This window comes from Oncorhynchus masou, chromosome 28 (assembly GCF_036934945.1).
Source record: "Oncorhynchus masou masou isolate Uvic2021 chromosome 28, UVic_Omas_1.1, whole genome shotgun sequence".
NCBI lineage: Eukaryota > Metazoa > Chordata > Actinopteri > Salmoniformes > Salmonidae > Oncorhynchus > Oncorhynchus masou.
In genome coordinates this window covers 76,379,979-76,515,696 of record NC_088239.1, presented here as the reverse complement: position 1 = coordinate 76,515,696, position 135,718 = coordinate 76,379,979, and the positions used below count along the sequence as shown (strand labels likewise).

General features: G+C 42.5%; 2 protein-coding genes across 5 annotated transcripts; one reads left to right on the top strand and one right to left on the bottom strand.

The window, feature by feature from the left end:
• The first annotated feature begins 22,872 nt into the window (after window positions 1-22,872).
• psmb7 (proteasome 20S subunit beta 7) lies at window positions 22,873-44,984 on the top strand. Its single transcript, XM_064943403.1, has 8 exons — window positions 22,873-22,980; window positions 23,768-23,861; window positions 24,173-24,270; window positions 28,450-28,590; window positions 28,854-28,969; window positions 34,597-34,655; window positions 43,694-43,845; window positions 44,755-44,984. The coding sequence occupies exons 1-8, from the start codon at window positions 22,919-22,921 to the stop codon at window positions 44,864-44,866; spliced, it is 834 nt and encodes a 277-aa protein (XP_064799475.1). The 5' UTR covers window positions 22,873-22,918; the 3' UTR covers window positions 44,867-44,984.
• Window positions 44,985-45,493: 509 nt separating this feature from the next.
• On the bottom strand, window positions 45,494-131,050 carry nek6 (NIMA-related kinase 6). Of its 4 annotated transcripts, none has more exons than XM_064943401.1 (10): window positions 131,030-131,050; window positions 95,730-95,846; window positions 89,845-89,973; window positions 89,279-89,341; window positions 78,545-78,655; window positions 75,744-75,852; window positions 69,316-69,423; window positions 58,836-58,930; window positions 48,512-48,625; window positions 45,494-47,156 (listed from the first exon to the last, which is right to left on the bottom strand). In XM_064943401.1, the coding sequence occupies exons 2-10, from the start codon at window positions 95,808-95,810 to the stop codon at window positions 47,046-47,048; spliced, it is 921 nt and encodes a 306-aa protein (XP_064799473.1). In that variant the 5' UTR covers window positions 95,811-95,846; window positions 131,030-131,050; the 3' UTR covers window positions 45,494-47,045. The 4 variants fall into 4 exon arrangements, with proteins under 4 accessions (XP_064799473.1, XP_064799471.1, XP_064799472.1 ...); XM_064943399.1 differs by lacking the exon at window positions 131,030-131,050 and adding an exon at window positions 130,180-130,464; XM_064943400.1 differs by lacking the exon at window positions 131,030-131,050 and adding an exon at window positions 129,781-129,802.
• Window positions 131,051-135,718: the final 4,668 nt, after the last annotated feature.

Sequence of the window (135,718 nt, the reverse complement as noted above, 5' to 3'; positions counted from 1 at the left end):
ATAAATATATATATATATATATATATATATATATATATATATATATATATATATATATATATATATACAGTTGAAGTAAGAAGTTTACATACACCTTGGACAAATACATTTAAACTCAGTTTTTCACAATTACTGACATTCAATCCTAGTAAAAATTCCCTGTCTTAGGTCAGTTAGGATCACCACTTTATTTTAAGAATGTGAAATGTCAGAATAATAGTAAAGAGAATGATTTATTTCAGCTTTTATTTCTTTCATCACATTCCCAGTGGGTCAGAAGTTTACATGCACTCTATTAGTATTTGGTGGCATTGCCTTTAAATTGGATCAAACATTTCAGGTAGCCTTCCACAAGATTCCCACAATAAGTTGGGTGAATTTTGGCCTATTCCTCTTGACAGAGCTGGTGTAACAGAGTCAGGTTTGTAGGCCTCCTTGTTCGCACACGCTTTTTCAGTTCTGTCCACAAATTTTCTCTGGAATTGAGGTCAGGGCTTTGTGATGGCCACGCCAATACCTTAACCTTGTTGTTCTTAAGCCATTTTGCAACAACTTTGGAAGTATGCTTGGGATCATTGTCCATTTGGAAGACCCATTTGCGACCAAGCTTTAACTTTCTGACTGATGTCTTGAGATGTTGTATCAATATATCCACATAATTTTCCTACTTCATGATGCCATCTATTTTGTGAAGTGCTCAAGTCCCTCCTGCAGCAAAGCACCCCAACAACATGATGCTGCCACCCCGTGCTTCACGGTTGGGATGGTGTTCTTCGGCTTGCAAGCCTCCCCCTTTTTCTCCAAACATAACGATGGTCATTATGGCCAAACAGTTCTATTTTTGTTTTATCAGACCAGAGGTCATTTCTCCAAAAAGTATGATCTTTGTCCCCATGTGCAATTGCAAACCGTAGTCTGGCTTTTTTATGGTGGTTTGGAGCAGTGGCTTCTTCCTTGCTGAGCAGCCTTTCAGGTTATGTTGATATAGGACTCGTTTTAGTGTGGATATAGATACTTTTGTACCTGTTTCCTCCAGCATCTTCACAAGGTCCTTTGCTGTTGTTCTGGGATTGATTTGCACTTTTCGCACCAAAGTACGTTCATCTCTAGGAGACAGAACGCGTCTCCTTTCTGAGCGGTATGACGGCCGCGTGGTTCCATGGTGTTTATACTTCCGTACTGTTGTTTGTACAGATGAATGTGGTACCTTCAGCTGTTTGGAAATTGCTCCCAATGATATACCAGACTTGTGGAAGTCTACAATTGTTTTTCTGAGTTCTTGGCTAATTTCTTTTGATTTTCCCATGATGTCAAGTAAAGAGGCACTGAGTTTGAAGGTAGGCCTTGAAATACATCCACAGGTACACCTCCAATTGACTCAAATTATATCAATTAGCCTATCAGAAGCTTCTAAAGCCATGACATAATTTTCTGGAATTTTCCAAGCTGTTTAAAGGCACAGTCAACTTAGTGTATGTAAACTTCTGACCCACTGGAATTTTGATGCAGTGAATTATAAGTGAAATAATTTGTCTGTAAACAATTGTTGGAAAAATGACTTGTGTCATGCACAAAGTAGATGTCCTAACCGACTTGCCAAGACTATAGTTTGTTAACAAGAAATATGTGAAGTTGTGTAAAAATGAGTTTTAATGACTCCAACCTAAGCATGTGAAAACCTACGGCTTCAACTGTATATATATATACTGTATATATATTTATAATGTATGTATGTATGTATGTATGTATGTATGTATGTATGTATGTATGTATGTATGTATGTATGTATGTATGTATGTATGTATGTATGTATGTATATATATACATATACATATACATTTAAAAACATATAGTTTTTAAAGTGGGAAGCCACCCCTTAACTCTCTAATGGGCAGGCCGTCACTGCTTTAAAACTGAAAATAACCATTCAGTAGAGCAGTGAATGCCTAAAACTGTAAAAGGTGAGAGGTCTACATTAGTATTGGGGTTGGGAGAGGTGAGGGTGGGATCTCTTTGGTTTTGATTAATCTTTGTTTAGCCCTAATTTCTGAAACCAGCAGGGTCGTATTCATTAGGAAACAGACTTTATTCCCAAACAGGTGTAAACTTTGTTTTAGTGCATATGCTTAGTAAATCTATACCTAAACACTGAATAGATCAAATTGGACAAGCACGCTAGTCAAGAGATAAGGACATTTTGGATAAGACCATTTGGAAACTGTTCAATTGAGTAATTCAATGCTGTATGTGGGTACAGTAATGGAAGGAGAGAAAAGAGAGAGGATCAGGGAGAATGAGAAGAGGGTTATGAGAAAAGATCGCCTTGACACACTTCCTGGATTAAGCCCGAACATGATAACCCTTTTCCATCCTAGGCCGCAATCCCTCCGACGACACCTAAATCCTCCTCTTCACCCACTCCCAGTTCATTACGTAAATCAGTGTAATTCTTTAGACATGTTTTGATTCAGGGGGATGTAGTTTATCCCGCGCCCCTCGCCTTTCTTTTTAAACGACCTCGCCCTCCAGCTGGCACCAGGTTGGCATGGGTCCCATCCCCAGGCAAAACGTGGCGCAGGTAACTACAACGGCGCTGATGTTGGCTTGAGTCTCCAATTAGTCCACATCACTAACCCTACCACCTTACAATGCTTTGCTGTGGCAATGCTTTAATCGTTGTAACTTACTGCTAAACTGAAACAGGGGTTGAATTAAATGAAAAAGTAGAAATATTTCTGGGGCTCTTTTGAAACACTCTGACGCTATCTAAATGTCAACTTTTCAAAGATTGGTTGTCTAGAATAAAAAAGACTCTGACATTCAGAGTTTGTTCAAATACAGTAATGTTTACTGTCAATAGTTTTTTTGTAGGAAGTGGGGGGGAAACAAATCCTGAAGGTATACCAATCCCAATCATTCAGACAAGGGTTTTGACTGAAACGGCTACTTTGAACAAGTGTGTGATCCAGGTATTCTACTTGAAGCTACTTGAAATGTGTGCTCAAGATGACTGTAGCTGTAGGATCAATGTTCTGTCCTACCAATGCACTCAAAACTCACAATGGAGGGGCCTTCTGAGTGGAGCAGTGCATCGTAGTGCTTGAGGCGTCACTACAGACCCTGGTTCGATCCCAGGCTGTGTTGCGATCGGGAGACCTATGAGGCAGCGCACAATTGGCCCAGCGTCATCTGGGTTAAGGGAGCCTTTGGCCGGCCGGTATGTTCTTGTCCCATCGTGCTCTAGTGACTACTTGTGGCGGGCCGGGTGCATGCACGCTGACTTTGGTCATCAGTTGTACGGTATTTCCTCCGACACATTGGTGCAGCTTGGCAGGGTCATGTTTCGGAGGACGCATGGGTCTCGACTTTCGCCTCTCTTGAGTCCGTACAGGAGTTGCAGCGATGGGACAAGACTATAACTACCAATTGGATATCACAAAAATTGTCCTTTGGCGTGGGCGTCGATAAGGACACTGTGACCTTGCAGAGACAAGCTGACTCACCGTTGTCGCTGGGGAACTGTACCCTCCCATGGTCCGGTTCTAATGTCTGCCCTTGCAGTCCCCACATTCATGATATTTCGAGACCTGAAAGAGATGATGCAGGATAACCCTGAGAGGCTACGAAGCCCAGAACCAATTACCATGACGATAGAAAACACACAGTCTCTCTGCTTGAGGTGCTCTAACAGGAAATGAAGAGGGACAGTGTGTTTATTACTGATAGATTTGAGCCACACTTGGTGAAGTTTAAGCCTGGGCGAGTTGATAATTGATGTTTGTTTCCCTCCATATTTTCTCTTTAAGTTCATGTGGCCTTATGATCCTATCTGTTTTATCTGTGGAACTCGTCTATGAGTGTCTCTCTCCAACACCCACTGTACTCATCACAAAGGTTATCCCAATCAAGCCTTTTTGAATGACACCAACAACCGTTGATGATGACAATGTTTTATTGTCACATAAATAAAAGCATCAGGTGCAGTGAAATGTGTTGTTTTACAGGGTCGGCTATAGTAGTGTGGCACTCCTGGAGCCTTGGAGCCTTGTCAAGGACACATCGACAGATTTCTCACTTTGGATATTCGAAGCAGTGACCTTTCGGTTGGAGGGATGAAAGCTCTAACTGCTAGGCTACCTGCCTCCCTGCTTTTGTGTGTGGACAGACTGGCTTGTCTGAACCACTTCCAAGCTCTGTCTCCATTTACCACAAAGACCCCAGCACCACTGACCCCATCCCTGAGGTGATTCCACAGTACCATCCTCAAGTCCTCCCCGAGATCCCTTCATCCAAGACACTTTTCACCCACCCTCCCTTTTTTTTGATTCCTCCTCTGAATTTGCAGTAAATCTGAATTAACGAGCACCCTGTCTGGGGTCATCTCTGGGCCAGGTCATGTTGGCTAATTAAACGACGAGAAAGGAGAAAGGAGAGAGGATAGGTGGGTGCATAGACAGGGGGGGGGGGGAGTCTGCACAGGAAGTCTGTGTATAGCACCTGATTTATGCATAATCGCGGGGATAGGAGGCCAGGGGGCCACCGGTAGACAGAGAGCAGCCCAGCTGTGACCTGTCCTCCCAGATCCAATTGGGGAGGGTTGGTAGAGGAGGGAGGGAGGGAGGGAGGGAGGGTAGACAAGACTCCCCCGTATTCCCATTCTGTACACAACAGTCCTCTCTTTTCTATTTGTAGAATGGATAGAGAATGTTCTACAATCAGCAAGTTTTCTTGGCACAATGGTACAAAAAATATATATATATATTGTGTGTTGACATTATGTCATCACTGGAGACACATTTCACGAATGCTATTCAGGAAAAACGATTGCTTATTTTGTTATTTTGGGCCCAGACAAGTACAAGCCATACAGACAAAAAAGACGGACAGACACATGTAGTCAACTACAAAATTATTTGCACCCTTGATAAAGATAAATAAGACAAATACTGAGCTTTATTATATGATATTTTTATTTATTTATGATTATATCATTTTATACCAGTACAGTTGCTCAGAGAAAGATATTTTGTTTAGCAAGTAATCTTTTTAGGGGTGCCAATAAGTAATTATTATTAAATAAAATCAAAAAAAATGTTATCTGTATTAACGTTTGACTTATAAGTTCATCTAATTTTATGAAACTGTATTGAGACCTTCAATGGTTTCCTGTGCCACTGGGGTATAACAATTAGGTGACACACATGTAAAATCCATTTGTCATCCATCCCCATTGGGAAAGGCAAAGCACTCACAAACGAAGAGACATATGGTTATTGACCTTCATAAATCAAACAATAGCTACAAACAATAGCTAAAAGCCTAAATATACCACTTACCGATATTGAGGCAATAATGAAGAAGTTTAAAACTAGTGGAACAGTGGTAAACTTGCCTGGTAGAGGACGCATGTGTATGTTGTTACCACGCAGATGGGAGGCAATGTAAAAGTCAAAAGGACACAGTTGGAGAATTCAAAAACTTAGTTGCATCTTGGGGTCACCAAGTCTCATAATCTATAATTAGATGCCACCTCTATGCTAATAGGACCTTTGGCGGGGTTGCCAGAAAATATACTTTATTGAAAGCAACCAACACATGTAAACGCATAGAGCTTGCTAAATGGCATCGGCACTTGGATTTGAACCAGGTGATATGGGGATATGTGACTAAAATAGAGGTCTTTGGCCATGCACATCAGCGATTGTTTTGATATCAAAAGATGGAGGCATTGCAGAAAATAACCTCATACATACTGTAAAATATGATGGGGGACATTTGATGTTATTCGGCTGTTTCACTTCCCCTGGTCCTAGGGGCCTGTTAAAGTCAACGGCATCATGAATTTTACCCAGTACCAGGACATTTTAGCCAAAAACCTGGTTGCCTTTGCTAGGAGGCTGAAACTTTGCCACAAGTGGATCTTCCAGCAGGACCACCCCAAGCACACTGTCACGCCCTGACCTTAGAGAGCCTTTTTAAGTCTCTATTTGGTTTGGTCGGGGTGTGATTTGGGGAGGGTATTCTATGTTTTTGTTTTCTATGATTTTGTATTTCTATGTTTTGGCCGGGTATGGTTCTCAATCAGGGACAGCTGTCTATCATTGTCTCTGATTGGGAACCAAACTTAGGCAGCCCTTTTTCCCACCTGTCTTTGTGAATAGTTAACTTTGTTTGTGGCACTTAGCCTTTATTAAGCTTCACGTTTGTTTTTGTATTGTTAATTGTTTTTGTCGGCGTAATCCTAATAAAAAGGAGTATGTACGCTCACCACGCTGTGCTTTGGTCCTCTTCTTCAGAAGCCTGTGACACACACATCAAAATCCACAAAGAAATAGGACCCGTCAATAAGTGCAGACCGAAGGATATCAAGGATCTGGAAAGATTCTGTAAGAAGAAATTATCTAAGATCCATCCCAACGTGTTCTCCAGTCTCATAAAACATTATAGATCCATCCCAACATGTTCTCCAGTCTCATAAAACATTATAGATCCATCCCAACATGTTCTCCAGTCTCATAACACATTATAGATCCATCCCAACATGTTCTCCAGTCTCATAACACATTATAGATCCATCCCAACATGTTCTCCAGTCTCATAAAACATTATAGATCCATCCCAACATGTTCTCCAGTCTCATAAAACATTATAGATCCATCCCAACATGTTCTTCAGTCTCATAAAACATTATAGATCCATCCCAACATGTTCTCCAGTCTCATAAAACATTATAGATCCATCCCAACATGTTCTCCAGTCTCATAAAACATTATAGATCCATCCCAACATGTTCTCCAGTCTCATAAAACATTATAGATCCATCCCAACATGTTCTCCAGTCTCATAAAACATTATAGATCCATCCCAACATGTTCTCCAGTCTCATAAAACATTATAGATCCATCCCAACATGTTCTCCAGTCTCATAAAACATTATAGAAAACATCTCAGTGCCATTGACATTGTAAGGGAGGCTGCACAAAGTACTGAAAACAGGTGTCAATAATTTTGACAACTATCCATTTGAGAATTTTTTGTATTACTTGTTAAACAAAATTGCTTTCTCTGAGCAATTTTATTAGTATAAAATAACATATTTTTCAAATTTTCGGAGCAATATGTCACAGTATTTGTATTATTTATTTTATAGTATTTTTTGCTCATCTTAATCAAAGGTACCAATAATTTTGGAGATGACTGTATACACACACACACACACACACACACACACACACACACACACACACACACACACACACACACACACACACACACACACACACACACACACACACACACACACACACACACACACACACACACACACACACACACACACAGAACCCTTGGAAAAGGGAGATGTTTCCTCCTTTCCTCACTCAGTACGGAGAGAACAGAGCAACACATCCTGGTCTCAGAGCGTTATTCTGAACGGAAATTCAAGAAGCATTATTTAGTATGACATGTTACATTTGCCGATGTCCATCACCTATTTCATATGATATGTTACAAATTACAATACATGTTATGAATTTGCAAACGTATGATATGTTATGAATTCTAGCTCTAGCTTGCTAACGTTAGGTAGGCTAGGGGTTAAGGTTAGAGTTAAGTTTAGGAGTTAGGTTAAAGGGTTTAGGTTAGGTTTAGGGGAAGGGGAAGGGTTAGCTAAGTGGTTAAAGCTGGGGTTAGGGGAAGGATTAGCTAATATGCGAAGTAGTTGCAAAGTAGCTAAAAAAGTAGTAAGAAGTTGCTAATTAGCTGAAATGCTGAAGTTGTCCGTGATGACATTCGAACTCGCAAGCTTTAGGTTGCTAGATGTTCATGTTATATGACCACCTATCCTCCCCGACCAACCACCCTACTTTCCTTTTTGCCTTAAGTAACCATCTGTCTTATGTAATCGTACCAAACGTAATACTAATCTGAGTGTCCCAGGTTAACGTTTACTATGTTACGTCTAGTCTTTGAGACCAGGCTGAGCAACAGGATGTGACACTGGGATCACAGTAAGCCTCAAACCACTGACTCTGCTGTGTGGTCCCTGTTAAGACGTGGTGTCAATTTTTATATTCAATTGACATTCTATTGGTAACGATGGGGCAAACAATGGCAGTGACTTCACAATGCATTTATCACCCACATTCATTAACGTGGGTACGCACTCACGCACACACATTGAAGTAAAAGAGAAGTTGAGAAGTTAAACATTTTAATATATAGACTCCCCTAGCCACACACACACACACACACACACACACACACACACACACACACACACACACACACACACACACACACACACACACACACACACACACACACACACACACACACACACACACACACACACACACCGTTTCTCTTGTACACACAGACCCCTACCACCGAGTTGAAAGAACTCTTGGCCTTGCTGTCTTTCTTTCCTAACCTTGTGCATTTTGTCTGTAATTATCTATCAAGTATCTATATAAATACTATGCTGTGCCGTGCAGCCTTAAGGTGAAGTGCAATGGGAATGGTTGTCTTTGTTAGTTTGTAAATTGTTGAACACTATATGCACCTGGAGTTTTTCCACATACAAGGCCACAAAGAGCAAATCAAATTTTCCATTAAAATGGTTGTGGGTGAAATAAGTTCTTAACTGTGTTTTTTTACTAACTATTTTCTGTCCTGTTACATCTGGCAAATTATTATTATGTTTGGTACTATATTCACAAGTATGTGATACATTTTCTCAACTTTAAGTGCGAAACTCCAAAATGGTCACACTTGTAACACAGCCAGTACTTCATTCAAAACCTATCATTGTGTATTAATTTGGATTGTAAACATCTCTCATAACACAACCATTGATTCAAAATACAAAACATAGAACATAGGTTGAATCACCAAAGCAAAACCTATTTTCAATTTAGTATTCCTAACAACCTGTTAATCCAAAAGCAAATAATGCTAGATACAGTGTGTGTTTCAAATGACCCTTAGAAGTTTTGAAAGTAATATGCTACAGTTCTGAAACAGTATATTACAGCAGATTACAGTAAATTACAGTATATTACAGCATATTACAGTAAATTACAGTAGATTACAGTTTTCACAATAGGTAATACGTTTACATTACCCAATAAAATGTCCATAATATCTATCCAAAGTGTAGTCAAAAGTGTGATCAATGATTTTATTTTTCAGATATAATTGCAATATAGGTGTCCTGTCTGCAATCAAGTGTAATAATTTAAATTAAACACATTAAATTAATAAAAATAAAACATTACATTTAGCACGCATTAATTTGCATCAAGCCTGTCCTGAGCATTTGGCCATAAATTCTCATCCACATTACAGTGAATGTCCTCATTGTTCAAGTGCCACAGGAAACAGCTTTTGGCACGGCGAATCCAAGCATAACATTGGTCTGTATTGATGTTGTCGCATGCCTAATCCATGGTCAGAAGGAGGGTGGCACGCTCATGGGGATGTCGATCGTACACCTTCTACCTCCGTGCTGAAATATTCCTCAATAGGGTTGACGAAAGGAGAGTATGGGGGCAGGTATAGGTTCACGAATCAGAGATGGGCCCGAAACCATGTCTGAACCACCTCTGCATGGTGGAACGTGACATGGTCCCACACAATGACATAGGTGACCCCTTCACCTTGACAGGCCTGCTCAATTTAATTGAAAACCACATTGAGGTGTGCAGCATTGTAGGATCCAAATAATGACCTACGTCCTACCACACCATCTTCAGAGATAGCTGAGCACATATTTGTCCAGGCACAACGGTTATCCGTTGGCTGATGAGGTTCCGCCCAAGGCGTCAAGTTTTGGCCAGGTTGAAGCCTGTTTCATTAACAAAGATATACTTGTGATGGTTCACAGCAGCATCAAGCACCATCACTCTCTAAACATATATTTGGGTCAGTTATTTTTACAGTATAGTTCCAATATGATATTGTGAAGTAGCATGTGATTCAAATTGTAACCATTATACAGTATATACTGCTGTACCTGAACATACTCAGCCCGCAGTTGTTTCCCCCAGTCGTTGTTTAACTCAAAAGGCACCAGGTAAATGTGTTTCATAGATAGCTGGTGCCTCTTCAAAAGGTGTGCGAATGTTGGTAGGCTGATGGATGCCACATTGGCAAAGGTGTCATCGTTCTCCTCAATGGCCTGCTTTATTTGGGACAGCCGTATGTCATTCCTGGCCCTCACCATTTCCACCACGGCCCACTCCTGCTGGTCGGTCAGCACACGGCCACCACCATGGGGTCTTCTCTCAATTCTGAGGGGAGAACAGAGTATACTGTCAACATATCATACTGTAATAATTTTGGAACATGTTTTGTGAATTGACGTGCGTTACAATAAATTGTGTAATATACTGTAAATGTAATGGTAAAGCATAGTGCATATCCTGCACACTTTGCGAAGTGTTCTCATGATCGAATTAACAGTTGATCTTATCAGTCTCTGACATGTTTTTTTGTTTGGGGGTGGAGCTATATTTTGGTTCCAAGATGGCGTAGCAGTTAGGCGTCCTTTGTCCTCGTCTTGTCCCGTGTATATATATTTTATATCTTTTTATCTTTTTCTTCGCATATCTTTTTCTATATTTTTTCTAAAACCTCAACTTCAAAACACTCTCCTGCAACCCGCCTCACGAAATGTGGTGGGGATCTGTGTTTTTTCAAAAATATTATTCACCTCGTATCTGAAATCCACAACAGAAGCTAGCCAGAAGTTAGCCAGCTCACTAGCTAACGTTAGTATTCAGCTAACCACGGCTAGCGGTCATCAGCTATCCTTTAGCTCAGAAAGCTATCACCAACTCAGACCAGAGCATACCGGACCTATTTTCTCTCCATATCCCCGGATTTCTATCGCAAGTTCTGGACATCGGGCCTTCGCGACTGGAATACCGACGTTATCTGCCCGAGGGAGTTATTGTTCAATTTAAATGTTTGAATATGAAATTATTTGTGATGGGATGAAATGTGATTTTAGCTTCTAAAACGTGAGATTTGGGTTTTCATGAGTGAATTAGGCCCGACTCAGTGGCCCGCCCACGTGAAGAGACATAGGTTGTAAACTATGAAACACACCCCTTTTCTCCCTTCCTATATATAGCCTTGACGACAATATAACCTCCTGTTCCGAGGATGTGAGGACGACGGTCCGATGTCAGAATGGTTCAGATAATAGCTACAGAATGAAGCCAACATCAGCATGAGCTTTGGTTGCAAATGGTATGAACTTTGAACTCTTATTCACTATAGAAGTGATACCTCCGAGCCGTTGAGTTAGCAACAGCAGCTGCAAACGCAGGTTAGGAAGGAACAGACAGAGTATCCCGTCTACCACACAACCGGGGCGGCAGGGTAGCCTAGTGGTTAGAGCGTTGGACTAGTAACCGGAAGGTTGTGAGTTCAAAACCCCCGAGCCGACAAGGTACAAATCTGTCGTTCTGCCCCTGAACAGGCAGTTAACCCACTGTTCCCAGGCCGTCATTGAAGAATAAGAATGTGTTCTTAACTGACTTGCCTGGTTAAATAAAAAAAATAAAAAATGTAAAAATTAACTTGTAAGTCGCTCTGGATAAGAGCGTCTGCTAAATGACTTAAATGTAAATGTAATGTAACAACGATGTTACTACAACATATTCAATTGACCACCAGAGACATTCTTCAAAGGACAAAGGACTCGGTTTGGCAACAAGGCCTTCCATCTACCACCAACCTACCGAAGAGCAGCTCAGAGTAAATATTTATTGCATTTTCCTTTTCCAAATGGGCAGTAATTTAGAATGCATAAAATACTGTATTTACGATAGCACAGCTTCGCCCTTTGTTCCACAGTCTTCCCGCTCTTTCACTCAAACCCAGACCCTTTTCTTTTGTGTAACAAGTTGTCATATCTGTTCTGCCCGCTAGGGACGTTTTCCTTTATGACGTAATTTGTAATCAAGTTATGATTAATTATGTGTATGTGTAATTCTTTGTGATTAGTTAGGTATTTAGCAAATAAAAAATTAAACCCAATTTTGTATTGCTGATTCAACTTGCTAGCCAGGGTTCGTGAAGCTCCATTGCACCCCAGTATTTCTACTTTGCATACTCATCTACTGTCAAATCTACCATTCCAGTGTTTTAATTGCTATATTGTATTTACTTCGCCACTGTGGCCTATTTATTGCCTTCACCTCCGTTATCTCACCTCATTTGCTCACATTGTATATAGACTTATTTTCTACTGTATTATTGACTGTATGTTTGTTTTACTCCATGTGTAACTCCTCCCTCACACTTGTGTAATCAATTTCTATGTTTTTGATAGGAGAGATTCTTCTACAGCTTCTATCAGCACAGTTAGTTTCTGTTATTACCATTTCTCTTATAACTGAAGGATCTTGCGTTTGCAACGCACAAGCATGTATACTGTATGTTTGCGCTGCTATGCTGGTTTTGCTGGTGTGTGTGTGTGTTTATGTATGTGTGTGTGTGCGTGTATGTATGTATGGGCATGTGTGTGGGTGCATGTGTGTGTGTCTGTGTGTTTGTGTTTGTCTGTGTGTGTGGGAGGGAGTGAGGGGATATGTGTGTGTTTTAGGGCTTCTGGAAAGGCCTTATCTGTCCAGCACCTGGGCTGTGAAGACAGGAAAGGGCAGGGGAGAGAGGCAGTCTGCGCTGTACCTAACAACACTGGCCAGACTGCCTGGTACTTCCCAAACTGGGCCAAAACAACAACAAGAGCACATTATAACAATCAGCAATACGGATACTTTGTCAATGGTCATCTTTCCTGGAAGTGTTTGTGTGTGTGTGTGTGTGTGTGTGTGTGTGTGTGTGTGTGTGTGTGTGTGTGTGTGTGTGTGTGTGTGTGTGTGTGTGTGTGTGTGTGTGTGTGTGTGTGTGTGTGTGTGTGTGTACATGTGAATATGCAGGTGTTTGAGGGAGATAGAGTGATGGGTCTACCAACAAAGGCTTGAGGTTCTTCACTGTATGCCGTAGATGAATGAAAATCTTTGTATTCTATCACCATGACAACCCTGAATGTCCTCTGTGATCTGGGGAAGAGTTGTCAATCAACATGAAAAGAGACACAAACATTTCCTCTATACTGTACATGAAGCATAGTCAATAAACAGTGTAGACATACTCACTTTTTCATTCAACACCAAACACACACTTATATATATATATATACATCCAAACACACACGCACATGCACACGCACACACACACACGCACACGCACACGCACACACACACACTCACGTGAATGTCGAGCTTCATCTGTGTCTTCTCTTGCCCCCTGATTGTGATTCATAGTGATATTGGGGGCTGAGAGGTTTAACGTATTATCTTATAGTACAACACTGTACTGTATAGTATCTAACAGTACAACATTGTACTGTATAGTATCTAACAGTACAACATTGTATAGTATATATATTTTTTATTTATTTCATCTTTATTTAACCAGGTAGGTAAGTTGAGAACAAGTTCTCATTTACAACTGCGACCTGGCCAAGATAAAGCAAAGCAGTGCGACACAAACAACAACACAGAGTTACACATGGAATAAACAAACGTACAGTCAATAACACAATAGAAAAAAATCTATGTACGGTGTGTGCAAATAAGGTAAGATTAGGGAGGTAAGACAATAAATAGGCCGTGGTGGCGAAGTAAATACAATTTAGCAATTAAAGACTGGAGTGATAGATGTGCAGAAGATGAATGTGCAACTAGAGATACTGGGGTGCAAAATAAATAAATAACAATATGGGGATGAGGTAGTTGGATGGGCTATTTACAGATGGGCTATGTACAGGTGCAGTGATCTGTGAGCTGCTCTGACAGCTGATGCTTATAGTTAGTGAGGGAGATATGCGTCTCCAGCTTCAGTGATTTTTGCAAATCGTTCCAGTCATTAGCAGCAGAGAACTGGAAGGAAAGGGGGCCAAATGAGGAATTGGCTTTGAGGGTGACCAGTGCTGCTGGAGCGCATGCTACGGGTGGGTGCTGCTATGGTGACCAGTGAGCTGAGATAAGGCAGGGCTTTACCTAGCAGAGAACTGGAAGGAAAGGGGGCCAAATGAGGAATTGGCTTTGAGGGTGACCAGTGCTGCTGGAGCGCGTGCTACGGGTGGGTGCTGCTATGGTGACCAGTGAGCTGAGATAAGGCAGGGCTTTACCTAGAAAATAGTTATAGATGACCTGGAGCCAGTGGATTTGGTGGTTGCAGTGGTGGGTGGTATAAGGGGCTTTGGTGACAAAACGGATGACACTGTGATAGACTGCATCCAATTTGCTGAGTAGAGTGTTGGAGGCTATTTTATAAATGACATCGCCGAAGTCAAGGACTGGTAGGATAGTCAGTTTTACGAGGGTATGTTTGGTAGCATGAGTGAAGGATGCTTTGTTGAAGGATTTAATTTTGGATTGGAGATGCATAATGTGAGTAAGGAGAGTTTACAGTCTAACCAGACACCTAGGTATTTGTAATTGTCCACATATTGTAAGTAAGAACTGTCCAGAGTAGTGATGCTGGACGAGTGGGCAGGTGAGGCCAGCGATCAGTTGAAGAGCATACATTTAGTTTTACTTGCATTTAAGAGTAGTTGGAGGCCACGGAAGGAGAGTTGTATGGCATTGAAGCTTGTCTGGAGGTTAGTTAACACAGTATTCAAAGAAGGGACAGAATTATACAGAATGGTGTCGTCTGCGTAGAGGCGTATCAGAGACTCACCAGCAGCAAGAGTCACATCATTGATGTATACAGAGAAAAGAGTCGGCCAGAGAATTGAACCCTGTGGCACCCCCATAGAGACTGCCAGAGATCCGGACAGCAGGCCCTCCGATTTGACACACTGAACTCTGTCGGAGAAATAGTTGGTGAACCAGGTCAGGCAGTCATTTGAGAAACCAAGGCTGTTGAGTCTGCCGATAAGAATGTGGTGAATGACAGAGTCGAAAGCCTTGGCCAGGTCAATGAACACGGCTGCACAGTATTGTCTTTTATCGATGCCGGTTATGATACCGTTTAGGACTTTGAGCGTGACTGAGGTGCACCCACGACCAGCGTGGAAACCAGATTGCATAGCGGAGAAGGTACGGTGGGATTCGAAATGGTTGGTGATCTGTTTGTTAACTTGGCTTTCCACGCTGGTCGTGGGTGCACTCTATGAAACTCTATGTTCTTTTTTTCTATGTTTTGGCCGGGTATGTTGCTCAATCAGGGACAGCTGTCTATCGTTGTCTCTGATTGGGAATCATACTTAGGCAGCCTTTTTTCCTTTTTGTATTTGTGGGTAGTTGTCTTTGTTAGGGGCATTATAGCCTAAGTAAGCTTCACGGTCATTTCCTTGTTCTTTGTTTTGTTGGCGACATTTATCAAATAAAGAAATGTATCCTCACCGTGCTGCACCTTGGTCCGGTCATTTTCAAGACGACGTTCGTGACACTCTTTCAGAACATCAGCTATCTGGATTTGGAGAAATCTGGAGCTATCTGGAGAAATGGGGAGGCTTGGGCAAGTTGCTGTGGGGTGTGCATGGCTGTTGACCGGGGTAGGGGTAGCCAGGTGGAAAGCATGGCCAGCCGTAGAAAAATGCTTACTGAAATTCTCACTTATCGGGGATTTATCGGTGGTGACAATGTTTCCTAGCCTCAGTGCAGTGGGCAGCTGAGAGGAGGTGTTCTTATTATATAACAGTAAAACATTGTACTGTATAGGATCGTATAGTACAACATTGTACTGTATAGTATCTTACATTCTAAATGTTATCCGTTAGTGACCTGTCCAAAATTGTAACTTTTGAATTACCCAAACTCAGTAATGTTGCAATGCATGTTACCAATTGAACCACATCTATTGCAGGATAAATCCATGTTTATGGGTTGGTTATGTAGGCTTCTTCTAACCCATCAGCTTTCTACTACATATAATAATAAGATTAAATGATATCTTTACATTAAAAACCAAAATCTATCAGAATTCCAGTCATTCTAATAAATGTTATAACCCTTGATCTTCAAGAATAAGACTTGGAAATATGGATGTATAGATTAGACAAATTGTTTTACCCGAGCATAACCCCAAAACTAAGGACTTATTAGCCAGCCCTACTCTGTTGTTAATGATTTCGTTGTCATGGAGTACTGATTGGGCTCATTGATTCCAGTTGAAATATAAATGCTGCGCTCATGGAATAGCAGGCTTTGAGCACAACTGAAAAGTGCTGTTTACATGTGAAAAATTAATGCCATATGCTGCATTTGCTATAGGTCTATTGTTTACCTTTTTGTTGATGACACTTTGATATCTTGACAATCCACAGATGAAACAATAACAAAACGGACTGACCACCCATGATATCAAACATATTGTTTTAGCCATGTTATGAGGCTATACAGTGTTTGTTTGCATTTACAATGTTAAAAATATTGAAGAAAAACAAGCTTATATTTTGGGTTCTCATGGAGTGACAGTTGAACTAAGGCATTTCTACGTTATATTCTTCAAGAATCAAAGGATATACAGCACCAGTCCAACGTTTGGACACACCTACTCATTCAAGGGTTTTTATTTACTTTTACTATTTTCTACATTGTAGAATAATATTGAACACATCAAAACTATTAAATAACACATATGGAATCATGTAGTAACCAAAAAAAGTGTTGAATTAACATCAGCATGAATTAGACTGAGCAATAAAAGCTCCATCTGCACTGTGCAGCTGTTGCAAGAGAGCATTTTTCACTGGCTGTCCACTGATTTCAAAGACAATGATTGATAGGCAGCTTAAACTTCTTGATTTCAATCATTATTGGGTTCAAATACACATTTCCAGTGGCTTGTGAAACTATTCACCCCCTAGGCATTTTTCCTGTTTTGTTACCTTACAACCTGGAATTAAAATGGATTTTTGGGGGGGTTGTATCATTTGATTTACACAACATGCCTACCACTTTGAAGATGCAACATATGTTTTATTGTGAAGAAATAAGACAAAAAAAACAGAAAACTTGTGTGCATAACTATTCACCCCCCCAAAGTCAATACTTTGTAGAGCCACCTTTTGCAGCAATTACAGCTCCAAGTCTCTTGGGGTAAGTCTCTATAAAATTGGCACATCTAGCCACTTGTCACGGTCATCTTCCTCTTCATCTGAAGAGGAGAGGCGAGAAGGATCGGAAGACCAATATGCGGCGTGATATGTGTTCATGTTGAATGTTTTAATTAAAGAAAGAAATGAACACCGAAACACTATACAAAAACAGTAAACAAAATAACAACCGTGAAGCTAATGCGAGCTGCCCTGAAACAAGCCATCAACATAGACAATCACCCACAAACAAACAGTGCAACCCAGGCTACCTAAGTATGATTCTCAATCAGAGACAACTAATGACACCTGCCTCTGATTGAGAACCATACTAGGCCGAAACATAGAAATCCCAAATCATAGAAAATCAAACAGACTGCCCACCCAACTCACGCCCTGACCATACTAAATAAATACAAAACAAAGGAAATAAAGGTCAGAACGTGACACCACTGGGATTTTTGCCCATTATTCAAGGCAAATCTGTTCCAGCTTCTTCAGTTTGGATGGGTTCCGCTGGTGTACAGCAATCTTTAAATCATACCAGATATTCTCAATTGGATTGAGGTCTGGGCTTTGACTAAGCCATTCCTAAACATTTAAATATTTCCCCTTAAACCACTCGAGTGTTGCTTTGGCAGTATGCTTTGGGTCATTGTCCTGCTGGAAGGGGAACCTCCATCCCAGTCTCAAATCTCCGGAAGACTGAAACAGGTTTCCCTCAAGAATTTCCCTGTATTTAGCATCATCCATCATTCCTTCAATTCTGACCAGTTTCCCAGTCCCTACCGATGAAAAACATCCCCACAGCATGATGCTGCCACCACCATGATGATGAGAGGTGTTGGGTTTGTGCCAGACATAGCGTTTTCCTTGATGGCCAAAAAGCTCAATTTTAATCTCATCTGACCAGAGTACCTTCTTCCATATTTTTGGGGAGTCTCCAGTAGGCCTTTTGGCGAACACCAAACATGTTTGCTTATTTTTTTATGGACACTCTTCCGTAAAGCTCAGCTCTGTGGAGTATACGGCTTAAAGTGGTCCTATGGACAGATACTCAAATCTCCGCTGTGGTGCTTTGCAGCACCTTCAGGGTTATCGTTGGTCTCTTTGTTGCCTCACTGATTAATGCCCTCCTTGCCTGGTCCGTGAGTTTTGGTGGGCGGCCCTCTCATGGCAGCTTTATTATGGTGCCATATTCTTTCCATTTTTTAAATAATGGATTTAATGGTGCTCCTTGGGATGTTCAAAGTTTCAGATATTTTTATATATTTTTTTCTCCCTTTTTTCTCCCCAATTTGGTGATATCCAATTGTTAGTAGTTACTGTCTTGTCTCATCGCTGCAACATCCGTACGGACTCGGGAGAGGCGAAGGTCGAGAGCCATGTGTCCTCCGAAACACAACCCAACCAAGCCGCACTGCTTCTTGACACAATGCACATCCAACCCAGAAGCCAGCCGCACCAATGTGTCGGAGGAAACACCATACACCTAGCGACCTGGTCAGCGTGCACTGCACCCGGCCCGCCACAGGAGACGCTAGTGCACGATGAGACAAGGATATCCCCTCTGGCCAAACCCTCCCTAACCCGGACGACGCTGAGCCAATTGTGCGCCGCCCCACGGGCCTCCCGGTCGCGGCCGGCTGCGACAGAGCCTGGGCTCGAACCCAGGATATTTTTTAAATAACCCATCCCTTCTCCACAACTTTGTCCCTGACCTGTTTGGAGAGCTCCTTGGTCTTCATAGTGCTGCTTGCTTGGTGGTGCCCCTTGCTTAGTGGTGTTGCAGACTCTGGGGCCTTTTAGAACAGGTGTATATATACTGAGATCATGTGACACACAGGTGGACTTTATTTGACTAATTATGTGACTTCTGAAGGTAATTGGTTGGACCAGATCTTATTTAGGGGCTTCATAGCAAAGGGGTGAATACATATGCATGCACCACTTTTATGTTTGAATTTCTTCTTATTTCTTTCATTTCATTTCCCCAATTTGGACTATTTTGTGAATGTCCATTACATGAAATCCAAATAAAAATCTATTTAAATTCCAGGTTATAATGCAACAAAATAGGAAAAATGCAAGGAGGGTGAATACTTTCGCAAGGCACTGTTGATTTGTGAACAGCCATCCACAACAACCACACTCCGTAAGGCGCAAATAGCTAAATGAGAGCAACCGTGTGATTCACATCAATGCGCTATGTAGATAACAATAATAAGTGATATCCGTCTCGCCGTAGACTACACCACTGTTGTCATCCTTACCTCCAAGCATTCATTCAAGTTGGATGTTCTTTGGATGCCGACAGCAGTCACACTATTGGAAGACATAGCTTGGACTGTAGTCTACAAAAGCCATTTTCTGCTCTTTTTCCGCAATCCATCAAACCCATTTGGTGTGTCATCGTAGTGGTCTTTGACTTGTGGTCAGACTCGCTCAGGTGGAACAAACTTACATTTGCACCTTTTTACAATGCTGAGTTAAATGTTTTTGAGGAAAGTGTCAAATAGTCAAAGATGATTTTTTCCAAACCTCCTTTCTGAATTTAAAAGTCATCCTCGAGGGTAATCATTTAGTTTTTCAAAAGTATCTGTAATCTGATTACAATATTTTTGCTGGTAACGTAACGGATTACAGTTACCGTTTTTTGTAATCCCTTACATGTAATCCGTTTATTTTATAGTACAACATTGTACTGTATAGTATCTTATTTATTTATTTGATTTAACCTTTATTTAACCAGGTAAGATCCATTGAGGTTAAAAACCTATTTTGCGAGAGCGGCCTGGCAAGAAGGCAAAACAGGGAAATAGTAGTGTGTACATAAAATATTACAGAAAAATACTAAATACACACAAAAGACAAAGTGTCACAAGTTACAGATACAATTGAAGATTAGAAACAAATTCAGCTATCACAAACAGTGTTGTGATCAGAGTCTTAATAACAGACAAGGACACTAACTACCCTAACTTTATTATCTTTTGAAGCATGTTCCAGGATGAAGGGGCATTATGGGAAAAATATTATTTCTCCATCTCAGGTCTAGCCTTAGGAACAGGCAAGGACAGCAGTGACTGTGAACGAAGACTGTATTGAGTGACTGATCTGGTCAGTAAAGAACAGAGAAACAAAGGGAGTTGTCCTTATAAATGCTTCTTACACAAAAATGTACCAGCGCTTTAGCCTCCTGGTGGAGAGAGAGGTCCATTGCACAATAGTATACAGATCACAGTGATGGGTGAGTGGTCTAGCTTTGTAATAAATAATAAAGCACCATGATGCACTGTGTCCAGAGTTTTTAAGGTCCTTGCTGAGGTCTGCATATAGACAATATCACCACAATCCAGTACTGATAAAAAAAAGTTATTTAAATAAGATACTTTCTGACTAACATTGAAAAGCAAGAATTGTTCCTAAAATAGAATCCTAATTTCAAATTCAGTTTCTTGGTCAAGTTTGTATTTTACAGTAGTACAACATTGTGCCGTATAGTATTTTATAGTACAAAATTGTACTGTTTAGTATCTTAAAGTACAACATTGTACTGTATATTATCGAACAGTACAACATTGTGTTGTGTAGTATCTAACAGTACAACATTGTACTGTATAGTCTCCTATAGTACAACATTGTACTGTATAGTATCTAACAGTACAACACTGTACTGTATAGTATCTTATAGTACAACACTACATGTACTGTAACCATAAATCTGCTCACATTCACAGAGAAGACATTCTCAAGACCATGACAGACAGCCCATTGTTTGCCTTGTAACTGTCCCTGTCCCTGTCCCTGTCCCATTTAATTTATTTAGGGTATGTTTATTGTGGATGACCTATGCTCCCCAAACACCAAAAGTGTTTAAGTAAGTCAAGTATATAAAATGTAGTTCGAGTTGCCAATCACTTTTGCACAGTGATTCTGAATATGAGCTTAGATGATTTGTGCTTCTACATCTGCATTGCTTGCTCTTTGGGGCTTTAGGCTGAGTATCTGTAAAGCCCTTTGTGACAACTGCTGATGTAAAAAGGGCTTTATAAAATACAACTGATTGATTGATATTCAAAATAGGTATCGTTCTCTCACACAGGGTTCCCATATCCATATTATTTGAAATCAAAGGGTCCTTGATTATGATACATAAAAAAATCAGGGTAGGGCAAGCCATGTATCTTTACACATTAAAATATTATGCTACCTACTTTGGACTGCTATCGCATATTGCCCCCTCCTGGATTTACAAGATAATTAGGACTATTATAAGGTTTATAATATGTTATGTGTCTCTATGTAGGACATTTCAACAGAAACGGTATGTTATTTAGTCGGAATAATCATGAGCTAATGCATTATACCTGCAGGCTAAAGTTTGATCATAATTCCAATCCTAGCCAAAACACCTGTAGTCTCCAAATCTCGCTATTACAGTACTGAGTGGGCAAAATGAGCTGTCCTAATGATGAGGAAAGAGCACTTCCTCACTTCAAGAAAGTGTTTCAGACTCGGCTCAATAGATGAAAGGTTTGGGCAGTGTGAACCATTGTTTGCTTCAAAACGTTACATGCTTTGAAACCCCAGTGGCCTTGAGCGCATCCATTCAGGGCTCCATACATTGTCTGTGGTAATGGCAGATTTAATACAGATCTATTCTAGGCACATTGTGATAGAGGCCTCTGTACCAGGGATGAGACGTGTTTATGTCACAGCTTCTTATAATAAATGTGTTCATAAAAGTGCTTTTTTCATCCTCGAAGCTGCTATATATTTCTGTTTCTCACCTCCTCATCAATATTCTATCTCTTCGCTCTTTAATGTTCTCTATCCATATTTGGGGTCAGATATAAAGGCCACAGCTTTTGGAGCAAAGGACAGCAAAGGAGCTCTGTGGAGGGTCATTGTGAAGTGGCTGAGTTCAAATAGTTTTTTTGCTGAATATATAGCGCAGTCATAGATCTTGCCCTTATGTCTTAAAGCATTCTGAGTCCTAGTGTTTGAATAGCTGTGTGTGTGTTTGTATGCGTGCATGCATGCACACCTCAATGTGTGTGTCTCAATGTGAGTGTGTTTAACTTTTGTGGCTCTAGTCTTTAAAATGGTCTTGGTTTATAACCAAGGCTCTGTGTTCTCTTGACACATGATTGGTGCATTTTATGCCATAGCTCGGAACTCTTGTAACTGGTCCTGTTAATAACCAATAAAGACAGCAGTGATTGGTTCAAAGAGCAGTGTGCTTTCATGACACACAACACTGACCCTAGATTTGATGAGAACAAGGGGCAGCATAGACACTCTGGTGGGAGACAGTGGGCTGTGTGGGTGGCGGTCACTCAAACAATCCACTATTAGGCTGTTGTTTCCTGTTGGAACGGGGCTATGTTCAATTCTTTGGACCTACTGACCTCCAGTGGTAAAATGTAAACGCACCTAAATGCTCCTTATTTATGGGTAAGGAATCTCATTTAGGGCTATGTACTGCTGAATGGGTAGACTCCTTGACATTATTCAGACAATTTGATAGGCCTACCTGATTCTGATAGCTTTTCGTTGTCCCTTAGCCTCACTCTTCACATGTTTTTAAAGAAATGTATATTTTACAGCACCCATATTAAAAATAAGAGGAGATATGCAAGGAAGAAATTTGAACCACTTGTCACAAGGACCTATAATTTGTCGTAACTTAATTTCATTCAGTTATTCCGGAGGACAATCAGTGTAACCCAGGGAGAAGTTACAGCTTTTAGTGAGCCTCGCTTCCCGGAAGCTGGAATTCAGTACAGGAAAATGGCGACTCTGTCAGTGTGCCAGCCGCAGCTTGGAGGTTTCAGTTTCGAAAATTGCAAGAGGTAAGGATTCAGTGAGATTTCAAAAAGAGCGGTGCATGTCCACGTGTTTAGTGACTTTTATATTTAGAAATTATTTAGAAATGTATTCTCTGTGTTGAGTTATTTGATTTCGGGCCGCTCCATTCTCTTCACGGCCTCCTCGAATGACTCAGACATTTCTCAACGCTGTTTTTCTTGAGTTATGTGATGAATGAAAGAATGGGGGGGGATTTTACAAAATTATTTCGAAGGCTGCGACAATTTACACGTGGTGATGAATACTCAGTTTCAAACTCTCAGAAGTAAAAGTTAGCTACAGTTTGAGTATTAGCTAGCCTAGCTATAGGGCCAATAGTAGCCAGTCCGTAATAGCCGGCTAACGGAAAACGATGCATACCGTAGTTAGTTGGCTAAGGTAGCCGACTTGCTGGCTAGCTACAAGTTGTTTAGTCACAACCGTGTTGAATTTCTAAAATCAAATACATATTGACTTGTCACATTTTTAGTGTCAAGTTTGACATCCATCTCATTTCCCATTGGCTTGCGCTCAACCCGCATCGCTGCCCGCCGATGATACAGCAGATTTTAGTTTGAGACCTATCAATTTACCTGGCCGGATCGTTATCAAATATTGTTGTGTGCAATGGGTGTAGCATATATTTGATTACCTACATTTGATATTGCATTGGCCTACCAACACATTCGTATTAAATTTTACAAGCATAGTCAAGGGCCCATGTAGTTCTGAAGTCACGTGTCGATGACTGTCTAGCATGCACAATTTCTGACCATGTTTCTGTTGTTTTAGGAATGCAGTCTTGGAAGCTGAAGTTACCAAATTGGGATGCAACATACCATCTGCCCGGAAAACAGGCACCACAATCTGTGGGGTTGTTTTTAAGGTAAGGATAACTTTGTTTACATATTTATTTCACCTCTACCATAGTGATGAAGATAACACTACAAATGTACTGATGATAATACATGCTGCTGTGTTTTCCTGAAGTAGCCTAAATTCAGACTGAGCGCTCTATAATTCCACCATTCCTTCCTTTATCCTGTATGTGGTTAAGTTTGATTTAATGTATAAAACTCCACATTTTGACTCAAGAGCTATCAAACATTGAGCAAGAAATGCATGCAATATGCCTACAATCACTCTTTAAAAATGAGATATGTGTACTTCTTGTTTTTTATTTATTTCTCCCTGTAGGATGGGATAGTTCTTGGTGCTGACACCAGGGCCACAGAGGGCATGATTGTGGCAGATAAGAATTGCTCCAAGATTCACTACATCTCCCCAAACATCTAGTAAGTGACCCCTTGTCCAATGTTAGTTTTCTGTTTTAATATTAGTTGTGTGATTTAGGGCTGGGTGATATGGCTAAAATATAATATATGGTATTTTTCACATAATTTATGGTATTTTACAGTTATGTTTTTGAATAATACTAGTTCTAAATGTGGTTTGAGTATCCTGAGGCTGCATTCATTGTAGCTGAGGATTTTAACAAGGCTAATCTGACAACAAGACTCCCTAAATTGTAGCAGCATATCGATTGCGCAACCAGGCTGGTAAAATCCTGGATCATTGTTATTCTAACTTCCGCGACGCATATTAGGCCCTCCTTTCGGAAAAGCTGACCACGACTCCATTTTGATGCTCCCAGCCTACAGACAGAAACTAAAACAAGAAGCTCCCATGCTCAGATCTGTTCAACCCCGGATCGACCAATCTTATTCCACTCTTCAAGGCTGCTTCGATCACGTGGATTGGGATATGTTCCGCATTGCGTCCAACAACAACATTGACGAATGCGCTGATTCGGTGAGCGAGTTCATTAGGAGGTGCATTGATGACGTCGTACCCATAGCAATGATTAAAACATTCCCAAACCAGAAACCGTGGATTGATGGCAGCATTCGAAACTCAAAGTGTAAACCACTGCTTTTAACCAAGGCAAGGTGACCAGAAACATGACTGAATACGAACAGTGTAGCTTTTCCCTCCGCAAGGCAATCAAACAAGCTAAGTGTCAGTATAGAGACAAAGTAGAGTCGCAATTCAACGGCTCAGACACAAGAGGTATGTGGTAGGGTCTACAGTCAATCACGGATTACAAAAAGAAAACCAGCCCCATCGCGGACCAGGATGTCTTGCTCCCAGACAGACTAAATAACTTTTTTGCCCGCTTTGAGGACAATACAGTGCCACTGACACGGCCCGCAACCAAAACCTGCGGACTCTCCTTCATTGCAGCCGCCGTGAGTAAAACATTTAAACGTGTTAACCCTCGCAAGGCTGCAGGCCCAGACAGCATCCCCAGCCGCGTCCTCGGAGCATGCGCAGACCAGCTGGCTGGTGTGTTTGCGGACATATCCAATCAAATCCTTATCCCAGTCTGCTCTTCCTACATGCTTCAAGAGGGTCACCATTGTCCCTGTACCCAAGAAAGCTAAGGTAACTGAGCTAAATGACTACCGCCCCGTAGCACTCACTTCCGTCATCATGAAGTGCTTTGAGAGACTAGTCAAGGACTATTTCACTTCCACCCTACCTGACACCCTAGACCCACTCCAATTTGCTTACTGCCCAAATAGATCCACAGACGACACAATCGCAACCACACTGCTCACTGCCCTAACCCTTCTGGACAAGAGGAATACCTATGTGAGAATGCTGTTCATCGACTACAGCTCAGCATTTAACACCATAGTACCCTCCAAACTCGTCATCAAGTTCGAGACCCTGGCTCTCGACACTGCCCTATGCAACTGGGTACTGGACTTCCTGACGGACCGCCCCCAGGTGGTGAGGGTAGGTAACAACATCTCCACCCCGCTGATCCTCAACACTGGGGCCTCACGGGGCGTTCTGAGCCCTCTCCTGTACTCCCTGTTCACCCACTACTGTGTGGCCATGCACGCCTCCAACTCAATCATCAAGTTTGCAGACGACACCACAGTGGTAGGCTTGATTACCAACAATGACTAGATGGCCTAACAGGGAGGAGGTGAGGGCCCTCGGAGTGTGGTGTCAGGAAAATAACCTCACACTCAACGTCAACAAAACAAAGGAGATGATTGTGGACTTCAGGAAACAGCAGAGGGAGCACCCCCTATCCACATCAACGGGACAGTAGTGCAGAGGGTAGTAGGTTTTAAGTTCCTCGGTGTACACATCCCGGACAAACTGAATTGGCCTACCCACACAGACAGTCGTGAAGAAGGCGCAGCAGCGCCTCTTCAACCTCAGGAGGCTGAAGAAATTTGGGCTTGTCACCAAAAGCACTCACAAACTTCTACAGATGCACAATTGAGAGCAACCTGTCGGGCTGTATCGCCGCCTGGTACGGCAATTGCTCCGCCATCTCCAGAGGGTAGTGAGGTCTACACAACGCATCATCGGGGGCAAACTACCTGCCCTCCAGGACACCTACACCACCCGATGTCACAGGAAGGCCATAAAGATCATCAAGGACAACAACCACCCGAGCCACTGCCTGTTCACCCCGCTATCATCCAGAAGGCGAGTTCAGTACAGGTGCATCAAAGCAGGGACCGCGAGACTGAAAAACAGCTTCTATCTCAAGGCCATCAGACTGTTAAACAGCATTCACTAACATTGAGTGGCTGCTGCCAACTTACTAACTCAACTCCAGCCACTTTAATAATGGAAATTGATGAAAATTGATGTAAAAATGTATCACTAGCCACTTTAAACAATGCCACTTAATGTTTACATACCCTACATTACTCATCTCATATGTATATACTGTACCCTATATAATCTACTGCATCTTTATGTAATACATGTATCACGAGCCACTTTAAACTATGCCACTGTTTACATACCCTACATTACTCATCTCATATGTATATACTGTACGCGATACCATCTACTGCATCTTGCCTATGCCGTTCTGTACCATCACTCATTCATATCTTTATGTACATGTTCTTTATCCCTTTACACTTGTGTGTGTGTGTGTGTATAAGGTAGTCATTTTGGAATTGTTAGATTACTCGTTGGTTATTACTGCATTGTCGGAACTAGAACCACAAGCATTTCGCTACACTTGCGTTAAAATCTGCTAACCATGTGTATGTGACAAATAAAATTTGATTTGAGTAGTTCATAAAGCACATTTAGACCCCAGTGTGGCAACAGATCAATTACAAGTTATTTCAATGGAGTTTTCTCCATTCTGGTAGTTTTATACTGTTTCAATCCACCTCCAAACAAAATTGTCTGCATTTTCATCACTTTCTGCACTTTTTATTATAATTTCCACACTGCTACACATGGCTGCATTATATGTACAAACATCTAGGCCTAGTTAACTGTTGGAATCATGGAAATAAAATAATTATTCTAATTTGATAGTTGGAATATTGTTGGCAGCACCTTGAATACATTGTTTGACAACAAATGGATCCAGTAAGCCAGGGAGGAATTATTGACAGGTTAGGAACCAAAGTGTTGGTCAGTGTTTCCAGGTGGCCCTATTACATGTTTTCCTCCCTCATGTAGCTAGCAAGCTAACATACTCATACTTCGCCTATTCCTCTAATAAGCATATTTGTGCAACAGTATCTTATCTAGCCCTACCCCAGCACTGGTACCAGGCTGTATTAGCTAGCAAGGTTTGCTCTGACTCTTAGTACTTTTAGCAAGCTAGCTAGCCAGCTAACTAGCGATTAGCATTAGTTTCTAACACAATTTATTTTGGCAGCAACTTGCTATGGAAAGACAAACTAGCAGACAGTGGAAAGCAGTATGTCACCAACATCTTGTTGCGTCCATCTGATCATGCAGAGTGAACGGCAAGAAAGTGTTCTTGATTCTGATCGAGCAACTGCTCTCTCCTTGAGTGACGGGCCGGGCTTGGTGTGGTAAGCGGCATGCAGCAAGAGGAGATGGAGAAAGATGACTCCAGTAACAAACGGGCGTAAACTGTAAAAATGGACATTACACGAGCTAGAGATGCGTATCACATTTGACAAGCCAAACAATAAAATACTGTTATAGAAGGTAAAGTAAAAACCCAAACCAGTCCGTGCATCAATACCGGTGTGTATATAGTCAATTATAAGCTGCTCTAATTGTTGGTAAACAGTTTATAATAGAAATAAGGCACCTCGGGGGTTTGTGATAAATGACCAATATACCATGGCTAAGGGCTGTGTCTAGGCACTCCGCGGTGCGTTGTGCATAAGAACAGACTGTAGCTGTGGTATATTGGCCATATACCATACCCACTCGTGCCTTATTGCTTAAATAAGGTATACCGCCAGCCCTAGGGTGAATGACCTAACATGTCTATTGTTTATCTCGGTGCTTCAGTGAACACTGGTTGGAACATGTCCTGCCATTTTAGACTTTAGTATACATCAGAGGCATCACGTGATTTAAAATCAACATTTATTTCAAGTGTGGTTTCATAAGTGCACGTCAACTCCCATAATCCTGACCTCCATTTCATCCAGTTGCTGTGGAGCGGGTACGGCAGCAGACACTGAGATGACCACCCAGATCATCTCCTCTAACCTGGAGCTGCACTCCCTCTCTACGAGCCGGCTGCCCCGCGTGGCCACTGCCAACCGCATGCTCAAGCAGATGCTCTTTAGGTATGCCACCTATCCAGCCCCCCCCCCCCGAGTGTTTGTGGACTTTTGCTCCTCCCTAGTACTTGATTGATGAATTAAGGTCACTGATTAGTAAGGGACCCCCCTCACCTGTTTGTCTAGATCTTAATTGAAAGGGGGGGAAAACAGCAGACATTTGGCCCTCCATGGAATTAGTTTGACAGCCCTGATGTAGAGTAATGCTGGGTGTCTATGTTGTGAAAAGTAGTCAATAGAAAAGAAGGAATAGTTTGTTGCGTTCTCAGATACCAGGGTCACATTGGCGCTGCCCTGGTGCTGGGTGGAGTGGACTGCAACGGGCCCCATCTCTACAGCATCTACCCCCACGGCTCCACTGACAAGCTTCCTTATGTCACTATGGGTGAGTTTACCAGCTAACTACTTCCCCTTTTTTTGTTCTTTGTCTTTAATACTGCCATGCTCCACTAGAGGCTGCTGCTGTTTGCATTCAACTTTTTCTGAAGCTGTTATTCACAGTTAAACCACATTACAATCTACAGATGTGCTCAATCCTGTCAGATGAGTGTATTGTCAAGTCACTTCAGAGAGAGAATGTGAGTTTGGTAGGCCAGGCAGATTTGTCGAGACCGCCACGAGCACAGACCTCATTTCTATCGCAAGACCAAGCAGGGATCCCATCCACGCACATCTACAAACTTCCTACTCACGTCAGTCTACCCTGGTCCAGCTTTTCTGGCTCCATTCAGCTTTACCTCTTTCAGTTGAATGAAAATGGGGAAAGTCAACAAGAGGAGCCATTCTGCAAAATACATACAGAGCTCTTTTTTAAGAACAGCTGTGTGTGTTGAAATGAAGGACCCTGGTCAGTTCCCACGGGTACCCCTCATTCCATTGCAGGTATATGAGGACAGTCCCCCCCTTTCACCAAACACCTGGTGCCCCAACCCTATCCCCACGTCCGGTTGATGCTTATTCAATTCTGCTGTGGGCGGCATCTTTACTCCAAAGCTCAGCTAAACCTCGTATTCATTATGTTTGCTGGGTAAGACAACCGCCCCAAGAATTTTAATTGTTTAGGCCGCTTCAAGTGTTAATTGTTGCTCTCAAAGGTTTCCTCCCTGAATATGTTATGAAATGTGGCCTATAAGCGAAAGAAATCTATCTTAGTCTACATATTAGGGATGGGAAGTATCTGTATTTTCATATCTCTCATCCTGGGATTTACTGTATTAGCAGCTTAGTACACAAAGTGGCACCAAAAAAAATGAAAAAGCCCATTGGGCATCTATTACCAGAATGCAAAAACAAATTGAGCTAATAATAGAGAATTTCCATGGCGGCTCCTAGCTAACGAGCGCAAATGAGAGAGAATTATTGCATAGACAGGCAGTCCAGCTCATAACGTTATACATATATAGGTAGGTGCTACCAAATGTCATTTTTGGTGAGTTTGGCCATTTTACAAGCGAATGTGAATGAGAGACTTTGTGCAAATGAAGAGTACTGGCTCTGGAGCAGTATGTGTTCACACTGTTTGTGTGGAGTCTGGACTCACCAGGGCAATGGGCCTGTCTGCTCTGTTTGGAGAAGATGGGGGAGGAGCAGACAGGCTGAGAATGGAAAGGAGGAAAAACACAAGGAAATCAAAAGGTGGCAGCTGTACAGAACTCATCCAAGAGGCTTTGACTTCTCAAACACGGCAGAAAGCCAACACAATATGATGCCCCGTCACCTTATTAATTCAGCCATTTACTTAGTTAACGTGCCCCCTGAGTTTACCTTGGTAGTTAGCGCAGAATTCTTAAATTTACATGCAGGGGGAAAAAAGATAAAACGCATATGAGAAACACTGCAAGTCAGTTTGTAAAAACGTTGCCCTGCTAAAGCTGTGCCGGTCAACTTTTTAAGTGCTGGTATTGTGAAGTGGGAAAGTCTAGGTGCAACAACTGCTCAGCCTTGAAGTGGTAGGCCACCCAAGCTCATAGAAGCGGACTGCCGAGTACTGAAGTGTGCAGCACTTACAAATCCTCTGTCCTCTGTTGCAACACTCACTACTGAGTTCCAAACTGCCTCTGGAAGCAATGTCAGCACAAGAACTCTTAGTTCTGGAGCTTCAAGAAATGTGTTACTATGGCTGAGCAGCCGCACCCAAGCCTGAGATCACCATGCTCGATACCAAGCATCGGCTGAAGTGGTATAAAGCTCGTCGCCATTGGACTATGGAGGAGTGGAAACACGTTCTCTGGAGTGATGAATCACGCTTCACCATCTTGGAGTCCGACGGACGAATCTGGGTTTGGCAGATGCCAGGAGAACACTACCTACCTGAATGCGTAGCACCAAAGTTTTGTGTGGGAGGAATAACAGTCTGAGGCTGTTTTTCATATTTGGGGCTAGGCCCCTTAGTTCCAGTAAAGGAAATCTTAACACTACAGCATACAATGACATTCTAGACGATTCTGTGATTCCAACTTTGTGGCAACAATTTGGGGAAGGCCCTTTCCTGTTTCAGCATGATAATGCCCCCGTGCACAAAGCGAGGTCCATACAGACAGGGTTTGTTGAGATCGGTGTGGAAGAACTTACCTGGCCTTCAGAGCCCTGACCTCAACCCCATCAGACACCTTTGGGATGAATTGGAACGGCGACTGCAAGCTAGGCCTAATCGCCCAACGTCAGTGCCCAACCTCACTAATGCTCTTGTGGAAGCAAGTCCCTGCAGCAATGTTCCAACATCTAGTGGAAAGCCTTCCCAGAAGAGTGGTGGCTGTTGCAGCAGCAAAGGGAAGACCAATTCCATATTAATGCCCATGATTTTGGAATGAGATGTTCGATGAGCAGGTGTCCGACTAATTTAGTTTCTTTTGCACTTTTCCACTCGGATGAGAATTCACAAACGGGCATTCTATCAACGCTGTGACTGATGTGTACCAACTTTTCTCTGGCATATTTCTCGGTGTAGCCAGCCTATTTGTAGTTTTTTTCCCTCTAAAATGCAAGATTAACTTTAAGAAATACATTGGGAAGTGTAACTGGCTACTTTCTATTATAAACTGAAATATGATGGCCATGCATAGTTTTTGCGGAAAATACTATGCTTTTTCATTAAGCTCATTTAGCTTACCTATGTGGCTGCCAGCCAAATAGCATTGCACTTCTGTTGTCATCTGATAAATGAAGCTATTTTCTGCCTAATGTGTGGTACTAATGTATTTTCGGGGAAGGAAAACTAGTTGCACATCCCTGATTACCTGAAACAAAAAACCAACAGACTTTCAATATAAAACGCGACCCCTGTCAATACACAGCTGGACTCACCTGCTCCCACTTTCTCCAGTTGTGCTCTTTACAAACACTTGACTGGCTCAACTGTTCTGGGGAACTACGGTAAGCTTCATAATGTAAAATAATGTGGCAGGTGAAATGAAGAACGCAAGCTGCTTTATGTCCTAATCTATTGCACAAGTTGACTGCAGGTATTTACTTAAAAGTAGCTACAAATATTAAAATGTATTGAAAAACGTCAAAGAAATAGGTTTGACTTTATTGAAAAACCATGTCTATTTATACACAGTATTTACCGCCCAAGCCTACTACAAATAGCTTTTTCTTTACTCGTTTGGGAGAATGTTGCTTCATTGTACAAACTGGCTTTTCTTCGTTTTGTGGTGATTTTTAAACTAGTTTATCTCCTTCATATTCGACTCTGGTATTTCTCTACTGAGCTACGTGGAAGTGGAGGAAATTTGGCTGAATATTCAGCCACATGAATAATAGAAGCCTGTTTTAAATCGAGTCACTAATAAAAGGAGGCATGTGAGGATTGGGAGAAAGGAAGAGGTTACACACACACTTCCTGCCTCTCTCCGAGAATCGCTTTCCCCGGCGTTTACTCAGGAGGCGTGAGGCCGTCACTTGAAAGGCTATTGCGCTGACAAAGAACCTATGGGGGTTCTTTCACTACACCTTTCCAGCCAACGCTGCAAGATTGTCTGCTTTCTCAGACTTTCCATGAAAATGTAAGAAACTGGGGGGACTAGCTACATATGAAAGTCTCCTTTTTCTCCCACTCCTTATATTGTTATTTTACTATTTGTTTTTTCATTTAATCAATAGCTTTAAAAAAAAAAATGTTTTTGTTCTTTTGTCCCTTCCTACTCTATATACAATAAATATCAACCTCTTAACCCCTGTTTTTCTCCCTCATTTATACCAACCCACTCCCCTTCTCCACCTTCTCTCCCTCTACTATATTTTTGTCTCGTTCCCCCTCTCCGGCCCGGCTCATTCATATTCATGTATCAGTATGTTGCATGTCAGCGAGCGAGGCCTCATATTAGGGAGTCCCACCAGGAGCTCATGTCTGCCCCTTCTAGAGAGTGAAACATGCATGAGAAATGATCAATGGCCTCCTCACATTCCCCCCCGGCACCAATGTCAATTGAATATTGTGCATGTAGTGGAAGTCTCACCATACAATTTTAGAGCCCAGTGACTGATGAGCCAGCGTAACCAGTAGAGCCCGGGGACGGACTGACTGAGCCCGGGTAACCAGCAGAGAGCCCACTGACTGAGCCCGGGTAACCAGCAGAGAGCCCACTGACTGAGCCCGGGTAACCAGTAGAGAGCCCACTGACTGACTGATGAGCCCGGGTAACCAGCAGAGAGCCCACTGACTGAGCCCGGGTAACCAGCAGAGAGCCCACTGACTGAGCCCGGGTAACCAGCAGAGAGCCCGGTGACTGAGCCCGGGTAACCAGTAGAGAGCCCACTGACTGAGATGAGCCCCAGGAGTAACCAGCAGAGAGCCCACTGACTAACCAGAGAGAGCCCGGTGACTGAGCCCGGGTAACCAGCAGAGAGCCCACTGACTGAGCCCGGGTAACCAGCAGAGAGCCCACTGACTGAGCCCGGGTAACCAGCAGAGAGCCCACTGACTGACTGACTGATGAGCCCGGGTAACCAGCAGAGAGCCCGGTGACTGACTGATGAGCCCGTGTAACCAGAGCCATGTTCAGTAGGCACGAAGTGGAAGGAAACTCTGAACCGGAGTGTTACAGGGAGGTGCCATCGGTACTTGTCCAATAAGAAACTGTAATTAGTGTTTGCTGTTGCAAACCGGTGTGCCATAGCAAACTCGACAGGATAGCTAGAGACCAGAATGCCTGTGTGAGCTTACTATGGCTCACATTAAAAAAACTTGAATGTTGAGTTTAGACTTTAGATAAACATTGGGTGAGGCATTGGCCCAACGGCCATGCTTTCACACATTTTGTTCTAAGTCAACCTATTAACCTCTATCGTTCAACCTATTACCTCCATCGAACCATTTAGATGGTCTCCAGGCCTTTTACTCTCCTCTTCACCTTCTACTGTACTGGCAAATCACAATGAAACTCAGCCAGTGCAACTCCTTAATGACTCCCCTGGCAACCTGGCTATAAAACACCAGACAGCGGCCGCACACGGAGAGGAAGATGGCATGATGGATGCTGTGGGGTTAAGGAGAGAAGGGAGAAGGTATGGTAGAAAATGACTCTTCTGTTGTAAAAGAGACACAGCTGTAGAGAAGTCCTAATGGCCAGTCTCCACCAAAACAAAGGGATTCTTCAACTTCCTGCTTCTTGCTTTTGTCACAGCTAAGCACTTTCTTCAGCGAGCTAATTGCCCGCCACATCTGAGGCGCTTTAGAAAATGGACTCCAGGCGCGTCGTTACATCGTGTTTCTTTAAGAAGTGGGCGTTGGAAATGAACAGTCAGCTGAAACCTGAACCAGACATTCAGTCATGGTTACCAGGAGGGACCTTTGTAAGCATTTTTGAAAGTAGTGTTTTTCAAACTTTATGGTCCTCAACATTTTACTTTCCACTGCGACTGTCGTAAACCATTCGGCCCATGTCTTAGTAAGTTGACCCGTAGTCTTGTCTTGGTCACTGGTAAAAAAATAAAAATATTCGATGGTTTAATTCTGGTCACTCCCAACAGTCATTAACCATGCAGTTCTTGTGTTTCTCTGTTCTCTCATAGGTTCTGGATCTCTGGCTGCCATGGCTGTGTTTGAGGACCGCTATAAGCAAGACATGGAGGTGAGTTGGACCTGGCCCATCCGCCATTTTGTACATCCACGCATCATCTTCATGTATCAAAATGGAGGAATACATGGCCATGCACATATTTTAAACCACAATAGTCTAAACAAACCCGCAATTTGAAACAAGTCGACTATGCTTACGACAGCAGAGAATATACACCTGCTTTACCTCATTGTGAAGCTCCTCTGGATTTGGCGAAGCCCTGGGTCAACGGTATGGATAGTCATGTTATGAGCATATACAGTGCCTTGCGAAAGTATTCGCCCCCCTTGAACTTTGCAACCTTTTGCCACATTTCAGGCTTCAAACATAAAGATATAAAACTGTATTTTTTTTTGTGAAGAATCAACAAGTGGGACACAATCATGAAGTGGAACGACATTTATTGGATATTTCAAACCTTTTTAACAAATCAAAAACTGAAAAATTGGGCGTGCAAAATTATTCAGCCCCCTTAAGTTAATACTTTGCAGCGCCACCTTTTGCTGCGATTACAGCTGTAAGTCGCTTGGGGTATGTCTCTATCAATTTTGCACATCGAGAGACTGAAATGTTTTCCCATTCCTCCTTGCAATACAGCTCAAGCGACTTACAGCTGTAATCGCAGCAAAAGGTGGCGCTACAAAGTATTAACTTAAGGGGGCTGAATAATTTTGCACGCCCAATTTTTCAGTTTTTGATTTGTTAAAAAGGTTTGAAATATCCAATAAATGTCGTTCCACTTCATGATTGTGTCCCACTTGTTGTTGATTCTTCACAAAAAAGTACAGTTTTATATCTTTATGTTTGAAGCCTGAAATGTGGCAAAAGGTCGCAAAGTTCAAGGGGGCCGAATACTTTCGCAAGGCACTGTACATCTAAGCCATTTTGTCCTGTTGGACTCCAGCATTTAACTCTCCCTCCAAGATGGTACAGTTTGGCTGTATGGCTTGGTCACGGCAAGGCCCTGGGTGTTAGTGGTTGGAGATGGGGCCACAGTTCTCCTCTCAGTGGACTCCCGTTAAACTGATCAACACACACACACACAAATAATTATGCTACATACACAGTGCTGTGATGGTCATGGAATTTTGGGTGACAGTTGTTTGTGATGTATTCACCCTAGTTATGAGGGTTATTTTCATGACTATACAATTACCGTGCCAGCCCTACATAGTGTCACGCCAACACATCCCTACACACAATATATTTTATCCTACCTCCCACGCTGGTGTCTATATAAATCCTGGCTCTATTTCTGCCTCTCCATTGCCGATTCACCCAAAGAGGAACTTTTTATCCTCTTTTTAAGTGCCATCAAAGGCTTTGCTGAACAAGGGAGCAGAAATATGCCACAGTCGTTTTTGCTATTCGCACATCTTCAGTTGGGTTGTAGGGGGGAGGGAGGCGTGCGTGTGTGCGCAGTTATACAAGTTATCAGAATGCTATTGTATTTCATGGCAACCTGAGTAATGGAGACCGTCGTACACTCAGAACCTGGCTTCACGTGTGTGTGTGGCCGGAGAGAGCAGAGCAGCAGACATCCCGGGGGTCTCTACTCCCTCAACGGGTGTTAGCTAGCTACCTGTCCCAGTGCACAATTGGAGCCAGGATAATGGAGGGAACCAATAATAGAAAAACAGTAATTGGGGGTGAGAAGATAGGGAGGAGTGGAGTTGCGCGCCCCCCCTTTTTGTTTTTCGTAACCTTTTGTCTCTGTCGTTCCATTGAAGTAGGGCTTTCAGGTGCATCAACCTGCAACGTTTCAATGGAGTGAACATGCTGGTAATCGACATCCATTTGAAGACGGCGGAAGGCTGCTGTGGTTGTTGCTCTTGGCACATACTGTAGCGAATTCCCCGGAGACGCCTGTCACGGAGCAACTTCTTCTACTGAATTAAAGGCATTAACGGGGTTTTGTGCTAGTGTTTTATATGGAGGCTTTTGTTGCAGTGTTCTTATTGAAGGGTTCAGGTGTTTCTCATTGAGGGTGGAGATTGGGGTCATGGACTGCCTATCATTGGGGCAGTGGCCATCTACAGTGCCTTGCGAAAGTATTCACCTCCCTTGGCATTTTTCCTGTTTTGTTGGCTTACAACCTGGAATTAAAATATATTTTTGGGTGATTTATCATTTGATTTACACAACTTTGAAGATGCTAATTATTTTTGGGGGTGATACAAACATGAAATATGACAAGAAAACAGAACTTGAGTGTGCATAACTATTCCCCCTCCAAGTCAATACATTGTAGAGCCACCTTCTGCAGCAAATACAGCTGCAAGTCTCTTGGGATATCTCTCTAAACTTGGCACATCTAGCCACTGGGATTTTTGCCCATTCTTCAAGGCAAAACTGCTCCAGCGTCTTCAAGTTGGATGGGTTCCTGCTGGTGTACAGCAATCTAAGTCATACCACAGATTTTCTCTGGAAGACTGAAACAGGTTTCCATCAAGAATTTCCCGGTATTTAGTGCCATCCATCATTCCTTCAAATCTGACCAGTTTCCCAGTCCCTGCCAATGGGGGAAAAACAGCATGATGCTGCCACCACCATGCTTCACTGTGGGGATGGTGTCTTCTGGGTGATGAGAGGTGTTGGGTTTGCGCCAGACAGCATTTTCCTTGATGGCCAAAAAGCTCAATTTTAGTCTCATCTGACCGGTGTACCACCTTCCATATGTTTGGGGAGTCTTTCACATGCCTATTGGCAAACACCAAACGTGTTAGCTTAAGCAATGGCTTTTTTGGGCCACTCTTCCATAAAGCCCACCTCTGTGGAGTGTATGACTTAGTGGTCCTATGGACAGATACTCCCATCTCCGCTGTGGAGCTTTGCAGCTCCTCCAGGGTTATCTTTGGTCTCTTTGTTGCCTGTGGGTTTTGGTGGGCGGCCCTCTCTTGGCAGGTTTGTTGTGGTGCCAAATTCTTTACATTTTATAATAATGGATTTAATGGTGCTCCATGGGATGTTCAAAGTTTCCGATATTTTTTTACAATCGAATCCCGATCTGTACTTCTCCACAACTTTGTCCCTGACCTGTTTGGAGAGCTCCTTGGTCTTCATGGTGCCCCTTGCTTAACCTCTCTGGGTTATGTGGGACGGTAGCATCCCACCTGGCCAAAAGCCAGGGAAAAAGCAGGGCGCCAAATTAAAATAAATTACTATAGAAATCAAACTTTCATTAAATCACACATGCAAGATAGCAAATTAAAGCTACACTTGTTGTGAATCCAGCCAACATGTCAGATTTCAAAAAAGGCTTTTCGGCGAAAGCAAACGATGCTATTATCTGAGGATAGCACCTCCGTAAACAAAGAGAGAGAGAGCATATTTCAACCCTGCAGGCGCGACACAATGCAGATATCAAAGTATAATTCATGCCTTACCTTTGACGAGCTTCTTTTGTTGGCACTCCAATATGTCCCATAAACATCACAAATGGTCCTTTTGTTCGATTAATTCCATCGATATACACTGCTCAAAAAAAATAAAGGGAACACTAAAAGAACACATCCTAGATCTGAATGAATTAAATATTCTTTTTAAATACTTTTTTATTTACGTAGTTGAATGTGCTGACAAAAAATCACACATTATCAATGGAAATTTATCAACCCATGGAGGTCTGGATTAGTAGTGACACTCAAAATTAAAGTGGAAAACCACACTACAGGCTGATCCAACTTTGATGTAATGTCCTTAAAACAAGTCAAAATGAGGCTCAGTAGTGTGTGTGGCCTCCATGTGCCTGTATGACCTCCCTACAACGCCTGGGCATGCTCCTGATGAGGTGGCGGATGGTCTCCTGAGGGATCTCCTCCCAGACCTGGTCTATGGAGCGAGACATGATGTGCTCAATTGGATTCAGGTCTGGGGAATGGGCGGGCCAGTCCATAGCATCAATGCATTCCTCTTGCGCAGGAACTGCTGACACACTCCAGCCACATGAGGTCTAGCATTGTCTTGCATTAGGAGGAACACAGGGCCAACCGCACCAGCATATGGTCTCACAAGGGGTCTGAGGATCTCATCTCGGTACCTAATGGCAGTCAAGCTACCTCTGGCAAGCACATGGAGGGCACAGAGCACAGTGCGGCCCCCCAAAGAAATGCCACCCCACACCATGACTGACCCACCACCAAACCGGTCATGCTGGAGGATGTTGCAGGCAGCAGAACGTTCTCCACGGGCGTCTCCAGACTCATGTCTGTCACGTGCTCAGTGGCGAATTTGCCAATCTTGTTGTTCTCTATGCCAAACGTCCTGCACGGTGTTGGGCTGTAAGCACAACCCCCACCTGTGGACGTCGGGCCCTCATACCACCCTCATGGAGTCTGTTTCTGACCGTTTGAGCAGACACGTGCACTTTTTTTTTTTTTTGCTTCACCAATTTGGATTATTTTGTGTATATCCATTACATGAAATCCAAATAAAAATCCATTTAAAATACAGGTTGTAATGCAACAAAAAATAGGAAAAACGTACTCACCCCATGGGGGGTGAGTACTTTTGCAAGGCACTGTAGTTGAGTGCATGTACATACATCAAGAAAAGTGCTCTGATGTGAAGGAGTACACTGGGCCCACATCTTCAACCCTTGTAGCAATCGCGCTCTTCATCTTCACATTTCTTCCCCCTTGTCCTACTCCACCCTGCGTAGCAGGCTGGGGTTGAGGTGCTGTTCCTTCCTGTCACGGCCTGGTTCAGTTCTGTTCAAGCCGCCTCCTCTGGCCCCCCAGAGAGCAGTAGAGTACAGGCCCTGGGCCCAGTAAGATGGATGACCCATAGCCAGAGTGACACTCCACCAGTCTGTCTGATTTATGAAGTGCCCCTCTGCTCCTCTGTGGGACTGAGGAGGGTTTATGAGACGGCGTGAAAGTGTCAGTCTCTTCTAGGCCTATATACTTCCCCAGTGTTTTTATATATATTTCTCTACTCTTTCTCTCCTGGAGAATAAACAGTAACCCTGCTTATCTATTCTCGACATGAGATGTCATGAACTGTGTTTTGTTGTAAATCTCTTTCTGAGCCTAGTGATCTTAAACGTGAGTGGTGTGTGATGTTACGGGCTAATCTGGGGACCTGCTCCAACATGTTTCTCCGTTAACTATTCTAACTGTGGCAGAAGGGGCTCCGTTGTGTGTTTGGAGAAACACTGCCGTTGTCACCTCGTGTATTATTGACTTGTCGCTAAACCAGATTTTGATGATCAGTATAGAGCATCTGACTGACTTGCAGATATTTTTTTTATTCTGCTGTTTTCTTGACCCCCCCCCCCTCCACCCCAGACCTCCTTTTCTATCCTCATTATCAGCAAGTTGAAATGGCTCTAAACCAGAACAGACAGCTGGAACACGCCTTGTCATTTCCTCCCCTTGTCACTCAACCTCCACTTCCTGCATCTCCACACACAACACGACTTCTAGTTATTACAAATGGAATATGACAAGAAGTCGGGGGGGGGACCGGCTGCGTACCAATATGTAAAGGGGTGTCTGGTAAAGGGGTCTCCATGGGAAAGCGGTGTAGTAAACTGCTGCTTTTATTTGGCACGTGGCCCAATTAGAGATCAAGCCTGCCCCCCGTTCCCGGGAGTCGCCAATACCCTGAAGACGACAGATGTTGAACACTGTCTTCTGTGGCATATTTAATATGGTTATGAAATATTGAAATGGTGTGTGTTGGTGCCGTGGGGAGGCTGTATTATAATGTGGGGCAGGAGGCAGCAGTTATGTTGTTCACACACTGATTGCAGGGGAATACATGTGTCTCAAGTGTGCGTTTACACACTAAAGTGTGCATTTTTATTTCACTCGAGTCTTACTTGAGATGGGTCTCTCAAACTGGGCTTTTCAGTTTACAGGTAGGATCTTTTGGATTGTCTCCTATACGGTACATAATAAACATGCTTGATTTGACTTAGCTAGATGGACTATTTTATATTCTTGTCAGGGTCCATGATATTTTAAGTCCAACCCAGAGCTGGCAGCCATGTTGAATTATGTCATGTGTATATGGCAATGTAGATATCAATGTTATTATAGTGAAAGAGAACTAATAATGAAAAAACTATTTGGTAAACTGAAATAAAATAACACCAGTTTGAAAAACAAACTCTACAGATATTCTACGAGTTTGAGTGGTGAATCTAAAGCAACTGACTAGACGAGGTCGTGAAATTGGAGGTGCATCTGTGACAGCCAAAAGTCGGACACTAAGGCTCAGATCAGCATGGCAGTGTTGCATTGTTTATAAAAGGTTTTCTTTTAGAATGTCAAAATAAGTATGTATCTAACCCCATATCACACATTCACAATCTGAAATGATAATATACAGGGAGTCTACAAAACATTAGGAACACCTGCGCTTTCCATGAGACTCCGGTGAAAGTTATCCCTTATTGGTCACCTGTTAAATCCATTTCAATCATTGTAGATGAAAGGGAGGAGACCAGTTAAAGAAGGATTTTTAACTCTTGAGAGAAATTTTGTCTTGCATGTTTCACTTAAGTGCCTTTGCCTTTTGAACGGGGTATAGTAGTAGGTCCCAGGCGCACCGGTTTGTGTCAAGAACTGGAACGCTACTGTGTTTTTCACACAGATAAATCTTTTCTCGTCTTCAGACCAATCAAAAGCAGGCAGTGCTTTGACCAATGGCAGAGAGGAAGGACGCGGTGATTAATTTTCTCGGGTAGTTTTAGCAAGGTAAATCAGTATTAACTTCATGCAAAACATTAGGAAATGTAGCTGGCTACATTCTTTCTATGGTAAACATAATATATCTGACGGCCGTGCATCGTCTTTGCAAAAAATAACTTGCACTTTCATAGTAAGCTGATTTACTGTGTGGCTGCTAGCCAAATAGTGTTGCACTTCTGTCTTCTAATGAAAACAATGCTATTTTTTTTCTGCTAAATGTATTTTGTGATAACTAGAGTTGCATGGCCCTGATCACTCCACTTGAATCAACAACAAAAAACTACCTTTCAATATAAAACGCAGGTGAAATGATTTAAGACGCAGCGTTTTTTGATGGACTGCATTTTGAGAATGCAGATTTCTGAAAGCTGCTGCGTCCCCTGGTCTTTGTCTCTCCTGTATCATAAATCATATTTTAGGAACTAGGGTGTCTCTCAGCACCACAGCAGCTGCCAGACTATGCTGAATAATTGATGAAACCGTGGACACACAGACGCTTTGTAGAAACATAGCAGTCTCTTTCTCACCCACACCAGTACCACACACCCTGACTTTAGTGTTGTTCCTCCAGCGACCATGGACTGTGAGGGTTTTGTGTTATTCTGAGTGGTGCTGTTTAAAAACACACCAGGTGTCTTCTGGTGTCCGTGTAATGAAGTCCCAGTAGGCCACCCAGCCCACTGCTGGTTAGAGAACCATGACCCAGCCCCTGCTAACCTTAGCACTGTGCTGGTGGTGTCACACACTGGGGATTAGGACAAACACACTCTGAGGATATTTCTTAATCTTGTGTGTTTGCGCAAGAGAATTAGACTGCTCAGGTTTCCAGCTAGGGGTTTGCAGACAGCTAGGGGTGTGTGCACCACTCATCTCTTCTCATCCAGTCAGATGTGTTCTGCGTTGTGTCGGTTGATATTACCTGAATAAAACGGTCTGTTCCATGATAGAACAAACTACTTTAGGCCCTTGGCTGTCTGCAAACCTAAACCAATCTCTTCCATGCTAGATGAGACACAAGCTGTGGGCAAAGTGTTGCCGGCGGCAGTGAAGCTAGTGGATATTAGATGCATCCCTACCGGGAACGATTTTCCTGTTTAGGATGTCGGAATGGTACGAAGACATTTTGGCATGTTGTTTACCGTAGTCATCTCTCTGCAGGGTTAGACTTAAAACCAAGTTAGCCTTATTAAATCCCAGTGGGGGTAAAAACAACAATGAAATTAAGATATATTGAACAACTGTGGAAATTGTAATTCTGTGAGTGGGGTCGTAACCATGGTGTTCTTTTGGACAGACTGCACAATACACTAGTGGAGTTTGATACACGGTCACTAAGTAACGGCTAAATATGCTTATTTAGCAGATGTCTTTAAACTTAGTACGTGTCCCGTGACGGGGTACTCCGTCCTGCAACATCAGCTACCTTTAACATAGTCAACCTGGTTTTAAATGTTCCTGTAGCAGGGCTGAACACCCAGACTACAGAGGAAAGGCCATGAGTCTGAGACACCGCATTTTGTCTTTTTCATTTGATTTATTTTTCAATTCTTTGTCAGAATGTGTCTCAACTCCTCACACCCCCCATTAAACGCCAAGGTGAATTATGAAGCGCTCTTCCTCCCAGATACTAGATGAAGAGCTCTGAGGTGGCGATGGCCTCCACTGTGGAGCCTGGTAGAGCTCACCGGGAAGCACGTCTCCTCCGTTAGCCATTGTGTTAAAACGCTCTGGCTGAGGAGGACCATTTATCTTGCGTGATGTGACAGATGCATTTATCACATGGCCTGGAGAGGATGGGGGGGGCGCTTGAAAATTAGCATCTAGCTCTACAGTACTTCAGGAAGGCGCTACTGCTCTTAGCGATCATTGTCAATAGAGGGAGCCCTTGCTTTTCCCATGGTGTTTGTAGATGGGTGGGAATCCCCACTCACTACTTCTTGCTCAGCTTGAGTTGTCGTTTTTTTTATTTATTTTTTTTACCTTTATTTAACCAGGCAAGTCAGTTAAGAACAAATTCTTATTTTCAATGACGGCCTGGGAACAGTGGGTTAACTGCCTGTTCAAGGGCAGAACGGCAGATTTGTACCTTGTCAGCTCGGGGGTTTGAACTCGCAACCTTCCGGTTACTAGTCCAACGCTCTAACCACTAGGCTACCCTGCCGCCCCATAAGAAGCCACAGCTATAGCCTGATCCAGACACAACCATGTGACCTGTGCAGAAGGCTTATATGTAGGGCTGCTCTACCCCTCCATCCTGAGCAGTAGTGGAATAAGCATTGGATTAATTCACTCAGTACATGAAGAGATGATATTGATCATGTTTACAATAATGATTGTTTTTCCTCTCCTCAGGAGGAAGATGCCAAGCGGCTGGTTCGGGATGCCATCGCGGCTGGCATCTTCAACGACCTTGGCTCCGGCAGCAATATTGACCTGTGTGTCATCACCAAGGGCAGGGTGGACTACCTGAGGCCTCACGACATGGCCAACAAGAAGGGTGTCCGGTAAGGCCACCTACCCACAAACAGTCCCCACAATCTCCCCTCAATAGTCCCCATATTTTGATGAATTATTTGTCCTCATGTCCCTTCACTTGTCACCTTAATGTGGTTCCCATGTCCCATCAGTGTTATTGGTCCCCACTTGGTCACAGCAGTCTCATTCAGTCTGGAGAACAGTTGCTTGCTGACTGGATTGCCTCGTCAATACAAGCACAATAACAAATGGCACAAATTTGTTCATATTGAGTGCAAGAACCTTTGCATGGTTCGAGTATTATTCCTTCCCAAACCCTTAGTCACCCATGACAGAGGATGTTTTCCCCCACAGCAGTGCATCGTTGTTAATCATTCAATTTCTGAATGAGTTCTAGTTATTTGTGTCCTTTTTTAATTTGTTAAGAATGTATTGTTGAGTTGCATTGTTGGTAATGAATCATCTGTAATGGCACGGCGAATGACCCATCCCTTTGGCCTGTTCTGTTTGAAGATGTGTGTATGAGCATGAAGCCTTGCCCCACCAGTGAGTAATAAATACCTAGTTCTGTGTGGAGTGCTCTAGACTTTAACCATAGCATTTTGTTTCACCCACCTGAATACTCTGGTTTGACTACTAACCCACTTAACCCAGCAAGTTTGTGCTTCTCGTGACCTATGCTGCTTGTTCAATTTCATAGAACTAAGTTGCACGTTTTTTTTTTGTCGTAAACTCCAAACAGCACAGTGGCGCAGTGCAAGAGAGAAATGCATTCTCAAGTCACGTGACTCATGGAAGCCATTTTTGTGTTTTACATTGTATTTTACATCCAAGAACTAGCTCCCAGAGGCTCATCAGACCAGTTTATGCTGTATTGAATGTCTATATATATTAAAAAAAAAAAAATAGAATCTAATTCCTTTTATTTTTCCAATCAGAACCGGTAATTACAAGTACAAGCAAGGAACAACCGGAGTCCTGACGAAGTCCGTGATCAAATTGGATCTGGAGGTGGTTGAGGAGACGGTTCAGACTATGGATACCTCTTGAAGCCTCATCGGAACATTCTGTTTTCCCTGTTGTTGCTTCCCAAATTCGCCTTTACTTCCTTCAGTGGAGATGGCATGTTTTTCCATGGTTTAAAATAAAGTTTGCGTTGAGTCTTCAATGTCTCCTAAGTGTTTTGTGACGATGCCATCTCAAATGGTATGTAATTGCTTAGCTAGCTGGCAGTTTGACAAACACGTGAATTGTTATAATTATTGATGTTTGAAGAGGGAACAATGGAGAACAAGTTGGTCTGTTTTTAGGGAATCTATTTATTTTTTTAAATGGGAAATATAAATTATCAGAATGTTTGCTAGTATGCTGGTGAATTCATTGATCTCCCTGCGTGAACTACCATCTCGTTACAGACGACGATGTTGGTCTGGTGGCTGTCTCTTTGGTGAGTATCTCAAGATCACAGGTCAATCAGTCAGTGCTGTTCCAGGATTGATAGCTGTCCAGTCACTATATAGCACAATATTCCTTAATCCTTGTAAATTAAGTCGTCTTATCAAATTCCTTATTTTAAAAACTTAGATTGTAGGCTGTTATTCATTGATAGTTGTTAAATACAACTTACTGTCTTATAACACACTTTGGGTAAGAAAGGAATTGAAATTGGATAAAATGTAAGAGTATAAGAATTAATATTTTATAAACCTTTTATCTACTACAAAATGCAAAATGGGAAACACTTGAACGTGATTCCACAAAATCATGTCAAATCCCCACAGGAAAGTACAATTACAAAATAAAACCATAGCCGACACACTACTTTGGAGTGAAAAATCATTACAAAGAATAGTCGTTGAAAGTTCTAGATATTTTACAAGCACATATAATAGAATTGCTAAAATGTAAGTACTGAGGTTTTTTGCAGTCTTCTAAACTTTGAAGCAATCACTTGCCCTCTTTATCTAGCGTCTATCTGCCGCTTAGTGCTGTCAAGGCAAAAACATTTTCTAAATGTTTCTACAGCACAATTGTAACTGTTCTTCTCGCTGTTTCTACATAATGTAAATCATTTCACAGTACATCTCAAATTAAAATCCTTCTCTGAACAAAGTCATCAGTGAACAGTCAACTTGCATTTATGATCTATACACGCAATTACAATATAGCATGGGTGTCAAGCAACAGCATAACACCCATCACCCAGGCAGTTTCCTGCAAATAACTTTCTTTGTTGTTGAAAAACCTAGTCTAAAGTTTTACAAAGCTAGGCCTTAAGCCTTGACAATGTTCTATATTATTCCATTTGAGGTCCTTTGAAAAGGGAGACGTTATCAAGTCCTGAAGTCCAGTTCAAACCAGTGTTGCTTGGTGGTTGTAGCAAGCGTCTCGTGTTGCAGAAAACTCACGAGGTATGACCTGGGAGGACCTAATGCTGACTCAAATGTTTTGCATGTATCTTATGGTTAATTATGAAACAAAGTCCACTTAATTGAATGCCTTAGGATTACAAACGACACTACACAAGAATGCAAAATACAGATCAGAGGTATTTAAAGCAACATTAAAAAAATAATTATTTCTAAATGTGTGTAAGGCAGAAAAATAAACAGCACTGAAAGAGATTTATATTTAGGCCTTCAATTCATACGTTTTACCTGAAAAAGTCAGGATCTATTTGGAATGCAACCCCTGCCGAGTCAAAAAAAAGGCCTGCCTTGCTGATGAGAACCCTCTGTGACATCATTGTGAGACAGATCTCTCCAGTTAGTGAAGAGGCCAGACAAGATGCTGTCCTCTGGAATCACCGCAACAGTCTAAAAACAGAAATCCCCATGACCACCGAACGAAGTGACTCCCCAGGTCATTGAGGACAAAAACAACTGGACTTAAACCACGTTCACATAATGTCGGAAATTTGTGACTCGCTAACTTAGGCAGAAGAGTCGGATCCCGAATTTCCCCACTTGGGAGGAAGTTCTACACTTAAAACGGAGGTCCCGAGTTTCCGACGCAACATGAGCGCAGCATTAAGTCTAAGTCCTCATTTGAAGATAAAGAAAAAGTCAATCCAGTCATGCCAGTCTCTCAATCGTTTCATCAGTTCCTCGAATTCTGAGACGCGAGCTAAACAACCTGGTCCTAGCCAGGCAGGTTGGCAGTGGGTCTGGTGGTCTATGGTTCAGTCAGGATGGGGGTCCACACGGAGGTAAGTGGAGGGGGGGGGGGCTTAGGTGCTGGAGGTCCACAGCTGCATCTGTTTGGCGATCTGCAGAACAAACACGATGTCAGGGCGCTGGCCCGGGTCGGGCTTGATGCACATGCTGACCAGGTCTCGCAACTGTGGATGACACAAGAAGCATTGTTTATTATTTATTGTACGAAACATAACAGCCCATTAAGAATATTCTAACACGAACATATGAGAAACGTCACAGACAGAAGAGGACTTTCAAAACTCCTACATAAGAAGTGTAATTGTTAAAGCTATGTTCAATACATTCCCACGTCCATGAACATACAATCCATTGGGAGAGTCTACCCCTGCTGTCATTTAAAAGATCAGAACTTCCTAACCAAGTGACTCCCGAGCACAGAGAAAGTTAAACTGTAACTGAACCACATAGGGATGGATCAGATCTCTTTGACTGCTAACATTTCATCACAAGACATTTTGGCATTTTAGAACCATGTGCAGAAGCTTCGGGGAACAACGACTTCTTTTGTCAGCTGCAGGAAGTGCCTAAAGCATGAGTAATGCCTACAGAAAGTTGTAGTTGGTCTGTGCCCTGTTGTTTCGTCAGTTTCGACAGAAAGAGGGCCTCTAATGCCAATCAAAGGCGATTGGGGGGAGGGGGGGGAGGAACACCTTAGTGACACAGCGTGTCCTGCGCCTGTCTTAAACCCCATTTCCAGAGCTCTGATTTGAGTGGCGACATGAGCTGTTGGAGTCCTGACCTTTAAATCGCCAAAGCAGCTAACACCGAGCTGTCACTTCGCTCAGCAAAAAACAAGACCGGGGAGAGGGAGCAAGACGAGAGAGAGATGGAGAGACATGGAAAAGGGGAGACAGGTGCAGCACTAGAAGAGAGAGGGGGAAAAAGGGAGGAAAATAGACAAGGGCTGCACTCAGAGAACAAGATGAGGAGGGAGAGAATGGGACAAAAGAGCGAGAGATGGAGCAGCAGAGAGACAGACATGCAGGCAGACAGATTGGGGCTACACCAGAGAATGAGAGAGAGAATGAGAAAGGGTGAGATGGAGAGGCATGGTGGTGAAGGGCAGAAAGTGCTATGTGTGGAAGGCTAATCTGGTAGAGTGATGGTGTACAAGGCTTTGTCTGGCCTCATTTAAAGTGCTGTCAGTCTTGCTCCTCTTCTGTCATACTGTGCCAGTGGAGTAGTGCTGTAGCTAATCAGTCTCTGACACTGTGCTCTCTTAAACTGCCAATGACTGAAAAGAGTGGCTCAAACTGAGGCCCTTTTTCATTGTATTTTTAGCTGTTTGAAGCTGGATTACAAAACCCAAAGTAAAAGATGCAAAAACGTAACTTAATACCGGGAAGCAAAGAATTAGCGCACATAGACCAGATCTACCAGTTCTTATACTTGCTTTTAATGAGAATGACATTGTGAAAATCAACTTAATGCAACTTCCAAATGAGTTCTTGGAGGTTCTACTCTGACCTGTTCTTACCTTCTCAGAGTAGTGGTCAGGTGGGAGTGGAGGGTAGTCACACTGCTCAATCTTTTGGCACAGAGAGAGGAGGTTCATCTTGTCCCCATAGAATGGACTCTGCAACGCAGCCATCTGTTACAGAAAAAATATTCTGGATTATAACAACGCCATTATAACAAAGTCACACCAGTGGTTATTGGGTGGATGAGTGACAAAATGGACAAGTACAAAAAAATGATATAAAAATAGGATGAAGCAATATCCTGTACTGCACTTCCTGCCTGCAAGGAAGTGCACCTTCCTGAAAGTATTTATATTTTATGATTGTTGGGTTTGTCATTGCTCAGAAACACGGCTAATATATACAGGACATACTACTATGTGTTTGGAAGGAGTGGTTGTATGGATTATGCAACCTGGGTGATAATATTCCATTCATGCTGTGTGCTTTAGAGTTCAGAATCTTGTGATGACTCATTAGTTAGGATATTAATTCCATAGAAAAATGACAGGACACTGGACTGGTGCACAGCTTTTGCAGTAGCTAGGTGTTTCCTCAAGCTAAACTCAAGCCATCACTATCACAAATTAGGCAGATTTAAAGAAGCCAACTCAGATATCTGACCATATGAGCTTCTCAGTTCATAAATCATGAAAGTAGAAATCAAAAGCATTTTATACCCTCTTTATGATTAAGCAATAAGTCCCAAAGTGGTGTGGTATATGGCCAATATACCACAGCTAAGGGATGTTCTTAGGCACGACGCAACGCTGACACAGCCCTTAGCTGTGGTCTATTGGCCATATACCACAAACCACCGAGGTGCCTTATTGCTATTATAAACTGGTTACCAAAATAATTAGAGCAGTAAAAATACATATTTTGTCATACCCGTGGTGTACGGTCTGTTATACAACGGGTGGGTCAAATCCTGATTGCTGATTGGTTAGTACCGCATTCCAGCCAGTGTCTATTCCACAAGTTATCACCGGCTAAATCTATGATGTTAAAATTCCTTTTTACTCTGTTCCATCTGACTGCGCAATCCGCTGGATCATCAGCCGAGCCAGCCACTTTATAAACTTCATCTCCACTATAAAAAGCATATAGACATTATCTCACATTTCTTTTAGACTAAAATTAGGTTTTCAACAACAGAGATTTGTATAAAACTTGCTGTCTGTTTCTCTGACATTTGCAACATTGTTTTAATATTCAAATTCGATCTCCAGCTCTCCCATAGTAAAGAATGTGTTGGGACAAAGACAGACAGACAGCGTTTCTGAGCCAGTCGAAATCATGAATCGGCTGGCATCATTTTTATGGATATATACAACAAAAATTCTATTGAAAAAAGGTAAAATGAAACGCAGCTAATTTGCAGGCTTTCAAGCTTCATTTTAAATTGAGTGTGTTACTGTAGCTGTGTTGTTGGCTAGCTCCTCTGAACAACAGTGTCCTGACGAGTGAGCACATTTTCTATGCCATGTGAAATCGTGCCTCATTAGCTCATTGTTATGATGTATTGAAATAAGTGTCACAAGAAAACAGCTTAAACAAGTGCAAATGTAACTCCTTTGCTGTTATTCTGGCTGCACTGTTTGACGTGACTAAGTTAGCCGTAGTTGGTTAGCTAGCAGGCAAGGGATAACAATGTTGGCAGCCAGTATGGCAATGGAACATTTTAGAACTAACAACTGGACCGTGTCCATAGATACAGAACAAAAAGACTGAGTGACTGGGTCGCGTCCATAGATACAGAACAAAAAGACTGAGTGACTGGGTCGCGTCCATAGATACAGAACAAAAAGACTGAGTGACTGTGTCGCGTCCATAGATACAGAACAAAAAGACTGAGTGAATGTGTCGCGTCCATAGATACAGAACAAAAAGACTGAGTGAATGTGTCGCGTCCATAGATACAGAACAAAAAGACTGAGTGAATGTGTCGCGTCCATAGATACAGAACAAAAAGACTGAGTGAATGTGTCGCGTCCATAGATACAGAACAAAAAGACTGAGTGACTGGGTCGCGTCCATAGATACAGAACAAAAAGACTGAGTGAATGTGTCGCGTCCATAGATACAGAACAAAAAGACTGAGTGAATGTGTCGCGTCCATAGATACAGAACAAAAAGACTGAGTGAATGTGTCGCGTCCATAGATACAGAACAAAAAGACTGAGTGACTGGGTCGCGTCCATAGATACAGAACAAAAAGACTGAGTGACTGGGTCGCGTCCATAGATACAGAACAAAAAGACTGAGTGAATGTGTCGCGTCCATAGATACAGAACAAAAAGACTGAGTGAATGTGTCGCGTCCATAGATACAGAACAAAAAGACTGAGTGACTGGGTCGCGTCCATAGATACAGAACAAAAAGACTGAGTGAATGTGTCGCGTCCATAGATACAGAACAAAAAGACTGAGTGACTGGGTCGCGTCCATAGATACAGAACAAAAAGACTGAGTGAATGTGTCGCGTCCCATAGATACAGAACAAAAAGACTGAGTGACTGGGTCGCGTCCATAGATACAGAACAAAAAGACTGAGTGACTGTGTCGCGTCCATAGATACAGAACAAAAAGACTGAGTGACTGGGTCGCGTCCATAGATACAGAACAAAAAGACTGAGTGACTGGGTCGCGTCCATAGATACAGAACAAAAAGACTGAGTGACTGGGTCGCGTCCATAGATACAGAACAAAAAGACTGAGTGACTGGGTCGCGTCCATAGATACAGAACAAAAAGACTGAGTGAATGTGTCGCGTCCATAGATACAGAACAAAAAGACTGAGTGACTGGGTCGCGTCCATAGATACAGAACAAAAAGACTGAGTGACTGGGTCGCGTCCATAGATACAGAACAAAAAGACTGAGACTGGGTCGCGTCCATAGATACAGAACAAAAAGACTGAGTGAATGTGTCGCGTCCATAGATACAGAACAAAAAGACTGAGTGACTGACTGATACAGAACAAAAAGACTGAGTGACTGGGTCGCGTCCATAGATACAGAACAAAAAGACTGAGTGACTGGGTCGCGTCCATAGATACAGAACAAAAAGACTGAGTGACTGGGTCGCGTCCATAGATACAGAACAAAAAGACTGAGTGAATGTGTCGCGTCCATAGATACAGAACAAAAAGACTGAGTGACTGGGTCGCGTCCATAGATACAGAACAAAAAGACTGAGTGACTGGGTCGCGTCCATAGATACAGAACAAAAAGACTGAGTGAATGTGTCGCGTCCATAGATACAGAACAAAAAGACTGAACAACTGGGTCACATCCCATAGATACAGAACAAAAAGACTGAGTGACTGGGTCGCGTCCATAGATACAGAACAAAAAGACTGAGTGAATGTGTCGCGTCCATAGATACAGAACAAAAAGACTGAGTGAATGTGTCGCGTCCATAGATACAGAACAAAAAGACTGAGTGAATGTGTCGCGTCCATAGATACAGAACAAAAAGACTGAGTGACTGGGTCGCGTCCATAGATACAGAACAAAAAGACTGAGTGACTGGGTCGCGTCCATAGATACAGAACAAAAAGACTGAGTGAATGTGTCGCGTCCATAGATACAGAACAAAAAGACTGAGTGACTGGGTCGCGTCCATAGATACAGAACAAAAAGACTGAGTGAATGTGTCGCGTCCATAGATACAGAACAAAAAGACTGAGTGAATGTGTCGCGTCCATAGATACAGAACAAAAAGACTGAACAACTGGGTCACATCCCATAGATACAGAACAAAATGACTGAACAACTGGGTCACATCCCATAGATACAGAACAAAATGACTGAACAACTGGGTCACATCCCATAGATACAGAACAAAAAGACTGAGTGACTGGGTCGCGTCCATAGATACAGAACAAAAAGACTGAGTGACTGGGTCGCGTCCTTAGATACAGAACAAAAAGACTGAGTGAATGTGTCGCGTCCATAGATACAGAACAAAAAGACTGAACAACTGGGTCACATCCCATAGATACAGAACAAAATGACTGAGTGACTGGGTCGCGTCCATAGATACAGAACAAAAAGACTGAGTGACTGGGTCGCGTCCATAGATACAGAACAAAAAGACTGAGTGAATGTGTCGCGTCCATAGATACAGAACAAAAAGACTGAACAACTGGGTCACATCCCATAGATACAGAACAAAAAGACTGAGTGACTGGGTCGCGTCCATAGATACAGAACAAAAAGACTGAGTGACTGGGTCGCGTCCATAGATACAGAACAAAAAGACTGAGTGACTGGGTCACATCCCATAGATACAGAACAAAAAGACTGAGTGACTGGGTCGCGTCCATAGATACAGAACAAAAAGACTGAGTGACTGGGTCGCGTCCATAGATACAGAACAAAAAGACTGAGTGAATGTGTCGCGTCCATAGATACAGAACAAAAAGACTGAACAACTGGGTCACATCCCATAGATACAGAACAAAATGACTGAACAACTGGGTCACATCCCATAGATAGAGAACAAAAAGACTGAACAACTGGGTCACATCCCATTGATACAGAACAAAAAGACTGAACGACTGGGTCACATCCCATAGATACAGAACAAAAAGACTGAACGACTTGGTCACATGCCATAGATACAGAACAAAAAGACTGAACAACTGGGTCACATCCCATAGATACAGAACCAAAAGACTAAACAACTGGGTCGCGTCCATAGATACAAAACAAAGAGACTGAATGACTGGTTTGCGTCTCTAGCAACCCTAGATTTGTGTCGGGACTATGTCTTGTGGAAGGATGAAATAGTATGAATAAATTAATTGTTTAAAAGTTTATGAAAATATGTCAACCACTATTTGAATAGGTTGGTAACCCGTGATAATAATAAAGTGATAATCCATCGAAGCCGGTGTTTGGAGGATATATTGGCACTGTCAGCCAATTAGCATTCAGGGCTCGAGCCACCCAGTGTATAATAAGAAATGTATTTCATCATCATTAATTTCATCATTACTTATTATCTCTCAATCTCTCATTTCTTTCATTCTCATGCCTGGTCATGGTGAGATGGGCTGAGTGGACTTGCCTGATAGAGATGGTTATATTTTTAATAGGGAGGAATCCGATTGTAACCTTTGACCCGGAGCTGTGACCCATGCTCATTAGCATGATCAGTGGCCCAATCCCAAATAGACCTCTAAACCCTATGCACTTGTGAAGATGTGAGACGATATGATTGGTATAAGCAACATGGTGAAACTTCCACCTAGCTAGCCTATCAGAGGGCAAGGGGAAATGCTCTCAAATCTCCACAAGTGCATGGGGCATAGGCCTTAGGGATTGATTTGGGATTGGGCCAGACAGAGGGTAGGCAAAGGGAGAGGATAGGGGACGCACACACACACACAGGGAAGGAGGGGGAACTATACAGCACTGTTAAGATACAATGCTTTCAGAAAGGATATTGCTACCCTCCTTGTCTTTCAGAAAGCATTCACATATTTATTCATATACAGTGGGGAGAACAAGTATTTGATACACTGCCGATTTTGCAGGTTTTCCTACTTACAAAGCATGTAGAGGTCTGTAATTTTGATCATAGGTACACTTCAATTGTGAGAGACGTTATAAAACAAAAATCCAGAAAATCACATTGTATGATTTTTAAGTAATTAATTTGCATTATATTACATAACATAAGTATTTGATCACCTACCAACCAGTAAGAATTCCGGCTCTCACAGACCTGTTAGTTTTTCTTTAAGAAGCCCTCCTGTTCTCCACTCATTACCTGTATTAACTGCACCTGTTTGAACTTGTTACCTGTATAAAAGACACCTGTCCACACACTCAAACAAACAGACTCCAACCTCTCCACAATTTCCAAGACCAGAGAGCTGTGTAAGGACATCAGGGATAAAATTGTAGACCTGCACAAGCTGGGATGGGCTACAGGACAATAGGCAATCAGCTTGGTGAGAAGGCAACAACTGTTGGCACAATTATTAGAAAATGGAAGAAGTTCAAGATGACGGTCAATCACCCTCTGTCTGGGGCTCCATGCAAGATCTCACCCCGTGGGGAAACAATGATCATGAGGAAGGTGAGGGATCAGCCCAGAACTACACGGTAGGACCTGGTCAATGACCTGAAGAGAGCTGGGACCACAGTCTCAAAGCAAACCATTAGTAACACACTACGCCGTCATGGAATAAAATCCTGCAGCACACGAAAGGTCCCCCTGCTCAAGCCAGCGCATGTCCAGGCCCGTCTGAAGCCAATGACCATCTGGATGATCCAGAGGAGGAATGGGAGAAGGTCATGTGGTCTGATGAGACAAAAATAGAGCTTTTTGGTCTAAACTCCACTCGCTGTATTTGGAGGAAGAAGAAGGATGAGTACAACCCCAAGAATACCATCCCAACCGTGAAGCATGGAGGTGGAAACATCATTCTTTAGGGATGCTTTTCTGCAAAGGGGACAGGACGACTGCACCGTATTGAGGGGAGGATGGATGGGGCTATGTATCGCGAGATCTTGGCCAACAACCTCCTTCCCTCAGTAAGAGCATTGAAGATGGGTCGTGGCTGGGTCTTCCAGCATGACAACGATCCAAAACACACAGCCAGGGCAACTAAGGAGTGGCTCCGTAAAAAGCATCTCAAGGTCCTGGAGTGGCCTAGCCAGTCTCCAGACCTGAACCCAATAGAAAATCTTTGGAGGGAGCTGAAAGTCCGTATTTCCCAGTGACAGCCCCGAAACCTGAAGGATCTGGAGAAGGTCTGTATGGAGGAGTGGGCCAAAATCCCTGCTGCAGTGTGTGCAAACCTGGTCAAGAACTACAGGAAACATATGATCTCTGTAATTGCAAACAAAGGTTTCTGTACCAAATATTAAGTTCTGCTTTTCTGATGTATCAAATACTTATGTCATGCAATAAAATGCAACTCAATTACTGAAAAATCATACAATGTGATTTTCTGGATTTTTGTTTTAGTGAGTGGAAGAAAACTGTGAAAGAGATTTCTAATTGTGGTTATATTGGCTCCCACCTGTGTATCTGAATATCAATCAGCCAGGTTCTTTGAAGATTATCATGGTGTCTGCATGATTATATATCTCTCGCTCTCTTCAGTACTTTCTTTGGAAAAACATCTGAGTCTAAATAGCTCTAGTCCAGTGGAATTGTAATTTCAGAATCCAGAACCAAAATCTTGCGTGCGCTAGACAGCTACTCAATTTGAAAATGTATGTTAACAGTCTGTCAAGTGAGACTCTTGGAATGAAAATCAAATCACTTTAACATTGATGTTCTCTCTCTGATTCCCATTTAAAACTGTGACACTCCCTATCAATTTTCTTGATTTCGATATTGTTTGTCCCATGGCAGAGAAGAGCAAGAAAAAGAGAGAGACAAGGAAGGGGGAGACAGAGGGACATTTTATATGTAAGTATAAGCAGAGACCGAGAGAGAGAGAGAGAGAGAATAGTTGAGAATTACATTCCATGCAGCGACCTGGTGATGCTGCATGGAAGATGTGAGAGCGGCATACTGCTGGAAATTCAGCCTTCCTCACAACACAAACTGCTGGCCATTCAGCCTCCCTCACAACACAAACTGCTGGCCATTCCGCCTCCCTCACAACACAAACTGCTGGCCATTCCGCCTCCCTCACAACACATACTGCTGGCCATTCAGCCTCCCTCACAACACATACTGCTGGCCATTCAGCCTCCTCACAACACATACTGCTGGCCATTCAGCCTCCCTCACAACACAAACTGCTGGCCATTCAGCCTCCCTCACAACACAAACTGCTGGCCATTCAGCCTCCTCACAACACATACTGCTGGCCATTCAGCCTCCCTCACAACCATACTGCTGACCATTCAGCTTCCCTCACAACACATACTGCTGACCATTCAGCTTCCCTCACAACACAGCACACAGCTCCTTAGGCCCAGCGAGCTCTAGCCTTCATCCCAAATGACACCCTATTCCCTATGTAGTGCATTATTTATGACCAGGGCCCATAGGGCTCTGGTCAAAAGTAATGCAAAATATAAGGAATAGGGTGCCATTTGTGATGCAGCCCCTAGTCTTTATCAACAAAGAATGCCAAGTCCATGACTAACTAAAGAAGCATTGCTATTGACAGTTTAATAACGCTGACACAGTGTCAGCATCCAGAATAATGGAATTATGAGCTGTTTCTGTTAATTTTGTGTGCACACACACACACACAAACACACACACACACACACACACACAAACACACACACACACAGTTACACACACACACAGTTACACACACATCCTTACAGCAAATAATTAGTGGGGAGGGAAACTATAAAAACTTCAGCAATTGAAGTGGAGAGAAGTAAAAAAAAAAAAAAACACTATAACTTGTACTATAACTCAGTTGCTATACAACACTGAGGTGAGATACGATGTGTCTTGTCAGGTTCCCCATAAATGCCTAGGATCAGCCCCAGACCAATATTCCTCCTCCACCAAACTTTATAGTTGGCACTATGCATTTGCCAATCCCAGATTCGTCCGTCAGACTGCCTGATGGTGAAGCGTGATTTATCACTCCAGAGAACGCGTTTCCGCTGCTCCAGAGTCCAATGGCGGCAAGCTTTACACCACTCCAGCAGATGCTTGGCATTGCGCATGGTAATCGTATACTTGTTGGCGGCTGCTCGGCCATAGAAACACATTTTATGAAGCTCCCGACTAACAGTTCTTGTGTTGACGTTGTTTCCAGAGACAGTTTGGAACGCGGTAGTAAGTGTTGCAACCGAGGATTTTTACATGCTGAGCGATTCAGCACTTGGTGGTCCTGTTCTGTGAGCTTGTGTGGCCTACCACTTCGTGGCTGAGCCATTGTTGCTCCTAGACGTTTACACTTCATAATAACAGCACTTTGTGTTGACCGGGGCAGCTCTAGCAGGGCAGACATTTGACAAACGGACTTGTTGGAAAGGTGGCATCCTATGATGGTGCCATGTTGAAAGTCACTGAGCACTTCAGTAAGGCCATTATACTGCCAATGTTTGTCTATGGAGATTGCATGGCTGTGTGCTCAATTTGATACAGCTGTCAGCAACGGGTGTGGCTGAAAGTTGAAGCCACACATTTGAAGGGGTGTCTACATACTTTTGTATATATGGTGCATATTACTGTTTTATTTTTCATACATGTTTTCAAATGTTCAAATTTTCTTCCGCTTTGACATTACTTTGGCAGAAGCTAATAGGGATACATAATAAATACAAAATACCGAGAATTTTGTGTGGGTCATTTACAAAAAATGACAAATCTATTTAAATCCCACCTTGTAACACAACAAAAACAATACTTTCTGAAGGCACTGTAGTGTTTCCGCCATCGTTTCCTATGACGTTTCTGGACATCAAACCAGTGATCACTAACCTCAATTTGGATGAGAATTTCTACTTTAATGAATCGGAAGTGAAAGACATACTGCTCATCTTGGACCAGTTCCAAATCCCTGACTCTCAAAGGAGGAAGAGACAGCGTTATAGAGGCCGGCGTGCGGGATACCTGAAGGGACTACGTTGGCGAGTGGATAAACTGCCTCCACCATCCGTTCTATTGGCGAACGTGCAATCCCTGGATAATAACCCGGACGAGCTCCATTCGAGGCTATCCTATCAACGTGATCTGAAGAACTATAATATCCTATGCTTCATGAGTCGTGGATGAACAAGGATATGGAAAATACAAATCTAGCTGGACAGAACGGCGATGTCAGGTCAGGGGTCTGTCTCTGTTAACAGCTGGTGCGCAATCGCTAATATTAAGGATGTTTTCTATTTTTAAATGTAACCTTTATTTAACTAGGCAAGTCAGTTGAGAACAAATTCTTATTTGCAATGATGGCCTCTACCCCAGCCAAACCGGGGGTATAATTCCCATTGAATTGTATTGAGAATAGTAATCAGTGTTTCAACTACAATTACATAGGCCTCTCCATCTAGATGTGTTTCTGCCAGCCAAGCAGGATTTGGTTTAATTGATAGTTTGAGTGTCTGCAGCCCTACTGTGTTTCAGATGTGTAAATGTTTCCTGGAGAGCTAGTGGGTATGCAGGAGTGTGATCTAGCCGAGCACTAACTCTCACCTGTTAAGCAGCAGGTAGCCTAGCGGTTATGGGCGTTGGACTATTAATCGAAAGATCGCTGGTTCAGACCCCCGAGCAGAATAGGTGAAACATCTGTTGACGTGCCCTTGAGCAAGGCACTTAACGCTAATTGCGCCTGTAAGTTGCTCTGGATAAGACTGTTTCCTAAATGACTCAAATGAAAAAGCAGTAAACCTACCTCATAGAGAAGGCATCCCAGGGACCAGATGTCTGACTTGAAGTTGTAGCCACCCTCGTGAATCCTCTCTGGAGACATGTAGTACGGTGTCCCCACTGAGACAAAAAGGTCTGGTTTTAGACAACTGCTTTTTAACAATAAATCGTACATTTGAAATTGACACAAATACATGGGGCTTGAGCAATCATTAATACATAGCTTTACTGATGACTACCACAACACAATACAAAATACACTTAAAAGTTTGAGTAAACATGAATTCTGTCCACAAATGTACCTACATTTATTTTATATGTCAATCTTTTATGATTAGTGAATGCCATAATGTAGTTAGTTAGTTAGATATGTTTCTCTATTAGCTAAATCTTTTTTTTTTCAAAGCCAGTTTAGCGGTCGTGCTAGCTGTTCGGTCCAAACAGATTCACAAATCATGGGACTTTGTCACTCAATGCATATGTTGACTTCCTCTAAGGAACGTGTTGCTAGGCACCCCCCTGAACTTGCCGGGGCAGGCCTGTTCCCTCTGTGGCTAAAGCCAGTGTGAGAAATGTGCTAACAAACCTTTGTGCTATGAAACCAAATAAATACTGCACTCTGACCCACAGTGTAGTATTCATGAGTGTTGTTAGCCAAAACAAGGAAAGTGAACTTCAAAACGTAGAATTCGCAGCTGTTGTTGGTAAGTAATCTTTCTAGCTTCTAACATGACTTACTGCATATTTTTATACCCAAAATCATTTAGACAACTTTTGATTGAATAGGGCCCCAAGACCAGCAGCTAATAATGGAACGAGAATCAAATACCAATATATAAAACACCTCACTAGTGACAATACACTACATTTTTTTGGGGTGACAAGTCGATCCACAAAACTAACATGCATCATATGTTAATTTGTTCGACAATTATTCCATCTCCAGCCCAAACCCCCTAAAACCCAGCCCATCTATTCGTTTGACAATCATTCCATCTCCAGCCCAAACCCCCTAAAACCCAGCCCATCTATTCATTTGACAGTCATTCCATCTCCAGCCCAAACCACCTAAAACCCAGCCCATCTATTGGTTTGACAATCATTCCATCTCCAGCCCAAACCCCCTAAAACTCATCCCATCTATTGGTTTGACAGTCATTCCATCTCCAGCCCAAACCACCTAAAACCCAGCCCATCTATTGGTTTGACAATCATTCCATCTCCAGCCCAAACCACCTAAAACCCAGCCCATCTTTCCATCTCTACCTAAAGGGGGGAAAGCAGACACGGAATATATTTACATATGCAAACGCATGCGTAGGTCAGCAACCTTAGTAAAGCATGACATTGTGAGCAGTTGCCAAGGAGACCGGAGAGGGTTTATTAAAAAGGTCTTGCTCTCTGAGGCTAGTTTTAGTTTTCAGTTTTATTTATTTGCACCAAAGAAAACAAGTGATAGATAACAATACAGATAAATAAAAAACAATGTGCAGGTGTAGTTGGAAGCCCAAGGGCTGATATGAAAACCACACCACAAAAAAATATATACAATACCTATGTACAAGAATAAAACAAGTTTGTTAAAACAGATAACAAAACATACTAATTATAAATGTATGAATGAATTGATCAGTAATCCCGAAAAAAATAATAATATTTGTTTTGTTTAAATGTGTGAGTGTGTGAGAGTTCGGCTATATGGAGAAGATTGCTGAGCAGTTTGGTTCATCAGGCTGACTGACTCCCAGTGCAGATGGAGCCAGTTAATTAGAGGAGGTGGCTAGTCTTGCAAATGTATTTTGCAGGATGAGTCATTTGTGTAGTTAGAAGGCATATATATGTACTGGCCCAGAAAATATTCCAGTAAATGAGATATGGGTCAATTAAGCTATAGAAAAGAGTTAAGAAGCAAGACTGATGAACTAAAACACTAATCTTTCTGATGATACTAGGCAGGTATCCCAGTGGGGGTGGCAGGTAGCCTAGTGGTTAGAGCATTTATTACCAAAAGGTTGCTAGATCAAATCCCTGAGCAAGGTAAAAATGTGTCTTTCTACCCCTGAACAAGGCAATTAAGTTGCTGTCATTGTAAATAAGAATTTGTTCTTAACTGACTTGCCTAGTTAAATAAAGGTAAAATACTAACAGATTTCATCACTTTGCTGCAGACAAATTGTATATGATCTTTCCAGTATAACTTTTCATCAATTAAAACTCAGTGGAATCTAGTAATTGTGAATTGTTCCATTTCATTCCCATCAATAGAGATTCTGGGCCTTGTTTTTTTTACTATATTTTTTATTCTTACTAGTGAATACAAAAAAGTTAGATTTTTTTTTTTTTACATTTAAAGATAAACAAATGATCTGGAACCATTCAGAAAATTTGGCCATGCCTGAGTTGGCTTCATTAATTAGTGATTCAAAATTATTTTGTGATAAAATAAAATTGGTATCATCAGCAAAGTGAATAGGAAGTACGGTAGAAGAACCAGCAGCAAGGTCATTGATATAGATTAGGAATAACAAAGGCACAACACAAGATATCTTGGCTCTGGTAGATGCACAGCCATTTGCATCAACACATCATTCTCTAACATAAACATAACTATATAACCAATTACAGTGCATTAGGAGAGTATTCAGACCCCTTGACTTGTTCCACATTTTGTTACCTTACAGCCTTATTCTAAAATTGATTAAATTGTCATTTTCCCCCCATCAATCTACACACAATACTCCATAATGACAAAGCAAATTCTTTGCAAATCTATTTAAAAAAAAACTGAAATATTACATTTCCATAAGTATTCAGACCCTTTACGCAGTACTTTGTTGAAGTACCTTTGGCAGCAATTACAGACTTGAGTCTTTGTGAGTATGATGCACACCTGTATTTGGGGAGTTTCTCCCATTATTTTTTGCAGATCCTCTCAAGCTCAGTCAGGTTGGATGGGGAGCGTCGCTGCACAGCTATGTTCACGTTTCTCCAGAGATGTTCGATCAGGTTCAAGTCCGGGCTCTGGCTGGGCCACTCAAGGACATTCAGAGACTTGTCCCGAAGCCACTCCTACGTGTTCTTGCTGTGTGCTTAGCGTCGTTGTCCCGTTGGAAGGTGAGCAGGTTTTCATCAAGGATCTCTCTGTACTTTGCTCCTTTCATTATTTGCTCCTTTCAGCATGATGCTGTGGGGATGGTGCCAGGTTCCCTCCAGACGTGACGCTTGGCATTCAGGCCAAAGAGTTCTTGGTTTCATCAGACCAGAGAACCTGGTTTATTATAGTCAGAGTCCTTTCAGTGCTTTTTATCAAAATCTAAGCGGGCTGTCATGTGCCTTTTACTGAGGAGTGGCTTCGATCTGGCCACTCTACCATAAAGGTCTGATTGGTCGAGTGCTGCAGAGATGGTTGTCCTTCTGGAAGGTTCTCCCATCTCCACCAAGGAACTCTGGAACTCTGTCAAAGTGACCATCGGGTTTTTGGTCAACTTCCTAACCAAGGCCCTTCTCCCCCGATTGCTCAGTTTGGCCGGACGACCAGCTCGAGGAAGACTTGGTGGTTCCAAACTTCTTCCATTTAAGACTGATGGAGGCCACTGTGTTCTTGGGGACCTTTAATGCTGCAGAATTTTGTGGTACCCTTCCCCATATTTGTGCCTCAACACAATCATGTCACTGAGCTCTACGGACAATTCCTTCGACCTCATGATTTGTTTTTTGCTCTGACATGCACTGTCAACTGTGGGACCTTATATAGACAGGTGTGTGTGCCTTTCCAAAACATGTCCAAGTATAAAAATATTTGGAAGATAAATACACAACGCAGAGGATGAGAGGACGAGAGTACTAGAATTAATGGTCAATAGGGAATTGTCAATGTAAATAGGAGTTGGGTTTCTGTTCAACATCTGTTTAGAATCTGTGGAATGTCCGTCCTGAACTCAGAGCTAGGTGTACCACAATTTCATTGGTCTGTACATTGAGTTGAGAGCAGTATACTTGTTATTTGGCCATTGGACAAGTTGTACTGCAAGGACTTCTAATTGGTCAACCCCAGGCTACGGTGGGGGGTTATAAATGGTATCCTGTTCCTTTGTCCAGTGGAGAAAAGCTGAGGAGAGGGGAGACTAAACATCTGAACATCTACCTCACAGCAAAACATCTTGATTTGTCCTTCTCAAATAAACACATTTTTCTCCCAGTGATTTGCTTTGGAGATTGTGTTAAGAATAACATAAATTGCTAACACTTGGTGCCGTGACCCCAATGAATTGGTCTGAACAACAACAATAAGAAAACTTATCAACTGTGTGTTGATCCAGAGGAATGAGAGAAGGCTGTGCACAACCCGCTTTGGGGAGTCAACTCTTATTCTCCTGATTGATGGCAGAATTGCTGGGTGAGTCGAGACCAATATCATTTTAAAAGAACCAAATCAGGTTAAAATAGTGCATGCAATGAGTGATATGTATCTGTGATGTATAAGAGTTCAAGTACTTTGTTTTATTACAGAGTTTAGTACTTTGGCACTCTATTAAAAGGTTTGAGGCCTCTGATTTTGTGAAATATTTTTGTTGTATAGAAGTAGGTTGCTAGTTGAGAGGCAATTTTTTGAGGGTGAAACCTTCTTGTTGCATAGAAGTGAGTTGTTAGTTGAGTAGCATTTTTTACACGTATAGTTAATGTAAACCTTCAACAAACTTTTTGAAGTGAACATAAGTTTTTATGGGTAGCCAGGCCCTACAGAGACAATTTGTGTTCTAGAAGAGGTTTGAGTCCTCAAAAGGGGTTATACATATATATATATATATACATACACAGTTGAAGTCGGAAGTTTACATACACCTTTGCCAAATACATTTAAACTCAGTTTTTCACAATTCCTGACATTTAATCCTAGTAAAAATTCCCCGTCTTAGGTCAGTTAGGATCACCACTTTATTTTAAGAATGTGAAATGTCAGAATAAAAGTAGAGAGAATTATTTCAGCTTTTATTTCTTTCATCACATTGCCAGTGGGTCAGACGTTTAAATGCACTCAATTAGTATTTGGTAGCATTGCCTTTAAATTATTTAACTTGGGTCAAACGTTTCGGGTAGCCTTCCACAAGCTTCCCACAATAAGTTGGGTGAATTTTGGCCCATTCCTCCTGACAGAGCTGGTGTAGCGGAGTCAGGTTTGGAGGCCTCCTTGCTCACACACACTTTTTCAGTTCTGCCCATAAATGTTCTATAGGATTGAGGTCAGGGCTTTGTGATGGCCACTGCAATATCTTGACCTTGTTGTCCTTAAGCCATTTTGCCACAACTTTGGAAGTATACATGGGGTCATTGTCCATTTGGAAGACCCATTTGCGACCAAGCTTTAACTTCCTGACTGATGTCTTGAGATGTTGTTTCAATATATCCACATAATTGTCCTACCTCATGATGCCATCTATTTTGTGAAGTGCACCAGTCCCTACTGCAGCAAAGCACCCCAACAACATGATGGGATGGTGTCCTTCGGCTTGCAAGTCTCCCCCTTTTTCCTCCAAACAAAACAATGGTCATTATGGCCAAACAGTTATATTTTTGTTTCATCAGACTAGAGGACATTTCTCCAAAATGTACGATCTTTGTCCCCATGTGCAGTTGCAAACCGTAGTCTTGCTTTTTTATGGTGGTTTTGGAGCAGTGACTTCTTCCTTGCTAAGTGGCCTTTCAGGTTATGTCGATGTAGGACTCGTTTAACTGTGGATATAGATAATTTTGTACCTGTTTCCTCCAGCATCTTCACAAGGTCCTTTTCAGTTGTTCTGTGATTGGTTTGCACTTTTCGCACCAAAGTACATTCATCTCTAGGAGACAGAACGCGTCTCCTTCCTGAGCGGTATGACGGCTATGTGGTTCCATGGTGTTTATACTTGCGTACTATTGTTTGCAGATGAACGTGGCACCTTCAGGTGTTTGGAAATTGCTCCCAAGGATGAACCAGACTTGTGGAGGTCTGCAATTATTTTTCTGAGGTCTTGGCTGATGTAATTTGATTTTCCCATGATGTTAAGCAAAGCGGCACTGAGTTTGAAGGTAGACCTTGAAATACATCCACAGGTACACCTCCAATTGACTCACATGATGTTAATTAGCCTACCAGAAGCTTCTAAAGCCATGACATCATTTTCTGGAATTTTCCAAGCTGTTTAAAGGCAGTCAGCTTAGTGTATGTAAACTTCTGACCCATAGAACTGTGATTCAGTGAATTATAAGTGAAATAATCTGTCTGTAACCAAATGTTGGAAAAATTACTTGTCATGCACAAAGTAGATGTCCTAACCGACTTGCCAAAACTATAGTTTGTTAACAAGAAATTTGTGGAGTGGTTGAAAAACTAGTTTTAATGACTCCAACCTAAGTGTATGTAAACTTCCGAATTTCAACTGTACCCTATGGCTGACAATTAAAATGCATTACAGCACTCTATAGGAAAAATTACAATATGATATTCATGTAATGTAATAGATTGTCATGTATTGTATATTGGAACCTAAGGCAAGAGATGTTTTGGGTTGAAACCTAAGTGTATGTAAACTTCCAACTTCAACTGTAGATGAGGAGATACAGATAACATAGTCAAAAAGTTAGATGTCAGTGAGTGGTTCTCACTTTTAAGTAAGTTTGTTGTAATCACCCAATAGAAAACACATTTGATTTGAATTATTAATGAAATCCAAGGTTGATGCAGGATATCCATGAATCTACCGATGTTAGAATCGGGTGGCCGATAGATGCATGTAATTACCACTTTTTTACTCCCAGAAAATGAACAGGAGGGAATTTCTATGAAAAGAGATTCAACATCAATGTTATCAGATGTAAGTGCGAGGTCCTCTCTTACAAAGAATTTAAAACGTTTATGAACTAAAATGGCCCCTCCTCCCACTCTTGAGGTTGTACAGTGGTGAACAGCATTATTAGGAGACAAGTCATAAAGCAAGGTTGTCTCTTCAGTCAACCATATTTCTGAAAGGGAAACAATGGAATGATTGAGAGAAGACGGATAATGAACAACGTGGTCATGATTTTTAGGAATACTGCGAATGTTCAAATGAAAGGTAGAAAATAAGCTTGTCTTGGAATTAGATCAATTGCTATACAGGTTGTTAAATTGCTTAACATTATAGTAATCACAAGTGATAGACTCATCTCTGGTAAATCTCAGGAAATTTGTATCTGGATCAACACAATGATTATATTTATTGTTTATATTTACTCTTTATTAATATCTAATGGGTTAAAGACCATGTTATCAGGGTATGTTATGTTATCAGGGTCGGTATGTTATCAGGGTTGGTATGTTATCAGGGTTGATATGTTATCAGGGTCGGTATGTTATCAGGGTTGATATGTTATCAGGGTATGTTATCAGGGTCGGTATGTTATCACGGTCGGTATGTTATCAGGGTTGATATGTTATCAGGGTTGATATGTTATCAGGGTATGTTATCAGGGTTGATATGTTATCAGGGTCGGTATGTTATCAGGGTTGATATGTTATCAGGGTATGTTATCAGGGTATGTTATCACGGTCGGTATGTTATCAGGGTTGATATGTTATCAGGGTTGATATGTTATCAGGGTATGTTATCAGGGTTGATATGTTATCAGGGTATGTTATCAGGGTTGATATGTTATCAGGGTTGATATGTTATCAGGGTATGTTATCAGGGTTGATATGTTATCAGGGTATGTTATCAGGGTTGATATGTTATCAGGGTTGATATGTTATCAGGGTATGTTATCAGGGTTGATATGTTATCAGAGTATGTTATCAGGGTTGATATGTTATCAGGGCTGATATGTTATCAGGGTATGTTATCAGGGCTGATATGTTATCAGGGTATGTTATCAGGGCTGATATGTTATCAGGGTATGTTATCAGGGTTGATATGTTATCAGGGTTGATATGTTATCAGAGTATGTTATCAGGGTTGATATGTTATCAGGGTCGGTATGTTATCAGGGTTGATATGTTCTCAGAGTATGTTATCAGGGTTGATATGTTATCAGGGTTGATATGTTATCAGGGTTGATATGTTATCAGGGTCGGTATGTTATCAGGGTTGATATGTTATCAGAGTATGTTATCAGGGTTGATATGTTATCAGGGTTGATATGTTATCAGAGTATGTTATCAGGGTTGATATGTTATCAGGGTCGGTATGTTATCAGGGTTGATATGTTATCAGAGTATGTTATCAGGGTTGATATGTTATCAGGGTTGATATGTTATCAGAGTATGTTATCAGGGTTGATATGTTATCAGGGTATGTTATCAGGGTTGATATGTTATCAGGGTATGTTATCAGGGCTGATATGTTATCAGGGTTGATATGTTATCAGAGTATGTTATCAGGGTTGATATGTTATCAGAGTATGTTATCAGGGTTGATATGTTATCAGAGTATGTTATCAGGGTTGATATGTTATCAGGGTTGATGTGTTATCAGAGTATGTTATCAGGGTTGATATGTTATCAGGGTTGATATGTTATCAGGGCTGATATGTTATCAGGGTTGATATGTTATCAGGGTTGATATGTTATCAGAGTATGTTATCAGGGTTGATATGTTATCAGGGTCGGTATGTTATCACGGTCGGTATGTTATCAGGGTTGATATGTTATCAGAGTATGTTATCAGGGTTGATATGTTATCAGGGTCGGTATGTTATCAGGGTCGGTATGTTATCAGGGTTGATATGTTATCAGGGTATGTTATCAGGGTCGGTATGTTATCAGGGTCGGTATGTTATCAGGGTTGGTATGTTATCAGGATATGTTATGTTATCAGGGTTGATATGTTATCAGGGTCGGTATGTTATCAGGGTATGTTATCAGGGTCGGTATGTTATCAGGGTTGATATGTTATCAGGGTTGATATGTTATCAGAGTATGTTATCAGGGTTGATATGTTATCAGGGTCGGTATGTTATCACGGTCGGTATGTTATCAGGGTTGATATGTTATCAGGGTATGTTATCAGGGTTGATATGTTATCAGGGTTGATATGTTATCAGGGTTGATATGTTATCAGGGCTGATATGTTATCAGGGTTGATATGTTATCAGGGTTGATGTGTTATCAGGGTTGATATGTTATCAGGGTTGATATGTTATCAGGGCTGATATGTTATCAGGGTTGATATGTTATCAGGGCTGATATGTTATCAGGGTTGATATGTTATCAGGGTTGATGTGTTATCAGGGTTGATATGTTATCAGGGTTGATGTGTTATCAGGGTTGATATGTTATCAGGGTTGATGTGTTATCAGGGTTGATATGTTATCAGGGTTGATATGTTATCAGAGTATGTTATCAGGGTTGATATGTTATCAGGGTCGGTATGTTATCACGGTCGGTATGTTATCAGGGTTGATATGTTATCAGGGTATGTTATCAGGGTTGATATGTTATCAGGGCTGATATGTTATCAGGGTTGATATGTTATCAGGGTTGATATGTTATCAGAGTATGTTATCAGGGTTGATATGTTATCAGGGTCGGTATGTTATCAGGGTTGATATGTTATCAGTGTTGATGTGTTATCAGGGTTGATATGTTATCAGAGTATGTTATCAGGGTTGATATGTTATCAGTGTTGATGTGTTATCAGGGTTGATATGTTATCAGGGTCGGTATGTTATCAGGGTTGATATGTTATCAGGGTTGATGTGTTATCAGGGTTGATATGTTATCAGGGTTGATATGTTATCAGGGTTGATATGTTATCAGGGTTGATGTGTTATCAGGGTTGATGTGTTATCAGGGTTGATGTGTTATCAGGATTGATATCCTGACCAACTAAGAGAGATACACAGTCGGAATCATCCAGAGAATGGAACAGAAACATAGAAGTGCAAGCCTCACATGTCCAATACAACCATACATTTGTGTTAGTTTTATATATAGGGGTGCACTTCTTATGGAATGCACACATAGACCACAGGACATCTTGGGGAGAACGGGCTCGTGGTAATGACTGGATAGGAGTCAGTGAAGTGGTATCAAATACATGAAACACATGGTTTCCAGGTGTTTGATGCCATTCCATTTGCTCTGTTCTGACCATTATTATGAGCCGTTCTCCCCTCAGCAGCCTCCACTGATTGACACAGTCCACATAACACCACTGAAGACTGTTTATGGTCATGAGGTTATGTGAAACACATGAACAACGTAGAGTAAATATGTGTGTGTGTGTGTGTGTGTTTATGTGTGCGTGTGTGTTTATGTGTGCCAAATCAGTTGACTATAGCGCAGTCACTTGCAAGAGGCCTACGACTATGTGCTTTCCGTACAGTGTGTAGATGTGTAAATGTTTACTGAATTCAAATGCCTGTCACAGGCATTTTTTTGTGTTTTTCAATGAGTTTTCGTGTGTGTGTTTTTTTTTGGTTGAGTTTGTGTGTACTTTCCTGTGTGTGTTCCTGTGTATGATTGTTTCTGTTTCTGTGTGTGTGTGCGTTACCTAGGGAGTGTGCGGCGGTAGTCTTGGAGCTGAAGAAGCGTCCCAGTCCCAGGTCTCCCAGCTTCACCTCTCCTGTAGCAGTGATGAACACGTTGGCTGGCTTGATGTCTGTTTCAAAGAAAGAGAAAACGGTTCATGTTATTTATCATGGTAGCGGTGGCTGTTAACAATACTGGGTTTATATATGTAGGTCATCTAAGTTCTCTGCCTTGGCATGGTAGGTTTAGGAGCATTTTAAATTATCAAATAAATTCAATCAATGTCCTAGGTCAGTGTTTCTCAACCTCAGGTCTGTGCACTGGCAGGTGACTTTGGTATAGTCGGCTATGGCAACACTTTTCCCTTGATGGTGTGTAGGGCACTGTGGTGTTGTGGCACTGTGGTGTGTGGGGTACTGTGGTGTGTGGGGAACGGTAATGTGTAGGGTACTATGGTGTGTGGGGCACTGTGGGGCACAGTGGTGTGTGTAGGGCACTGTGGTGTGTGTAGGGCACTGTGGTGTGTGTAGGGCATTGTGGTGTGTGTAGGGCACTGTGGTGTGTGTAGTGCACTGTGGTGTGTGGGGCTCTGTGGTGTGTAGGACACTGGTGTATGTATGCTTTTTAGTTAACTTTCCTTTAATTTCCCTTTTTGGTTAACTGTCCCTTCAACTGCAGGCTCCTCTAAGCCATAGAGATGTATAAATATCCCAACGTATCAGTCCTCAATGGCGCTGCCCATACCAATACAGGCTTTTGGGCACTAGAGTCCTTTTTGCATCTCTACGCTATGAGCACACCTGCAACCAATTTCCCTTGTTAAATACCTGAGCTATGTCTTTTAGGTCATGGTCAAACAACCCATGCAGTTGTGGAAAAAAATCTGGACCCCTACAATCTGGACCCTCTCTTTCTAAAATTATCTGCCGAAATTGTTGCAACCCCTATTACTAGCCTGTTCAACCTCTCTTTCCTATCTACTGGGATCCCCAAAGATTGGAAAGCTGCCGTGGTCATCTCCCTCTTCAAAGGGGGAGACACTCTAGACCCAAACTGCTACAGACCTATATCTATCATACCCTGCCTTTCTAAGGTCTTCGAAAGCCAAGTTAACAAACAGATCACCGACCATTTCGAATCCGACCGTACCTTCTCCGCTATGCAATCTGGTTTCCGAGCTGGTCATGGGTGCACCTCAGCTACGCTAAAGGTCCTAAACGATATCATAACCACCATCGATAAGAGACAATACTGTGCAGCTGTATTCATCGACCTGGCCAAGGCTTTCGACTCTGTCAATCACCACATTCTTATCGGCGACTCAACAGCCTTGGTTTCTCAAATGACTGCCTTGCCTGGTTCACCAACTACTTCTCAGACAGAGTTCAGTGTGTCAAATCGGAGGGCCTGTTGACCGGACCTCTGGCAGTCTCTATGGGGGTGCCACAGGGTTCAATCCTCGGGCCAACTCTTTTCTCTGTATACATCAATGATGTCGCTCTTGCTGCTGATGATTCTCTGACCCACCTCTACACAGACGATACCATTCTGTATACTTCTGGCCCTTCTTTAGACACTGCGTTAACTAACTAACCATGCCATACAACTCTCCTTCCATGGCCTCCAACTGCTCTTAAATGCAAGTAAAACTAAATGCATGCTCTTCAACCGATCACTGCCCACACCTGCCCGTCCGTCCAGCATCACTACTTTGGACGGTTCTGACTTAAAATATGTGGACAACTACAAATACCTAGGTGTCTGGTTAGACTGTAAACTCTGTAAACTCTCCTTCCAGACTCACATTAAGCATCTCCAATCCAAAATTAAAACTAGCAACAAAGCATCCTTCATGCTGACAAACATACCCTCGTAAAACTGACTATCCTACCGATCCTTGACTTCGGCGATGTTATTTACAAAATAGCCTCCTACACTCAACTCAGCAAACTGGATGCAGTCTATCACAGTGCCATCTGTTTTGTCACCAAAGCCCCATGTACTATCAACCACTGCGCCCTGTATGCTCTCGTTGGCTGGCCCTCGCTTCATATTCATCGCCAAACCCACTGGCTCCAGGTCATCTATAAGTCTCTGCTAGGTAAAGCCCCGCCTTATCTCAGCTCACTGGTCACCATAGCAGCACCCACCCGTAGCACACACTCCAGCAGGTATATTTCACTGGTCACCCCCAAAGCCAATTCCTCATTTGGCCGCCTTTCTTTCCAGTTCTCTGCTGTCAATGACTGGAACGAACTGCAAAAATCACTGAAGCTGGAGACTCATATCTCCCTCACTAGTTTTAAACAGCAGCTACCAGAGCAGCTCACAGATCACTGCACCTGTACATAGCTCATCTGTAAATAGCCCATCCAACTACCTCATCCCCATACTGTTATTTTGTTTTGTTCTTTTGTTCCTTTGCACCCCAGTATCTCTACTTGCACACTCATCTTCTGCACATCTATCACTCCAGTGTGTAATTGCTATATTGTAATTATTTTGCCACTATGGCCTATTTATTGTCTTACCTCCCTTGTCCCACCTCATTTGCACACATTGTATATAGACCTTTTCTATTGTATTATTGACTATATGTTTGTTTATTCCATGTGTAACTCTGTGTTGTTGTATGTGTCGCACTGCTTTGCTTTATCTTGGCCAGGTCGCAGTTGTAAATGAGAACTTGTTCTCAACTAGCTTACCTGGTTAAATAAAGGTGAAATAAATAAAACTAAAATATACCATACAATGTTGTACTGTTAGATACTATACAGTACAAAAAAGAACTTGCCCGCATTTATCCTTTTATTCCTGTTATCTGTGACTCCCCAAAGCCAATATTTCCTTTGCACGCCTTTCCTTCTAGTTCTCTGCTGCCAATGACTGGAATGAATTGCAAAAATAACTGAAGCTGGAGACTTATATCTCCTTCTCTAACTTTAAGCATCAGCTGTCAGAGCAGCTTACCGATCATTGCACCTGTACACAGCCAATCTGTAAATAGCACACCCAACTACCTCATCCCCATATTGTTATTCATCTTCTTGCTCTTTTGCCTCTCAGTATCTCTACTTGCACATCATCATCTGCACATTTATCACTCCAGTGTTAATGCTAAATTGTAATTATTTTGCCTCTATGGCCTATTTATTGCCTTACCGCCCTACATTTGAACACACTGTAAATCGATTTTTTTTATATTGTGTTATTGACTGTACATTTGTTTATGTGTAACTCTGTGTTGTTGTTTTTGTCGCACTGCTTTGCGACAAAGATCAAAGTAACAAAGCCTACCATCAGTAACACACTACGCCGCCAGGGACTCAAATCCTGCAATGCCAGACGTGTCCCCCTGCTTAAGCCAGTACATGTCCAGGCCCGTCTGAAGTTTGCTAGAGAGCATTTGGATGATCCAGAAGAAGATTGGGAGAATGTCATATGGTCAGATGTTACCAAAAAATTACTTTTTGGTAAAAACTCAACTCGTCGTGTTTGGAGGACAAAGAATGCTGAGTTGCATCCAAAGAACACCATACCTACTGTGAAGCATGGGGGTGGAAACATCATGCTTTGGGGCTGTTTTTCTGCAAAGGGACCAGGACGACTGATCCGTGGAAAGGTAAGAATGAATGGGGCCATGTATCGTGAGATTTTGAGTGAAAACCTCCTTCCATCAGCAAGGGCATTGAAGATGAAACGTGGCTGGGTCTTTCAGCATGACAATGATCCCAAACACACCGCCCGGGCAATGAAGGAGTGGCTTCGTAAGAAGCATTTCAAGGTCCTGGAGTGGCCTAGCCAGTCTCCAGATCTCAACCCCATAGAAAATCTTTGGAGGGAGTTGAAAGTCCGTGTTGCCCAGCAACAGCCCCAAAACATCACTGCTCTAGAGGAGATCTGCATGAAGGAATGGGCCAAAATACCAGCAACAGTGTGTGAAAACCGTGTGAAGACTTACAGAAAACGTTTGACCTCTGTCATTGCCAACAAAGGGTATATGATAAAGTATTGAGAAACTTTTGTTATTGACCAAATACTTATTTTCCACCATAATTTGCAAATAAATTCGTTAAAAATCCTACAATGTGATTTTCTGGATTTTTTTTCTCATTTTGTCTGTCATAGTTGAAGTGTACCTATGATGAAAATTACAGGCCTCTCTCATCTTTTTAAGTGGGAGAACTTGCACAATTGGTGGCTGACTAAATACTTTTTTGCCCCACTGTATCACTTTTGCCTTATGGCAAGGTGCTCCATCATGCTGGAAAAGGCATTGTTCGTCACCAAACTGTTCCTTGATGGTTGGGAGAAGTTGCTCTCAGAGGATGTGCTGGTACCATCCTTTATTCATGGCTGTGTTTTTAGGCAAAATTGTGAGTGAGCCCACTCCCTTAGCTGAGAAGAAACCCCACTGTTGGCATGACACAGGACTGATGGTAGCGCTCACCTTGTGTTCTCCAGACAAGCTTTTTTCCGGATGCCCCAAACAATCAGAAAGCGGATTCATCAGAGAAAAGGACTTTACCCCAGTCCTCAGCAGTCCAATCCCTGTACCGTTTGCAGAATATCAGTCTGTCCCCGATGGTTTTCCTGGAGAGGCGTGGCTTCTTTGCTGCCCTTCTAGACACCAGGTCATCCTACAAAAGTCTGTGTGCAAATGCATTCACACCTGCCTGCTGCCATTCCTGAGCAAGCTCTGTACTGGTGGTGCCCCAATCCCGCAGCTGAATTAACTTTAGGAGACGGTCCTGGCGCTTGCTAGACTTTCTTGGGCGCCCTGAAGCCTTCTTCATTACAATTGAACCACTGTCCTTGAAGGTCTTGATGATCCGATAAATGGTTGATTTAGGTGCAGTCTTACTGGCAGCAATATCCTTGCCTGTGAAGCCCTTTTTATGCAAAGCAATGGTGACGCCACGTGTTTCCTTCCAGGTAACCATGGTTGACAGAGGAAGAACAATGATTCCAAGCACCACCCTCCTTTTAAAGCTTCCAGTCTGTTATTCAAACTCAATCAGCATGACAGTGATCTCCAGCCTTGTCCTCGTCAACATTCACACCTGTGTTAACAAGAGAATCACTGACATGATGTCAGCTGGTCCTTTTGTGGCAGGGCTGAAATGCAGTGGAAATGTTTTTGGGGGATTCAGTTCATTTGCATGGCAAAGAGGGACTTTGCAATTAATCGGATCACTCTTCATAACATTCTGGAGTAAATGCACATTCCCATCATACAAACTGAGGCAGCAGACTTTGTGAAAATTAATATTTGTGTCATTCTCAAAACTTTTGGCCACAACTGTAGTTGCAGTCCTCCATAGGAATGAATGGAATTCCACAGTACTTCAATTCAATTACATTTATTTAAGATTTCTTTTTTGTAGTGGGAAAGTAACATTAGTACTCTCTAAAACAATATACTTTCAGGAAATTATTGTTGTTTATCTCACATAATATAATTTAAAAGTATGCATTCAGGTGTTTGTAATAGAATACATGTGTCAAAAATTACTGTAGACATTAATACATGTATTTCTATAGCTTTCAAAATATTTCTTTACTATTGAGGAGGAGTACCAAGATGGCTGCGCGGCGGCTTCAATACAGCGCCCCCTGTCGGTCATCCAGGATTTATTCACATCATTGGTCACAATATCCAACATGAGTAACCCAAAATATTGTTGACATTTTATTTAGTTTTTCATGTGTTTATAGATGCTCATTTTAAGATGCATTGTTGTAGAATGTTGAGTTGTTGCCATGTCTAGATAAGTAAAGGAATGTTTGCATACGTATTGAAATGATCAGATTTATACACTACCGTTCAAAAGTTTGGGGTCACATAGAAATGTCCTTGTTTTTGAAAGAAAATCACATTTTTTGCCCATTAAAATAACATAAAATTGATCAGAAATATAGTGTAGACATTGTTAACGTTGTAAATGACTATTGTAGCTGGAAATGGCAGATTTTTATAAAATATCTACATAGGCGTTAAGAGGCCCATTATCAGCCTCACAAGTCCTCAACTGGCAGTTTCATTAAATAATACATGCAAAACACCAGTCTCAACGTCAATAGTGAAGAAATGACTCCGGGATGCTGGCCTTCTAGGCAGAGTTCCTCTGTCCAGTGTCTGTGTTCTTTTGCCCATCTTAATCTTTTATTTTCATTGGCCAGTCTAAGATACAGATTTTTCTGCCTAGAAGGCCAGCATTCCGCAGTCGCCTCTTCACTGCTGACGTTGAGACTGGTGTATTGCGGGTACTATTTAATGATGCTGCCAGTGTAGGTGTAGAATGAGAGAAGGGGAGAGGGGGGAGAGGAAAGGTGGGACTGATTAAAAAAGGGGGAAATGGAAAGGGGGATTAGAGAAGAAAGGTTAATAGAGATGAACGATGGTAAGAGGGGAGAGAGGAAGAGGAGTTAATGAAAGTGGTTGTTTACCGCGGTGCATGACTCTACGGGAGTGCATGTGCTCCAGGGCACTGCACAGCTGGACAAAATATTTCCATATTGTCCTCTCCGGGATGAGCCGCCTCTTCTTCTTAAAGTGCTGCGAGAGAGAGAGGAGAAGTTAGGAAAATAGACAGAAACAGAGCTGAGAGTAAAGCCTAGATTCTCTCTCTCTCTCCAACATACACACACACACACACGCGCACGCACACACACACACTGCCTTCCCTCTCTCCCCAACAAGTGCACACACACACTGCCTTCCCTCTCTCCCCAACAAGTGCACCCACACACTGCCTTCCCTCTCTCCCCAACAAGTGCACACACACACTGCCTTCCCTCTCTCCCCAACAAGTGCACGCACACACACACGCCTCAAAACCCCCTGAGTCAATGTCAGACAGCCCCCAAAACAGTGCGTAACATCTAAAGAATTCATCTGTGCATTACCATTTACCCTGTATTTGAGTGGGTAATGAGAAGCCATTTGGGAGAGGTAGCCGAACGAGAGTTGACACTGCCAGCGCACAGAGCCAAGCACCTAATTAACAATAATCTGGCTAATTAAACTGCCAAAACTTTGTTTAATGCCCCAAAACAACAAATGTTAGTATTCACTTACAACTTTTTTTCCATCCCCAAACTTCTTAAGGTTTTTTGGAATAAAACACCTTTTTAATTACAAGGACATTTGCCGCCAGCAAGATGTTTTTGACTGTGATCTGCATATCGGTTGAATTGAGAGCTTGGAATTAGGAATCTCTTTCTACATCATTATAATGATGACTTAAAAAGATAAGACAACAGTAAAGTCAAACTGAAGATGGTAAAGGGATCAGTTTGGGATTTAAACTTTTTGGGAATGAGAAGATAGAAGAAGACAGACGTACAAGGAGAGGACAAGATGAGGAACAAGCAAGGTTAAGAAGAAAAGGCAGAGGAAAGAGACGAGGAGAAGAAAGGAAAGAGAGACGAGGAGAAGAAAGAAAGGAAAGAGAGACAATGAGAGTAAAAGGGGGACAATGAGAGGAAAAAGAGACGAGGAAAGGAAAGGGAAGAGGAAAGAATGACAAGGAGAGGATAGAGACGAGGAGAGGAAAAAGAGAGAAGAGGAGAGGAAAAAGAGAGACGGGGAGAGGAAAGAGAGAGACGGGGAGAGGACAGCGAGACGAGGAGAGGAATAAGAGACGAGGAGAGGAAAGAGAGACAAAGAGAGGAAAAAGAGACGAGAAGAGGAAAAAGAGACGAGGAGAGGAAAGGGAGACGAGGAGAGGAAAAAGAGAGACGAGGAGAGGAAAAAGAGAGACGAGGAGAGGAAAGAGAGAGACGAGGAGAGGAAAAAGAGACGAGGAGAGGAAAGAGAGACGAGGAGGGGAAAAAGAGACGAGAGGAAAGAGACGAGGAGAGGAAAGGGAGACGAGGAGAAGAAAAAGAGAGACGAGGAGAGGAAAGAGAGAGAGAGATGAGGAGAGGAAAAAGAGACGAGGAGAGGAAAGAGAGACGAGGAGAGGAAAGAGAGACGAGGAGGGGAAAGAGACGAGGATAGTAAAAAGAGAGACGAGAAGAGGCAAAGGAGAGAGACGAGGAGAGGAAAAAGAGATGAGGAGAGGAAAGAGAGACGAGGAGGGGAAAAAGAGAGACGAGAAGAGGAAAAGGAGAGAGACGAGGAGAGGAAAGAGAGAGATGAGGAGAGGAAAGAGAGACGAGGAGAGGAAAGAGAGAGACAAGGAGAGGAAAGAGAGAGACGAGGAGGAAAGAGAGACGAGGAGAGGCAAGAGAGACGAGGAGGGGAAAGAGAGACGAGGAGAGGAAAGAGAGACGAGGAGAGGAAAGAGACGAGGAGAGGAAAGAGAGACGAGGAGAGGAAAGAGAGAGACGAGGAGAGGAAAAAGAGAGAGACGAGGAGAGGAAAGAGAGAGACGGAGAGGAAAGAGAGACGAGGGGAAAGAGAGACGAGGAGAGGAAAGAGAGACGAGGAGGGGAAAGAGAGACGAGGAGAGGAAAGAGAGACGAGGAGAGGAAAGAGAGACGAGGAGAGGAAAGAGAGACGAGGAGGGGAAAGAGAGACGAGGAGAGGAAAGAGAGACGAGGAGAGGAAAAAGAGACGAGGAGAGGAAAGAAAAAGACGAGGAGAGGAAAAAGAGAGACGAGGAGAGGAAAAAGAGAGAGACGAGGAGAGGAAAGAGAGAGACGAGGAGAGGAAAGAGAGACGAGGGGAAAGAGGGACGAGGAGAGGAAAGAGAGACGAGGAGGGGAAAGAGAGACGAGGAGAGGAAAGAGAGAGACAAGGAGAGGAAAGAGAGACGAGGGGAAAGAGAGACGAGGAGGGGAAAGAGAGTGATGAGATAGAGACAAACAGATGCGGATAGGGAAAGCTGGAGAGATGAGGAAAGCGGTTGTGTGGAGGATATATGTTTTTATGTGCATCTTTGTGTGTGTGTGTGTTTGTGTGATGGGGCGTGACAGCGTCAGGCTGGTGGAGGTACAGAGAGGCTAAGGAGAGGTTATGTCTGTCAGAGCAGGCTGTCAGAGACTGGGGGACTCTTCTCATCTCTCTCCCCTGGTCTATCGCTCTCTCTTCATCTCTCTCTCTTTCTCCTCTCCCCTGATCTCTGTCTCTCTCACACACACACATCCCCCCTCTCCCCACTCCCACTCTCTCTCTCCTGGTCCTGTCCATCCCAGCAGACGAGCCAGGGGGATGTTATTCAAACCCCTGAAGGTTTAGCCTCACCCTGCCATGCACCACCTGAGACCAGCCACCAGTTACCAGTCGGTGTCTGACCTCTCACCTTGATCATCTGAGAGAGGTCGCCGGCATCCGCCAACTCCAGCAAGATGTTGAGCTCATTGTCCTCGATGAAGGAGTCCAGGTACTTGATCACGTTGGGGTGGTTCAAATGCTGTGAGGAGAATAAAACAGCATGCCAGTTCAGGTTCTACAGTCATGTCTGTTTGAGAAGGTGGAGTTTTCTATCTCAAATCAGATGAACCAAACTGTTCCAGTTAGACAAGGTTAACATGTCTTGTTGTGTCGTCCTCACTCAAATGTATTAACATGCCCCCTCTGGACAAATATAGACACAGTACACCACAACAAGTGCAGCATGATAGCCAGTCGTTGTACACGTTCAATAACTAATCTCCATTGAACAGTGTATTATGGCTCATAATAACATGACTGTCCTGAGCTTTGTTTAAATTCTGAGTGATGGTTGACCTCCCATGAAAAAATCATGGAGGTTTCAATGAGGTCCTCCTCAATGAGAGAGCCTAGTGACGCCAAACAGTGACTGATAGGAATAGAACGCTATAGGCTAGGTGGGGTAATACACAGCCTACAAAATAAACAGTAAGCCAATACAGTGACTGATAGGAATAGAACGCTATAGGCTAGCTGGGGTAATACACAGCCTACAAAATAAACAGTAAGCCAATACAGTGACTGATAGGAATAGAACGCTATAGGCTAGGTGGAGTAATACACAGCCTACAAAATAAACAGTAAGCCAATACAGTGACTGATAGGAATAGAACGCTATAGGCTAGGTGGAGTAATACACAGCCTACAAAATAAACAGTAAGCCAATACAGTGACTGATAGGAATAGAACGCTATAGGCTAGGTGGAGTAATACACAGCCTACAAAATAAACAGTAAGCCAATACAGTGACTGATAGGAATAGAACGCTATAGGCTAGGTGGAGTAATACACAGCCTACAAAATAAACAGTAAGCCAATACAGTGACTGATAGGAATAGAACGCTATAGGCTAGGTGGAGTAATACACAGCCTACAAAATAAACAGTAAGCCAATACAGTGACTGATAGGAATAGAACGCTATAGGCTAGGTGGAGTAATACACAGCCTACAAAATAAACAGTAAGCCAATACAGTGACTGATAGGAATAGAACGCTATAGGCTAGGTGGAGTAATACACAGCCTACAAAATAAACAGTAAGCCAATACAGTGACTGATAGGAATAGAACGCTATAGGCTAGGTGGAGTAATACACAGCCTACAAAATAAACAGTAAGCCAATACAGTGACTGATAGCAATAGAACGCTATAGGCTAGGTGGAGTAATACACAGCCTACAAAATAAACAGTAAGCCAATACAGTGACTGATAGGAATAGAACGCTATAGGCTAGGTGGAGTAATACACAGCCTACAAAATAAACAGTAAGCCAATACAGTGACTGATAGGAATAGAACGCTATAGGCTAGGTGGAGTAATACACAGCTAACAAAATAAACAGTAAGCCAATACAGTGAAGCTCGGGTTGAATCACTGGTTGAGTCATACCAAAGACTCTTAAAATGAGACCAGGGCCCATATGTATCAAGCATCTCAAAGTAATAGAATGACTTTCAAGATTATTCTATTGGTTTTTAAATCAATCCACGATTGTGCACCCCAATACATGTCAGACATGATTTTAAGTTATGTACCCAGTAGGTCCCTCAGGTCCTCTGGCCTTTTAACTATCCCAAAGCCTAGGACCAAGAGGCATGGAGAGGCAGCCTTTAGTTATTCTGCCCCCAGCCTCTGGAACAGCCTGCCAGAGAACCTGAGGGGGGCTGAAACTGTAGACATATTTAAAAGAGATCTTAAAACACACCTTTTTACCTTTGCTTTTCCTTACTGTGCTTGGTAGTAGTTTATTTTTTATTGTTATTATTTTGTTTTTATCCCCTTATGTTTGTTGTGTAGTAAATATTCAAGTTTCAATTTTAATTGTTTTTATTTGTTTTTTCCTGTGACGGACATTGTGTTGCATTCCATGTCTGAAATGTGCTGTATAAATAAAGCTTGATTTGATTTAAAAGTAGAAGTGATGATTTGGATCAGTTTACCTTTTAGATTATAATGAATATGATTGTATGGGCGGGGAGAACCCGATCCTAGATCAGAACTCCTACTTTGAGATGCTTTATGAATACTGGCCCTGATGCCTCTGCTTGGCACTAAGTAGAAGAATTGGGGGTAAGGCCTTACGACAGACTAGCGTCCTATCCAGGGGTAGTACTTGTACATCAAACTGCCTCATGCTACAGAAACAGGAGATGGGATCCTGCCCTATGGGCCGTTCTGACTCAGACAAGGCTTACTTACTCCCTAATGCAGTGAAGCGATTAATGCATTCAGTTGCCTGTGTGGCATCAAAGGTGCTGTAGGAGGTGTAGACCGTATTATCACCGTTTTTGGGCTGTCAGAATCAGCCTGTACATCACTCAGAAATCCCTGAAGCCTATGGGTGGGATAGGAAAACAGGATCATACTATAGCAATCTCACCTACGGGTGTGTGTGTGTGCGTCCGGGTAAGTGTAATTGTGTGAAGATATAGTGTTGGTCCGTGAGCCTGTGCACATGATTTACGTGTGTGTGTGTGTGTGTGCCCTCTCTTCGTTCGTATAGAGTCAAATGACCAACAGACTCTGAGACAGCTTCTACCCCCAAGCAATAAGAATAGCCAGACTGCTAAATAAGTTAATTACATGGTTAGACAAACTCACACACACACTACATCGACACTCCCACATAATCACATACAATACATACACTCACACACTTTTACATTTGCTGCTGCTACTCTGTTGGTTATTTTACTCCCATTATTATTATTATTATTACTATTGCTATTATAATTATTATGATTCTCTCCTAATTTATTTATTTATTTATTTCACCTTTATTTAACCAGGTAGGCAAGTTGAAAACAAGTTCTCATTTACAATCGCGAACTGGCCAAGATAAAGCAAAGCAGTTCGACACGTACAACAACACAAGAGTTACACATGGAGTGAAACAAACATACAGTCAATAATACAGTAGAAAAATAAGTCTATATACAATGTGAGCAAATGAGGTGAGATAAAGGCCACAAAAAAAGGCCATTGTGGCAAAGTAAATACAATATAGCAAGTAAAACACTGGAATGGTAGATTTGCAGTGGAAGAAAGTGCAAGGTAGAGATAGAAATAATGGGGTGCAAAGGAGCAAAATAAATAAATACAGTAGGTGGAGAGGTAGTTGTTTGGGCTAAATTATACATGGGCTATGTACAGGTGCAGTAAACTGTGAGCTGCTCTGACAGCTGGTGCTTAAAGCTAGAGAGGGAGATAAGTGTTTCCAGTTTGAGAGATTGTTGTAGTTCGTTCCAGTCATTGGCAGCAGAGAACTGGAAGGAGAGGCCGGCCAAAGGAAGAATTAGTTTTTGGGGTGACCAGAGAGATATACCTGCTGGAGCCCGTGCTACAGGTGGGTGCTTGCTATGGTGACCAGCGAGCTGAGATAAGGTGGGACTTTACCTAGCAGGGTCTTGTAGATGACATGGAGTCAGTGGGTTTGGCGACGAGTATGAAGCTAACTTCATACTCGTCTAACTGCCTGTGTATATTGGTTTCTAGCTTTCCTGAAAAGTTGCATATCACGGGGGCTGTTCGATGGTAATGCAGAACGCAATAGGATGTTTTTGTGTTGGTTAAGGGCAGTCCGGTTTGCAGAGAACCTTGGGCTATATCTGTTCCTGGTTCTAAATTTCAAATCAAATCAAATTTTATTTGTCACATACACATGGTTAGCAGATGTTAATGCGAGTGTAGCGAAATGCTTGTGCTTCTAGTTCCGACAATGCAGTAATAACCAACGAGTAATCTAACCTAACAATTCCACAACTACTACCTTATACACACAAGTGTAAAGGGATAAGGAATATGTACATAAAGATATATGAATGAGTGATGGTACAGAACGGCATAGGCAAGATGCAGTAGATGGTATCGAGTACAGTATATACATATGAGATGAGTAATGTAGGGTATGTAAACAAAGTGGCATAGTTTAAAGTGGCTAGTGATACATGTATTACATAAAGACGCAGTAGATGATATAGAGTACAGTATATACATATGAGATGAGTAATGTAGGGTATGTAAACATTATATTAAGTGGCATTGTTTAAAGTGGCTAGTGATACAATTTTACATCAATTTTGATCAATTTCCATTATTAAAGTGGCTGGAATTGAGTTAGTAAGTTGGCAGCAGCCACTCAATGTTAGTGGTGGCTGTTTATCAGTCTGATGGCCTTGAGATAGAAGCTGTTTTTCAGTCTCTTGGTCCCTGCTTTGATGCACCTGTACTGACCTCGCCTTCTGGATGATAGGGGGGTGAACAGGCAGTGGCTCGGGTGGTTGTTGTCCTTGATGATTTTTATGGCCTTCCTGTGACATCGGGTGGTGTAGGTGTCCTGGATGGCAGGTAATTTACCCCCGGTGATGCATTGTGCAGACCTCACTACCCTCTGGAGAGCCTTACGGTTGAGGGCGGAGCAGTTGCCGTACCAGGCGGTGATACAGCCCGACAGGATGCTATCGATTGTGCATCTGTAAAAGTTTGTGAGTGGTTTTGGTGCCAAGCCAAATTTCTTCAGCCTCCTGAGGTTGAAGAGTCACTGATGTGCCTTCTTCACAACGCTGTCTGTGTGGGTGGACTATTTCAGTTTGTCCGTGATTTGTACACCAAGGAACTTAAAACCTATTACACACTCCACTACTGTCCCATCGATGTGGATAGGGGGGTGCTCCCTCTGCTGTTTCCTGAAGTCCACAATCACCTCCTTTGTTTTGTTGACGTTGAGTGTGAGGTTATTTTCCTGACAGCACACTCCGAGGGCCCTCACCTCCTCCCTGTAGGCCGTCTCGTCGTTGTTGGTAATCAAGCCTACCACTGTGGTGTCGTCCGCAAACTTGATAATTGAGTTGGAGGCGTGCATGGCCACGCAGTCGTGGGTGAACAGGGAGTACAGCAGAGGGCTCAGAACGCACCCTTGTGGGGCCCCAGTGTTGAGGATCAGTGGGGTGGAGATGTTGTTACCTACCCTCACCACCTGGGGGCGGCCCATCAGGAAGTCCAGTACCCAGTTGCACAGGGTGAGGTCGAGACCCAGGGTCTCGAGCTTGATGATACCCCGGCAAGGTCGATTATAAAGGCCTGCTCGCTGAAGTGTTTCAGGGAGCGTTTGACAGTGATGAGTGGAGGACGTTTGACCGCTGACCCATTACGGATGCAGGCAATGAGGCAGTGATCGCTGAGATCTTGGTTGAAAACTGCAGAGGTGTATTTAGAGGGCAAGTTGGTTCGGATGATATCTATGAGGGTACCCGTGTCTACGGCTTTGGGGTGGTACCTGGTAGGTTCATTGATAATTTGTGTGAGATTGAGGGCATCAAGCTTAGATTGTAGGATGGCTGGGGTGTTAAGCATGTTCCAGTTTAGGTCGCCAAGCAGCACGAGCTCTGAAGATAGATGGGGGGCAATCAGTTCACATATGGTGTCTAGAGCACAGCTGGGGGCAGAGGGTGGTCTATCACAGGCGGCAACGGTGAGAGACTTGTTTTTAGAGAGGTGTATTTTTAAAAGTAGAAGTTCAAATTGTTTGGGTACAGACCTGGATAGTAGGACAGAACTCTGCAGGCTATCTTTGCAGTAGATAGCAACACCACCCCATTTGGGCGTTCTATCTTGTCTGAAAATGTTGTAGTTAGGGATGAAGATTTCAGAATTTTTGGTGGTCTTCCTAAGCCAGGATTCAGTCACGGCTAGAACATCCGGGGTGGCAGAGTGTGCTAAAGCAGTGAATAAAACAAACTTAGGGAGGAGGCTTCTAATGTTAACATGCATGAAACCAAGGCTATTACGGTTACAGAAGTCATCAAAAGAGAGCGTCTGGCGAATAGGAGTGGAGCTTGGCACTGCAGGGCCTGGATTCACCTCTACATCACCAGAGGAACAGAGGAGGAGTAGGATAAGGGTACGGCTAAAAGCTATGAGAATTGGTCGTCTAAAACGTCTGGAACAGAGAGTAAAAGGAGGTTTCTGGGGGCGATAAAATAGCTTCAAGGTATAATGTACAGACAAAGGTATGGTAGGATGTGAATACAGTGGAGGTAAACCTAGGTATTGAGTAATGATGAGAGAGATATTGTCTCTCGAAACATCATTGAAACCAGGTGATGTCATCGCATGTGTGGGTGGTGGAACTGAAAGGTTGGATAAGGTATAGTGAGCAGGGCTAGAGGCTCTACAGTGAAATGAGCCAATAAACACTAACCAGAACAGCATTTCCGTCGGTAGATTAGTGGGGTTCCGTGTGGTAGAGGGGATCAATCCAATTGGCAAAATAGATATATTTATAGTGACCCAAGAAGAATTGTCCGATAAACCTATTCAGATAGCAGTTGATAAGACAGCTAACGATTAGCGGCCCGCAGATGGGCGTTCAGGTAATGTCACGACGGAGGGGCCAGTTGGATAACTCCCTCGGGAAGATAACGTCGGTAGTCCAGTCGTGAAGGCCCGGTGGGGCTCCGCATCGGCAGTAAAACGGGTCCGGAGAGGCTGATGGAACTCTTCAGCTGGCTAGCTCCGGAATAATTTATGTTTGCTCCGGGATCGACGTAAGCCAATAGTCACACGGATAGCAGCTAGCTAGCTGCGAGATCCAGGTGTAAATGTCCAGAGCTTGCAGTTGAAATCCGGAGATATGGAGAGAAAAATAGGTCCGGTATGTTCTGGTCTGAGTCACGTTGTACAAAACTGGCGATAGCTTTTCGAGCTAGAGGAATACTAACGTTAGCCAGTAAACTGGCTAGCTTCTATTGTGGATTTCAGATTTAAGGTAAATAAGACTTGTTTTTTTTAAATTGGTGAGGCGGGTTGCAGGAGAGTGTTTTGAAGTTTGAAAAGAAAATATATAAAAGATATGCAAAGAAAGGTGTAAATATATATATACACGGGACACGACAAGACGAGGACAAAGGACGTCTGACTGCTATGCCATCTTGGGTAATAATTTTGGATAATAAATATTGCCTAGTCACTTTTACCCTGCTTTAATGTACATACAGTGGGGCAAAAAAGTATTTAGTCAGCCACCAATTGTGCAAGTTCTCCCACTTAAAAAGATGAGAGAGGCCTGTAATTTTTTTATCATAGGTACACTTCAACTATGACAAAATAAGGAAAAAAAATAAGAAAATCACAATGTAGGATTTTAATGAATTTATTTGCAAATGATAGTGAAAAATAAGTATGTGGCCTTTTATAAATGCATTTCATGCAATGCTACATCATTTTAGATGACTGGAGACTTTAGCAGTATCTTTTTTAATACAGCATAAATTATGGAAATGACAGGCTACTTTGACACGGACAAACTGAGTGAATCTGGGATCAATAAAAACAGCTGGTCTTGAAACCATCGATAGGCTAGACCTTGGAGTGTGGAGACACATATAGTATGAGGAGGAAGTTCTAGTCCTAAAAAAGGCTTTCCAGTTTCACTGACTCACCCAATGATGCGCAGCTCACTCACAGTCGATGGCCGATAAGCTTGTGCCAAAAGCCTATCTCTATTCAAATGTTATTTGTCACATGCGCCGAATACCGTGAAATGCTTACTCATAAGCCCTTAGCCAACAATGCAGTTCAAGAAATCATAACCATCACCCCAACAATGGCCAGGAGTTGGTCTATATAGGCTAGCTACAATGTTGCGCAATTCTTAGAATATCAGGTACGTTTTCACATTATGTTCTTTAGGGGAAGGAGAATTACAGAGGAGTCAAATGGGTTCCCGAACAAAACACTCCAAAACTGAGAGGTGCCGGATCTGGTTCCGGCTCAAATTAAGCACTGGTTGTGATGTACTCCTTTATCACGGCAGCAACCCCCCCCCCCACACACACACACACACACACACACACACACACACACTGTCAGTCTTCTTGTATGCTAATCTGACCCACTCTTCCTGACAGGGGTCTCTGCCCACAGATGCACACTTCAAGTCCCTGTCATAAACTCCACTTTACCGCCCGGCCGCCTCGCACGCCGCACCAAAACAAATGTCACCCCTGATGATGATGACAACAAACCACTTTAATTTATGCCACCATAAAACCCCAACTGCCAGCGCAGCCGCCAATCACTCCGGGAGGCGTAACAAGCAGCAGATGGGGCGTGTGATTTGACAGGTCGTTAAAGTGACAGGCGGCATTGACAGGCGGGCGGGATCAAGGACCTGACAGGGCCACCTCCCTCCTTCCCTCCTTTTTCTTCTTCCTCTCTTCCTTTCTCGTCCTCTCATGGCTTTTTCTGTGGCTGTCCCTCCCCCACACCTTGCGATGACATAAACACACATACACACTGCCGACTCTAAACAGAGCATCACAGCCAGCGTGAGATGACAGCAAACACACTTGGAGTGTCAGAACAGAGGCTCTCTTTGATCCTGTACAATGACAAAGAGTAACACACACATGTGAACAGACGGAGGACTATACGCACTTAACGATACTCCAAACACAGGTGTGCATAAGTGTGTGTGTGTGTGTGTGTGTGTGTGTGTGTGTGTGTGTGTGTGTGTGTGTGTGTGTGTGTGTGTGTGTGTGTGTGTGTGTGTGTGTGTGTGTGTGTGTGTGTGTGTGTGCGATATATATACAGTATCAGTCAAAGTTTGGACACACTTACTCATTCAAGGGTTTTTCTTTATTTTTTACTATTTCAGACATTGTAACATAATAATAAAGACATCAAAACTTTGAAACAACACATGTGGAATCACGATGTAGTTACCAAGTAACTGTTAAATATATATTATATTTGAGATTCTTCAAAGTAGCCACCCTATGCCTTGATGACAGCTTGGCATTCTCTCAACCAGCTTCACCTGGAATGCTTTTCCAACAGTCTTGAATGAGTTCCCACATATGCTTGAGCACTTGGTCGGGTCGGGTGATTGTGTAGGCCAGGTCATCTGATGCAGGACTCCATCACTCTCCTTCTTGGTCAAATAGCCCTTACACAGCCTGGAGGTGTGTTTTGGGTCATCATCCTGTTGAAAAACAATTTAGTCCCACTAAGCGCAAACCAGATGGGATTGAGTTTCGCTGCAGAATGCTGCGGTAGCCATTATGGTTAAGTGTGCCTTGAATTCTAAATAAATCACAGACAGTGACACCAGCAAAGCACCCCCACACCATCACACCTCCTCCTCCATGCTTCACGATGGGAACCACACATGCAGAGATCATCCTTTGCTTCTCACAAAAACACATCGTTTGGTACCAAAAATCTAACATTTGGACTCATCAGACCAAAGGACAGATTTCTACCGGTCTAATGTCCATTGCTCGTGTTTCTTGGTCCAAGCAAGCCTGTCCTTCTTATTGGTGTCCTCTATTAGTGGTTTCTTTGCAGCAATTCGACCATGAAGGCCTGATTCACGCAGTCTCCTCTGAACAGATGATGTTGAGATGTGTCTGTTACTTGAACTCTGTGAAGCATTTATTTGGGCTGCAATTTCTGAGGCTGGCAACTCTAATGAATTTATGCTCTGCAGCAGAGGTACGTTTCCTGTGGCGGTCCTCATGAGAGCCAGTTTCCTCACAGCGCTTGATGGTTTTAGCGACTGCACTTGAAGAAACTTTCGAAGTTCTTGAAATTTTCCGGATTGACTGACCTTCATGTCTTAAAGTCATGATGGACTGTTGTTTCTCTTTGCTTATTTGAGCTGTTCTTGCTATAATATGGACATGGTCTTTAACCAAATAGAGCTATCTTCTGTATACCAACCCTACATTGTCACAACACAACTGATTGGCTCAAACGCATTAAGAAGGAAATGTACTTTTAACAAGGCACACCTGTTAATTGAAATGCATTTCAGGCGACTACCTCATGCAGCTGGTTGAGAGAATGCCAAGAGTGGTGCAAAGCTGTAATCAAGGAAAAGGGTGGCTACTTTGAAAAATCTCAAATATAAAATATATTTTGATTTGTTTAACACTTTTTTGGTTACTACATGATACCATATGTGTTATTTCATAGTTTTGACGTCTTCACTATTATTCTACAATGTTGAAAATAGTAAAAATGAAGAAAAACCCTTGAATGAGTAGGTGTGTCCAAACTTTTGACTGGTACTGTATATACATCTGCCACTGCACAAGCCTGTATGTGTGTGTTAATGAATGTGTTTATATGGCTGTGTGTATTATTAACTAAAAACACATACATTGACACAGCCCCACTCACAGTCACAACCTCACAAAGGCTGCCCCGACACACACGTTCGGCCCAGATCCTGTGACAAAGGGCCAAAACATTCTAAAACCTTACCATTTCACTGGCATAAGACCCAAGCTCCCTGACACTATCACCCTCATCTCTAAAATGCTTCCTTCCCTACACCTGCTGGATTTAAGTGCATCCTACAGTTAAAACAGATTATAAGAAACCCCTGAAGAGAACAAGCCAGAGAGAATCTCAATTTCATTTATTTGATTCCTCACGTTCTCTCTCCTTGCCTCCTTCTCAAAACAGATTGGATGAGGAACCTCTGACCAATGGGTTTTGAGAAGGAGGTGAGGAAAGAGGCAAGGAAAGAGGATTAAAGGAATCAAGGAAGTGCAATTGAGATTCATCCCCTAAGAAATAATTCCACCAGCCTTACCTTCAGCAGGTCAATCTCCTTGATGCAGTCCTGGCGAGCCTTGGCATCCATCATTTCAAATATCTAAAGAAAAGAACAACGAAGTTTGTACCGTTATCCGACTGCATTGTCAGAGGTATTCCATAGAATCCTCAGCCAGCTCTAACACATAACCCCAGTGCCCAGCGTAACGCCAGTGATCTTCACGTCTAGACCTGTAGAGCAGAAGTGTGTCTAGGCCTCTGACCCAAACACTAACCAACATGGTTCAGTAGTTTCAAGCATTAGGCTGGGGAAAAACACTGCACACACTGTGGCCTTCCTGGCCCAGATGTGAACCAAACTGCCTTTGCCAACCCTTGGCTGTATCTCAATAGTCCTTGATTAGCACTGATGTGAAAGGACGATGTCAGTGAAACAAATAGCTGGTTTGGTAGAGACAGGTATTCACCATATCATCTTCCCCTTTTCTATGTTTCACAGAGCAGTGCACATGAAGGAGGAGAGACGGGGAGAGGAAGCCACTTTAGACTACTGAGATGTCCCTATAGAGTCAATGCCAAAAAGGATAGGACTCAATATAGTACCTGGACTTTCTTCAGAGCCACATGCTGGCCCTCCAGAAGGTAGGTGGCTTTGTAGACCTCGCTGAACTGGCCCCGGCCAATCTTCTTCTCAATGCGGAAGTTGGCCAGCGTGCAGCAGTACTGGTGGCTCTGCATGTTTCTCAGTGAGGGGAAGAAGAATGGACAGTTTTAGTTAGGGAGAAATACTGTAGTAACCTGTTGAGAGAGAAGGTTCATATGCCCATGTTGGCTTGGATAGGATTGGCACATCTATTGATGTGCGTGAGTGACAGTTCTCTGGGATTTGAATGAATGTGCCTTAATATCACTCAGGTGAGTTATTTATATAAACAGTGGCATTAACATTTGACAATCGCTACAGTTTTCTCCAAGGTTGGACACACATGCACTGGTATGTCTGTAGCATCCTTGAGCGACACAACAGTAACTAAAACCCATCTGAAAAATGTAGAAGAGTAGCTAACGATTCTGTGTACTAAACATGTCTGTCAGTTCTAGGAACCAAACTGTCCACTCACTGTCAACTGCCTTTATTTTCAGCAAACTTAACATCTGTAAATATTTGTATGAACATAACAAGATTTAACAACTGTGACATAAACTGAACAAGTTCCACAGACATGTGACTAACAGAAATTGAATAATGTGTCCCTGAACAAAAGGGGGGTCAAAATCAAAAGTAACAGTCAGTATCTGGTGTGGCCACCAGCTACATTAAGTACTGCAGTGCATCTCCTCCTCATGGACTGCACCAGATTTGCCAGTTCTTGCTGTGAGATGTTACCCCACTCTTCCACCAAGGCACCTGCAAGTTCCCAGACATTTCTGGGTGGAATGGCCCCAGCCCTCACCCTCCAATCCAACAGGTCCCAGAAGTGCTCAATGGGATTGAGATCCGGGCTCTTCGCTGGCCATGGCAGAACATTGACATTCCTGTCTTGCAGGAAATTACACACAGAACTAGCAGTATGGCTAGTGACATTGTCATGCTGGAGGGCATGTCAGGATTAGCCTGCAGGAAGGGTACCACATGAGGGAGGAGGATGTCTTCCCTGTAAAGCACAGTGTTGAGATTGCCTGCAATGACAATAAGCTCAGTCCGATGATGCTGTGACACACCAACCCAGACCATGACGGACCCTCCACCTCCAAATCGATCCCGCTCCAGAGTAAAGGCCTCGGTGTAAAGCTCATTCCTTCAACGATAAACACAAATCTGACCACCACCCCTGGTGAGACAAAACCGCGACTTGTCAGGAAAGAGCCATTTTTGCCAGTCCTGTCTGGTCCAGCGACGGTGGGTTTGTGCCCATAGGTGACATTGTTACCAGTGATGTCTGGTGAGGACCTGCCTTACAATAGGACTACAAGCCCTCAGTCCAGCTTCTCTCAGCCTATTACGGACAGTCTGAGCACTGATGGAGGGATTGTGCGTTTGGGTGTAACTCGGGCAGTTGTTGTTCCCATCCTGTACCTGTCCCGCAGGTGAGATGTTCGAATTTACCGATACTGTAGGTGTTGTTACACGTGGTCTGCCACTGAGAGGACAATCAGCTGTCCGTCCTGTCCCCCTGTAGAGCTGTCTTAGGCGTCTCACGGTACGGACATTGCAATTTATTGCCCTGGCCACATCTGCAGTCCTCATGCCTCCTTGCAGCATGCCTCCATGCAGATGAGCAGGGACTCTGGGCATCTTTCTTTTGGTGTTTTTCAGAGTCAGTAGAAAGGCCTCTTTAGTGTCCTAAGTTTTCATAACTGTGACCTTAATTTCCTACCATCTGTAAGTGTCTTAACGACCGTTCCACAGGTGCGTGTTCATTACTTGTTTATGGTTCATTGAATGAGCATGGGAAACAGTGTTTAAACCCTTTACAATGAAGATCTGTGAAGATATTTGGATTTTTACGAATTATCTTTGAAAGACAGGGTCCTGAAAAAGGGACATTTATTTTTTTACTGAGTTTATATGGCACAGCTAAGGGTCCGCAAGTCACTCAGTCACTCTGTAAAAGGCTGTAAAAGGCTGAAAATATAGTTAAGTTTGTCTTCCATTTACACAGAGTATCAGTCGTTCACACAGTACATGTACCCAGCCAACTAAATGTTCCTGACCATGTCACAATTCAGGTTCCAATTCAAATCAGTTCACACAACAATGTGCCTTCTGTATACAGTTCCATAGTGGCCAATGTCACACCCAGGTTTCTAGGGCAAGATGGTATCTAGGGCAAGATTAATTCTAGGGCAGGATGGATTCTAGGGCAAGAAGGTTTCTTGGGCAAGATGTATTCTAGGGCAAGATGGATTCTAGGGCAAGAAGGTTCCTTGGGCAAGAAGGTTCCTTGGGCAAGAAGGTTTCTAGGGCAAGATGGTTCCTAGGGCAAGATGGTTTCTAGGGCAAGAAGGATTATAGGGCAAGATGGTTTCTAGGGCAAGATGGTTTCTAGGGCAAGATTGTTTTTAAGGCAAGATGGATTCTAGGGCAAGATGGTTTTTAGGGCAAGATGGATTCTAGGGCAAGAAGGTTTCTAGGGAAAGATGGTTTCTAGGGCAAGAAGGGTTTCTAGGGCAAGATAAAATGCTGAGAGGAAAGTATCTCCCTTTATGCCACTTAGAAGACACGTTTAACCAGGAAAGTGAGTGCATACATTTTGAGTATGTGATCCAAATGGGAATTGAACCCACAACCTTGGTATTGCTAGTGTCACACTCTTACCAACTGAGCAACATGGGACCAGCATAGCTGGGTGGTTCAGTTGGTAAATCAAAGCATCTGTGGTCCTTTCTGTACCACCGGTCTGTCTCGGTGGCACAAGCCTCCCAACGGCTCCCCTTTTTGACAGATAGCCAGCCGTTATTGATGCCATTTGTAATTGCCGTAATTGTTTCGAGGGGAGGGCTAGGGTGTGTCTGTGCGTGTCGATGCTAATACTGAGCGACACAAACCCTGGGTGACACACACTCTGATGCTTGGCGCCGTGGAATATTCCCAGCTGCTCATTTACATATGCGCTGACCCAGATTAGCATGCTCTATTAGAGTGCCACTGCTAATTAGAGCTAGCCTGATATGCTAATATGCTAGCCAGGCTGCTATCTTTACCTAGATTAGTCATTATATAACCCCATACTCCAAAACTGTGGCTCTGTCATATTTGGTATAACACTACCTACAACTGTTATTGTTCTTTTTTTCCATCAATTAATTACAAAACAATAGAGGAGAAATCTGTGTCATTGAAGAGTGACAAGTTGTTTGTGAAGTAAACCTCACTAGTAGTGGGATGCTTTAAAAAGTATTAGGATATGCAGACTTACATCCCCCAAATGCATTGATTCCATCTCCTCAAACCTGGGGTCCATTCAACACACCTGAGCTGACGGGGCAGAGTTCAGAGCCGGCCCTTACAGAGCATGACCCGTAGCAAGAGGGCATTAGGAGGTTTGCTCTGCTCACTAAATACATACACTTCTACTATGCTTGAGTTGGAGAGTCATGTCCTTTAGAATTTATCTTTACATGTTTGTAATGCAACTAGGGCCACACTACGGGTTAACAATAACTTGAACTGGAATGCACATGGTACTTTGTCCCCCTGTTTGTTTCTAGGGCCTAGTATGGACAGCTGAGAGTGTTGAAGTTATCCTCTCAGTGCTCAGTGGGTTGACCAAAGACAGCAACAGTCGATTTACAAACCCTTGACTCCTGAGTGGCGCAGTGGTCTAAGGCACTGCATCACAGTGTTGTGGCATCACTACAGCCTGGTGTTTGGGACTTAAACAATGGCTGGGACTTAAACAATGGCTTTCATTTGAACCTATCATCTCCTATGAAACAACAACAGCGAATAAAAATGTAGGTTTTATCTACCATACTCGATCTGGCATTCACTTGTCAGCATTGATACGTCAACAAAACGTATCCTTGACTCAATGGGGTCTTTGTTCCTTGAATGTGCATCACAAAAAAAGGCCTGAAGTTAACATTAAATCATTACATACCATAACGCATAATTGTATTTTTCTTCCTTTTTCTCAATTCCTCTCACTGGCCAAGAAAAATCTCAGGGGCTGCATATTACTCCTGACATTCAAGAGGGTTTAGCCATTCATTGGGCTATTGAAACAGTAGAGCATGCCCTGTGGATTACTGTGGGGACTTGCTACACTGCTCGAGAGAGAGAGAGAGAGAGAGAGAGAGAGAGAGAGAGACACAGAGAGAGAGACAGAGAGAGAGAGACACAGAGAGAAACAGAGAGAGAGACACAGAGAGAGAGAGAGAGAAAGAGAGAGAGACACAGAGAGAGAGAGAGACACGGAGAGAGAGAGAGACACAGAGAGAGAGAGACACAGAGAGAGAAACAGAGAGAGAGACAAAGAGAGAGAGACAAAGAGAGAGAGACAAAGAGAGAGAGACAAAGAGAGAGACACAGAGAATTATAGAGTCAAAGCCCTTAACTTCCCTCCAGCTCCCAGCTTTCAGCTCTCCGCTCCAATCCACATGTGCTTCATCACTTTGTACTGCGACTGACGGCGAGGGCCCGGGGTGAACTGGAAAAGCTCTTCCAGAATCTCAATAGCTCCTAACTCTATCAACATCATTTTTCTTTCCCTCTTTCTTTTCTTTTTACGTTCTCTGGTCTTTGGAGCGTCATAAAATCAGCATCAAGAGAAACAAATGGCTTTGCCATAACGGATCTCCCCGAGTCTTGAGACGCTATTAGCTAATCCAGAGTGACGTTGGCTGATTGGTCTTTGGCTCGTTGGGCTGTGGTGTTAACTCAAGTACTCTTCGCTAGCTGCTGCAGTGGCGGTGACGTGCTGTGTCAGATCTGGCAGCCGCCGTGCTGCAGTGATTGTGGGAGACTCCCTGATGATGTTTCAAGGGGTGGCCGCAGAAATGCGCAATTGTTGTAAGCGGTCGATTCCTGTATTTAGGTGGAGGGTGACTGGTATATGACTTGACACAGATTAATGACGTTAGGGAACTTATTTTATCAAATGTGTAAAACCCTCAACAAACAAATGAAAAGACCACCAATACCATCAATACTGAAGAAATTGAGGTTGAGTCACCAAATTGAGGTTGAGTCACCAAATTCTTAACATCAGTGGCTATAATCTGTGGTAAAACGCTATAGTTTGACCCTCTCATCACATTGAAAAGCCCCAACTATAGGGAGGAAGGAAGAAGGGGTAGAGGTTGTCAGAGAGGTACCATCATGGAAAATGATGATGGCATTACGCTAAACAGAACAGGTTTTCATTTCTTCCTATCACCGTAGCAGATGTTCAATATCATTGGCTAATTGCACTTAAACACTACGTAATGACAGACTCTGCACCGCGCCACCAAGTAACACAACAACATCCATTACCTCACTATCAAGCGGCACAACAATTTGTCACGTAATCGCCCTCACGCAGTTGAAAGCCAATGAAGAGGCGATTAAGGCTAATTTCTTCAACAATAACCACTCATTATGTGCAGAGTCAAGATCAGGCTTTGACTACTGTTAAATGACGGGGTTGCTAAGATAGTCTCTACTAATATGTAGTTAGGGAGTGACACCTGCTTGCCTACAGTCATAGCTCTCAGTGATGTCAAGGGCTTCCGTGCAAACCTGAGCTGTTTTTTCCATCCCAGTCAATCATCTTAAGTCCTTCTATGCTCTTTGAAGCATTGTGAAAATGCTTTTCGCGTTTATCTATTAGCATTACACTTAGGTCTTAAAACAACAGCGACAAACAACAACAGACAAATTATTTGATGTTGTAAAATGTAAAAATGAACTGGAATTTGTTTATTCAAAAGGAGACATGAATGCACAAAGACACACGCAGGCACACACACACACCAGTGTAGACTAGAATATGACGTCTCACCTGATCTTCTCCAGGCATCTTGTAGAGGTTCTTGTTCTGGTTGTCTAGGTTGTGCTGGTGATGGCTGTTCTGTGCCTCCATGGTGGACTTGGCATACAGTACCAGGCCCCTTCACCCCTGGTAGAGACAAGAGACAGAACTAACTTAGCCGTGTGTGTGTGTGTGTGTGTGTGTGTGTGTGTGTGTGTGTGTGTGTGTGTGTGTGTGTGTGTGTGTGTGTGTGTCTGTGTGTGTGTGTGTCTGTGTGTATGTGTGTCTGTGTGTGTGTGTGTGTGTGTGTGTGTGTGTGTGTGTGTGTGTGTGTGTGTGTGTGTGTGTGTGTGTGTGTGTGTGTGTGTGTGTCTGTGTGTGTGTGTGTGTCTGTGTGTGTGTCTGTGTCTGTGTCTGTGTCTGTGTCTGTGTGTGTGTGTGTGTGTGTGTGTGTGTGTGTGTGTGTGTGTGTGTGTGTGTGTGTGTGTGTGTGTGTGTGTGTGTCGTGTCTGTGTCTGTGTCTGTGTCTGTGTCTGTGTCTGTGTCTGTGTGTGTGTGTGTGTGTGTGTGTGTGTGTGTGTGTGTGTGTGTGTCTGTGTGTGTGTGTGTGTGTGTGTGTGTGTGTGTGTCTGTGTCTGTGTCTGTGTCTGTGTGTGTGTGTGTGTGTGTGTGTGTGTGTGTGTGTGTGTGTGTGTGTGTGTGTGACGTGTAGCTAGTCTTATTCTGAGCCATGGGGACTCTTTGCATAGAGTCAGTCCAGGAATGGGCAATCATTTTGTCTCTAGGGCCACATAGGGATTTTTGAAATTCAATGGAGGCACACATTTTTTTTCGGAGTGATTTCTTCAAAATCAATTTGCAGACCGGAAAAGTGGACATAGAACAAAGAAAAGCCAGTACAGGGCTTTACCCCTATACCACTGCCTCAGACAGATTAGACTGCCAGAGACACACAGCATCCTATACCACTACCTCAGACAGATTAGACTGCCAGAGACACACAGCATCCTATACCACTGCCTCAGACAGATTAGACTGCCAGTGACACACAGCATCCTATACCACTGCCTCAGACAGATTAGACTGCCAGAGACACACAGCATCCTATACCACTACCTCAGACAGATTAGACTGCCAGAGACACACAGCATCCTATACCACTGCCTCAGATTAAACTGCCAGAGACATACAGCATCCTATACCACTGCCTCAGACAGATTAGACTGCTAGAGACACACAGCATCCTATACCACTGCCTCAGATTAGACTGCCAGTGACACACAGCATCCTATACCACTGCATCAGACAGATTAGACTGCCAGTGACACACAGCATCCTATACCACTACCTCAGACAGATTAGACTGCCAGAGACACACAGCATCCTATACCACTACCTCAGACAGATTAGACTGCCAGAGACACACAGCATCCTATACCACTGCCTCAGATTAAACTGCCAGAGACATACAGCATCCTATACCACTGCCTCAGACAGATTAGACTGCTAGAGACACACAGCATCCTATACCACTGCCTCAGATTAGACTGCCAGTGACACACAGCATCCTATACCACTGCATCAGACAGATTAGACTGCCAGTGACACACAGCATCCTATACCACTGCCCCAGATTAAACTGCCAGAGACATACAGCATCCTATACCACTGCCTCAGACAGATTAGACTGCCAGAGACACACAGCATCCTATACCACCGCCTCAGATTAAACTGCCAGAGACATACAGCATCCTATACCACTGCCTCAGATTAAACTGCCAGAGACATACAGCATCCTATACCACTGCCTCAGACAGATTAGACTGCCAGAGACACACAGCATCCTATACCCACATGAGGATAGACCGGTCAATAAGCCAAACTGCTACACACATACCAAAACACACAGATATGTATTATCTACCTAAGTAACCCAAAGTGAATGTAAAACATACGTCCATATAAGATAATAGTCCAATGAATGATGAGCTCGCTATGTATCTGTGTACACACACACACATCTATTTTTCTGCCGAGTGCACACTTCTACACCCTATTTACAGAGGTGAGGAAGTGGGCCACATTGTGAAGGCGTAAGCAGAAAATGCAGATTATACAAAACCAAGGCCATGCACACATTCCCCCCCCCCACACACACACACACACTCCCACTCCACCCCCCACCCCCCCCCCACACACACACACACACACACGTTGATGGAGAGAAAGTGAGCAGAGAGATATGACTCAAGTAACGAAGTAAACTATAAAAACTAATAAACTACTAAAAATGGACGTGAAACATGGCGTATCACATTTGACAAACAAATCATGCAAATACCGTTACAGAAGGTAATATTAGAAAAACTAACTGATCTGTGCATCAATAAGGGTATATCGTAAAATACGGTATACAGCCCAGCCCTACTTCTGCCATCAGCTGGCAAGACATTGAACAACATTACATAATCTTACGACTTACATTATAATTATCATGCCACAGTTATATAGACCTTATTCCAAAGGGCTGAACTGAGTAAACTGTACCCTAACAGTCTAACCCTGACCCTGTGATGTAATGTGGAGCAATACAAATCAGATGGTTATATCTGAACTCAACTGGCAGAAAGGGCTACATGTAAAATAGTAGACGCTACTGTACTAGCTAGAGTCATAACAGATTACTGGACAACCTTGTAATGAATGACTGTTCCACCGCTGGCATTTAACACACATTATTTAATAGAATCCACAAATCACGTCACAGTCAAGATGGATTCAAACATTTCACAGGTCATGGATATACACCACCATTCAAAAGTTTGGGGTCACTTAGAAATGTCCTTGTTTTTGAAAGAAAAGCACATTTTTGGTCCATTAAAATAATATCAAAATGATCAGAAAAACAGTGTAGACATTGTTAATGTTGTAAATGACTATTGTAGCTGGAAACGGCAGATTTTTTATAGAATATCTTCATAGGCGTACAGAGGCCCATTATCAGCAACCATCACTCCTGTGTTCCAATGGCACGTTGTGTTAGCTAATCAAAGTTTATCATTTTAAAAGGCTAATTGATCATTAGAAAACCCTTTTGTAATTATGTTCGCACAGCTGAAAACTGTTGTCTGATTAAAGAAGCAATAAATCTGGCCTTCTTTAGACTAGTTGAGTATCTGGAGCATCAGCATGTGGAGCATCAGCATGTGCTTTTCTTTCAAAAACAAGGACATTTCTAAGTGACCTCAAACTTTTGAATGGTAGTGTATATGGGCACTTATGAACACACACACACACACACACACACACACACACACACACACACACAATATCCATATCTGCCATATCTGTGAGGGCTCTAGATAAACTGTTATAGACTTGAACATGCACGGCTGTGAGAAGCCATACGACCAGCCTGAAACAGATATTTGTACGGGTGATTCAGCTTATTTGTTTAATATATACTGTATGTTTAATATATACTGTATGTGTGTCTGAGGATTAAGGGCTTAAGCCCAAGGTCTTTTTTTGAGACTCTCATTGAGCTCTCTAGAAGGATACGTTTTCAATTCGTAATCAATGGAGGTACAGAGGGGTGAGGGGTCGATGTATCAGTTTTTCTGAGCTCGTCTTTGTCTGACCTATCGGAAGAGATTGGAGATATACAGTACAGAGAAACAGATTTGTTCCGTGTGAGGTAGAAATGAAAGCTTGATCAAAGAGAGAAAAATAGAGAAAAAGAGAGTGAGTGAGTCCGAGAGAGGAGAGAGAGTGTGACTATACACTATAGCAGAGGATGGGTAGTGTTTGCAACTCAAAATCACTGCGCGTGTTTGAGTGGGTATGTGTGTGTTTGAGTGGCTGTGTGTATATTTGAGTGGGTGTGTGTTTGAGCGGATGTGTGTGAGTGTATGTGCAGATGTGTGTATGTGTAGGTGTGCTTTCACAGAGAACTGTAACGTGTGGCTCACACAGGGTTTGTCGCTCACCTTATAATTGAAATCTGACCTGTGGGATATCACAACAACAATCACATTTTATTTTGCACCTCTGACTTCACAGAATGGAAACAATTTCATCTTAGTTTAGAGAAACTGAACACTGCATCACATTCAGTTCTTAGAAAAGGATTTCTGAGGAAAAAGTTCCGGGCTAGTGCTTTCAGTGGTGGAAAAAGTACTAAATTGTCATACTTCAGAAAAAGTAAAGATACGGTAATAGAAAATAACTCAGGTAAAAGTAAAATACACCTAATCAAATCAAATTACATTTTGATTTGATTTGACCTAGTGAAATACTATTTGAGTAAAAGTCTAAAGGTATCTGGTTTTAAATATACCTTATCCCTAGGTGGTGGGTATTCCACGCAGGTATTTTTATTTTATTTATTTCACCTTTATTTAACCAGGTAGGCTAGTTGAGAACAAGTTCTCTTTTGCAACTGCGACCTGGCCAAGATAAAGCGTAGCAATTCGACACATACAATAACACAGAGTTACACATGGAATAAACAAAACATACAGTCAATAATACAGTAGAACAAAAGAAAACAAAAAGTCTATATACAGTGAGTGCAAATGAGGTAAGTTAAGGAAATAAATAGGCCATGGTGGCGAAGTAATTACAATATAGCAATTAAACACTGGAATGGTAGATCGGCAGAAGATGAATGTACAGGTAGAGATACTGGGGTGCAAAGGAGCAAAATAAATAAATACCAGTATGGGGATGAGGTAGGTAGATAGATGGGCTGTTTACAGATGGGCTATGTACAGGTGCAGTGATCTGTAAGCTGCTCTGACAGCTGGTGCTTAAAGCTAGTGAGGGAGATGTGAGTCTCCAGCTTCAGAGATTTTTGCAATTCGTTCCAGTCATGGGCAGCAGAGAACTGGAAGGAAATACGACCAAAGGAGGAATTGGCTTTGGGGGTGACCAGTGAGATATACCTGCTGGAGTGCGTGCAACGAGTGGGTGCTGCTATGGTGACCAGTGAGCTGAGATAAGTCGGGGCTTTACCTAGCAGATACTTGTAGATAACCTGTAGCCAGTGGGTTTGGCAACGAGTATGAAGTGAGGGCCAACCAACGAGAGCGTACAGGTCGCAATGGTGGGTAGTGTATGGGGCTTTGGTGACAAAACGGATGGCACTGTGATAGACTGCATCCAGTTTGTTGAGTAGAGTGTTAGAGGCTATTTTATAGATGACATCACCAAAGTCGAGGATTGGTAGGATGGTCAGTTTTACGAGGGTATGTTTGTCAGCATGAGTGAAGGATGCTTTGTTGCGATATAGGAAGCCGATTCTAGATTTAATTTGGGATTGGAGATGCTTAATGTGAGTCTGGAAGGAGAGTTTACAGTCTAACCAGACACCCAGGTATTTGTAGTTGTCCACGTATTCTAAGTCAGAGCCGTCCAGAGTAGTGATGCTGGACGGGCGAGCAGGTGCATGCAGTGATCGATTGACTAGCATGCATTTAGTTTTACTTGCGTTTAAGAGCAGTTGGAGGCCACGGAAGGAGAGTTGTATGGCATTGAAGCTCGTCTGGAGGTTAGTTAACACAGTGTCCAAGGAGGGGCCAGAAGTATACAGAATGGTGTTGTCTGCGTAGAGGTGGATCAGAGAATCACCAGCAGCAAGAGCAACATCATTGATGTATACAGAAAAGAGAGTCGGCCCGAGAATTGAACCCTGGGGCACACCCATAGAGACTGTCAGAGGTCCGGACAACAGGCCCTCCGATTTGACACACTGAACTCTTATCAGAGAAGTAGTTGGTAAACCAGGCGAGGCAATCATTTGAGAAACCAAGGCTGTCGAGTCTGCCAATAAGAATGTTGTGATTGACAGAGTCGAAAGCCTTGGCCAGGTCGATGAATACGGCTGCACAGTAATGTCTCTTATCGATGGCGGTTATGATGACGTTTAGAACCTTGAGCGTGGCTGAGGTGTTAACTTGGCTTTCGAAGACCTTAAAAAGACAGGGTAGGATAGATATAGGTCTGTAGCAGTTTGGGTCTAGAGTGTCACCCCCTTTAAAGAGGGGGATGACCACGGCAGCTTTCCAATCTTTGGGAATCTCAGACGATACGAAAGAGAGGTTGAACAGGCTAGTAATAGGGGTTGCAACAATTTCGGCAGACAATTTTAGTAAGAGAGGGTCCAGATTGTCTAGCCCGGCTGATTTGTAGGGGTCCAGATTTTGCAGCTCTTTCAGAACATCAGCTATCTGGATTTGGGTAAAGTAGAAATGGTGGGGGCTTCTGCGGGTTGCTGTGGAGGGTGCCGGGCAGTTGACTGGGGTAGGGGTAGCCATGTGGAATGAGGTAGTGGCAGTGCTGGTGACACTAGCAGCAGTAACACATGGGAGGGGGTCACACTCGGACAATCAGGGAGGGAGCAAATTATTGTGGCCCTGGCGGCACAAAATAATCAAAAGTTCTGACTGCTCAGAGATGCTTGGGAAAATGGTCACAACGGGGGACCAGCATGTGTGTGTTTCAGGGGGAAGAGACGTATCTGACCTCCATCAGGTATGACTTGGCGTATCTGACCTCCATCAGGTATGACTTGGCGTATCTGACCTCCATCAGGTATGACTTGGCGTATCTGACCTCCATCAGGTATGACTTGGCGTATCTGACCTCCAACAGGTATGACTTGACGTATCTGACCTCCATCAGGTATGACTTGGCGTATCTGACCTCCATCAGGTATGACTTGGCGTATCTGACCTCCATCAGGTAGGACTTGGCGTATCTGACCTCCATCAGGTATGACTTGGCGTATCTGACCTCCATCAGGTATGACTTGACGTATCTGACCTCCATCAGGTATGACTTGGCGTATCTGACCTCCATCAGGTATGACTTGGCGTATCTGACCTCCATCAGGTATGACTTGGCGTATCTGACCTCCATCAGGTATGACTTGGCGTATCTGACCTCCATCAGGTAGGACTTGGCGTATCTGACCTCCATCAGGTATGACTTGGCGTATCTGACCTCCATCAGGTATGACTTGGCGTATCTGACCTCCATCAGGTATGACTTGGCGTATCTGACCTCCATCAGGTATGACTTGGCGTATCTGACCTCCATCAGGTATGACTTGGCGTATCTGACCTCCATCAGGTAGGACTTGGCGTATCTGACCTCCATCAGGTAGGACTTGGCGTATCTGACCTCCATCAGGTAGGACTTTACGTATCTGACCTCCATCAGGTATTACTTGATGTATCTGACCTCCATCAGGTATGACTTGGCGTATCTGACCTCCATCAGGTAGGACTTGGTGTATCTGATCTCCATCAGGTAGGACTTGACATATCTGACCTCCATCATGTAGGCCTTGACATATCTGACCTCCATCAGGTAGGACTTGATGTATCTGACCTCCATCAGGTAGGACTTGACATATCTGACCTCCATCAGGTAGGACTTGACATATCTGACCTCCATCAGGTAGGACTTGATGTATCTGACCTCCATCAGGTAGGACTTGATGTATATGACCTCCATCATTGGTTAAGCAAATCTTCCATTCTTGCTCAATGTTGCATGTCTTCTCAAACAGCTACAACTGTATATGCATTCAGACATCAAGTCTTCTGTTGAGTTAGGCTCGGGATGGAATAACTGTTGAACATCTGAGCTTGTGGTTGTTTGTGGGGAGGATGTGTGTATTTATCCCACATCTGTTGCTAAGGGGTAACAATGTTTGAGACATTATAGGATGAAGAACAATTTTTTTCTCCCAAAATAATAATTGCTTTCCAAAAAAGGTCATTTTTGTAATGCCGGTACGCGTTTATGTGTTTAGTATGTGTTTAGTGTTTAGGCAGTAGGGATGACAGAGCAGTAATATTGATAGGTGTGTGAATTGGACCATATAGCTGTACTGTCTGAGCATTCAAAATGGAACGAGCACTTTTCAGAGTCAGGGAAAATGTATGGAAGGAATATAGCAGAGTAAAAGTAAAAGTTGTCAAAAATATCAATAGTAAAGTAGTTTTTTAAAAGTATTTTTACTTAAGTACTTTACACCACTGAGCAGTTTGATAGTGTGTGTATGTGTGTGTGTCTATTTCAGTCTATGCAGTTATTCACAGGTTTTGAATATTGATAATAGCTGCCTGTATTTTCAGTCTTTTATTTGTGGGTTAAAATACCTTCATATTTAACAATTTGTATTTTAAACACTTATTTTCTGTCTATTTGAAGTATTTTCAAATAATTTCCTATAAAAATACTATTTTTAAATACCTATTTCCAAATACATTTAAAATACACAAACAGGCATGAGTTCCAATGCATGGAGTATTTCAATATTTGTATGCATTTGAGTATTTTCAAATACATGCCAATCCTTTCCAAATGTGTTTTCAAATACATTCCAATATTCATCTATTTACATTTTCAAATACATTTTTTGTACTCACTTTAAAATATATGTGAAAGTAATTGAAATACAATAAACAGTATCTGAACGCAGGTCTTGTGTGTGTTTGTGTGTGTGTTACAGGATTTACATCTGTACTAACATTGTAGCCATTACGGTTGTGGCAGCAAGAAAATATGATCCATTCTTCCAGAGCAGATAAAATAATGTGTCCTTGGACTTTGCGTTGTATCAACATCTTTTGGGAGTTATTGGAATTTATGGCATTTTCAAAGATATTATTGTGTTCCGAGTCTTTTGAAAGCACATAGTATAAAAAAAGAGTTCCCTGTCTTCTTCTAGGTTCAATGGTGAAACTTTGAACAAAGTTTATCTTATGAAGGCCGAGTGAAGCCTTCATAAACCCTTTATAAAGCCTACATAGAATATACTTTATTTAAAGTGTGACCGCTTCAACTGACAGTAGTATTTGAAAAGGCCCGAAGCGTATGTAGCAAATCCATCCAGATGATATTCATTGAGGTCTGCCTGCACTGCTGGTGTGAGACAGGTAATGCCCTATTGTAATGACCTTGCCAAGGGGCTCCTAAAGGGAATTTGAATACTTTAATTTTAACACCAAAATGACGATCGCAAATTACGATTCAGCCCTCTAAGACCAGTATTAAGTTAGGATTCAGCCCTCTAAGACCAGTATTAAGTTACGATTCAGCCCTCTAAGACCAGTATTAAGTTACGATTCAGCCCTCTAAGACCAGTATTAAGTTAGGATTCAGCCCTCTAAGACCAGTATTAAGTAAGGATTCAGCCCTCTAAGACTAGTATTAAGTTAGAATTCAGCCCTCTAAGACCAGTATTAAGTTAGGATTCAGCCCTCTAAGACCAGTATTAAGTTAGGATTCAGCCCTCTAAGACCAGTATTAAGTTAGGATTCAGCCCTCTAAGACCAGTATTAAGTTAGAATTCAGCCCTCTAAGACCTGTATTAAGTTAGGATTCAGCCCTCTAAGACCTGTATTAAGTTAGGATTCAGCCCTCTAAGACCAGTATTAAGTTAGGATTCAGCCCTCTAAGACCAGTATTAAGTTAGGATTCAGCCCTCTAAGACCTGTATTAAGTTAGGATTCAGCCCTCTAAGACTAGTATTAAGTTAGAATTCAGCCCTCTAAGACCAGTATTCAGTAAGGATTCAGCCCTCTAAGACTAGTATTAAGTTAGGATTCAGCCCTCTAAGACTAGTATTAAGTTAGGATTCAGCCCTCTAAGACTAGTATTAAGTTAGGATTCAGCCCTCTAAGACCAGTATTCAGTAAGGATTCAGCCCTCTAAGACCAGTATTAAGTTAGGATTCAGCCCTCTAAGACCAGTATTAAGTTAGGATTCAGCCCTCTAAGACCAGTATTAAGTTAGGATTCAGCCCTCTAAGACCAGTATTAAGTTAGGATTCAGCCCTCTAAGACCAGTATTAAGTTAGGATTCAGCCCTCTAAGACTAGTATTAAGTTAGGATTCAGCCCTCTAAGACCAGTATTAAGTTAGAATTCAGCCCTCTAAGACCAGTATTCAGTAAGGATTCATCCTTCTAATAGGTTGACCACACCGCATGCCGCATGCGCGAGTGTTGCAAAATACATTTTGAAATCCATGTTATTCAATTAATGCACCCACACTGCTAGCGCGCGCCAACGAGCGTCTGAGTTGCCAAGGGCTAAAATAGAAGTTCTATTTCTGACACAGATCGCGCTGCAAGTCCTTCCTCTCCCATCTCCTCATTGGTTTGTAGAAGCAGGTACCCACGTGCCATCTCCTCATTGGTTATACCCACGTGGGTGACGAACAAGGTCAGTGGCGGTAATGCACCTAATTTATGAAAGTTGCCAATCGCAATATAAAGTCAAGAGAAGAAAAAGCCTGGAAGGAAGAGAGATGACTAGAAACTATTTGGTTGACCGTTTTATGTGTGGATTAATTGTTGGAGTAGAGGACCTTGGGCATTTCAGGTAAAATAATATCCCAAGGACAAATTAGCTAGCAACAGCAAGCTAGCTAAATAGGACAAGTTAGCTAGCAAGTGCAAACTAGCTAGCTAAATTGCCATACATTCGACCTAATTTAATTAATTTGAGAGTTTGTTTTGATATTTTAACTTGCGTGTCGTGATCGTTTTTGGTGTGGGGGGACAAAACACATTTATGCACGATGGAGCACGTGCGCAGCTGGTTTGGGTTCTGTGTTAGACTAGTATTAAGTTAGGATTGAGCCCTCTAAGACTAGTAGTGAGGATTCAGCCCCCTAAGACTAGTATTCAGTAAAGATTCATCCTTCTAAGACCAGTATTAAGCCTTCTAAACCTAGAATTCAGCATTCTTAACCGAGCCTTAAGTTTATTTTAACTAGGCAAGTCAGAGAAGAACAAATTCTTATTTTCAATGATGGCCTAGGAACAGTGGGTTAACTGCCTGTTCAGGGGCAGAACAACAGATTTGTACCTTGTCAGCTTGGGGATTTGAACTTGCAACTTTTTGGTTACTAGTCCAACGCTCTAACCACTAGGCTACCCTGCCGCCCCGTTAGGTTTCAGCCCTTGAAGACTATTCAATTATATACAGTATGACATCCTTCTCTGCTGGAGTTCACCTCTCTGCTCCACTCTAATCACCATAGCCATCATTTCCCCTTCCTGCTTCCTTTAAAGCTGCACTGCTAGAACACCCTCACATCCTCTTAAGCAGGCCATGAAACACACACACACATACACACACAAACAAACCAGGGTTTCCGTTCGGAAAATCTGGCGCCGGACATTTGACCGGCAGGATTTTCATTTACTGGACATTTGAGAAATTTACCGGACCCATATGCACTGGATGAGTAACCTGATTAGGGCGTCCACCCATAGTGCTCAGAATAACAGAAATCACATTTAGATTATGGTAATTCATATTAACAGAACATGCAAGTCGAGGGAGCAACGATGTGTGGTCCCTTCTTACCGAATTCTGATGTGCACTTTGAAGATGTTAGATTAACTGTCCACATTTACTTATCCTCAGCCAACAAGATGAGTAACGAACAGCAAAATCACTAGGCTGCCAATCTACTATCCCCCATAGTAGAAAGGTTTACCTATTTTATTGGTCAGCTTGTCAATAAATAAATAAATAAATAGCCTATTCCAAACAGACTCTGGGACAGTTGTTGGACGATCCCAAATTCATACCATTCAAACCAGTAGACCTAGGCTACATTAAAATGTTAAAAAGCAATTAGTCTGATGGAACAGATCAGAATTTTTAGCTTAAAATGTTGATCAACTATTAATTATTCATATTTTAAGTGCAGCAATGCGCAGAGAGTAGGCTATGAACAAATGTTTGTTCCATAATGCAATTCATGGGAAAACACTGTTGTCAGCAGCGCATGGCACATGCAAGCAGTTTCATGTGACAGAGATGAAAATACCCTATTAGAAATATAGAAAGAGAGCCCCCCGAGTGGCGCAGTGGTCTAAGGCACTGCACCACAGTGTTTGAGGTGTCACTACAGACCCGGGTTTGATCCCAGGCTGTGTTGCAGCTGGCTGTGAATATGAGACCCATGAGCATCGTTAGGGGAGGGTTTGGCTGGCCGGTATGTCCTTGTCCCATCGTGCTCTAGTGACTCCTTGTGGTGGGCTGGGAGCATGCACGCTGACACGGTAGGCAGTTGTACAGTGTGTCCTCTGACACATTGGTGCGGCTGGCTTCCGGGTTAAGCGAGCAGTGTGTCAAGGAGCAGTGCATGTTGGCAGCGTTGTGTTTTGGAGGACGCGTGGCTCTCAACTTTTGCCTCTCCTGAGTCTGTACGGGAGTGGCACCGATGGGACAAGACTGTAACTACCAATTGGATATCATGTAAAACTAACAAACATTTTGGGGGAAAGAGGGGAGATCTAATATGCAACAACTAGCATGGGTTGCTAATAGGGGTTCGGTTAAATGCGGAAAACACATTTCAGTTGAAGGAATTCAGTTGTACAACTGACTAGGTATCCCCCTTTCCTAATATGACTAGATTGTGGCTTTGGCTACTGGACAATGAAAGAAAGTATGTGGTCTGATTTTGGTCTGATTTTGGAAAGGCTACTTTGAAGCAAGGTAAGATGTGGTAAAATATTCAGGTTTCAAACAATTAAGTATATGTTTTCAAAATGCATACTGCCTCCAGCTCATTGCAAAGTGGTATGTGACACACTGACGAAGCCTGCCTTCCATTGCCTAGATTTTCTGTTTGAGATGATGGAGCAGCAGCTCTTGTGCTGCCTGACAGATGTGTGATAAATAAGATACATAACAAATTTACTGTACACATACCAATTTAATTCCACAAAATTATGCAAATTAAACTATAGACCGATAAGCATGACAAGTTAAATGTATTTCCAATAACTTGTATTTCCATCCATTGGTATTTCCATCAACTGGTATTTCCATCATTGAAGAAGCAGCATTTTGAAATTGATTTTTTTCTTCTTCTACCGGAGAATTAGCTAGCGGCAATTTTATTTATCAGCTTTTCTATTATTTATTTTTTAATCGTCCAAAAGCCAGCTAACGTAAACCCTGACACAGACACACACAACCTGACGCACACACACATAGGACACATGACATACATACTGAATGCATTACATGACTTCTCAACTCCTCAATAATACATAATTGGATATACAAGGATTTTATAATTACAAGTACACACACAGTCTCCTGAATTTACCCTGCCTACCATTGTATTCTTCGCTCTCTCTGTGGGCCTAGGAACATTATTGAGACAGGAATGCACTGAACTCTTATCCCTACGACAATGTTGTGCTGACTTTGGCAGACTTGTACTTCTCAGTGGGTCTGGAAAGCCATAACATAATCCAGTCTGGGAAGTCAGTGATAGGACCGTTTTCATAATACAGTAGAATAATGCTTGGGAAGCTGTTAAATCCAGTGGTGTGTAGAGTTTACAGCCTTCATCATCTTCAGTCCCTTGCCATCAACCATCATCTTCCTCATCATCATCAACGCCATCAACCATAATCATCATCATAATAATCATCAACCGTCATCATTATCACCATCAACATCATAGCCATCAACCATCATCTTCCTCATCACCATCAACATCATAGCCATCAACCATCATCTTCCTCATCACCATCAACATCATAGCCATCAACCATCATCTTCCTCATCGCCATCAACCATTAACCATCATCATTAACACCATAATCATAGCCATCAACCATTGACCATCATCATCATAGCCAACAACCATCATCATAATAATCATCATAGCCATCAACCACTTACCGTCATCATCATCACCATAATCATAGCCATCAACCATGATCTTCCTCATCACCATTAACATCATCATAATAATCATCATAGCCATCAACCATTAACCCTCATCATCTACACCATAATCATAGCCATCAACCATGATCTTCCTCATCACCATTAACATCATCGCTATCAACCATCAACCATCATCATCATAATCATAATCATCATTGAGATTGCTATGAGTCCAGACTGTTTTGCATGGTAATGATAATAGGAATAGGGAGACAGATCTGTGACCATCTGGTGAATTCTCTTGGCCCAAGGGATTGGTGAGCGGACCATCTGGTAAATTCCCTTGGCCCAGGCACCAACTGTGCCTACACAATAGTACTGTGTGCGTGCGGTGGTGTGATTGGAGGGAGGTGGATGACGCCAATCGAGAGTTGCATGGTGCAACGCTGCAAGCCACCGCTCACAGAAGTTTCATTGTGGGGTTTCACCGCTGGACTGAAAGGGTGCATGGCCTTTTACACACACGTCATTTCTAACCACACAGTCATTGCGATGATGCACGGAAGTTTCACACACACACACACACACACGCCGGTGGTTAATATCAGAACTTCTATGGTAACGATCGAGGAAATGAGAGGGAGAGAGACAGAGCGATAAAAGGGGAACCAAGTAAAAGTAGCTCAACGTCTGAAACTTTCAGGTCTTCCAGCCTTAATCTTGGTCATTGAAATTGCAATGGAGGATTGTACTGCTTAAAAACATAAGAACGGGAAGCATAGAAATAGTGCACATAGAACTGATCTACCACTTCTTAGACTTGCATTCGATGAGAAAACATATCTATAATACACATTTCTATGTGAATCTGGTCAGGTCACCTAAAAAGTTACACATTGCAGCTTTAACCTAACCCTTGTTCTTAAACCTAACCTTAACCCCTAACCTTCATTAATTTTGACCGCTATTACTAAAAAAAAAGGTTTTTCTCCTTTAATGATAAAATCCATCCATCCATTGTCATTGTGTTGTGCCATTTCCCGACAAGCACCATGCCATCCTTATAACAATGTTGTGGGTGTGGCGAGGAGATTTGTTTCTCACTTAAGTCTCAGCTAGGCCTAAAAAACAAACATTCATATTTGAGTCATTTTACAACCCACATTCTTATCCAGTGTGTCTTCTATTGCGACATACAAGGGGAATTCTCATCAACATATCATCAATGCTTCTCTTCACTACTGCTTTTTTTTAGTAGACTTGTAAAAGTATACGTGAAAAAGTCTTCACAAAGAGTCCAATAGCGTGATCACCTGACCTTTTTTCTTTAGCCTCAGCTCACAACTTTTCTTCAGCGTTTCCTTTCAAAATTTGTGGAATTTGTCAACGTGATGTACGTGGAAAACCAAACCTCACGAGGCGACCTCAGATTAGAGAAATGATTAAGCTCTTACTTGTGGCTCTAACCAAACTCTCCCTCTTCACTCACGCACACCAGTGACTGACGTCAATATCAGTTCAAAGGTTCCTCACTGTCAAGTGTCAACCCAATACTCTAAAACCACACGACCTGAACTTACTAACTTAGCACAGTTTACGACATCAGAGTACTGTGTACAGGACTGCTGGGATAACATTCACACACACAGCTTTATACTTATGACATTTCAGGACTTTTGGGGGAGTACATCTTTTTTTACAATTAAAAATCCTATTTTCCCGAACCCTACCCATTAACCTAACCCTAACCTTAACCCTAAACCTTAAGCTTAAAATAGCTTTCGAAGATATTCTGGACACAAAACAAGTTATTGTTTTACAACCCTGTCAGGACATTGGTGTCCCAATAAGTTAGGAAAACAAGTACACACACACCTCAATGTGAAAAAACAATCTTACCCATTTCCCTATGTGAAAGTCATTCACTTTTTGACAACAATGCTAGGCTAGTTTGTTAGCGCTTGCTAACCTGGATTGACAGGCTATGACTATAATCTTATCAGGGTGGTGAGTTAATGGACAGAAGCTATGCTGGGTTATTAATTAATGGGAATTGACTGGGTCTGTAAAATATTTCGCTAACACCTATAGTACAGTGCTGCTAATAATATAAATAATAATAATATCCCATTTAGCAGACGCTTTTGTCCAAAGCGACTTACAAGTCGGCTGGGGCCACTACTTTTGCATATGGGTGGCCCCAGTGGGAAACGAACCCACGACGCTTGGCGTTGCAAGCGCCATGCTCTACCGACTGAGCCACACAGGACCCACCAGGACCCTGCTAGGGGCTCAAGGGTTATGGCTCAACCCTGCTAAGAGATAGTTTTCTGTGTTTTTTTACAACCACACCCCACCACCATCTCCATCACCACACACCCTTCCGGCTGTCCATTAGTGCTGCGTCATCTCCCAGCAGATGTAGATAGGTCCCTCAAATAAAATGGCCGCTAATAAGAGAGAAAAGAGCAAGCCCGGTGGTCTGATAATAGATCAGAGCTGAGTTTGAATGCAGGGGGCCCTCTTGGATTGGGTGAAAAAGGGGCGTGGAGTAGATTATAAGGAATGCAGCTGTTTGTATCAGTTTACCGCTAGGCTCATACTACCTTCGCTACTCCCAGAATGGGAGCTAACCCTTCCCACATAGCATCTGGGTCAAGTCTTCCTTTTCCTCCTACATGGAAAAGGCTGCAATGTGGTACTCATTGGATTAAAGAGATTTGTGGGTAGATAGATATTTTGGGGGTTTTGACCTTTTGACAGTACAACCCCATTAGCCACAAGTCTCCTTGCTCGTCGACATGAAAAAAGCTGCTGGATTTGTAGGTAGAGAGACAGATAGTAGCTAGATGTTGAAATGAGTATGTGCTTACAACCTGCCTGTCTGCCAGAAACACTGTAGTTTGTCACGCACGGATGTAAAAATCTATCCATCCTAGGTAAAGGCAACTCTGCTACCTTATTCTTGAGATTTACAGACAGTCTTTTTTTGTGGGGCTCTAAGTACTGTTCAACTTGTACGAACATGCTAGTGTTCAGTTTGATCTCGAGACAAACAAGGAAAGGTGATGCAGTGAATCGGAGGCCTTATTCTATTTATGGGTTCTAATCTCATGCGGTTACTACTTTTAGTTCTACCATGGTTTTCTTCTATTTTTTGTTGCTGCAATTGCTTTAACAGTTTCTTTGCCAAGTGGAGCAAGCCTAATCCGTCGTTCCTTAACACCACTGATACACCCAAAAGCGCACAAACCGAAGCGGTACTGTATGAACACGTGCGCACAAACACACAGTGTAAATACTACACACACACACCTGCACCAACATACACAACCCACACACACACCCACCGCACGCGCACGCACGCGCACGCACGCACGCACACGCACACACACACACACACACACACACACACACACACACACACACACACACACACACACACACACACACACACACACACACACACACACACACACACACACACACACACACACACACACATAATCTTGTGCTCTCCAATGACTCACACAGCCACCATTTACCAGGAAACATTTCAAAATGGTTATTGTTCAAGTCTGCCTCGGTCGCCTGAAATCCCTCTGGCAGATAGCAGATCTAAACTCAGAGACAGACAAGCCGAGGGTAAGAGAGGAGAAGGAAGACAGGATCTCTTTTTCTTTCTCTCTCTCTTCCTGGTCTCCCTCTCCCTGTCTCTCTCTCCCTCTCTACTTCCAATTGAACTCAAGTCAAGTTTTGGGCTGACTAGCACATGATCCTCAGATGAGGGAGTGGTGCCGTGCACCCCGGACATTTGACAATGAGACAGAGAGCCAGGTTTGGATCCTTCCCTTCCCTGCACTGTAGCCACTTGGAACTTAGTCAGCAGCATACTGTTATAAACTACAGCAGCAGTGGGCATGGAGTTGCTTAGCAACATCAACATTGTATTTTCTTTTGTGTTTTATTGCAATTCGGTCTTGGGTATTCTGAGACCGGGATTAAAGAATGCTATCCTGCAGTATGGAATTTGAATCTGTGTTCGCATTTACTCAGTATAATCCAAGTCTAAGAGTGTAGTTGCATTGATGTCTTCTGAGTGGGTCCAGATGGAAATTCCTCATACAGATAGAAAATATTTGAAATCTATAATTAAAATACCTACAGAATTAATTAAACTCAAACCATATACTGCAGGGCAATTCCAAGGTAACGGAATTATGCTGAGACTGATTTTTCACCCAGTGTAATTCTGTTACCATGGAATTGCCCTGCAACAAAACAACAGTTTTTCAAAGCAAAATGCTCTCGACCACTTTAGGTCTGATCAACAACAGTTTCAATCAACAGCTGTTGATCAAAATACTCTGCCAGGCTCTAAGAGCTTGCCATACTAATGCAGAGAGTAAAGAGAAGCTTGCAGTGTTGACTGTGGACCCTAAAGCTCAGTATTTTCCCCACGTTTCTGGAACTATCTCTCTCCCTCTAGTGATTACTGACTCTGAAGGAATCAGAGGAACGTACATTACATGATTTTGGAATGAGATGTTTGACGATCATGGGCATGGAGTTGGTCCCCCCTTTCCTGCTATAACAGTCTCCATTCTTCTGGGAAGGCTTTCCACTAGACTGGAACATTGCTTTGGGGACTTGATTCAATACAGCCACAGAAGCATTAGCGAGGTCGGGCACGGATGTTGGGCGATTAGGCCTGGCTCGCAGTCAGTGTTCCAATTCATCCCAAAGGTGTTGGATGGGATTGAGGTCAGGGCTCTGTGCAGGTTCTCAATTGACGTCATCCAGTCAAGTTCTTCCACACATATCTCAAAAAACCATTTCTGTATGGACCTTGCTTTGTGCATAGGGTCATTGTCATGTTGAAACAGGAAAGAGCCTTCCCCAAACTGTTGCCACAATTTTGGAAGCAAAGAACCGTCCTAGAATGTCATTGTATGTTGCAGCATTAGGCCTAGCCCAAACCATGAAAAACAGTCCCAGACCATTATTGCTTTAATAAGCCCAATCATTGTGCAACAATTCTAAAGGCAATCGAATGAAAAACAAACAAACAATGGCCACGATTATAAAGAGCTACTATTTGTATTTCTCAACTGGTAATTGAAGTGTGCTTCCCATTTGCCATGGGCAAGTAGGCAGGCTTCATTCAGCGTGTCACACACCACTTAGAGTAGACGTTTCTTTTCACAGGAAATTCATGCAATTCTACTACACTTTATATGACTGGAGACATTAGCAGAATCTGTTTTAATACAACAGAAATGTCAGGGTAGCCTACTCTGCTGACACTGACAAACAGATCAATAAAAACTACGTCTGGTCCATTTATAAGGCCTATGAAAAGGGGACACACAAATACAATATGACGTCCATCTAACCTGGAGGAAATGATTGTCCTAAAACAAACAAAAGTGGTATTGACCCAATGATAAAGACAGTGAATATGCACACTCACCAGACATATGGCTGATGTTCTCCGCTCAATGAAGTTGAGAATTTTGATAACTAAAAGACAGATTAGACTATTTTCAGTGTCTTCTCTTTACAGCAATAGACATTTATTTTACAAACTGTTTTTCAGCAATTGCATTTTTTTATTTTTCGATATGCCTGGCTGGGTCTCTTTGCTTTTCACTGACAGTCACAACTCAATAATCATGTATTTGGTATTTGACACGCACTCTGCCCAAATTGCAGGCCCTTCTGACTGTAGGCTATGCGATACATTTTTGTTGATTTATGTAGGACAAAACACACATCACGAGAAGAGAGACAACATAACACTAAATAAAGAGAGAGCTAAGACAACAACACATCATGGCTGCAACACATGACAACACAGCATGGTAGTAACACAACACAGCATGGTAGCAACACAACATGACAACAACACGGTAGCAGCCCAAACATGTTACAAACATTGTTAGGCACAGACAACAGCACGAAGGGTAAAAAGGTAGAGACAACAATACATCACGCGAAGCAACCACAAGTTACAGTGAGCGAACACACACACCATATGTGAGCTATACATACACCAACACACAAACACAGACAAACATGAGTGTTAGACAAGAGGGTTGAACATTTTGGGGAATATTCAGAGGTGTAAACTTTCCGTGAGAATTAACAGGAATATATGGGAATTAATGGGAATACATGGGAATTAAAGGAAATATACGCAAATCAATAATGTTAATTGCATTTAAATGTAGATGTTTTTTGCATTGGATATATTTACCATATCACATGGAGACAGAAACATACAACTTTTACCTTATAATAAGTAGACATAATTGCAAATGATTAAATCCTTACAATAGAAATAAAAAAAACTATTTAGTTACGAACTGAACTTTAATTAAATGAGTAGACTCTTCACATGGGATGATTTCACTGAACAACAAAAGAAAGGGAATATTGAATGATCCACAATGATCAATCGCACCTTCCAAAAACGTTTTCAACATACAGTTGAAGTCGGAAGTTTACATACACCTTAGCCAAATACGTTTAAACTCAGATTTTCACAATTCCTGACATTTAATCCCCATAAAAATTCCCTGTCTTAGGTCAGTTAGGATCACCACTTTATTTTAAGAATGTGAAATGTCAGAATAATAGTAGAGAGAATTATTTATTTCAGCTTTTATTTCTTTCATCACATTCGAATAGAAGTGTCGAAGAGAAGTAGAAGTAGAGGGACTTTTGTCAGAGGTTGCTTGTTGTGAGCACTGAGGGAGCTTTATGCACTTGGCCAGATGATTCTGCATCTTTGTTGCATTCTTCACATATGATTTCGCACAGTATTTGCAAATGTACACAGCTTTTCCTTTTACATTAGCTGCATTGAAATGTCTCCACACATCAGACAGTGCCAGTGGCATTTTCTTGTAAAGATTAGAAAGAAATGTGTAAAAAACTAAATAATACAATTCCATGTGCAGATAAATAGTTATGCAGTTAGATTAAACAACTCCTTTGTAAGATACATGTTTTAAAATGAAGCATGTATGAAAGCTAAAATCCACATGGTAGCAAAAACTAGCAGAAATTGTTAACAAGTTAGAAAGGATTTAAACACACTTTGCTGTAGGCTACTATTTACTAGTTAACAAAAAAATAATGTATGTCATATGAAATATATTCACCCAGTATTGTAATCAAAACTTACCAGAAAGCATGTAGTCCTTGGCTCAGACAGTGCAGTAGTGTGGGCTCAATAGCATCTCATGAGTGTGCAAGATCTTGAGAATCAGCTGTGCATGTGAGTGCACTGCACATGTGATGGAAGAATGCGCTGTGCATGCAGATGGTTGCAATTCCATTGAATTGGGGCTAGATTAACCAAAATATGACACAAGACCTAGAATTGCCCTTATGTGTATACCAAAAAAAGGTTCACTGTTATAAGCTAACTTTTTTGATGAATTTAAGCAAAATTCCTAAAATTCCCCGGTTTAACTTCCCATGGAAAATTCTGGAAATTTACCGGAAAGTTTCCAACCCTGTGCAAACCTACACACACCACTCACTAAAAAAATATGCACACCACAACCACACAATTCTCTCTCTCTCTCTTCTCTGTCAATTCTATTCGCTTTATTGGCATGACGTAACAATGTACATATTGCCAAAGCTTATTTTGGATATTTACAATATAAAAATAGATAAAAATGAGAATCAAATTGTCAACGGGACAACAGTAACAACAATAACCAAGTGTCAAAATAACCATACATTCAACAATAACAATAAGTATACAGTAGAGGACATGTGGAGGTTGATTGGTCTGTCAGACACGGTCCCTCATCTTGTGGCAGGCAGCAATGTAGTGCGCTGCCAACCCACAGCACAGGTCTTTGAAACCTTGAATAAGGGTTTCAAATTTGGGAAAATGACACTCTCTAATTGTTTTATATTTTTGACATTTTGTCAGGAAATGCAGCTCCCGTCTCAGGTTCTGCTGTTGTGCAGTGGTTGCACAGCCTTTCCTCTACAGGGAGCCAGGTTTTCCTGTGTCTACCCTTCTAAATGGCAAGGTTGTGCTCACTGAGCCTGTACTTTGTCAAGGTTTTTCTCAGGTTTTGATCTGTAACCATGGTCAAATATTTAGCCACAGTGTACTGTAGATTTAGGGCCAGACAGTACTGCATTTTGCTTTGAGCTTGTGTTTGTTTCCAATAAGCACTGTGTTGTAATTTGGTTTATCCTGATTGATTGGATGTTCTGGTCCTGAGGCTTCAGTGCATTAGTAGAACAGGTTTGTGAACTCAGCCGCAGGACCAGCTGGATGAGGGGACTCTTTTCTTTGCTCAGCTCTTGGCATTGCAGGGCTTGGTAATGATATGAGAGGGGGTCACTGTATTTTAGATGTTATCAAAACTTAATTGCTCTTTTTTGAGTTTTAATATTAGTGGATATTGGCCTAATTCTGCCCTGCATTCTCTCTCTCTCTCTCTCTCTCTCTCTCTCTCTCTCTCTCTCTCTCTCTCTCTCTCTCTCCCTCTCTCTCTCTCTCATCTCCCATCTCCCATCTCCCATCTCCCATCTCCGCTGTATAATGAAGCATGCTCTGTTCCTAAACAGTGGGCTGGCTAAAAGCTGCTCCGTTCCCAAACAGTGGGCTGGCTAAGAGCTGCTCCATTCCTAAACAGTGGGCTGGCTAAAAGCTGCTCCGTCCAAAACAGTGGGCTGGCTAAAAGCTGCTCTGTTCCTAAACAGTGGGCTGGCTAAAAGCTGCTCCGTTCCCAAACAGTGGGCTGGCTAAAAGCTGCTCCGTTCCTAAACAGTGGGCTGGCTCAAAGCTGCTCCGTTCCTAAACAGTGGGCTGGCTAAAAGCTGCTCCATTCCCAAACAGTGAGTTGGCTAAAAGCTGCTCTGTTCCCAAACAGTGAGTTGGCTAAAAGCTGCTCCGTTCCCAAACAGTGAGTTGGCTAAAAGCTGCTCCATTCCCAAACAGTGAGCTGGTTAAAAGCTGATCTGTTTCTGCTCTTTAAGACTTTTTACAGTGTCATGGTAAAGATCAGAACCTCTTTAGGCAGATCAAAGGGCCACAGCTGCTTCTCCCTCTGAATGTCAATGAGGATGCGGCCTGCTTTCACTCCTCCCCTTTTCGTGACAGGGCCTCAACCACAAATGGAGCCCCCCACAGACACACACCCTAACATCCACGACAGCACCACAGTAAAGGTTGACAATGTAAAAGCTTCCAAGACCAGTGGCAGACAGTCAGACAAGACAGGCAGACAGACAAGTCACTCCCCTGTACAACAGTACTGCATTCAAGGCTACTTCTGACATACACTCAAGTCATACACACCTAGTCATACAAAACTGCAACACCCACATGCAGTGATAGACAAACAAGCCTAATTAGACACTCCATCATAGTAGATACAGTACACCCTACACCCCCCCCCCCCACCTCTCCATTTCACCACAGTGACGGCTGGGTGAGGGAGGAGCAAAATGAATGACAACTCCTACATCTAATAGATAGGGGTTACGCATTAATGGGGACGGTCCCTGTAAATCACGTTCCGCCCTCGCCCCTGTCCCCCACCCACCTCTGATTAACCCCCTAGAGTCGATGTACACGCCCCCATGGAAATCTAATTAGCATAATAATAAAGAATCAGTCAGTTTAAACTAGAGATATGTTTTTTTGCATTGGCTGCATCTCAATCAATCGTATCTTCCGATGTCAGCCTTCCGCATCTGAGGAAAAAGGTGGCAGAGCAAGAGAGGTGTTTGTCAGACCATGAAACATCCTGAAAATCGGTATACTCACGAAAACGTCTGTTGCGTCCGAACGGTTTGGCCTAGAAAAACAAACTCCATGGAAAGGTGAGACTCTCACGAACACAATGGTGTTTTCAGTTTTGCTCTACGACCCCCACAAGCATCACGGGACTTGTCTAAAGTTGGTACAGCCTGATCTGCCAACTTTTGTCCGTAGCGTCCGAACAGGAAAGGTGGGCCACTCACGAACACGTACACGTTGGCTGTTTTGCTCTAGGACACACAAAAGCCTCACAATACCAGTCTGAAGATAGCCAGGTGCCAGTTTAAAAAATGAATGGAAATATAATGGATTCGGGAAGCATTCAGACCACTTCCCCTTTCCCACATTTTGATATGTTACAGTCATATTCTAAAATGTTTTCAAATAATTTTTTCCCTCATCAATCTACACACAATGCCCCATAATGACAAAGATAAAACAGCTTTTTATACATTTTCGCAAATGTGTATATATTTTTTTTTAAATAAATACCTTATTTACATAAGTATTCAGACCCTTTTTTGTGAGACTCAAAATTCAGCTCAGGTGCATCCTGTTTCCATTGATCATCCTTGAGATGTTTCTACAACTTGATTGGAGTCCACCTGTGGTAAATTCAATTGATTGGACATGATTTGGAAAGGCACACACCTGTCTATATAAGTTCCCACAGTTGACAGTGCATGTCAGAGCAAAAACCAAGCCATGAGGTCGAACGAATTGTCCGTAGAGCTCCGAGACAGGATTGTGTCAAGGCACAGATCTGCAGCATTTAAAGTCCCCAAGAACACAGTGGCCTCCATCATTCTTAAATGGAAGAAGTTTGGAACCACCAAGACTCTTCCAAGAGCTGTCTGCCAGGCCAAACTGAGCAATCGGGAGAGAAGGGCATTGGTCAGGGACGTGACCAAGAACCCAATGGTCACTCTTGAAGGAGCTACAGAGTTCGTCTGTGGAGATGGGAGAACCTTCCAGAAGGACAACCATCTCTGCAGCACTACAGCAATCAGGCCTTTATGGTAGAGTGGTCAGGCAGAAGCCACTCCTCAGTAAAAGACAGCTCGCTTGTCATTTGCCAAAAAGGCACCTAAAGGACTCTCAGACCATGAGAAACAAGATTCTCTGGTCTGATGAAACCAAGTTTGAACTCTTTGGCGTGAATGCCAAGCGTCAGGTATGGAGGAAACCTGGCACCAACCCTACGGTGAAGCATGATGGTGGCATCATCATGCTGTGGGGATGTTTTTCTGTGGCAGGGACTGGGAAACTAGTCAGGATCGAGGCAAAGATGAACGGAGCAAAGTACAGAGAGATCTTTGATGAAAACCTGCTCAAAAGCGCTCAGTACCTCAGACAATATAAAAACTCAGCAAAAAAAGAAATGTCCTCTCACTGTCAACTGCGTTTATTTTCAGCAAAGTTATCTGTAAATATTTGTATGGACATAAAAAGATTCAACAACTGAGACATAAACTGAACAAGTTCCACAGACATGTGACTAACAGAAATTGAATAATGTGTCCCTGAACAAAAGGGGGGTCAAAATCAAAAGTAACAGTCAGTATCTGGTGTGGCCATCAGCTACATTAAGTACTGCAGTGCATCTCCTCCTCAGGGACTGCACCAGATTTGCCAGTTCTTGCTGTGAGATGTTACCCCACTCTTCCACCAAGGCACCCTGCAGACATTTCTGGGGGGAATGATCCTAGCCCTCACCCTCCGGTCCAACAGGTCCCAGACGTGCACAATGGGATTGAGATCCGGTCTCTTCGCTGGCCATGGCAGAACACTGACATTCCTGTCTTGCAGGAAATCACGCACAGAACGAGCAGTATGGCTGGTGGCATTGTCATGCTGGAGGGTCATGTCAGGATGAGCCTGCAGGAAGGGTACCACATGAGGGAGGAGGATGTCTTCCCTGTAAAGCACAGCGTTGAGATTGCCTGCAATGACAACAAGCTCAGTCTGATGACGATGTGACACACCGCCCCAGACCATGACGGACCCTCCACTTGCAAATGGATCCCGCTCCCGAGTACAGGCCTCGGTGTAACGCTCATAACTTCGACGATAAACGCGAATCCGACCATCACCCCTGGTGAGACAAAACCACAACTCGTCAGTGAAGAGCACCTTCTGCCAGTCCTGTCTGGTCCAGCGACGGTGGTTTTGTGCCCATAAGGGACGTTGTTGCTGGTGATGTCTGGTGAGGACCTGCCTTACAGCAGGCCTACAAGCCGTCCAGTCCAATCCTGTGCAGGTGTTGTTACATGTGGTCTGCCACTGCGAGCACGATCAGCTGTCCGTCCTATTTCCCTCTAGCGCTGTCTTAGGTGTCTCACAGTACGGACATTACAATTTATTGCCCTGGCCACATGTGCAGTCCTCGTGTCTCCTTGCAGCATGCCTAAGGTACATTCATGCAGATGAGCAGGGACACTGGGCATCTCTCTTTGGTATTTTTAGAGTCAGTAGAAAGGCCTCTTTAAGCTGTTAGTGAAAGCTGTTAGTGTCTTAACAACCGTTCCACAGGTGCATGATCATTAATTGTTTATGTTTCATTGATCAAGCATGGGAAAAAGTGTTTAAACCCTTTACAATGAAGATCTGTGAAGATATTTGTAAGACAGGGCCCTGAAAAAGGGACGTTTCATTATTTGCTGAGTTTATATATACAGTTGAAGTCAGAAGTTTACATACACCTTAGCCAAATACATTTAAACTCAGTTTTTCACAATTCCTGACATTTAATCCCTGTAAAAAAATCCCTGTTTTAGGTCAGTTAGGATTACCACTTTATTTTAAGAATGTGAAATGTCAGAATTATAGTAGAGAGAATTATTTATTTCAGCTTTTATTTCTTTCATCACATTCCTAGTGGGTCAGAAGTTTACATACACTCAATTAGTATTTGGTAGCATTGCCTTTAAATTGTTTAAATTGGGTCAAATGTTTAAGGTAGCCTTCAACAAGCTTCCCACAATAAATTGGGTGAACTTTGGCCCATTCCTCCTGACAGAGCTGGTGTAACTGAGTCAGGTTTGGATGCCTCCTTGCTCTCACACGCTTTTTAGTTCTGCCCACACATTTTCCATAGGATTGAGGCCAGGGGTTTGTGATGGCCACTCGAATACCTTGACTTTGTTGTCCTTAAGCCATTTTGCCACAACTTTGGAAGTATGCTTGGGGTCATTGTCCATTTGGAAGACCCATTTGCGACCAAACTTTAACTTCCTGACTGATGTCTTGAGATGTTGCTTCAATATATCCACACAATTGTCCTACCTCATGATGCCATCTATTTTGTGAAGTGCACCAGTCCCTCCGGCAGCAAAGCACCACCAAAACATGATGCTGCCACACACGTGCTTCACGTTTTGATGGTGTTCTTCAGCTTGCAAGCATCCCCCTTTTTCCTCCAAACAAAACAATGGTCATTATGGCCAAACAGTTCTATTTTTGTTTCATCAGACCAGAGGACATTTCTCCAAAAAGTTTGATCTTTGTCCCCGTGTGCAGTTGAAAACCGTAGTCTGGCCTTTTTATGGCGGTTTTGGAGCACTGGCTTTTTCCTTGCTGAGCGGCCTTTCAGTTTATGTTGATATAGGACTCGTTTTACTGTGGATATAGATATTTTTGTACCCGTTTCCTCCAGTATCTTCACAAGGTCCTTTGCTGTTGTTCTGGGATTGAGTCGCACTTTTGGCACCAAAGTACGTTCATCTCTAGGAGACAGAACGCGTCTCCTTCCTGAGTGGTATGACGGCTGCGTGGTGCCATGGTGTTTATACTTGCATACTATTGTTTGTACAGATGAACATGGCACCTTCAGGCGTTTGGAAATTGCTCCCAAGGATGAAACAGACTTGTGAAGGTCTACAATTCTTTTTCTGCGGTCTTGGCTGATTTCTTTTGATTTTCCCATGATGTCAAGCAAAGAGGCACTGGTAGGCCTTGAAATACATCAACAGGTACAGCTCCAATTGACTCAAATGATGTAAATTAGCCTATCAGAAGCTTCTAAAGCCATGACATAATTTTCTGGAATTGTCCATGCTGTTTAAAGGCACAGTCAACTTAGTGTATGTAAACTTCTGACCCACTGGAATTGTGATTAAGTGAATTATAAGTGAATTAATCTGTCTGTAAACAATTGTTAGAAAAATTACTTGTGTCATGCACAAATTAGATGTCCTAACCGACTTGCCAAACTTATAGTTTGTTAACAAGAAATTTGTGGAGTGGTTTAAAAACAAGTTTCAATGACTCCAACCTTTGTGCATGTAAACTTCCGACCATATACTGTATATTTTTTGCTGTTGAAAGATTTCTAAAAAAATGTTTTTGCTTTGTCATTATGAGGTATTATGTGTAGATTGATGAGGGGGAAAAACTATTTGATCAATTTTAGAATAAGGCTGTAACTTAACTAAATGTGGAAAAAGTCAAGGGGTCTAAATACTTTCCAAATGCTCTCTATGTAAAATAAATACATGTAAAAAAAATAATAATCATTGGTTCCTGATCTTTCTTGTATCTCTCAGATATAAGACAGACACTTCAGAACAAATTTCCTATGGATATATTTGTTTTACTATCTATTTATCCATGTATGACACTGTTAATCATTGCGATTCTATTGGCTAATAGCAGTAAGGCCAAATTCAATGTTTCATAAAATTATTTGTTTATATATATTTTTTGATACCTTAAGGCAGGGATCATCAACTAGATTCAGCCGTGGACCAATTATTTCTTGACAGGATGGTGTTAGGGCCGGAACATAATTACGAATAAGAAGCCCAAACAGATATAATGTTTGACTAAAACAATCATTTCAAACCTTGTTTACATTTATATATACGATCATGTGTCTATTATGCATGGGAATACATGGGAATAGATTTCTTAAATTAATTAATTAAAAAAATATATAGATATTGATTTTAACATTTGCAAATTGGCTTAGTTTGATAGCTAGATTCTTTTGATATGATTTCCTGGTGTTTTTACAGTCTTTTATGTCCAACAATGAAAACTTGGGGGGCCAAATAAAACCAGTTGGGGAACCCTGCCTGTGATTCAAAATAAAATAGCTAAATGATCCTTGGTATGACCATCTTAAAACAATTCCATATGTTAGCTTAGATGTAAGGATTACGGCAATTAAAAGCACTGGGCCACTACTGGCTGCCAATGGTTCTGGGCCTGACCTAGATCCCTGGATTCCCTGCTTCCATCCTGCACGGAGAGGACAATGGATCCCTAGTGGTACCTGAGCGACATTAATGATTTCCAGTTGGCTTGGCTTTGCCCTGGGACTGGGTCATTGACACCGAATTGGAGGTGGTCACCAGGGTGACGGGGCGACCTGCCAGACCCAGCTGGGGGAAGCAGTCCATGACCTTTTGACAGTTTGGCAGATATTTCTCACTTTTCTCGTTCCTCGCAATCCTCCACAGGGGGAGCATTTGTTCTGTTGCCTTTTTTCCACTCAAATAAGGACTGCAAATGTGACTAGATTACTATTTATGACATTAAAATTACAAACAACCTTGTTTGTTGGAAGAAAACGTGAGTCACAAATCCAGTTCTTAAGAAAAAAAAGGGATCACACATGGCTCCTTAAACAATAACAGCATGGGCGTGCCGAGACTTGTCTTTCCTGTCCTTCCGAGCATTAAAAGCATTATTTTGCATTTGACTTACATTCTCTCTCTTCCTCTATATCTTTCTCTTTCTTTTTCTCGATCTCTGATGATGAGTCAGTCGTAATTGCTTACTGGAGTCTGAGACCGGTGCCAACTGGCAAGCGACCTTAACCTCCTCTGCACTACCAATACAGCTGCATTAATAAATGTTGATTAGTTACAAATGACAACCGGGCCTGGTGCCATGATGTTGGGCACATGTTGAGAGAGATGCATGTGCAGTGGGGTGCTACTAAGCATTTAACTTGGCCATTGTGGTGGCAGTAGGTCCCCTACTTGGTGTTCAATTGAGGAATTAGCTACTTGGGCTTCAGACTTGGGCTTTAGCTCGGCAGGCTATGGCTCTCATGTAACGGGTGTGCATTGTGCAACCATTACACAGGGCTTGTCTTGGGTTCTACTTTGATACCCTCTGACTGGGACATGTTTTCGAAATTACAATTATTACACAGTAATCATGTATCAAAGTACATCTTCCTGTACATCTTAGTAATAATATTCCAAGAAGGCAACTGCAACAGTAGATCTTCCCTGAAATGTATCTTTTAAATCTTCTAAACCAATCAAATAAAGAAACACATCAACAAATAAATAATTTTGGCAATGACAGCAGGGGGACTCCAGGAGGTGCCTTCCAGAAATGGTGCTCGTCTTATACTCTCCTTTCATCTCTCCACCAGTGAAAATAAATCTCAAAAGGGAGCGAGCAGCTAAGCAAGACGCAGAGCGCTAGCGACGACACTAATATGTGACATTGTGTCAGCTCCAGCCCCGTGCAGCTGTTTCCCCTTCTCCCGTCAGCTTGTAGCTCCACACACTCCAAGCCTCCCAAGAATGCCTGGGAAAGTTCTGAGGGGGGAGAACAGACGGGGGACTCTCCGGATATCAATGGCTGAGGCACAGCCCTCTACCACAGAGGAGGAGAAAAACAGCTTATTTTGCATGTTTTTCTTGCAAAACTTCTGTCTTGTCTTACATTTTAATTAGCATGCTTGGTTGATTTAGACTCATTTTCCGAGCAGCCAGACTCAGGTATAAGAGGGGAAGTGACAATGAAGAAGTTATCATTTGTATGTAGGTTTCAGATTGGAAGGAACCGGCAAGATAGGGTTGATTGAGCACGAGGTCTTTTATCACATAATGATAATGTGTATCAAATCAGCAATACCATCTGAGGTAGGTAGCTATGGTCCATACCTCCATAAAGATACCCATACATTAGTCTTTCTCCCTCCAGCAATCCTTCACTGGTCCATCATCCCCACACTCGTCCATTATACTGGATGATGTGCCGTCAACAACATCCAGTTTAAAGCCCACCTCCCGACCTTGTCACTCTGTGAACCGCATATATTCACCATCTCTTACTATTATCACCTTGTGCATTTGATAACATTCATGATATTATTGTCAACTGCACTGGAAGAGAGGAAAATAAAACTGCCCTTTCTCTACTAGCCATCGTATATTTCTGAATAAAAGTACTGAAAATCATTGGAAATATTTCCTATCATGGCATAGCATGATGTGTTGTTTTGAACCTAGCTCATATGCGTGACTGTGTTGGCCCTATGAGCAAAAGCTTATGCATTAGTTCTGGGGGGCTTATGCAAATCTTCAGGTTTAAGGCAAGTTTACTCATCAAGTGAGCTTGGTTCACCAATCAACATAGTGATACATAGTGAAAAATGGGTCTTCGGTCATTCTTATGGTGAGGAGCTTGATACTTAAACCTGGCTAATACTAGACTAAACGGTTGTTCATAGACAAACGACACCAAAGTCAAATATAGATAATAACTTGCATGTTAGAGTTTTTCGTCATGAATCTTGTTCTAAGGGCAGCTCGACAGACTTGTCACTAGCTGACACAGCCACAGTCATCAAATCAGATTTGAAACCTAACCCTAACCTTAACTCGTAACCTTAACCACACTGCTAACTCTAATGCCTAACCCTAACCTTAAAGCTCATTTTTGTTTTCATGAATATTTACAGTATAGACAATTTTGACTTTGCAGCTGGCCAAACTAAGGGGAAATTGCTCACTTCTGCCTCCGGGACATGACTCGTGACAATAAATTTCAACCTGCTCAATACTTGGTAATAAGGACATACATCTTTTGATCACTAAGTGTAGTTCAGTCCAGGAACAGTCTTAGGTTCCCTTTTGGTGGTTGTGTCTGTGAGTTATATCCCACAAACCACAGATGTTATCTAATACATGTTGCTCTCATAACACTGATGAAGCAGATATTGACTTTAATCGTCTTGGGTATGTCGTCACGACTGAACTGGCCTGATTCTTCAGACACGCGGGTCCCTGTTGATCTGCTTGACGGAGGCCACATTTGTTTTGCCCATCCTCTTGCAGTTGCCAAAATTGTTGCATTGGTATTTCACCTCTGACTCCAGGTCACAGTTTTGTCAATCACGCACACAGTCAGTGCCCAGTCTACAGTTTATTCAAATAACTACGAGTGACGATGGGGTATTTTCGTGCCGTTTTGAATGACAGCGGCTTCCAGAAATGGCCTGTTCCATTTTAAGAACGCTGTCCGACATACGCCCTCACTGCATCCAGGGCCCAAGTTGGCCGAACCACGCGTACGGTGAGTGGGGCGGGTGGAAGTGGGCGATATCCAATTACCAAAGAGCAATGAGTTAAAGTATGGGTGAGATGGTCTAAAAATACAAGCGTCTATATCGGGCCTCTTGGTCACTCCTTTTGCATTTATGTAGTGTTCTGTGTGACAGCTGCGTTGCGTCAGATTGTAAAAGCCATCAGTCCACAGTCTGCTTTCTATGAAAGAGACCCTACAAGAGGATTCTGTACTCACACAGGCTCAGAGTGGTTTCAGACAGTTGAAAGAAAGACACATATTTGGCCTTTAGTTCCACCTATGAGCATCTGCAAATAGCAACAAATGTCAACACTTTTTGGAGCAGACATTTTGGTTCTCTGGATCAACACCAGACCAGTTCAAAACAAGGAGAGGTGATTACCTCCTAGCCTTTTCATAAACATGATGCCTATGTATTGTAACAGCCCATGGGAATTGCATGAAGGTCTCTGAAATGTGCATTGCATCTTGACACATCATGCCATTACTATTCCAAACCAAAGGGTGAGAGGAGCTGTTCGCTTTCCACATGCTGGTGGTGTTAGACCCTTGTTGTAGCACTCACCACTAGCACCTGCCTGCAACGCAGCTGACACGTGACTAATTTTAGCGAGGTATTAGGCCTGGTATGCCCAGGCATCCTAACAACCTCCAACCACCACACAGTTCCCCTCATACCCACCCTTCAGTGATCACCTCTGCTCTGGTAACATGCGTCATATTCGTTTATACCACCGCATCAATGACAAATAAACAGGATCGCCATGACGTGCATCATACTCCGATTTCACTGTAAACAAATGGATCTCTCACATCGAAACCTGGGCTAACATCTGGTTATCATTTTCTGGTTGTCGAAAAGGAGAATGTGTAATACAACCTGTTATTTTACACATTAGTAACGCTGTTGTTTCACTTGTATTTTTTTATTTTATTCAAACCACAAAGACCAGGGAGATTTACCAAGGCTTCACAAAGAAGGTTAACTACTGGTAGATGGGGAGGAATAAAACAAATGCAGACATTGAATATCCCTTTGAGCATGATGAAGTTATTAATTACACTTTGGATGGTGTATCAATACACCCAATCACTACAAAGTTACAGGCGTCCTTTCTAACTCAGTTGCTGGAGATGAAGGAAACCACTCAGGGAGTTCACCATGAGGCCAATGATTACTTTAAAACAGTTACAGAGGCTGTGATAGGAGAAAACTGAGGATGGATCAACAACATTGTAGTTACTCCACAATACAAACCTAAGTGACAGAACGAAAACAAAACACTAAAGCAATACTGCATAAAATGTGGCAAATCAATTAACTATTTTTCCTGAATATGTGTTATGTTTGGGGCATATCCAATGCAAGACATTACCGAGTACCACTCTCCATATTTTCAAGCATAGTGGTGGCTGCATCATGTTATGGGTATGCATGTAATTGTTTAGGACTGGAATGTTTTTCAGGATAAGAAATAAACAGAAGGGAGCAATGCACAGGCCCAATCCCAGAGGAAAACCTGGTTCAGTCTACTTGCCACCAATTCACCTTTTAGCAGGACAATAACATAAAACACAAAGCCAAATCTACACTGCAGTTCCTTACCAAGAAGACAGTGAATGCTCCTGAATGGCCGAGTTACAGTTTTGACTTAAATCTACTTGAAAATCTATGACAAGGCCTGAAAATGTCTAGCAATGATCAACAACCAATTTGACAGAGCTTGAATCATTTTCAAAAGAATTATGGATAAATGTTGCACAATTCAGGTGTTGAAAGCTCTTGAAAACTTACCAAGAAAGACTCACAGCTGCAATCGCTGGCAAGGTGCTCCTACAAAGTATTGACTCAGGGATGTGAATACTTATGTAAATATGATATTTCTGTATGACATTCTCAATAAATTTGCAAAAATGTCTAAAACCTTGTTTTCACTTTGTCAATTTGGGGCATTGTATGTATATGGGTGAGAGGAAAAATATATTTAATAAATTTTGTATTCCTACTGTAACACAACAAAATGTGTAATAAGTCAAGGGGTATGGATAATTTCTGAAGGCACTGTATTCTTGTGAAAGCCGTCCATATCAATTAAATGTTTTAAATTAGACTAAATATAATTTACATTGTCAGAATATTCTAAATTTATAGCAGCTATAAAAAATACAATTTGAGCGTGAGTTGATAATAAAAAAACAACGTTTCCCGTACTTACTCAAGTAGCGTTGGTGTGGTAAACTGTCGCAACATATGCAACTACAGTATGGTTGTCGAATTTGACCAACCTTGTTTTTGGCTAATGCTGCCAGTCCGTAACGCAGCCAAACTGCCATACCCTGTAGCTACAGTATTCTTTGACGAATGATTCCGCGCAAAATCTAGATTTAGAACTTTTTTTGACAATTCCTCAGAACGCATGAGACACAGGGAGACACTGGTAAACACTCCCTGAACGAAACAAAATATGCAACAGAAATGACAGCCGAGTCCCGCGCTACTTTGTAACTTTTGTCACTAAGTCAAGTGCTGGGCTGTCTTCAAGTTTGCAACTATGTTGGCTACAATGACAATGGTTCTAAAAAAGTAATGAATTCAACACGTTTGAGTATTTTACCTGATTTTGCTGAGTATTTTCTCTTCACGCTGACGTTTTGGAATAAGGAAGGTGTAAACAGAGTTACATTAATCCGTGTTGTGCAACTCCCCCTTCGACAGCTCTAAAGTTCTCTCTCTCGCTCTCTCTCTCTCTCTCCGTCACTCTCTCTGTCCCGCGCCTCTTTTACTGTCGCATGCCACGAAGGCCACTCAAACGAATCTGACCACACTTATTCTTTTACCGAGAGGAGAAACTGTAGGAGGAAGGTCGCTCGTGCAGTCAATTCAATAGTCGAGGGCGCGAATCAACGTCACATGGACTGCATGTTTTTCGAAAATTGGGTCAAACGTCAAATAGCACAGAAACTCAAACCCACTGCATATTACTGATGAATAGAGGTATAGTCTGCGAGAATATTTTCCAATGTAGCGTATCTTTAGCCTACTCAGTTTCATAAACCTAGGTCTAACCGTATATATTTTTGAACCACTATCATAAAACCCATTCTGCTTTTTTTCCTTCAGAGTAGACCTAATAGTTATACAGTCAGGGCACGTGAAGCATGGTCATGCACTTTCGATACAGATATAATTTAGGACCTACAAAGTTCATTTCTGTAACTTCCATATCACACTTTTTTATCTTGATGATATACATCAAACATATTTTATTTATCAACTTGTATTGTTGTATTATTGTATGATCGCATAGGTTGTTTAGATTATTCTATGTGACTGTTTTGAATTATGCATATAACGATTACTGGACATAGACTATGTTCAGACATCTTTAATAAAATATATGTTTAACCTTTATTTAACTAGGCAACTCAGTTAAGAACAAATTCTTATTTAGAACGACGGCCTACCCCAGGCGATCCCGGATGACGCTGGGCCAATTGTGCACCTCCCTATGCGACTCCCAAACACAGCCGGATGTGATTCAGCCTGAATTCATACCAAGAACTGTAGTGTGGCCTCTTGCACTGAGATGCAGTGCCTTAGACCGCTGCGCCACTCGGGAGCAGATCATTGGTTGAGAACTATGCAAGGAAGGATGGTTATCATAAAGTATCTTGTGTCAACAGTTCAGACTGAGGATAACCTGGCAAATATGTTTTGTCAGAGCTCACCTGACTGATTTCATTTGTTTATTTTAAAAGTGAAATCGAGGCAATAAAAAATGTAGTTATACAACTCAATTTGACATTCTACATCAAGAATATCTACAAGAAATCTCTTTGAACTGTAATCTTGTGTGTTGACCTTCCTTATAAAACCTAACGTTAAAAAATGATTAGGGCAAAATTACCATACAATAACCCCAGTGTCCTTCAAACCTACCAACAGATATACAGTCCATACTGTAAAAAGCTGTGTAGTACAGTACATTCTGTAGTAGGCTATTCATTGATAGACTGACATGTTAACTTCTCTCTGACTTTTAGCCAAGCAACAGTTAAAGGATAGATACATTCTCATAAAGGAACTCTTGTTCAGAGATATTCCCAATAGTTGTGCTCTGGTGATTTGTGTAATGCCTTGTATGCCCTGGGGCTGTGCATGTTGTGAAACATATTTTCCCCAGAAAAATTAGTTGCATCGCACTGATTCGGAGGCCCACAGCTTCCGAAGGCGAGTGGTAGGACAAGCAGACACTTGCTCATAATGTCTCTGACACAAGAATGAGTAACATGGCCTGCATATCCTGTAGGACAGGGTTTCCTCAACTCGGTCCTGGGGCCTCCCAGGGGTGCACAAAGCTTGATGATGAGATGATTATTTGAAATAGCTGGTCACTAATAATGTTTACATGCAATTTCACCCACTTTAAACGTACAGTATATACTGTATTCTATTCATGTCTTATCCCATATAACTACTGCTGTACACCTTTTATATTCGTATACTATCTTTACACTCCCCTTGACTCTTTCCACATTTTGTTACATTACAGCCTTATTCTAAAATGTATATAAAAACAAAACATCCTCACCAATATACCAATACACAATATCCCATAATGCCAAAGCGAAAACAGCTTTTTAGAAATGTTTGCAAATGTATCAAAACTAAAAAACAGTAATACCTTATTTACATAAGTATTCAGACCCTTTGCTATGAGACTTGAAATTCAGCTCAGGTGCATCTTGTTTCCATTGATCATCCTTGAGATGTTTCTACAACTTGATTGGAGTCCACCTGTGGTAAAGTCAATTGATTGGACATGATTTGGAAAGGCACACACCTGTCTATATAAGGTCCCACAGTTCACAGTGCATGTCAGAGCAAAAACCAAGCCATGAGGTCGAACGAATTGTCCATAGAGCTCCGAGACAGGATTGTGTCGAGGAATCAACAAATTTCTGCAGCATTGAAGGTCCCCAACAACACAGTGGCCTCCATCATTCTTAAATGGAAGAAGTTTGGAACCACCAAGACTCTTCCTAGAGCTGTCCGCCCGGCCAAACTGAGCAATCAGGGAAGAAGGGCGGGTGACCAAGAACCCGATGGTCACTCTGACAGAGCTCCATAGTTCCTCTGAGGAGATGGGAGAACTTTACAGAATGACAACCATCTCTGCAGCACTCCACCATTCCACTCCTCTCCAATCAGGCCTTTATGGTAGAGTGGCCAGACGGAAGCCACTCCTCAGTAAAAGGCACATGACAGCCCGCTTGGAGATTGCCAAAAGGCACCTAAAGACTCTCAGACCATGAGAAAGAAGATTCTCTGGTCTGATGAAACCAAGATTGAACTCTGTGACCTGAATGCCAAGCGTCACGTCTGGAGGAAACCTGATATCATCCCTACGGTGAAGCATGGTGGTGGCAGCATCATGCTGTGGGGTGTTTTGTAGCGACAGGAACTGGGAGACTAGTCGGGATAGAGGGAAAGATGAACGGAGCAAAGTACAGAGAGATCCTTGATGAAAACCTGCTCCAAAACACTTAGAACCTCAGACTGGGGCAAAGGTTTACCTTCCAACAGGACAACGATCCTAAGCACACACCCAAGACCACCCAAGAATGGCTTTGGGACAAGACTCTGAAGGGGCCCCGCCGGAGCTCTGGAGAGACCTGAAAATAGCTGTGCAGCGACGTTCCCCAGCCAACCTGACAGAGCTTGAGATGATCTGCAGAGAAGAATGGGAGAAACTCCCCAAATACAGGTATGCCAAGCTTGTAGCGTCTCTTCCCAAGAATCGCTGCCAAAGGTACTTCAACAAAGTACTGGGTAAAGGGTCTGAATATTTCCGTTTTTTATTTTTAAAGAGGAGGTGGAAGAGAGGAGGAAGAAGAGGAAGAAAGAGGAGGAGGAGGAGGAGGAGAGGAGAGGAGGGGGAAGAGAGAGCAAATTGATCCAGAAGAGCTCTAGTTGTTGACAGGACACGAGGACAGCAACTGTAGGCCCTACTAGGCTGATAGCACGCCAAACAACTACATTACGGTAGCATATTAGACTTTGATCCATCCAGGGCATCTGTCATGATTGATGTGAAAGCTTTGAATCTGTGACACCTGTGTATCGGCTAAATTTGCCAAGTGACATAAACCATAGTGCCACTTTTACATTTTAAGTCACCCTTATTGCTGCCTTTAGCGCAATAGTGGTATGTCATTTGTCATAAACTAACATAAAATTAAATCACATTTTATTGGTCGCGTATACAGATGTTCAGATTTTATCACAGGTGAAGCGAAATTCTTGTTTCTAGCTTCAACAGAGCAATGATACCGAGCAATTAAATTTAATCAACTATGCACGCATAATAATTCAGAAATATCAGAACGAGCAATATAAGAGACCCGAATATATATATATATATATTTTTATTTTTATTTTTTATTATTATAGTTCTTAATTATTATGTGTGCATAGTTGATTACATTTAATTGCTCGGTATCACTGCTCTGTTTGAGCTAGAAACACAATAATTTCGCTCCACCTGCAATAACATCTGCAAATCTGTATACTCGACCAATACAATTTGATTTGATGTTAGTTTATGACAAATGACATAACACTATTGTACTAATGGCAGCAATAAGAGTGACGTTGGTTCTTAAAATGTAAAAGTGGCACTATGGTTTATGTCACTTGGCAAATTTAGCCGATACACAGGTGTCACAGATTCAAAGCTTTCACATCAATCATGACAGATGCCCTGGATGGATCAAAGTCCAATATGTTACCGTAATGTAGTTGTTTGGCGTGCTATCAGCCTAGTAGGGCCTACAGTTGCTGTCCTCGTGTTGAGTGTCTTGTCAACAACTAGACCTCTTCTGGCTGAATTTGCTCTCTCTTTCCCCTCCTCCTCTCCTCTTCTCCTCCTCTTCTCTTGTCCTCCTCCTCTCTCTTCCTCCTCTCTCTTCCTCGTCCTCTCTCTTCCTCCTCTTCTCTCTTCTACCTTCTATTCTCTCTCTTCCTCCCCCTCCTCTCACTTCTTCCTCCTCTTCTCTCTTCCTCCTCTATTCCTCCTCCTCTCTCTCTTTTGCCCCTCTCGCTCTGTCCTTTCACAAAATAACTAATGAAGCACACTGCTTCTAATCTGCTGCTGCTGCTTAAGGCAACACATGACTAAGCGCATGTGCTCACACACACACATGCACACACACACACACACACACACACACACACACACACACACACACACACACACACACACACACACACACACACACACACACACACACACACACACACACACACACACACACATCACTCTCTGATAGACTGTTGCCAAATGAAGCGGATGGCTTAGTTAGCGTCGCTACTACCTCCCTGAGGACTGAAGTATTGCCGCACCGAACCTAGAAATGCCTTGGTTTTTCTGGGTCAGTGGTATGATGAAGCATTCATAAATTGCATATATTTTCTTATGTGCATGATATCCAGGTCAAGTGGTGATTTTGAACATGATGATGTACCATCCACGAAAGGCCTAATAACAACTCCTAACATATCCACAATAAAGGTCTTAGAATAATGTGAGTGATATCTTTACCATTAAAAGGCCCACATACACCCCCCTCTCCCTCTTCATATCATTGTCACAGGACCGCAATGCCTTGACGCTGCCTTGAGTTCCAACCAGGACAAAATGGCATAAATGGCAAGACAGCAGGGTGATTCATCAAAACGAGGTAAGACGTGACTGCAGTAAATATACACACCCAGTCCCAGCAGTTTTAAAAACTGATTAAGATCATGCCACCCCTGGTCCACACTTAAACCTGAAAGCAGAGATTCAATCCTCGCCTATGCAACTTTACATTCCATGCTACAGTATATCCCTCTTCTATCTAATCCAACCGTGGATAAAATCTATGGATAAATTTGCAAAATGTATATATTTTTTCAACACAACTTGACTGTTGACATATGTCACCTTTATGTCCAGTGTTTATATAATGTGATTTGTGTGTTTATTACGCTGTAACAGTAATCTCTTTTCCCCTTCATAGTTTTCCCCACCATACAGGTCTTGGATCACATAAAGTATGGTAAGTTTCATAGATGTTTGGTAGTTTCCCTGGGAACAAACTGACTCCAGG

Coding starts and splice junctions, on each gene's coding strand:
- psmb7 (XM_064943403.1), top strand. CDS start 22,919: ATGGCGACTCTGTCAGTGTGCCAGCCGCAGCTTGGAGGTTTCAGTTTC. Junction 22,981..23,767: donor AGTTTCGAAAATTGCAAGAG/GTAAGGATTCAG, acceptor CTGTTGTTTTAG/GAATGCAGTCTTGGAAGCTG. Junction 28,970..34,596: donor GCTTCCTTATGTCACTATGG/GTGAGTTTACCA, acceptor GTTCTCTCATAG/GTTCTGGATCTCTGGCTGCC.
- nek6 (XM_064943401.1), bottom strand. CDS start 95,810: ATGGAGGCACAGAACAGCCATCACCAGCACAACCTAGACAACCAGAAC. Junction 75,853..78,544: donor ACCTCTCTCAGATGATCAAG/GTGAGAGGTCAG, acceptor TCTCTCTCGCAG/CACTTTAAGAAGAAGAGGCG. Junction 69,424..75,743: donor CCGTAGAGTCATGCACCGCG/GTAAACAACCAC, acceptor TCTTTGAAACAG/ACATCAAGCCAGCCAACGTG.